Source organism: Vicugna pacos, chromosome 20, assembly GCF_048564905.1.
Source record: "Vicugna pacos chromosome 20, VicPac4, whole genome shotgun sequence".
In the NCBI taxonomy this organism is placed as follows: Eukaryota; Metazoa; Chordata; class Mammalia; order Artiodactyla; family Camelidae; genus Vicugna; species Vicugna pacos.
This window is the reverse complement of record NC_133006.1, coordinates 33,044,756-33,188,934: the sequence shown is the minus strand read 5'-3', so window position 1 is coordinate 33,188,934 and position 144,179 is coordinate 33,044,756. Positions and strand designations below refer to the sequence as shown.

At 41.7% G+C, this 144,179-nt stretch overlaps 1 long non-coding RNA gene, 1 other non-coding gene and 1 pseudogene across 4 annotated transcripts; 1 reads left to right on the top strand and 2 right to left on the bottom strand.

The window, feature by feature from the left end:
* Positions 1-74,589: 74,589 nt before the first annotated feature.
* LOC140687563 (uncharacterized) lies at positions 74,590-98,294 on the bottom strand (annotated as a pseudogene). The gene is made up of 3 exons (XR_012061948.1): positions 98,110-98,294; positions 81,015-81,019; positions 74,590-77,153 (listed from the first exon to the last, which is right to left on the bottom strand). The product of XR_012061948.1 is annotated as an uncharacterized protein (transcript).
* A 308-nt stretch (positions 98,295-98,602) lies between these two features.
* On the top strand, positions 98,603-103,614 carry LOC140687794 (uncharacterized). 2 transcript variants are annotated; one of them, XR_012062342.1, is made up of 3 exons: positions 98,603-98,714; positions 99,147-99,543; positions 101,430-103,614. It is a non-coding gene; the product is annotated as an uncharacterized lncRNA (long non-coding RNA). The 2 variants fall into 2 exon arrangements; XR_012062343.1 differs by having other exon boundaries at positions 98,693-98,878.
* A 12,994-nt stretch (positions 103,615-116,608) lies between these two features.
* On the bottom strand, positions 116,609-116,711 carry LOC116284511 (U6 spliceosomal RNA). The gene has a single exon (XR_004194300.1). It is a non-coding gene; the product is annotated as a U6 spliceosomal RNA (small nuclear RNA).
* Between the last annotated feature and the right edge of the window lie 27,468 nt (positions 116,712-144,179).

Here is a 144,179-nt window from a genome sequence, read left to right as displayed (position 1 = left end):
CAATTTTCAAGTATTTTACACTTAACACTGTATTCGTTTTTCCATACTCTGCCATACTTCTACATACTGTCAACAGTTTTCAGGAATGAGAATAATTCAATCAGACCCTTTCTTTAGGAAGGTGAGTCTCAAAATAGTAGGATGGACAGAATACAGAAAGGAAACATTTAAGGCAAGCACACCCTTTTGAAAGTGGCTGCAATGGTCCAGAGAAATGATGTTAGTGAAAGAGAACAAAGCAAGGAGACAGAGAGACGTGGGTAGACGGTAACATATCTGAGAGATGAAACTGCAGCGTGTGGTCAAGGGATGAAGTACAGGAAGAAGGGGATGATGTTGAGGACCAATGACTGGCTGGTTGTTGATCCCATTTCTCTCAATAAAGAACCCATAAGGGGAGACAGGACAGTGACAGATGCAGGTTTAGACTCAAGTTGAAGATACCTTTGGATATTCACATTGGAGCCATCAGGGAGGAAGCTGGAAACCAACGACCTCAAACTCCAAAGAGAAAGAGAGAGCCACGTTAGTCATTAGTCATCGTGGTAGCGATGCCACGAGGCGAGGGTGCCTTCAGGGAGAGTGTGTGCAGGAACCAACTCGGGTGAGTTTCAGTTTTCACTCCAACAGCGTGCAGATGTGGCAGTTTCATTCTAACTTTTTTTGATGCAGGGCAAACATCTCCCTTCAAAGCTCTCAAACTGTCACCGAGGAAGGGTACCTTCCAAGTAAATCAACATCTGTTTTGACGATGCCTATTAGAAGACAATTCACTGGGTTTCCTGAGCTGGTGTGGCTTCGCTCACAGTTCTACCAAACCACACAGCTGCTCTGAAGGACGGAGGTAACCGTAAGCCTGCGATAACATCAGGAGAAGAGCGAGTTATAACACATTTCACTGAAGGCAGGCCTGGGACTGCTGTGCAGAACATCGGCTTAGGGACGTGAAGGGTAACTAACTCCTCTAAGCTCGAAAGCATTTAAGAGCTTTCCAATGATGGACTTCAAGGAGGGTACCAGGCTGGCTCCCCTCTTTTGTCTGCCTTCCAAAAGCAGGGCCCATGATTCAGATGGCCCTTTGGAAACCCTGCAATCCTCGAAACCCTGCAATCCTCAAGACTGCCTCACGGTAAATAACACAAGTGACATAGTTTCTAACTAGACAAATGCCTTTTTTAAAACCAGTTTTTCTCTTTTGCAGCCCTGGATGGTGACCTGTCAGGAGCTACCCCAGGCAGCACTGAAGACTTCCAAAACAGCAACACCAGCATCTTGTATTTCACTAAAGTCATGTGCTTTACTGTTTCTTTCATTTTCTCCCTAGTTATTCCTCCACCTTAGAGCCTTGAGCCAAGGCTCAAAGATACATCAACTACATCTGGAAGAAGCCAAGCAGAGGAAAATCTAGTCAGGTCTCCACAAAGCACGTATTAGAAAGCCTCTTTTGCCCTTAATAGTGCCTTGAGAATCTTGCTTTTTTTTTTTTCCTTCCCTTCACTGATAATCTGAGAAAAAGCCCCGTCCCAGTTCACTCCGTGACACTTTCCCGTTTACCAAGCCTCCGGGAGTCAAAATGAGATGGAGACCCAGAGGAAGATACTTCCCTGTCACTGTGCTTGAATGTTGTCTGTTAACACAAACTTAACTCAGCTTTGGAACAGCTTTGCTAAACAGTGACAGAGCAAGAGTCAAAAAAGAAAAAAAAAGTTGTAAGAATGAAGCTGGAGGAATAACCCTCCCAGACTTCAGACAATACTACAGAGCTACAGTCATCAAAACAGTATGGTATTGGGCACAAAATCAGATCTATGGATCAATGGAACAAAACACAGAGCCTAGAAATAAACCCACAGACCTACGGTCAATCTCCAACAAAGGAGGCAAAAATATACAATGGAGAAAAGACAGCCTCTTCAGCAAGTGGTGTTGGGAAAACTGGACAGCTGTGTGTAAATCAATGAAGTTAGAAAACCCCCTCACTCCAGACACAAAAATAAACTGAAAATAGCTTAAAGATTTAGATACTATAAATCTCCCAGAAGAAAACATAGGCAAAACATTCTCTGACATAAATCTTAGCAATGTTCTCCTAGGACAGTCTACCCAGGCTATAGAAATAAAAGAAGAAATAAACAAATGGGATCTAATTAAACTTTAAAGCTTTTTCACAGCAAAGGAAACTATAACTAAAAAGACAACCTACAGAATGGGGGAAAATATTTGCAAATGATATGACTGACAACTTCCAGAACATATAAACAGCTCATACAACTTAATAAAAAAAAAAACCCAATCCAAAAAATGGGCAGAAGACCTAAACAAGCAATTCTCCAATGAAGACATACAAATAGTCAATAGGTACATGAAAAAATGCTCAATATCAATAATTATCAGAGAAATGCAAGTCAAAACTACAATAAGGTACCACCTCACACCAGTCAGAATGGCCATCATTCAAAAGTCCATGAATGCTAAATGCTGTGGAGAGGGTGTGGAGAAAAGGGAACCCTCCTACACTGTTGGTGGGGATGTAGTTTGGTGCAGCCATTATGGAAAACAGTAATAAGATTCCTTTTAAAAAAAAGAAAAATTAACTTACTATATGACCCAGCAATCCTACTCCTGGGCATGTATCTGGAGGGAACTCTAATTCAAAGAGATACATGCACCCCAATGTTCATAGCAGCACAATTTACAACAGCTAAGACGTGGAAACAACTTAAATGTCCATTGACAGATGACTGGATAATGAAGTTGTGTATATATACAATGGAATACTACTCAGTTATAAAAAAGAATAAAATAATGCCATTTGCAGCAACATGGATGGACCTGGAGATTGTCATTCTAAGTGAAATAAGCCAGAAAGAGAAAGAAAAATACTAGATGATATCACTTATATATGGAATCTAACAAAAAAGACACAAATGAACTTATTTACAAAACAGCAACAGACTCACCAACAAAGAAAACAAACTTACAATTATCAGTGGGGAAAGGGGGTGGGAAGGGATAAATTGGGAGTTTGAGATGTGCAGATACTAACTACTATATATAAAACAGATAAACAATCAAGTTTCTACTGTATAGCACAGGGAACTATATACTGAAACTACAATGAAAAAGAACATGAAAAGGAATATAGGTATGGGTATGCATGACTAAAACATTATATGGTACACTAGAAATTGATACATTGTAAACTGACTGTACATCAATAAAAAAAAGAAAAGAAAATTTAAAAAGAAAAAAGTTGTAAAAAAAAAAAAAAGGGCAGGGTTTAATGCATTTGGTAGTGGTTATCTTAACAGCTAATCAATTTCCTGATTACCTTTCTGGTGCCCTTATAGGCTGCCTGGGCCACGGTGAGGTCTTCTGCTTGGTTTCCGACTTGAACTAGCTGTCAGATGTTCTACTAGTTCTAAATCCACCAGCAGGGGCCTCCAGGAGTTGCACCAGAAGCAAACACCACCCTGCAAATCTCTTCTGGATCATCTAAGGCCAGGCTGGCCCTTGCCTGAGCAAGCGGAGGAGGGAAAGAGGGCGCCCAGCGTCACCATGGCCATCTGTGAACATCAGATTCAAATCCTGAATCTCCGCTGCCACTGTGGGTGCTTTGATGTGTGGCCACTGCAGCTTAACTTTATCCCTTCCAGCAAGGGGACTGCTCTCCTGCCACCCAAACTGACAACCTGCGAGCCCTGACAGCTGAAAGAAATACCACTCAAAAGGAATTGCCAAGGGCAGCAGGTGTGGCTTTGAGAGCCAAGGACAGAGCTGCGAGGTTCCCACAGCACTGCACTCATCCTCAGATCCTTTTCCCGTTCGGTCACTCCGGTCCAGCTCCCCACAACTGCTGTTCCAGCTCTACTAGACTCAGTCAGGGCTTCTGCATTACTAGGGACAGTCAGAGTCAATGTTAAAGGGAGACAGGCCTAAAAAGGTTTCCAAAGGAGCCTCTGACCTAGAAGAACACTTCACACATTTAGTCAAACAGGGGTTTCTCAGAGTTCAGAGAAGACGCTGATATTACATCCCCAAAAGGAAAGGTTGGGTGATTGAGGAGTGATTGCAGCCATCACTGCTGGATGCTGCCTAGGTCAACAAGCCAATACTTCCTGGGCATCTACCATGCGCTCAGAGCTGGGCCCTCTGCTGCGGGGGAGGCAGCTTAGCGGAGGACGAAGAAGTAGCCTCAGACAGTTGCTCACCAGCCTCAGTGCCCGAGAGCTAACTGTGGTGAGTTTCTCGGTCTTAACCTCCCCAGAAATTCTGACTCACTGAGCCTGGCGGTGCTGAATCTGCAACTGTGACACTCACATCCCGGTGATCCTGGTGGAGGTGGTGCCAGAGCTAGACCACCTTTGGGAACCACTGGGCTACGATCTGATTCCTGCCCTCAAGCAGTCTGCAACCCACAAAGCCACGCAAAGCCACAGAGGCTTTTTACGATCAGGCTCCAAACGTCATAGGAGTTCCTAAGGAGAGGCCAGTCAGTGAAGTCCTGAGCATTCAGGGTAGACTTTGTGAACGTCAGCCCGGCTTGACGGTCAGGCAGGACTTGGACAGAAAAAGCCAGCCCCGTGCAATCATCTTAACCAAACCCCCGATTCAGCAGGACAGGGAGGCCACAGTGGGCAGCATAAATAAAGATGGATACAGAAACTATCAGACCGCCCCCAAACAGGTAAAGAGGCTTCCCATATTGAGTGCAGGGAGGAGACTGTCACCAGGAGAATCATAGAACTGGTGTTTCCAGATAACACCACGTTTGCATTTGCATTCTGCCGCATTCATGTGGTTTCCTGCACTTCATAATTTTAACATTTGTAAGAGAAAAAAAAATGCTGTTATGAAACCCAAATAATGCACTGCTCTGAGGCAGACAGCCAGCTGCTAACAAGAGTGACATCTGAGCATCATTTCAAGTGTCGTTCGTTCACAGCTCTGCTTCAGAACAGGGACATTTAGTAAGAAGGAGAAATAACAGATTCTGTTCAATGTAAAACAAAGTTAGGGTTCCACAGAATGAAAGAAAGGGCTGGCAGAGAACCCAAACACAGGGACCGTGGACACAGAAGGAAGACGTGAGATCTGCAACAGAGAGAATAGAGGACAGTAATTCAAAAGCAACCTATCTCGTTTATTCAAATACGATACTCATATAACACGGTGCCATGTTTTCTTTCATGTGGCAAGGGAAAAAGTGGTGAACAAGACAGTGCAAGGCCTGCTTGACCCAGGGGCTGGGTCACAAGATCACTGCCAGCAGGAAGAAGGAAGCCTAGGTGCCTGCCCCTTCTCTCCACACCAGCTGGTCCAGTGAGCCCCCTGTGCCAGCGATGACTTGCTGATGGCACACGATTCAATCGAGCAAGGATCAAAGGGTACACTTATTTAAGTAATTTCACAAGAGTGAACTGTGGAATTTAAAATCTACAAGCAACCTTGGACATCACCAAGGCATGCCCTGGCGTTTTTACAGGTGACTCATTCCAGGAGGCTGGATAAGCTGTCCGAGGTCACCAAGATATGTGGGCAGAACAGGGCTTCCTCTGAGGACTGTTTCCAAGAAATACATTGAAGGCGGCTGATAAAACCTTCCTTGGAAATCCATGTCATTTTGGTGTCGAGTTTGGAATTTGTTTATTATTTATTTCTAGCGTTTGAATTCCACCCCCCAAATAAGACTGTCATTCTGGGCACTGTGTTTCGTTAAAAGGTTCTCGATAAACACTTGATGAACAGGATTTGAAACTCCCCCAGACCTCTCACCTTGCTCAGCCCCATACTTCATTTCCAGGGTAACAACTTGCCATCAGATTGAATCTACCATCCCTTGTATGATTAATCCCTTGGGCTCTCAACTAAAATAGAATATATGGAAGATAGAGTTGGTTTGCTGCTTGCGTGTTTAGTTGTCTGGGTCCCCCCTCCCCCGCCTCTTTTGGTCTTTTCTAACCACAAATGCATTCTGCTCACATCGAATTATTCTGCAAATTTCAGAAATGAACACACCAAGTAAATTTAGTTGCTCTCTAAACTTGAACAACGTTTTCTCAACATCCTGTTGCTTGGGTTGTAGAGAAATAGCCATGTGCTTGAGTAAGATGTCCCAGGACACCAAAGAAATGGCGACTGATGAAATTTAAAGCTAACGAACGCCAAGAACTTCCGATGACTTACCCGAGACCACTTGTGTTTCAGGACCATTCGTGCAGGCTGGGGTCTGCTCCTTCTCTCTTGCTCGTGGTCTGCAGCAGGATTATTTTTGAGGCCTCAAAATAAACTCTTTCATTTTGTTCCAGAATGCTGCAGTCAAACAAAACAAAACGCCAAGTCAGAATGAAAAATAAATGCCACTTCAAGCAGTCAGTTGATATTCAGGGGGAAATCCCTGGCCTTTCTCAGATGTATATTTTATAACCTCAAACAAGCATGTTAATTACCAGAACGATGTTATCACACAACAGATCTCCATATGGTGCCCTAAAATGCTGGAGAGGAGGAGGGAGGAAGGGAGAAAAAAGACAACAAAGCACCTGCTGGGACAGGCACTACCTCTGATGGTATGCCATATACCACTGGCCGTGTGCTTGCAAAATTTCAAATTGACTAACTGAAATAAGTAACTAAAGGAGGATTCATTACGTTGAAATAGAGATACTACTGTGCAGTCATCATGAACAGAAAGTGGAGAAAGTTTTGTTTCAAGTTAAAATTCATCTGAGTCTGCCCATTAAAGACTCAGACTGAACGAGCTAATGTTAATATTTTTAAATAAAGGGCTATCAGGATTGAACAGAAAAGGCAACGTGTGGGAGAGAGGAAATTTTCCTTTTTGCACCACAAATAGGTAACTGGGTTTCTGTTCTGACTCGATGTATCTGGATAAAGACCTTCCCCACCCAAGTTGGAAAGTGGCATTTACTTTACACACTGACCGTGAAATGAAGGGGTAAAATCTGCGTGCCTGACTTTACCCCACTCCGAGCAGCTGCGTGTGACAAGGTCGCTCTGAGAAGTTCCCTTCTGCCTTGTGAGCCTCCAAGGCTCACTTGTCACAGGGTGTTGTTCTAGCTGCTTCTGCTGCTTAGTCAAATCCACCCCACTGTTTGTTCCTTGACAATGGCCATTTGAGAGCCTGGAAACGGTCTTCAAAAGATGTCTGCATCCTTTTTGAGCCCTTTCTGAGCTCTTCCGCATCGATTTTGAAAGCCCATTGGAAGGTTGTCACCCAGTTCCCTGACTACGGTGACTGCATCCTACTTGTAACTCTAAACCTTCCATGAATCTCCAAAGGTCCCGAGGCAATCGCCAAAGATTTTGTCATCAAATGACCCACTTGTGAGAGACAGGATAGACTTTTTGTGCTTCAGGAGGTTGCTATGTGAATAATCAATTCCTTGAAAGCCTTCTGGGACTATTCCTTTATAGAATACTCAATGTTTTTTAAAAGGACTTTTTTTTTTGTTGGGGGGGGTGTATACTGGTTAAATTCATGTAGGCACTTAAAGATCTGGAAGAGGAGGTGAAAGCCACTCTTGGTTAATGTTTAAACAAGGGAGTTGAGTGTAAGGCCATTGTATTTTCAGTCTGGCTGGAAGAGCAACTGTCTGAAAATGGCAAAGACTTTTTTTTGATGCTATCAATACCCACTGAAAGTGGGGTTGTAACGATTTTATTAGTTTTCTGAGCAGTTTTCATGAAATGCAACTCAGCTCCCACTCAAATGTGTAACAGTAACATATTGATACAAATTAGCACAAGCCAGGAAGTTCAAAGCATGACAACTTGTCTTTTAGCTTACCGTTTTGATAAAAACAGAATTTGGAGCGAGAAGGATTTAAGCGAGCCCACTCAGAGTTACTGGCTGGTATCAATCTTCTTTTACTAAAAATGAACTGCTGCTTTTCTCTTATTTGTTGCCAGCTTTATCTCTTGGTATTTTAGAACTGGAGATGTCTTTGTCATCTAGTCTAAGATTCTTCTGTAAATAAAGCTGCCGGCTCAGAGAGGTTGACAGACCTCTTAAAGTCACACAGCAAGTTACTTTGCGCTTTGACTAGACTGGGGATTAATCCCAAGGAATCTTAATGGACATAATGTCACTGAATGAAATGGAATGTGTTGGTCTGAAACGTTGACCAGCAGCACAATACTTTCTCATAGTACTCTTCCTCTCTTTTTCTGTTTTATTTTTGCCCCTAAAGAAAGAAATTAATTTCTGGATTATATTCTTGTCACCAAGTAGAGCAAAATTTTCTGGGAGAGGCAGAACAGCTCCATGATTAGCTCAGGACCCTTCACCAGCTACCAAAGCCAGGTGTCCAGAGGAGTAAGGTTTAGATTATTTGCAGAGGAGGGGAAAAAAAAAAAAAAAACTCATCTAAGTGGCAAGATTTTCCATTCTTGTCTCTGTAGATGTGAATAAGATGGAAGTGATTCACCTTGTGATTTATAGCTTGACACTCAATTATACATAATGCAACAAGTATGAGACAATTTTTATCAAAAGAAAACCATTGAAAATTCTACACACCTCCTTTTAAGCAAGACTTGCAATAGACGCCCCTCCTTCAGCAAACTTTTCAGCAGTGCTGCTAATCACCCAGAAAACAAACTGGCTTGAGTTTAATCTCCTTTGCCTGCCTGTTCTTGTTTGCCAGTTGAAGTTATAAATAGAGATAAGACCAAAAGTCCAGAAAGGAGAAAAGAATGCCAGAGGCTGAGAGCATTCACTGATATGCCTGAACACTAAAAGTCAGCTACATAAACAAGGATTTCACTCCAGATGATATCCTTGCAGAGTTTTAAAATTTGATAAGCATTTTTGTGACAATTTTCTGAATAGCTTTAAGCAGCTGCAGCATTGTACAGTATATCAACATAAGTTAAAAACAGTGGCCAAGAAGCCATGAATTTTTTTTTTTTTTAGTTTTAGTTTTGCAGCTAACTGGATTTTTACATTTAAGTCACAATCTCCTAAACAAATAAATAAATAAAAATGAAAACAAGGCAATATTCCTTGTGCTGTACAATATATCCTTGCAGCAAGGAATATAGCCAACATTTTATAATAAATGAAGTATAACCTTCAAAAATTGCGAATCACTATATTGTACACCTGTAACTTATATAATATCATACAGCAACTACACTTCAATAAAAGAAAAGTGTTCCTCTTAAAAAAATAATAAAAACAATCTCCTGAGTAGAACTAGTTCCTTACCTATCAAATAAAAGAACATAAGTAAATCCTCTCCATAATTAATTCCCAATGATAATTCAAGCTGTTCTTACACAATTTGAGCATACCATATCAAATAAAATCTCTGCAAACACAATTATATCTTATATGATCTATTAGGTACATCTTTATCCTAACTCCAACGAGACACAGACTGCATAGAAAGAGAGTAATGGGTTCATGGTGGAATCTCACCTCAGTGGGGGTTGGGAGTCACAGAGAAGTTCATCACTTGCCCAACACCACACGTATGTGACAGAGGAAGGAAGCAAACTTCAGGTCATCTGACTCCAGAGCTTCAGCTCGTAATGACTGCATGTCAAGACCCCACCAGAAGTTGACACAACATTGTAAACTGACTGTACTTCAATTTCTAAAATGAGGAAAGAAAAGACCCCTCTAGAATAACCTATTCTCCTACTTTGGATGTGAAGACCTGAAATGTGACTTGCTACTGCAAAAAGTCTTGGCATCACATAGTTTACACAAGCAATATTCAATGCATATGCATTTATACCAAACGTCTCAACCTGCCTCATGGCTCTCGAACTCTTTAATTTCCGATATCCCAAACATACTACGATCTGTACTCAACTGTCCAAGAAGATGGAAAGGCAGTCTCTTGCTGTTGGAAGTGTGATCTCGGACTGGTTAATGTGAGTCTGGTTAAACTGGCTGATTCAAGTATCAGAGAATTTCCAGCACAGTTTGCAAAAGCCCTAATATATTTCTATAGACCAAATGTCATCCTTTTGTACAGAGAGTTCTCCCTAAATCTATTTACTAAATGGTAAGGAAAAGAACAAGATACTGAATAAGAGAGCCACAGTAAATTCTGCTTGAATTTTTTTAAATAATAAGGGAAAATCAATTTTCAGTTGGCAAGAGAAAGTCACTAAGGATTCCAACAATATTAAAGTTCTTAAGTAGGAGCTGGCAAAAATACAAAAATCAAAAGCTCTTGCATTGTATAAATTACAATGGCCGTTGTTTCTTTAATTATTATAACAAATTAAGACTTTTCCATTCTTTCCCTAACGCAGACACGTGAACTACAGAAAGGGAAAGAAATGACCTCGGCATTTCTACCTCAACACCAATTTAGAACGCCGTTGTTGTCAGAAAGGACCGCTGCTGGTTAATGCATCGTTCTTATTTTTTAGGAAGGAAATGTCCCTCAAGTAGCCAGAAACACGGTCCCCATCCACACTGTGGCATCCTTTTGTTTTAACTGTTAGTACTGTGCCCACAACCAATGGAAGCCAAAGAACTGGAAAGAAAGACTCATAAAAAGAAACACAACAAAACCTACTGCCATTTATAAATCTTTCTGTTACAAAAAGCGACTGTGTTTTATAAAGGCATATGATCATCACCAAAGGTAGCTTTCGCCGTTTAAAAATACCAAACAGTAGTAACAGCTGCAAAGCTAGGCTGCTGGGACTTAACCTGTAATTTGGACAATTGGTGTGGGGATGATATTACTTTGTCTTACAACGCAAGAAGACGACTCTACTCATAAACACGCAAAAATGTCTAAAATAGAGTTTTAAGACATGGGAGTTTGGAAACGGAAGTTTAAAACAGCCTCAAAGATTATAAGCAAAGTAGTTTAATACAATGAAGTCTTTAAAAAGAGAGGCAATCAGATAAGGTGGTAAACTTTCCTGGGCCTTCCTCCGAATAAAGTAAGAATTTGAACAAAAGTACCTAATAAAAGCCACTTTTTATTTTTGAAAAATGAGGAGAGGGTAACATATATTATATATTAGCCAGTGTATTTAATAGGTTGATCGATTCCATTGTAAACATTCTGTTATCCTAAAAAAAAGAAAAAAGAAAAAGGAGGAAAAAAGGTTGGAACAAATTTGGGAAACACTTTTGAGGGACTCTGGTGATTACTATGTATTATAAATCTCTAAAAGGGGGAAAAAAAGCATGCATCTTGGCCCAAAATATATTTGACCACAGGACACTTTTCCCAGAAGAAATAATAATCAGTAGACGTGCACTGACCAGAATACAGCCTGGTAAACTACACCCTAGGCCACTGGTTCTTAAAGTTTTTGGTCTCAAGTCCCCTTCATACTCCTAAAATGTCTTGAGGACTCCAAAGTGCTTTTAATTACACAGATGACATTTAACCATATTTATTGCATTAGAAATTAAAACTGAATTTTAAAATATGTATTAATTCATTTAGTTTGAAGAATAATACGTCCATCACGTTACATAAAACAGCATATCTTTATGAAAAACAACCATATTTTTCAAAACAAAAAAGTCAGTGAGAAGAGTAACACTGATTCAAAATTTCTGCAAATCCCTCTAACGTCTGGCTTAATAGAAAATTTTCTGATGTGCCTCTGAATTCAGTTTGCTGTGATGTGCTGTTTGTGGAGGCAGAGGGAGAAAATCTGGCCTTCATTTTCAGCTAACTAACTGTGGACGCCTTCCTTCATGTTATACCGAAACCAGACAAGTGCTAGTTTCTTCAAGGGTAGGAGCACGGTAGAATCTGAAACTTAACAATGAGCTCTTTGGACTCTGCTGGATTACAATTCACTGGTTTGTCTTGCGTTTTGGCTGGTTCACTTCCCGGGCATGATTCTGCCACACCACGCACGGGTCACTGGCAGACAGTATTAGTTCAAGGAGCTGTACAGATTTTCCAAATGTTCATCATACAGCAACATTCCACATCATGGAGCCTCTGAAAAAACCCACCATACACTCCTGAGAGAATGGCAATAGTCCTAGTCCCAGTATAAAAATAGTTTTGACCTTGCAGGACCCCACCCACCCACCCAAAAAGGTCTTGGAGGGTCTCATAGTGAGAAGTGCTGACGACGCAGACCCTCTGAGCTCTACAGATCCCTCCCAGAAGCAAGCGCACAGAACTTTCTTCCCTTCTCGCCTGTGGTTTCTGCAAGTCTGCACAAGGCCTGGTAACCTAGGCTGCCATGAGGGGCAGGGGGACACGGTTAGCAGTGAAGAAAGCATTTGGTTACTTGGATTCTGCCAGGTAGAATCTGTGAAAGGTGCACATTTTAGGCATCTTTGGCAAACACTTTCTTCCACTTTAGGCCTTAATAATCTGGGAAGGATTTAACTGAAGACGATGAGCTTTTTAAGTATCTGGAAAGATTCTTAAGGGCCTGTTTTGTGAAATCAGTTAATGAGCTAACTATGTAGTTATAAACCATTACCTATTTAAGAACTTGAAAAAAAAACTAGTGAACAACATTGGTTATCTTTGTGTGTCAATGTACACATGTAATAATAATAATAATAATAGTTAATATTTTGTGTGAAGCCTTCAAATGACACTATCTCTTTAAGCCTTACAACCATCCTAGATGGCAGACACTTTCCTTTGTTTAATAAAAGAAGAAATGGAGGTAGACGGGGCTAAGCAGCGTACTCCAGGGGCTAAGGGACTAAGGGACAGATTCAGGACGCTAAGTTCTAGCCGTCGGACACCAAAGGTTCACCTCCTCCCCGTGCTGCCTCCTGTCCAATTAACCGTTGACTGGACTTCAGTAGTCCAGATTCTTCCTCTGGTGGTTATTCCCCCGAATCATGAAATCCCCTCAAAACTTTCTTGTTGCAAAGTGAGTTGGTGCTCAGTGAACTGGTGCAGAGCCCACCCCAATAAATGTACCAAGCAGAAAGATGCTTTTGCCTCCCAAAGAAGAATGGCTCTCCCGTGGAAAAGGAGGTCTCACTTAAAAGCCACATACACAGGATGCTGTGAAGTCCAGTCTTTTGATGCTCAAAAGATCACAAGGATGGAGCACTGGTAATGGTGCTCTGTAGACAAAACCCAAGGTGCCCTCAGCTCTGATTCTCTCTTTATCCCTCTGGAAGTACATTTATTAAACAAGGGAAATGAAATGCCTGCCATCGCTAAGGCACCACAGTAAGGCAAGGGGGTAGTATGCTCCTTTCCAAGTGCCCTCTAAACCCTTAGCTCCTCTGAGTCACTAGACCCCTAGGTCTACTATTTCTCTTACATCGATGGCTTTTCTTCTGCTAACCAAGAGTCATTAAAAACATACTGAACACCTTTCTAGATTAGAATGAATCATTTTCCAATGTCCAGCTCAAGACATCACTCCTTCAAGAACTAGTCAAGCGCTCCTCTCCCTCCAAGTGCCTTTGGCAGGGACCCCGCCGCCCCAATCCATGTGGGACTCCTTGTGCACGACCTGACAGCAAGTGATGTCACTTCATCTGTGTGAGTCGCGTCCCTGATAACTATTAGTAGATGGCGAGTGAGCTCAAGACCTTCTGGAGAACCTCTCACAACCCTTCCCACAGTGCTGAACACAAAATCTCGTTTTAGCTTCTATTTTTCTCCAACTGGGTAAACATGGAAGCACACAGGAATGTATTTTTATGTCAATTTTATTTTTGAACATCTTTCTCTTCACTCCCAGGATTACACAAAATTAGCAGTGTGATTCAGTCAGAAGTTTTAGATATTTTGAAAGAGAGTAACAGTCTATGGTACAACCAGTGATATTCACTGAGCCCGTTTATCTGCGACACTCTCAGAGCAGAGAAACTTAACTCCATCCTAACGTGGATTGATTTTAGAAGAAAGTAGGATAGTATATACTAACTTTTGGCAAAAAAAAAAAAAAAAAGGTGGATTTGGGGTACAACCCAGAAAGCCATCCATCAAGTCCTGTGCTTTCTAAATGTTCAGCCATTGTTAACGACGTCCACTACCTGCAGTCCCATGTCTGTACATCTCTTGTTTTCGGTATGAATGCCACAAACTGTCATGGACTGAGGCTACAGGATACAGAAGAATCCAGCTCATTCTCTTGGCATGATAATTAACTTTTTAAAACTGTGCTGCATACTTGGTATAAAATGATAAAATCTAGTATCAAGTAGTAACAACACTCCTTCAACACTATGTGAAACTCATGAGGCGTTTCATTCTTCTCCAAAACTCCCCTCTCTCTCTGACAAACCAAGTAAATTCAAGCTTTGTGTATTTGCAGGCTACATGGTTAGGAGCAGACTTGTTTTGTTTTGTTTTGTTTTGTTTTTTTACCATGCCAAACTTCTGTACAGAAGTTAAGAAAGGAAAGCCACTGTGACGGCTCACATCTAATTACGATGACAGACTACCTAACTTAAATATTGGATTCCCATTTGTAAGCTCCATCACTGGATTTTAATTTTGAAAATGAAAGGCCATGAAAATTTTGGCCTTCCTCTGCAACCAAACAGCCTGACTTTAACCTTCTTTGCATATATCATTCTCGGTGGAAATTTTTGAACAACCACAAAGGTGGGGGCAAAAGGGTGTGTCACATACTGACTTCTTAGTCATATTTCCTGATGTTGCCATTTTCGTATATTTAAAATATTTACTTATGGTGACATTTAAGTAATTATAGTTTATGAAGCACTGTTCTCTTCTTCTCTCCTGGTAGAACCCCCTCAGTGGGCTATAGCACAAATGCAAGTTCTCTGAATCAGGCATGCCTTAGCAAAGGACTGATGCTTGTACTGGTGAACACCAAACTTCTCCCACTGCTCTTAAAATCTGAAGTGAGTAATCTAGGTTGGTAAAATTAGACTGCCTTTCACGTTAAATACCGGGACAGCTCTAGACTAACAGTTCTTTTGCCTCCACATTTACATCAGCAGTGCCCATATACCCCTGTTCTCACTCCTGAGCACCCGACACCCCAGACGCCCCAAGACAGGCTGAAGGAGCCATTAGCTATGGTCCGCAATGAAGAAGGGGTGAGCTGAAGGGTCATCATGGAAAGCAGGGAAGCAATATTGGGTGACAGGAGGGACTCTGGGTCCCATCACTTTTATGGATCCACAAAGTCTAAATCTTGGTACCCCGACATCACTGAGTTGCCCAAACTGGAAGCACCAGAATCCACACCTCTGCTTTCCCCTGACTCCTCAAGGGAACTGCACCAAATTCTAACCATTCTACTCCCTGGTTATACTACTTGAATCCTTCCCTTTCTGTCCCTCCAGCATCTCTGCCTCTGCTCACATCCACCTCTCCTGCCCTCCCACCCAGATTCCCCATCGCTCTCGTGGTCCTCTAGTCAACTTTCCAGATGGTCACCAAAGCTGCTTCTGGAAAATGCAGGCCTTACGACTGTCCTCCCCAAACCAAAAACGAAGGGCAACTACACTACACTCTTCAAACACAGGGAACTATATTCAATTTCTTGTCATAACATATAATGAAAAGGAATCTGAAAAGAAAAAAAAATGTATGTATATGTATAACTGAATCACTTTGCCATATACCTGAAAGTAACACTGTAAATCAACTACACTTCAATAAAAAAACTAAAGAAAAAAAAAAAAAAAAACCAAAACCACCTGTCACTGAAGAGAAAGGGGAATGCGATAAATACAGCAATAGAACACAGTCTGAGGTCCCCACCGCCCTTCCCCTTTTGTTGTGACAGGACAAGAAAGAAGCGATCTAGAGGAAATAGACATGGAGAATACACAAAGGGCCAAGAACCAACATTTCAGTCACAGATTTCTTTCTGGGTTTACTTGGCTCAACTGTATTTTGGGTCTTAAAAAAAAAAAACTCAACTTGACTTTTAATCATTAAAAATAATCCTAGAAGCATATCCTGTTATGCATTGCCAAGTTGCATTGATGCATTTCATTACTTCTTAAAAGGCTACACATTAAAAACACTACTAGAAGTCAAGCTAAAGAAAATAAAATGATTTGCGATATTTTTTTAAAGCAGTTACTAAAACAGAAACAAATGTTATTTTTAATCTCTGGCTCACTGTAAACTGACAAGATATGAATATGAATTTTACCAAGTGATGTATAATAACTGCTTCCGCTCGCCACAGCCGCATGCCAACAACTCAATGTTATAGTTCATTGGGATGTGACATGTGGAACATGTCATCTACATAACAAACCCTCCTCATTAAAGTAGACTTACTCTAGCGAGTTTCTGATACTGTGACTCATTAACATAAAAAAGCTTAGTAAACAGCTATTCTCAAATTTGATTCTTAAAAAGTCATTGTGAAAGTTTTCCATTTCTAAACTAGTGAGAAACAGTATCTGAAAAATTGTAAGATGAGGCCATAATTGTCTAAACGGTAGTCAGTTCATCAACATACTTATGGAATATGTGCTTTAAAAAGAAATTCTGCCAGGTGCTTGGCTGTGGTACAAAGTATGTGATCTAATGGATCGTGCCCGCGGGACATTCATCCTCCATCTGGGGAGAGAGCATGTATACAAAGGGCACAACCTCTTTGCAATAAAGTAAGAGAATAAGAGAAGAGCTTTGGAACTTCAGAAAATGAAAACCATTTTGCGCAGGAGCGGGTATCAGGAAAGATGCCATAGCAGAGGTGGTCCTTAAAGACTAGATGGATAGGAATTCTGAACTCTTTAAGTCTCTGTTCCTACAATGAAAGTCCCAGGAAAAGCACAAACTAATCATTTTGTTTCTAGAGTGAATGTTTATTGAGCGACTATTATGTATGAAGAAATTCATAAATGTTATCTCTACGCTTCCAAACAAGCCTATGACAGTTTGGTTATATCTGATTTACGAAGGACTCAGAAAGTCACTGACACTCCCAAGAGTCATTAGTTCTTGCTGAACATTAGTAAGCCAAAATTGTGTTTATCCCAACACGACAATTCATCACGCAGAGAAGATGACAGTCTAAACAAGAACAACCAAGGGTCAAAATCACTATATACTTTGAATATAAATATGGCTTGATATAATAAGGATTCTAGTATTCCAAAAGCAAATCACAGTCCCCCAAATGTCACTGAAATGACAAGAATGTCAAGAACTTAATACACTCAATATACTTATTTATTCTGTTCTCTAACATCAGTATTATGCAATGGTTTCATTTTACACTCAATTATTAAAATGTGTATTTGTTTTAAAATCATTATTCACACTTGTTTCTCAAACTGTGACCCAATAACCTTTTACGTTAAATGTATCACAGGAGAGTAATCATTAAAAATAAAAACCCAGGGCCCCACCCCTAGTCCACTTAGCCAGGCTCTTAGGGCTCAGGAATCTGAATTTTCAGCAAGCCTTCCCTTTTCCCCCAAAGTGAGTATTCATTGCACATTCAAGTTTTCAAATTCTTTGTCTGGAGTTTCCTCCACTACCTGTTTCCCTCTTGGTTTCTCTTCCATTGGCATGTCTTTACCAATTTAAACAATGACTTTCAACATCATCCAAACATTAGTCACATTACTCTAACTGAAAGAAAAACTGCTTTTAAAAACACTGAAATAATACTACTGAAAAGAGGATTGTTTCAAACCATTTTTGTAAACCGTTTTCTACGTCTAGCTCGAGTCAGTGAAATGTAGCACTGGGAGAAATGCTCTGGGTTCTACGTAGGCAGAGTAATGCCCCCCACCCCCAAAGATGTCCCCATCTGAATCCCCACAACTAGTAAATGTTACCTTCCACGGAAAGAGGGATTTCACAGATGTGAGTCAACTAAGAACCCTGAGATGAGGACGGTATCCTAGATTAGACAAGGGGGCCCAATGTAACCAAAGGGTCCTTAAGAGTGGAAGAGGCTGGCAGAAGAGGAAAGTCAAGGGAGATGTGACTACAGGGGAAAAGGTACAGGGAGATGCAGTGTTGCTGGTTTTGAAGATGGAGGAAAGGTGACCACAAGCCAAGGAACACAAAGCGGCCTCTAGAAACTGGAAAAAGCACTGATGTGGATTCTCCCTGCTGATACCTTGGTTTCAGCCTAGTGAGACCTGTGTTGATGTCTGACCTACAGAACTGGGAGATAATAAGTGTGTGTTGTTTCAAGCCACCAAGTTTGTGGCCCATTTGTTACAGAAGCCTGAGAAACTAATACAGGTTCTTTGAAGAAAAGAAAATAAACAGGTTCCTATAACACAAAGACGGCAGCCCAGGGGCCCACATCCTTTTCAGCCTCCCCAAGCACATAAAGACAGAATCCCAAATGTGCCTTTGGGTACAAATGAGATATGGCCCAGACAGTTCCCAACAACACTGCCACTTCTTTTATCCATCTCTCTCCTTATCCTGCTCTTCACACTCAGTATTTCTATGTTATTTGTTGTAATTTCTCCATTTTTCTTTCTTATTTTGCTTATTTGTGCTCTCTCTTTTTTCTTCTTTGTGAGTTTGGCCAGAGGTTTGTCGATTTTATTTACTCTTTCAAAAAATCAGCTTTTGGTTTGATTGATTTTTTTCTATTGTTTTTTTAATCTCTATTTTATTTATTTCCTCCCTGATCTTTATTCGCACTCAGATCTCTAGCTTATCTGCTCACTTTCCACCAAGACAGACTGGTTTACCACCTTGGAAACTACAAAAAAGGAGAGGGTCTAAGTCAGGGTTTCTCCACTCCAGTACTATTGACATTTGGGCCCAGATAATCCTTTAGTTGTGGGCACTGCTCTGTGCGTTGTAGGGTTTGTAGGGTACTCAGCAGCATTTGTGGCCTCTGCCCACTAGAAGCCAGCAGAACTATCCTTTCTCCCAGTTACGATCATCAAAAACACCTCCAGACCCTGCCAAGTGTCCTATCTAGGGGCTCAAAATGGGCCCAGGATGAGAGCCACTGGTCCAAGGCACATGTCAGTTTACCTGGAGCTCTGCGCTCTCTCCAGCTCCCCATCAGTTCCTCCCGCGGAGGAGACAAGCCGCCAACCTGTGTGTGTATTTCACTTACATTACAGCTGGTCCCATTCAAATCAAGTTCCCCATGAACTCAGCCTGCTTGGCATTTTAAAACAGCTCTAAGTCAAAACTCAACCACAGGCCTTTTTAAATGGCCCCACTGCACTCACTCCCAGCCACAGGCCACGGAAACATGGCCGTCCCACAATGACCCACAACCCACGCCTGCCAACACACTCACGATCCATCCCGTCATTATAAAGGCCAAAGCTCACTATTCGCCTGTTACAAAGAACACTCTGATGCTCTCTGCAATTTGTTACCTCAACATCATCAATAAAAATCCTTTCAATCACAAGGTTTAACACTGCATAAATCAAGCATGCAGATGATTGACTGAAAGCCTGACTCTGATGACAGAGCAGATGTTTGGGAATCACATCCCAGGAAACAGTCACTGTCCTGGAAGAAGAAATCAGCCGACTGGAGAAACAGAATTTCCTCAAGTTCTCTCTAAGAAAATGACTTAAGCAAAGATGTTAAAAGATGTTTTATGCACTTCTTAATTCTGCTCAGACTTTCCATTTCGATTACAAAATAGCAAAACAGTAAATGGGACACACAGCTCTTTAAAAACTACAGCTTCTAAGATTGGATATTAAGTTCATAGGCTCGCCATCAGTCTATCCTAGATGGAGGTGGCTGTCTGAATTGCAGCGACTGGCGACTTTACAGCATGTTCTTCCAGGAATGCCAGCATATAGATCCTTGGTAACTATAAGTAAACAATGGCTTTTTAACAGATCAACTTAACTGTGACCTTTGCACACGAATCCTCCGTACTATCGCCATATTAATTAATTCTAAGACTTCAGGATTTTACGTTTTTCCTCTCAGCGGTCTTTCTCCAAGTGCACAATATTCTTACAAAGTCTGCAAATAATATGATGTTACTCCTAAGATCTTAGGGCCAAGTCCTGAACCAAATCCCATACTCCTTGTATATAATGAAATTGGCCTTTTTGGCAGTCAACACAGGTAGCCACAGCCTCATATTTCCTCTTTTACCTTTTGGGAAGGTGTCACACATTTTCTATTTGTTTTGAAGATTTGAAACTCAAACATTCAAGATACGTGAAGAACAGAGGGACAAGGAAAGAGTTTTCAGGGGGAAGTGAAGACGAATCTCATCATTTGGGTGCAGGGACCGCCAGGGAAGATGACAGGTTAGGGTGGGGAGAAAAGAAACTTAGACATGGTCATACATTGCCTCCAAGATGCAAAAATACCAAATTCCAAAGTGTCGCTTGATAAATGAAAACATCAAGACAGCACAGAGCCCGAATCTCCAACCTGGCTCCCTCATCAAGCTGTCAGTGACCCTGTCTGGAGTAGTAACGTAGGAAGTGTGGGTGAGTTTGCAACCTGGTGAAAACAGATACAAGCTAAGATTTCCAAGAGACGATTTACTAACAGGCAGTCACCATTTTCCTGTGGCTGGTGGAGAAGGACAGGGACATGGCCTTAAATGGACTGAGCTACAGGTTTTTAGTCCCTGCCAGACGGAATATCCCATAACTGTCATTTTTTTACTTTGAAAGCGATTCAGGTATACAACACACTTTTATAAAAATAATGTATAAAGTAGCTCCTTATTTCTAAACCCACAATTACCAGCAATATGAAACCAACTCTTGTAGGTCTTAGCACTGGTTTTATATATCTTGTTAGCTGTTAGGGAAACTGAAGCATCTTATTTCTTCATTCAGCATTTGCTGAGTGCCTACTTAGTGCAAGGCCCCAAGGACACGTATGAATAAAACACAGCCCCTGCACCCTCCACGCGCGGTGTGATAACAAACAGAGGAGGAGAAAAGAAGGCGGCAGTACAAGTGCCACAATGGATTTTTTTTTTCCTATTAAAAAAAGAATATCAACTTGGATTTCCTACCCTAATTCCCAACTCACAAATTATATTTTCTTTTGTGGATGGCTCATGGGGACCAAAGCATTTCAGCATGATTGCTTTTTGGTTGGAAATATCTCCGGAACAGATTTTAACTACAACATTGGCCTCTACACTGGAACGTTCAGCTGACAAAGAAAACTTTCACACCAGCATCAATAATTGATTTTCTCCTACTCCACCACAAGATCTGGCATACTGTGTTCACTTTCTCGTGTGTCTGCTGCACCCTCTACACTTTTTTGTTTAACATTTCAGAGCTGAGCTTTTATCTCATTGAGCTCTTTTATTTTATTTTCACTTACAAGCAAACAATTTTTTTTAATCAATGAATAATGTCTGAGTAGCCCCAGGGAGTGCAGCACCACAGGAAGTGTAAAAAGGAACAAGGGTTTGCCCTTGTCCTTAAAAAAGCTTTCCAACCTTAGTCCGGGAGACAAACTCTGTAAACAAACAATAAGCCATGAACCGGGGGAATGTGGATGAGTCCTGGGAGATGACAAGCCATGAACTTGGCAGGTGAAGGGTTCCAAGTTGGAACACAGGTATTAATTATGTGCCGACCGAGGGTAAGAAATCTTCTATTTTTAAATCTCCCTCCCCAGAATGAGTGCTGCTTGAAAAATCCCACCTAGGTAAGGGGACAGGGAGTCACATAATGCTTGGCCCATAATGCCTGTTTTTAAAACTCATATATGCTACTCTGTTTGATTATAATACTTGAGATGAAATGAATTTTCAGCTCTTGGCTTATTTTTTCCCTCTGTACTCTCATTATTAGGTCTGGAGTGGTTTCTGGTAGTTTTTTCACTAAGGGCTAGGTATGGGAAAAACATAAAATTGGGGGGGAAACTGTTATCTACTACCTGGAGATTATTTTGCAGTGTATAAAAGCAAAAGCCACAAAATGTGTTTATCCCTAGTTGAGGCAGTACAGCTTCTAAGCAAATCTATCCTAACATGTGTAAAAAGATTTTATTGTAAGAAATGCTATACCACCAACATATTTTTGAAGCATTTTGTTATAAATGTCTAAACAGTATTAGGGTGGTCAAATAAATCATGGTAGAAATCTCTTAAAACCGGTGTATCCCAGGATTTTTCTCTGAATCCTGTTTATTTTACCCATTCTACTTGTTGCCGGCTTCATTCAGACCAGTAAAGGTTGACGTGTTTTCAAAGTCGTTGTTTTGAAGGTTACTCTTCCAGGTAAATTCAACATGAACATTTGTCCTTTCAAGCAGCTAATTCCTTTTTAAGCAGCTAACTGTTCTCCTACATTTGTTTTTCACTAGATAGCCGTGAATGTAAGCAAAAGGCAATTGATGAAATTCAGATACAATTGTCTACAATTTTCTATTATTGCTCTTAATTCATTGTTTTAGCCAACCATCACACCCTATTTTCTGTATACCGCGCACTTCAAATTGTCTGTGAAATTTTAAAAAATTAAACGGTTGTCTGAAAGTGTTTGGTGTATGATGAAACTGAGATGAGAATTTTTTTTTCCCTTGCAACTTTCATCCGTGGCTGTTTGCCTAAGACCTTCTGCTCGAGCCAAAATGTTGTGTTTTTTTTTTTCCCCAAAAAGATTCTGGCCATAACTTTAGATGTAGCTTTCATTTGTGCCACTTCATTTTAACAATGGCAAAAACAAAGGCTTCTTTACTGGACTGAATGACTTTAATTCCCCCAGTCAGAAATGATAGAAATAATTTTACGGGGTTGGTGTCACATGGCAAAAATGCAGCTGAAGTTACTCTTCTATGACAAGAGATATAAATGAAATATGTGCAATGCCAATGTTTAAATTACTTTCAGGATTTTCACGGATATTCTTACTCCCTAATCCCACTTCTTGGGTACTAGTTAAATTTCTTTTGATTTTTGAGAAAATGCACATGTCTGTATCACAGAAGTCTTAACCAACTATGGAAGGGTTTGAGATATTTATAGGAAAATCTAATTTTCAAATTCCAAATAACAATGCCATTTACTCTACTATGTCAGTCATTACCATTTTCACTCTGTCTTATATCAGACGGTGGCTTTTAAGCCAAAATGTTATTTTTTTAATCTACAGATGGTTTATATGCTTTGCTGCACGGAGAACCTGGCTGTCTTTTGGCTGGTATACTTTTCCAGCTAAAAATGAGAAACCGAAGACAGAAAGTTGAATAGGAATGCAGGGTGGGGAATTCAGGTAGAATTTAACAGAATATTTTTATTATTTATTTTCTCTAAGAGATCTGAATATTCAGTATGCCAGTAATTTTCTGATTTGAATATAAACAGACACCACTATTTTCATTTCACACACACACAAAAATCTGTGGAATTTAATTCACCAAAAAGGGAGGGGAAAGAGAAAAGAAAGGAAGAAAAAAGTAAGGTAAGGGGGTAGGAAAGAAGAGAGGGAGGAAAAAAATAGTAGAGTCAGGTTTTGTGTGGGAGGTTAAGTTCAAATGTTAAGCAAAGGTCATACATAATTCAAACTCACTTTGAAAATCTCTTAACTTTCCCAGAAGACACTGCAAACACGATTTTGTGTATATAACTCTTCACAGCAACTTTCATGTACACAGAAGCTTGGGAACCACTGAGACCATGGGAAGAACACATTGGAGGGTCACACAATAATGTCTCAACGATTCAAACCGTTCCTCTCTTCATGCAAGTATTACATCCCCAGAGTGAAGTGGAAAGATTAGATGAAGAATGCTAGAGTGTGCTTTCCAGCAGGTTTTACCTCATTCTGTTCTAACTGTAAGCGTCTTTAACTTCAATGCCTATTCATCAATTTACTTTTGTTGTAGTTTAAAAAACAAAACAAAACAAAACTGTGGCTTCCCATCTTGAGATCTGAATGTAGTGGCGTGTAGACTAACTTTAAAAGTCATTCGTCTAAAAAAATAGTTAATCTGGTTGCTATTTGAAAAACTTAAAACATGGAACCAAATAAGCGCCAAGCACTTTCCAAAGCCCCTTATGTCTCTTTTTTTCCCCCCTTGGTAATCCATGTTTTGGAGTATTTTACCTTTGGTCCCCCACATCCAGTAGAGATCATAAAACTCTAACAGGATGTGTGGGACTTAAGTAAGTAAGGAGGGGATGCTGTCCTGCCTCCAGGCTCTGTACCCCAGCTTTCTGGTGAGGGCAGCCCTAAACTGGCCTGTGAGGAGGGGCAGGGGCAGAGCTGCAGGCAGCCTTGGGCAAGGCTCCTTGGCCCTCGGAAATCTTCATTCTACCCCCTCTTTCTTTTTTGTCATTCCCTAATCCACCAAATCCTCATCCACTGTACTTTTCAGCTTCTTTTTTGTTCTTCTGGGAGGACTAACAAATTAAGATACAAATATCACAACGTGTAGAACATTCATCAGATCTCTCAAGGGAAGAAGGCCCCAGGGCATTCCAGGGTAAGGGTGGGGTGTCACCCAAGAGAGTGTGAAAGGCAATAGGGTCCTAGAAGACACGGAAAACCGATGACTGTCCTGCGATCCAGCAGCTTAAAACTTAAAGTGAAACCAGTAACATTGATGACTGTGATTCACTACTACACGTCAAGAAGCCCGTTGGCCATTTAATTCTTAAGAATTAAGAAGAAAGCCAGAAAGAAGAACAAGTATTACCATGAATGTGAGACATGGAATTCATGAAAGGACTCTTTTTTTTTAATCTTTATGAATGAACCAGCATGAGCCTAAGATAACAGTCCATTATTTTAGAAAACATAATATTCCATCATTATTCATTCCTTTAGGGATGGTTTGAATTATTACATCAATGAGAGGCTAGCTTCCAGAGACTGAGGGACGTCATGTCATCAGAAACCTAAAAAATTAAATTAGTGGTCGAGCTCAGAGACAGAAAATGTATGGGGAAAAGGCTGGGTAGAGGAAGAGGTGTAGAATGTAGGTAGGGGGTTATTTGGTAAATTCTGAAGGAAAGGGGACATGACAGCGATGATTACCCCTCCTGGACTTTTCTGTGCTCCAAGCAGACACCTGGGGTCCTTTTGGGGATGCTCAGTCCCTGCAGAGAGTCTCTACCTCTGCACATCTCAACTGGATGTATTGGAAGGAAAGGTACCGCTAAGGAGGACAGAGCGTGTCCATCAACCATGCACCGAGGTAAGCCATGCAGTCCTGTTTGCACGGTCTCCACCGTAATTCTATTCTAAGAAACAAGGGCTGGGGTGACGCCACAGAGGACATGGGAGACAGGCTGCCTGTCCAGAGCTGCCACAGTCAGTAGCATTTAGAGGAAAGGCAAAAAGTTGTCACCCATGTGTCGTGCACTTCAGGGAACACCACCATGTAAGAGCCGATCAGGACGACCCCGGGGCACTGCAGGCTCGCGCACACGCCCGAGGATGCACCCTGCATGAGCAGGGCTGCCCGGGACTTGCAGGAATGCTCTGACTTCAGTACCTCCAAGACGCCGCTGCACACCTCCGTCTTTTCAACTCCCATTAGCTCACCCTGGTCTGGATGAAAAGAGCTCAGTGAATCAATGGCTTCTGTTGAACTGTTTATATATGTTTCAGGTCCTGATTAGGCCATTAGTCACCGAGCATACTGCACAGTAAACTAGGAGTAGCTGCAATTATGCAACTTCCCAAGAACATCCCTGGAGCATTTACAGTGAGACCACAGCGCCAGCAAAATGTGAAATGGAGATTATTTGTCAGCAATTTTCAGAGCCGCGCGCTTCCATGCCAAATGAAACAGATGCGTGGCAGATAGCAGAAGCTGGGAGAAAACAAGAGGAACGATGAACCTATGGATGTTTGCTCTTCCGAACACAGCCGAGACCTGAAAAGGAGAGCTCCCTGTACAGCAAATAACTCTCAGCAAACAGTGCTCCAAGTCGTCTGTCCCCCTTTCCGGTAATGTCCGTCACAGCCTCGACGTCCTGCAGCCGTTGAAGGCACAGAACTCCTGGGAACTCAGTCCCGGTGAGCAGCTAGTCCCCTTTCAGAGAGCCCCCCGCACCTGCCCTCATCTGTCTCCCAACGTGGTGAGCATCGGGTCCCACAGGAGGCATGTCCCTTCTCCTTTCTGCTACAGGTTCTCACTTTTCCTTTTCAAAATCAGCAAAAATTATATAATTGTATATTCGAGGCTTTCTCATCAGAAGGAATAAACAACATTCCTAGAGGAAAGAGAAAGGACCATGGAAAAGCAGCACTTAATTTCTTGCATCAGGAAAATGCAAGAAATTCTTCTACACACACTGCCTGGGATAAACCAGTGACAAACATGAGTGCAGTCTTTTTCAAGAAAATTTGCAAGGGATGGGCTATTCGCAACCTCCCGGCAAGGAAACGGGAAGTGATGGACCATGAGAAGTGGGTCAGCGCTTCTGCATTTGCTGGACAAGTCATAACAAGCAAGAACCTTCCTAAGAGTGTTTTACAGTATTTTTCATGGCAAGACTGACACTTTTTGGTCAGTTAATCCCCACTTTCCTATTTCTGTCCGTATACTTTACATGTATTTATTTGTTGATTTATACATTTTCGCTGAACTTGAAGTGACAGTTATTTTTAAGAGATTGCCAACCTGGGTCAGGAGGAACTCAGAAACCTGGTTTTCAGTGTCTCTGGCAAAAGGAGGCTTGACAGCTGAAAGCAACCAGAAAGTTGAATAGATCCAGGTTTCCAAAACACTAGAAAAAAGAAAAGGTATCCTTTGCTTTCTTCCATCTGGCCTTTTTAAAAAAAAAAAATGCATTATTTACCAAAAAGGACTTCTTTTGTAATGTCACCAACCACTTCCTTGTGTGTTCAGAGCGCAAGTCTTGATGTCCGTGTGTCAGTCTAGCTTCAAAAGCAAGATGCAGCTTTCTTCACCGTGGATCAGCACAAGGCGAAGAGCGATGGTGCCCAACGGGCCAACACACCAGAGGCATCCAACACAGCTGCTTTCTAAATTCACAGCCCTGAGTCTCTCCACGGACAGCCTTCCAAAACTAATTGCGGCTGTGAGGATAAAGAAGGCAGTTTCTCAGCTTCGGTGCCTTTAAGGTTAGTTCAACTTTCCACCTCTGTTAACTCTCCCGCAGGAACTTTTGACACACAGCCCTCCTTAACATTCACAGGCAGAGACGTCCAGAAGAAAAATGTCTCGCTCCTCGTTAGAGAGCTGAAGACCCGAGTGCTCTGTGTCCCCAGTTTAGGAGATTACAGTCAAGGGGGCTGGGGACGACCTGCGGGCGTTTATGACAGACAGACTCCTGGATTTAAGCTTGGGACAGACCAACCTTTCACATGAGTCCTCAAAAACAGACAGTGTTCTGTTTGAATTTTTGAGCCCCATTCTAGTACAAACACGCTTGGCACCTCGAGCCAGAGTTTTCTTCTTGGCGAGCTGCTCTGCGCCACTCTGGGTATTACCCTGCAAGGTCCCTGCGCCCTGTCCCTGTCCCCCCGAGATGGGGGGTGCTGTGCAGCTGGGTGCCAAGGCGCTGTCAGCGCCTCCGGCAGGAGCATGGTCCACACCACATCCCTTCTCCCAGCCCCTCCTCGGTCTGGCATGGTGGCCGAAAATGGCCACTTTTTCATCATTTGTCTGTTAACTCAGATGCAGACCACAGGGCCGATACATCGAGCTCATGGTGGACAGCCTGAAGGCATCTAGAACTATCTTCAACTCCAGGGACTTATTTCTCTCTTATCTCCTGGTTTCTCTTCCCTGGGAAGAAGGCAGAGTAGTCAGTGTTCTCAGCAATCATCTCTGTTCCTTTGGGAAGAACCTGGACTCGTCCGACAGCGGGCAAGCAGTGGCCCTCGGAGATGATCACATCCATCCTCCTCTTTCCATTTTCAAGTCTCCATTATTAGAGGCTCGATTTCTTACTGAATTGCTTTCAAACGACCAAGGGCTACTTTTTATAGGGATTGAAACACAGAGCTGGAAGTGGTCTTAAAGATCATTTGATTCAGGGGTTTCATGAACTGAAGCTACAGCTATTATAATACAGAGATCCCTGGGCCTCAATCTGCCCCCCTTCCCCGTTCAAGTCCTTGGCTCATTCAGTAAGAGGCTGGTGGGAGACCTAGAACTCTCCAGGGGTTTCTGAAGCCACATTCGAAAACCACTGATGTAATCCAACTTCCTCATTTTCCTAAGGCCCGGAGAAGTCAGGTTATTTGCCAAAGGCCACACACGGTTAATGACAGGCCTGAGACTTCAACATAGTTCCTGGTGGGCCAGACCAATGACATTCTTTTCCTGTACTTCCTAAGTATTTAGTGTTCTATAAAACCTTAATCGTTGAGTTTCTGCCAATACAGATAACATCTTTTTTGTGCATATATAATTCAATTTCTTTGAATTTATTATATAACCTACACAGTTTTAGAGTGTCACCTTTCTTCAGTTAGGAGTGTTTCCTAAAATAATTAAGGATTCTTAATTCACTTTCATATGCTAAAGAGACTTCAAAGGAAACAAATCAGAAGCACACTGAATGAAATTTTCTTTTGGAAAACCGAGGAAACGGTCAATGGGCTAACATATTTGTTAACTTCTACAAACAACACACGCACACCCTCTTCAGCTTCTGGCTCCAGGAATTACTTACTATGTGGGAAAAAAATTCAAAGCTTTCACTGTTCTGTCGGGTAAACGTGTAAGTGCGCTGGCAGTTTCGTTCATGACAGCACTCCATTTTGATCACTGGTGCTACTTCCATATTAGCTTGTAATATCTACTCACAGCAAAATAATAAAACAGCATTTTGCTGACTTGTTCTAAAATGAAGGTTTCTGTCGAATGGCAGTGGCATCTCCAGCCCACCATCCCCCACCCCCGTTATTCAGAATGAGTGGGGCACCAGGCACTGGGTTTCCCCTTTACTGGCGAGGAACAACTGAATGAGTAACTAGTGAGGGCTCACAGGTAGTTCCCCCGCCCACAGACCCGGACGCATCTTTGCACACTTTGAAAGGCATGCACGGCATGGCTGCTGCACCCACAGCACACGCCGAAAAACCACCACTGCTAAAGTCAACTTCTTACATAAAATCCAGCAGTACTCCCTGTTAGAAGCTGAAGAAGAGGAATAGAGCTTTTTGTTAATAGCAAAGGCATCAAGGAGGAGTTCTACATGGTGAAATCGGAGTCTAATTTACAAAGCTAACATAGAATGTTTACAGGTGATCGAAAAAGAAGTGAGAATTTACTACAGCGAAACAAATCAGGAAACAGAAACCAGTCATTGCTCAGTCTTTAAACTGTTCAAAGCTGAGACAATCTCCAAGGGTCATCAAACCCTCAAACAAAAATATAATTTCACAGAGTAAGATTTCTTTTTTCTTATAAACCCTTTCGAGAGCAGAAACCATTGATTTCAGCTCTACCTGTACATTTATTTACTATCTCTGTTCTATACAGAAACGTCCAAAAATGGACTATTTCCAAGGACAAAAAATTAAGTAACAGATGATTAATAGAATTTTATATAAGTTTTAAATATTCAAATAATTTAAAAATATTGTAATCCTTCATTTCCTTACCTGAAATCTCTGCATTTTGGAAGACTCTTCCATATAGCCATGCAAATTCACAAAAAAGCAAATTAAGAAGAATTACTGCAAACATATTGACTTTTAGCTTCTTGATACTCTGTCTTGCAGAGGATGAGGACACAGCAACAATGTCTCCAGCAATACCTCATTACACAGATTACATATAATCATCCTACAGCAAATAACACAGAGTCTAAAATGTAAAAACCGTATCAGATTCTGAAACCTACGTGTCTCCTTCTGAACTTGAACCTTACAGTCTTCTGAAGTAGTATGTTTAGAGGCATGAAAAACAAGAGGCCATTTCAAATCTGCTAACACACCACGAATTAGTGAATCACCTTCATAGTTCTTGCCCTAATTAAGGTCAGTAAGAAAGGCCTCCATCCAATATTCCAACAGACAGCGAAAGTTTCCGCCTGTGCAATTATTCACCTCTGGGGGTCCACCTCAAGGTACGAGACACACAGGTTTATAAGGATTATGCTGGGAAGGGATGTTTACGGAAGAGGAATTACTTAGGATAGATGGACTTGCCCAAAATAAAGACTCTTGGCCACTAGAACCACTCACTGTTATACTCTAGGCTAGAAACAAACAAAAAAAAAGATTAAATAATATATTCATATGGGGAGCCAATTTTCCTGTCAATAATAAGCAGGAAAACTTAAGAGTATTTTAAAACAAGATTTTTTTAAGCCCTACAAATACGTCAGTACAACCTCCTCAGACCTTTTTTTAAAATACAGTTTATTTAAAGACGTAAATGAAGTCAATCAAATAAACAACAAATATTTACTGAGAACCTTCTATGTGGCCAGGATTATGTTTCTAAGTCCCATGACCTTTCAGGATATTTACAAAATTATTTAACTTTATAATGTATTTCAATAAATAATGCAGTCTTCCAAAATGTGCCTGGGGCTGTAATTCCATCTAGTTTCTATGATGACACTATAAACCTTGGATGGAATTACAATCTTAATGTGGACAATCAGGGTGTGCTACTCAACATGCTTGGGGAATCCATGATGAACTCAACTTCTAAAATAATAACCACCAAGCCTTTGGCATGTAATTACAACCAGGAAGCCAAGCCATCTACTGGCTGGTACATGAGAAATGTTCGATTGAAAGGACCACTCTCCTCACTGTAGCAAAATCTATTTAATATATCTGAAAACCCTCTTCATCTCCAAAATTAAACTTTGTACCTTTGTGATAAGAAAATATCGACACGGGTTTACTTCATAGATGTTTTAATATATATGGGTGGTGACTAGACTATGTGGATATTACCAGTAAAATCTTAGAATCTTTTAATTTCACCTTCAGACACCTAAAAGGTAAACTCCACAAAGTGCAATATGTTAAGAAACAAGGGGAAAATCATACTCAAGAGCCCTATGAAATTACCGGCATTTCTTCTCATTCTTTAAGAGGATCCTGACATCTGTTAACATAAACAAAGCAAAGTACCTTGTAGCTGTAAGAGGAAAAATAATAAAAGATTTATCTAGAGAGATTAAACTCAGGGTTGTAGAAAAAATGCACTTAGAAACAAACCCAGAGTTTCCCTGGGAAAACAAAAGACAATGATACTATGAATCAGCGTTTTTGTTTTTTTTTCTTTCCTAAGCAGCTTGGATAAAAGAAGAAACACACGCACACGCATGCACGTGCACGCGCGCGCGAGCGCACACAGTATTACAAGCATCAGAGAGAATGAAGACAGATGCACACACATTCAACCTATATATTTGTATTTAGGACACACATGGCTTCCTTCATCATACCTAACTTTATTTGGTAATTGCAGAGGTCACCAAAGCTCTGTAAAATCAGTATTGCCATAGCAACCAGGAGGCTAAAAAAAAAGATTCTCTGCCAGAAATCCTCACCAAACACAATATAAGGCATAAAGAAACTGTCCTCTCATATGGATACCTTTAACCCCATCATGCTTCTAATAGTGAAAGTATGTGACATTCCCATGAAAACCCTGTTCCTCCAGGGACCTCTTGTGGATTACGTGTCACCGGGTTTCTGAATCACTGAGAGTTAAGAACTTACTAATACAAACTCCAGGGATTTATGTACACTGTTATCACAGTGATTACCTAAAGTAAAAGGTAGCCAGATAGGAGACACAAGGCAAAAACAATTTTGATGAATCTCCATGAACATGAGACATTATCATTTCGCAACCTTACTTTAAAAACTTCGTATTTAAAAAAAAAAAGAAAAGTGGACTAACGCAATTCTTATCTCCTGGGAGTCCATCCCTCCCTATAACTTGAGAAAATACACTTGGTAAATAAAGAAGTAATTCTTGAAATAGCTCTTAAGTGACAGAAAGAATAAGTAGAAAGAAGATCCTAAGCTTAACTCCAGAGGCAAGCTGGGACTAGAATCCTAAGTCACAGGTTCAAGGCTTCCCTGGTTGAGGGCTCTATCTCAGTGACAGACAAAACTCCTGCCTCCAGCCTTCTCCGTAGAGTACCAGGGAAATTCAGAAATGGTCAAGTAAGTACCTGCTCAACACTGAAGCAGGTTAACACTGAAGGCTGAACAACCTCTGACAAGTTGTAACCTGCTGTGGATAGAATAGAGCCAGCCTGACTCAACATAATACACCAAACCAAAAAATATAATAAATAAAAGTAATGGGGAAAGAGGAATTTCTTCTGTGTCCACTTTCTACAGAATATTCTTGGTGATGAGCAGGAGGAAAACAGACTGGGTGATGACAAACAGGGTTACCTGAACAGCAGTGCCATTCTAAAACTACCAATAAGCTACTTCATAAAATTAAATTTACTGTCTTGAGATTCCCACTAATGACCACCATCAAAAGCTGTCAGACAGCTCTTTCCTTTCTGTAGGTGCTTTTTCGAAAGGAAGGATGGAAATGCTGGGGTGTGTGTGTGTGTAACACACTACTGTTCCTATATGCAGCAGGAATTTCCTGTCTGGTATATTTTAGAGCAAATCAAGACAATACTCTTCAGGACAGAGCCAGTGAGTCAGGCAGCGTTCTGGGACTAAAATGCTTGAGTCTGCTTAAGTCATAGGAAAGCAAGTTGAAAGGCCTGGGGCTGTTCCATCCCAGATAGAAAAGAACAGGAAAGAAGGTGAATTGTGTTGGCCATTAAAATTTTTTTCTTGACAAATATTCTCATTTGTTTCCTCATTTGGAGTTTTTAATTCCCCCTAGGAGAGTGAGATGAAATAAACAACCAAAAATGGCACCAATCAGAAGCATGGAGGAGTAAGTTGGGTTTTTTTAAGTATTATCTGTGCTCTGATGGGAGACCCTCTTGAAGAAAGAGGACAATCCTGATGAGCTAGACCATGATGCTCAGTACTCAGCACCATTAGCACCTTGACTTTCCCCACTCTCTGCAGCCCAGGACTGTTACGCCTCCACCTGGAAACTAGATACATGAGGGACATTTCTTTATTCACATTACTGAAGAGATTAACTCCAGAGTTCACAGGTCTCCAGCAGTTCCTCACTCTTTACAGGTAATTAACCTCTTGATGGGCTTAGAGCAGCCACAATGTCAGAAGCCACAACATACTGATGATAAGTTATAAACCAGGGGAGAGAATAACTGCAAAACAGACTTCCAGGCTCAATGGAAAATAAATTTCCACTTATTGGAAAAAAAAAAGTACACTCAACTTTTCAGGAATATATGAATCACAGAAACTGCAGCATTGGCAGGGACCTTAGAAAATCATTCTATTGCAACTTCTCATACTAAAACAAGAAAATGGAGGTACAAAGAGGAAGAGTGACTTGCCCAGACATATTCTACTGGACACACATCGGGTTAGCGCTGCCTAAAGCCAGACCTGACTACACAGCGTGGAAGACTGTCCCATCCAGTCCCCTTTATAAATCACGCTGGTGCCCTTCAGACAGGTGTGTTTCCTGCCCTCAGGTCAGGATTACATTTTAGGAAAGGACTGGGAGATCATGACCAGGGACTAAGAATGGGACAAAGGAAAAGAGGGGAGATAAGGAGAGAGACAATAAAGAAAGAGTCAAAAGACCACTCATTTTAGTGCTTGCAAACACTACTTGTGCTTTTCCTTGCATTTAAGTGCAAGATTAAATAACATGATACGAGCTTCTGCTATTCCGTAGTGAGGAGGACGATTTCTGGCTGGAATCTCACAGAAGGTGTCACAGAAATAGTCCTTTGGAACCAGGTCTCAAGTCATTCCTTGCTCCCTTCCTCACTGTCATCATTAGGTATCATGGCAAAGCTCCCTGAGGGTAGGAACCTAGTCTGTCTTGATCACTATTCATTTCCCAGAACCTGAGGACTACGTCACACAATGCGAGTACTCTAAAATTTACTGAAAGAATGACTATCAACTCCTATGAGGAAAGAAGAAGAAATATGTATAGTTTGGAAATGCATATGCAATATTATCATTTTCTGTAAGGAAAAATGAAAAAATTACCTATTTGATGTCTACTGACAGATGACTAAAGAAGTTGTGGTATATTTATACAATGGAATACTACTCAGCCATAAAAAAGAATGAAGTAATGCCATTTGCAGCAACATGGATGGACCTAGAGATGATCATATTAAGTGAAGTAAGTCAGGCAAAGAAAAATACTATATGTCACTTATATGTGGAATCTAAAAAAATGGCACAAATGAACTTATTTACAAGACAGAAACAGACTCACAGACATAGAAAACAAACTTAGTTACCAGGGGAGAAAAAGAGGGGTGGAGGAATAAATTGGGAGTTTGAGGTTTGCAGATATTAACTACTATATATAAAATAGATACACAACAAGATTCTACTGTATAGCTCAGGGAACTATATTCAATTATTTTGCAGTAACCCATAATGTAAAAGAACATGAAAAGGAATATATGTATGTATATGTATGATTGAAACATTATGCTGTACACCAGAAATTGACACAACACTATAAACTAATTACACGTCAATAAAAGAATAAACAAGGAAATAACTAAATAAAATGCAAAAAATAAATACCTATTTGAAATGTAAACAAATGTGAAAAGATAGGTTTTTTTATTTAATAAAAAGATGAGGTCAGTCAAAAATGCAAAGCCACCTACCAGAGCAGTTACCATCAGTTTCATGGTCTAAGTAGGTAGCATTAACTGAGCCAACATCGTCCCTGTGTTATACAGAGCTTACAGCCTGAAGCACAATGTCAAGAAAACATGTTAATTAAAGGGCAGTAAATAAACAGCCACTGGGAAGATACCCTAAACAAACAGAAGTTTTTAAAAAACCAAATGTAGTTGGAATAGAGTATAAATGGAACCCCTAGGCACTGGGTATTCAGACAGAATAGAAGTGATCATTGTGTATTTTCTAATGAGCTCTATGTAGTTTATATAACTGACCTGTTTGCAACCACAGAAATCAACATTTCTCTCTGTGCTTCTTAATTCAAACCTCTACTTGAGCAGCTGTATTACAGCCACAAATAAACTATCTGACAAGTAATTTGGACAATTACTTTAGGTCCTCAGCAAGCTCTCTAACAAACTAAACTTTTAAATTAACTATAGGTAGGTATAATAATATTAAAAAAAGTCATTACAAGATTTACTGATTTTAAGGACTCAAAAAAGACATTTAGATCCAATTACTACACACAATGGGAAGTAAACACAAACAGCTTATTCTTTTAAAACGTTTAATATGATTTTTGGCCATTGTGAATGTATAATAATAATAGTAACCAAAGCAACAACCACTTAAAGAAAAACAGCGAGTAAGCTAGGGAGTAAGCACCGTGGTGGGTTCTTTACAGGTGTCCCATTTCATTCTTTCAAGGACAGGAGATGTTTTACATGTTTGCTTTAGAGATGAGGAAACTTAGGCTCAGAGGCTTTACAAGGTGCTCAAGATCTCAAATGGGCAGATCTGGGTTCAAAACCTCAGTCATAATGACCCCAGACCTAGCACAGGTATTTATAGTTTGGAAGATACCTCTAGACGCATCTCTCTTGATTTACTTAACAGCAGTGGATCTGTACCCTGAGTAGCCGTGTGGTATAATGCTGAGAGCTAGGCTTTGGAGCCCAAGCCCTTGGGGTTCAGGTTTCAGCTCTGCCACTCACTAGCCATATGCCCTGACCTCTCTGTGCCTCTGTGTCCTCATCTCCAAACCTGGGAATCATAACAGCACCAAAAGAACCACTATCTACCAACTCCCAGGGCTGTTCTGAGGACTAAGATTTAATTCCCATACAGCACAGAGAACACAGTGAGCACTCAAAACTGTCCGTGTGTGCAAAGGTTTAGCATCCTTTGGAATGCTAAAAAGAACACCGAATTTGGAGTCAAGTGGCCTCGCATGTACACATATAATATGCATATACATATTTAAACCATGTGACCTTTCCCAAGTCACTTAAATTTTCTGAGCTTCATCTGTAAAAACGAAATGCCAACTACCCTGCTTTCTTCCCAGGACTGTCATGAGAAACAAATAATGGACGACAAGGGATATGATAGTGCTTTGGAAACTAAAAAGTGCTATATATCTTACCACATCCATGTGAATTGTTATGATCAACTTTCAGCCTCTCAAAACCAAAGAGGTCATCTTTATTACATTGTCTCCTGCCTGAGAATTTAACGTTAAGCACTGGTTCCAAAGTCTTAATGCTGGGCTCCCTCTAATAATAGAACAAATGTCTGGTCTTTCAGGACTCAATCAAATGGAACTCTATTAAGAACCTCCTTCCGTACACCCACCGTGAGAAGGTAACTGATGTTCACCATGACCCCAGAGCACTCCAAGACTCTGAAGTCCCTTCAGGAAAAGATTAAATTATGTTCAGCCTGGTTTATTATGAAATGTATTTAATTATACTCAACCTCTTTGAGAACTGGAGACCTAGGAAAAGCACAGAGAGTGAGTCACAGGTTCCCTGGTCACTGGAAGCCTCTGCTCACCAGCCAAACCCCAATCCCTCTTTATCGGAGTTTATGCTAAAATATAGCCCACTCTGGGGTAAGAAAAACTGGGAATCCAACATGCTAATGATAAAAGTCAAAAGAATTTTGCCCCACATAATCCTCAGGACCACTAATGTGCTGAAATACTAAAGTCAAAATCTTAAAACAATGAAAATGTAAACTGTGTAAGATTCCAACATGTTTTGAATGTAATTTTGGCTTTGCTAGTAAGGAATTTAAACATCTGAACAAGGAATAAGATAAAAATATACCAGTAAATATCTTAGAAGTATAAAAATAAGTAAGCAGTACCAAATATTACACTCCTCAGAGCAGGAAAATAACATTTTGTTTGTTCGTCTTGCCCTGTTTTACAGAAATTATGCATAAGCTAATGAGGAACATAATATATAAAACAAAAAGTTGTTTTATATGTTAGGAGTAAGATGATTCACCTTTGTTAAAATTGCTTCAATGCTATTATCTTATATTACCTTTTCCAATTAAAAACAGGGATACCAATGTGTCTTAAGTACTATATTTCAGTGTTGGGGAAAAAAGTAGTAGTCATCCACTATGACCCTCTGTGCAACAGACACGGCTCCCCTCTGGAGAATTCCGGGGAGTGAAGGAAGCCCTCCCATCTCTGCTTGAACATCTTGGGTGACGGAGGTCTCATTCCCTCATCAATCAGCTTGTTCTATTTTTAGGCCGTCTTGAAGTCAGAACAGTTCCTCCTCAAGTGGAGTCCAACCCTCCTCACCTCTAACTTCCTTCCTGTTCTCCGGACCCACTTCAATGAGTGAGTTCACTTCCCATCAGGCCCTTTGCCGGTTTCCCTCATTTTATCAGTTCAGTCCTGACCTGCTTCTAACTCACATTTTTCACTATGAGCCTGTAAACCACAAAGGCCATTCCTTATAACCACGTACCAGCAGCTGAAGGGGCCACTGGGCACCAAGGCTCCATGGAGACACGGCTGGGCGTGGTCCTCGGGCCATTATAGGACTTTGTGGCCTTTCAGGGGACCCAGCTATCACATTCAACCCTTTCTCTGAGAAATATATTCTGAGTTCCAAAGGTCAGACTTAGAATCTTTCTGAAAAGAATCCATTTATAAACTACTGCTTCTACTTATGGGGAAAATATGTTTCAAAAAAAAAAAACCTACAAGGTATAATTTATCACTGTCTTCTTATCTATCTTATGAGCCAAGTGGGTATTTTGGTGTGAGCATTAAAATCCCACAGCTTCTCCTCCCCCAGCTACAAAAAGCGGACTAGAAACAGAAGTGGCAGAGCCAGCAAACCCGTGCTAAACCCACCTCTCCTCTGCTTCCTGGGGTAACAGGGGCTCAAGGGAAAGGCCACGGGTTTCTCAAAGTCACCAGTCTCCCAGCTGTTTCCACCTAAGGACCCTGACAGGCCAGCCAGACACGTGGGACAGATCCAGAGCCCTGGGCCCCTGGACCTGGCACTGAGATCGCTTCTGCAGCTCTCGGTCTCTACCTAACAGGCCTCCAGTTATGCCCTGAGGCAGGCAGTGAGGTCCTATAAAATGGCAGCGGCAGCTTCATCTTAAGTCGTAAATGGTTTAAGCAGAGAAGCGACGGTATTTGTTTTTATTGTTTTATCCAATGCCCATTTGGGCTGTTACTAATTTCTTTAAATGTCATGCACACAGATAGCCCTTACTTTACATATTAATGTCCTATTTAGCCTTGAACTGTCCTTCTATAATCTCTCAGCCTCCATCACCCAGAACATGGCCGTGACTGCCGTGGGCCAAACTGAATAGCTTGGGAGAGTAAGGGTGAGAATTGAAGTATTTTTTAAAATTTTTCTTATTTTAGCATAGTTGATTTTCAATGTTGTGTTAGTTTCAGGCGTATGGCAAAATGATTCAGTTATACATACACACACACACACATATATATATATATTCTTTTTCAGATTCTTTCTCATCGTAGGTAATTACAAGATAGTGAAAACAGTTCCCTGTGCAATACAGTAGGTCCTTGTTGCTTATCTATTTTATATATAATAGTGTGTATGTATTAATTCCAAACTCCTAATTTATCCCTCCCCCTCTTTCCCCTGTGGTAATCATATTTGTTTTCTATGTCTGTGAGTCTGCTTCTGTTTTGTAAATAAGTTCATTTATATCACTTTTCTTTCAGATTCCACATGTAGGTGATATCATATGATATTTGTCTTTCTCTGTCTGACTTACTTCACTTAGTATGATAATCTGTAGGTCCATCCATATTGCTGCAAATAGCATTCTTTCTTTCTTTTTTATAGCTAAGTAATATTCTAGTGTGTGTGCGTGTGCGTGTGTGTGTGTGTGTGTATGGCACATTTTCTTTATCTAGTCACCTGTTGGTGGATATTTAGGTTGCTTCCATGTCTTGGCTATTGTCAATAGTGCTGCTATGAACATTGGGGTGCATGTATTTTTTCAAATTGGGGTTTTCTCTGGATATATGCCCAGGAGAGGGATTGCTGAACCATATGGTAACTCTATTTTTAGTTGTTTAAGGAGCTCCATACTGTTCTCCAGAGTGGCTGCACCAGTTTATATTCCCACCAATGGTGTAGGAGGGTTCCCTTTTCTCCACACCCTCTCCAGCATATATAACTTGTAGACTTTTTAATGATGGCCAATCTGACTGGTGCGAGGTGGTATCTCACTGTAGTTTTGATTTACATTTCTCTAATAATTAGTGATACTGAGCATCTTTTCATGTACCTGTTGGCCATCTGGATGTCTTCTTTGGAAAAATGTCTGCTTAGGTCTTCTGCTCATTTTTTGATTGGAGCCCATTAATTTTATAAGCTTGCTTATCTGGCTTCCCTGAAGTTTACAACAGAGCAGACACAGGCAAATGAAAAGAGCTTTAAGACGTGGCAACCAAGAAAAGTGGGTAAGACAGAGGCCACGGCATCAAGAAGAATTATGAGCTTCTTGGCATCATGATTCTACTATATCAGGGTAATAACTTTAGAGAAATGACAATAAATCTCCAAGGAAAAGGAGTTAAATTATGTTCACTTTACTACAGTCTATTTAGGAAACTTTATACTGCCATTCACAATGGTTTCTGTCTGACAATGTTGAGTTTTTTTTTTTTCCTTCGAACAATGTCAGCACTTGATGTATTTAAATTTTCTGAGTAAATATAACATCTGAAAGCAGTTAATTCCAGGAGTACACAAAATTAAATATTTAAATCTTTACCAGAGAAATACAAAGAACAAAAGTGAATAATCATTAAGGAATTCTAAAGAACTCTGTGCTTGCCTTCTTTTGTGAAGAGGAACATCTGAAGGAAAGAAATTTACTTTCTGATCTATATTGGTCAGAGTCCAGCTGTCATAAAGCCCCTAGGTTTAGGTGGACTGAGAGAGTTTTGAAACCTCTCTCACAGGAACAGTGGGAGAGAGGTTTTCTCCCCTTCTCATTTTCAAGAAAAAGGTAGTTTTGACTCTAAAAGCTAAGATAAGAAAAAATGAGGGCTGTTTTTAGTGCAATATTTTCTCACTCATCTCTCCCTTAAGCATCCTTGCTTTGTGGATATGGTATTTCCATCACTAAGACTTGTAGGGAAATTCAGGCAAGGCTCCTTCACTCCTGGCACTTAAGTAGTGCCAACACTACCCTTTTAAAGTGGAAACGCCCCAATGGGGTGGGGGATGGGGAGAGGCAGTGGGAATCTGAGATTAATACACTTACTGATGCATTTTATTTTAAGTGGATTTCAATTGCAGCACATTACATGAGGTAATTTTGCGTTAGATTACAAATCAGGAAAATTCCTTAGCATATTATTAGCATACAGTTGGGCCCCCTTTTCTGTGAGTTCCGCATCCCCGGATTCAACCAACAGCGGGTCAACAGGATTTGAGCATCCTCGGATTTTGGTCCGAGCATCCTTGAGGGGTCCTGGAACCAATCCCCCATGGATACCAAGGTTAGACTGAATTATTAAGTATTAAGGACAAAGTAATTCTAAGTACAACAAAGTCCATCATTACCAAATTGTTACAATCTCCACTTCTTTAAATACCTGTTTACCTTTTCACCCTTGGACTCCTTAAAGACCCTTCTCAGGCCTTCTATTGCCTTCAAATCCCAGTTATTGAGATGCTATTTAGAACACAGCTGTTTATTCACCTCTTTAACAACACTTCTTCCATTCTTTTTTTGTACTAAAAGCTCTTGAAAGCTTTTATTAGCTGCTTCTTTGCACTTAAATCTGTTTTTTTTTTTTTAGTGGCAGTGATCTCTAGAGAGGTAAGCCTAATTTTTTTTCCTTTTTTAAAATTCTTTACTTCTATAACTTTTTCCCTAGAGTTTCCCCCATTCCCCAAATCTCTCGTTAAAGAGACAAAACTCTCATTGGGCTTAATCCTCAAATGTTTTTAATTTACTCATGTGGTACTGCTCCCTTTAGAGAAATGACCAACCTGTGCCTTCCCAAGGGGACCACACATTTCTTCCTCCTGAATTTTTTTTAACACACTTCTAACAAAGCCAAACATGGATTAAATAACATAAAATGTCTCTTCACAACACCTAAGTACGAATCAATAATCAAGTCCTAAGAGTCAATGGGTACTGTTGCCATCAATCAACAGCCCCACCTGCCAGGAAGCACCAGACCCTGGGAAGCTTTGCCCAAGGTACCGAATGAGGTCCCTTTTTGCATCTGTAGGGCCACTCTGCAGACACAGCTCACCCACAGTGCTTTCCTAATGCTAGGAGCGCCAGGACACAGTTATCTACCCATTCCAATCATCCGCTCCGAAGGCCCAGCAAGAGAGAATGCCACAGAGATACTGGGGGGCAGTGTAACCTTTTAGGGTATAACCTTTAAAAAATGTAAATGTCTATGTGGTATATCTGAAAATTACATAATATTGTACATTAACTGTACCTAGATTCAAAAATTTTAAAGAATGATGAGAAAGAGAAAAAAAAAAGCGAACAAAGTGGCAACCAGTTCCATCTCTCAGTGATTACTAACTTTTCACCTGCACTGCAAATTGACTACGTTCACTATTTGAGCAGCATCTAAAACCCTCAAGTCTAAACACATCACTCTATCATTAGTGAGTCTCCTTGAAGAAAAACTTCACTGATACATTACTGTGTTAACAGGCGAGGAGGCTAGAACAAAAATGTGTTTGAGCTGCCTACAGGACCAGCCACTCCCTACCCCTCCCTTTCTCACTGCCAATACCAGGAGGTGATGCTTCATTTTGTTCTAAGTCTATACTTAACACTGGGGCTTTTCTTAAACAAATAAACCTTTTCCTAAAGAGGGATTAAAACATCTAATAGCTACAGCACACTGGCAGTCATTAAAACTCTGTTCAGTATCTGTATATCTACTTTCCACATTATAGGGTAATAACATGCATATACATTTCAATTAGGTTGAAATAATACATTTTCAATGCCAACCCATTGAAAAAAAACTCAATAATTAAAAAAAAAAATCCAACTGAAGCTAAAAGCCCTGTGTCCAGTGAAGAAAAAACACTCATCTAGATGTCCCTGGAGAGCTATTTTTCTCAGTCTCAGTTTGAGCACAAAAAAGCTGTGTGTTGTATGGTTGGTCATTTAACCTCACTATGCCTCAGGTTTCTCATCTGTGAAATTAGAACATTAGGTTAGACTAAAGCCCTTTCAGCTCTAAAATTCTGATTCTATGACTATCCTTTCAATTCAACAAAATAAAATAAAATAAAATACACTGTTTAATACGGCCTACTTTTCAATGAAAAGCTCAGATAGGTCAAGAAAATGCAACCAGAAAATAATTTTTAAACACATAATCCATGTAACACCAAACTACAGAAATTAATATCTGATCTTTCCTGGCAGAAAACATTCCATTTTTGTTTTCTTTTGTGCAATGTTCAGTTCACCACTAGGCAAGAAATGTGGCATGCCTGTTGGAATTCATCTGTATTTACTGATCTGCTGTGTTCCAGGGTTCAGCAGCTCCCCAGCAGAAAGCAACTTCTCTATTACTCACTGTTAAACTGCATTTTAAAGACCAAGAAAAACAGCTCAGAAATAAGCAAGCAAAATCTTGCTGTCATCCCGTCTGAAACTGTTACAAATTACAGGCTAATCTGTGAATCTGTGACCTCACCCACTCAACCTTTGACAAATTGAGTAACTGTTTCCCCGTCAGTGACTACCAAAATGACAAAAATAAAACTTAAAGGAGTGGGACATGGCAGGTTAGGAGTAGGGAAACGGAAAACAATCAGGGAAACAAACACATCTAACTGAATTCAGAGGCAAATTCCAAGTGGCTTTCAGGGAGGGCTGAAGTCAGAAAAGTAGAGATGCTGTTTCACTGTTTATTCATGGTTTTACCTTTGGCTGCTTAGAGTGAAGTCTGAACACTGTTTGTGAGTCATAGTAAGAGAGTTCTAAAGCACAATGTGACTTCCAGGGAGAGCTAAGCCAGACCACACCGCCTGAGCCAGCAGAGGAGATACAGAAAGGTGAAAAGCAGAAGACGCACTTGTTTTTATGAACAGAAGCCCTCGCCAACTTCCTCAGACTTCCCCAAGTGAAATGTCAGACTTGCCTGATTTTGAATAAGAATCAGCGCTGCCTCGCAGCAGAAAAACCTTCCAACTTCAGGACCTGACCACATAGACTTTGCTCATCCATGTTCAAATAGAAATATGTGTAAACTTCCTGGGAGGAAGCAACACAGTACAGGGCTGGAAAAAAAAATGAAATTCTTCATCTGCTCAGGATGAAACACACTACTTAAAATACACTGAATGACACCTAAAATGATCTGCTGAATGAAAAGAAAAGCTATTCTGAGTAAAAAAAAAAAAAGCTATTATTTAGCGATGGAGGCTGACTCTGTAGCCTTCACTCTCCTCGTCAGTTACATTTCCATGAAACACATGTGGCAGGCAGTTCACGCATGTCAGTTTCCCCAGCTGTACACACTCTAAGGTCTTCCTTGACTCTCTGGGCTGCTCCCTCCTGCTGGTCCAGCCGGTCATCTGCAAAGGCTCTTTGGAGGGGCTCAACCCTTTAAGGACCAGTGCTGGCAAGGATCTGGGAATGCACTTCTCTGTATCTGGGGTACAGAAGAGAAAACACTCCCTGTTCTGCCTCTGTGGTCATTATGTTTCTGGTGGGTGCACATCCCACCGTGTTCTGGACTCCCTCCCCACGTCCATTCCTGGCCGACGATGTGATCAAAGAAGGGCAGGAGGGGAGGGCCAAGTTTAAGCTTACCAGGAGATCAGATTGTCTGGTGCTGAGCAGAAGTTGCGAGATAACAGCTGAATCCTGGCCATTTACAGCAACACAAAACTAGCCCTGTTCCCTTTACTGCTGTGGTTGCCATGGCTGACCTAAACAATATCCCCCAGCTTCTCCCCTCCAGCCTCCTAACCACCTCCCACAGACCTCCAGCGTGGGCAGGAGGAGGTGAAAGTCCTCGCTGACAGGAATTTAGACGCTGGAGAGGACTGAAAGGGAGCTGAGTACAGGCAGGTCAGCCCTGAGGGGTAAAGTGGTCAGCAGACGTTCTGTTTTCTGCTACAAGGTTCTGCTTCCCCGAGTTTTCACCTCATTTCACGTGGAAAATAGATCTTAAGAAGGAAAAGAAACTGGCTAAAAATCTCAACTTGGGAAAATAACTAACACCTTTAAACTTTGATTTTACTACAATCAGCCAAACAAATGGGGGGGGAAAGGGAGTAACATCCTGGATGTAGGAATATCTGGACGGAGGAAAGAGGGGAGTCTCCGTCATGGGTGATAAGCCCTGGGGATAGCACGAATGTTATGATTTTCTTGTTTAAAACAAATTCCTGTTGGAAGATGCCATTAAAAAAAAAATCCAGACACAGAAACCACACAAAGAAAGAAAAAAAGTAGATTATCCTAAAAATAAACCACAGATGAATTTTTTATAATACATTTTGAAACTAAAGACAGACCAGCCCAGAGCAGGGGGTTCAGGGAATGGAGCACCTGGACACCAGACCCAGCTCAGCCAATGTCCAGCTACTGCCCCTTTTGACCCACTTGTTTCCTAGTCGAAAAGAAAAGAAAAGAAAAGAGTGGAGTGAAGCATCTTTAAATCTCCTAACTCAAAAATGCTCTTTATCACCTCTGTGAACAATACTGCAACCAGATTTGAACAAAACCATACGCAGAAGAAAAAAGAGGCAGAGACTTACATCTTAACTCTTAACAGTGGTTAGGCTGCACCATGGGGTTAAGGGTGACGCTTCCCCACTTCTCAGTTTGCTTACTTTGGGAAACTTGGGCCTGAAAGAAAAAGACAACTACAGGATGGTGGTAACATACAACACTGTGGATGCACGTAATGTCACTGAACTGCACATCAAACATGGTTAACACGGCAAGTAGTACGCTACGTATGTTTTCCCACAATAAAAAAATATAAATCTATATAAAAGAGGGGGAAAAAAAACTGTGATGGAACCCACACTGCCTGAACGTTTTGAAGGTGGGCCCTGAGTTAAAAATAAAACACACAGAGTTGAGTCTTCATTGCCTATCTAATTTGGTCTCCAGGGTCCGCTGAGCCCGGTTTCCACTTCTACCCGCAAATGAGAGAAACGGTTTATCTGCTGTTTCACAGAGCGGTTCCTCAGCCCGTGGTTCCTCTCCCCTTCCCCACAAAAACTGGCTGCCACGCTACAGAATCAGTCAAATGCTACAAATCACTCCTAAAAGCTCCTGTGAGGCTCTCCGTCTAAGAATCTGAACAGATCAAAATCTCAAGTGCTTACTTGCCTAGAGACTGCCATAATTTGAGGTGCTGCTTCTTTTTCAAGAATAAAAAAACAGATGCTCTGAGCTCATGAAAGTAAATGTCCTTTCAACACATCCCTTCTCTCGCACCTGAAACTCTTACCAACAAGAAGTGCTTTCCACACTGAGTTCGGTAGTTCTGCACTTTTTTTTTTCTTTGAAGTGGCCCTGCAGTGTGATTCTCTACCTGGGGTAAAATGACGCCTAACAGTGAGCGTACTGAGGGCACCCCAAACCAGGCACACAGGCAGAGACAGCTGCTTGGATTCCAGGGTGACACCCAAGGATACCGTCTCCCTGCGTCAGAGCTAAAGTAATCCAATCCTTCTTGACAAGCTTACACAAAGTCGCAAAGTTACACACACGGGCTTAGTCATTTCCAAACTTCTGCACAAATATATACCTAAGAACATTTCTGCCTTGCTCTGTAAGCCCCTCTGCGTGAACTCAGTGAGGGAGACTGAGGAGACAGCGCCAAACAGACCAGTGAGCTGAGAGATCTAATCTCAGCCCTACCCGTCCTTTGGAAGCCTAACAACTTCACCAGGCCTCTTTTCTTATCTGTAAAATGCACAGATTGGACCTGATCATCCGAAAACCCCTACAAGCTGGAGCACTCATATGAATATGACAACTGGCCACAGCCATGTACATAACAAGCCAAAATCGAAGCAGTGAGCTCACACCCAGCCAGGAGAGGGACAGGGACCAGAGGGTGAGTGCTGAAATCGATGGGACTGGATCCCAGATCAACATAAAACAATAAACCCACGGTTCTGCCCAGCCCCATACTAAGTTCTGGGGAGACAGATACACAAGGAAGTGTGGTTCTCACTGAAGCCACTCTAACAGACAGAGACTGAAATTGAATCAGGGAACCAAATAAAATGCAGTAAGTTAAACGTATAGTTCACTTCTTTCATTTAATAAGCAAGTAAGCTGCAGAAGCCCCTGCAGGGGTCTGGACCTGTTTATCCAAGCACATGCCCGACACCTCCACCCCGAGGCCCCACTCAGTTCTGCGGGGCCCCCCACCACAGTCAGTGGTGTCATCATCCACCCGGTCATCCAAACCAGAAACTCCTCCCTCTCACTCACCTCCAAAGTGTAATTCATCATCAGGTCCTCCAGATGCTGCCTTGTTTACATGCCTCTGATCTGCCCAGTCCTTCCAGCGTCACTCCCACTGTCACCACAAGCTCTCCGAGAACCAGAGCCCTGTCTGTCCGGTCACGGTGGGCTCCCCAGCACACAGGTCAGTGATTAGCATGGGGCGAGTGCTTCATGCTTGTTGAGTAGACATTCCTCTGTCACCTGAATTTCTGGAACTGTTTCCCCTCTGGTCTTCCTGCTCACCACCTGGTCCCTTATCAAGCCAAAGACACAGCACAAGAATAATAGGATTTCTAAAACACGCACCTGATTTTTCACATCCCTGCTTTGAGTCTTTCGGCGGGTCTGTATTCCATTCTGGATAAAATCCAAATTCCTGGGTTCGGCACAGCCCTCCGGACCTAGTCCTTGATCCTGCCCAGCGCTGTCAGGCTAGCCTCACTTCAGTTGCCTCATCAGTCGGTTTATGTATCATTTTGCCGTTTCTTGCCGTTTTTTGCACATGCTGCCTAGATGACTTTGCACGTGCTTGTCTAAACTACTCTTCATTCTGAAAAACTTAAGTTTGATGGACCTGTGTCCCGAAAGCCTTCTCTGACTCCCTCCTCCCCTCAGTCAATCTGATTTCGATGCTCTTTCTCTGGGGTCCTGTAACATACCCGTTTCACAATGCTTGACACAGAGTAATGTCTGGAGCTGCTGCCTGCTCCCAGCACCTGAGGTCAAAGCTGTAACTTATCTGATGCTCTAACCTCAGGACCTAGAGCAAAATCTAACATATAATAGGTATTCAAGAAATATTTATTGAATTAATGAAGACTGGTGGGGGAGGGGAAGTGAGCGAGGGGGAAAGGGCTCAAAAGGGCTCAAAAGAAAGAGAAGCCCCTGAAAGGTTTAAGTGCTTTTCTCAAGGGTAAGTAAACCAGTTAGTATCAGAACTGGGTTAAGAACCCAGTTCTCCTGATTTTCTCTGATGGAGAAATTCTATCAATGTTTTTTCAAGGACCTCTTCTCTATCTCAGCCTGTCACCTCCTCCTAGAATTCTCCCTATGGTTTTATTAACTATTTTCAAATCCCTCTCTCCTATCAGCTCTAGACTTATATATTCAATTACCTGCTACCTAGATGTCCCATTGGTAGCCCAAATTTAAAATGACAAGAAATAAAATAATTTCCCCCTGCCCTCTGCAGGAGGTAAAAAAAAAACCCAAACCAAAAGGCAAAACACTAGTTCCTTCTAGATCACGTGGGCCTCCCTGTGCCCATTCATACAATCACCTGAGACAGAAATGTGGAAGATAGCATTTTTTAAATTCTTCATTTTTAAAAAAATTATCACTTCCATACTAGGACATATGCCATGTATTTTATGTTTTTGGCTCATTTAACCCTGCCAATAAACCCTGATAAGAAATCATGTAGTAACTAGAATTCAGAAGGAATAGAGAAGAAAGAAAGAAAGAAAGAAAGAAAGAAAGAAAGAAAGAAAGAAAGAAAGAAAGAAAGAAAGAGAAAGGAAGGAAGGAAGGAAGGAAGAAAGGAAGAAAGAAAGAAATTTAATATATTTGCCACTCATGCTGAGCACGGTTCACCTTCTCTTTCTCTCACACTTATCAAGATCTACTGATCGTTCCCCACTCCTCCCACTCTGACGGCCACTATCCTGACCTAGAACCTCTGAAACTCTTGAACTATTGCAGTAGACCCCAGATGCTATTTCTGCTTCCAGTGTCACCCTAATCAATTCAGTCCTCCACTTTGCCAGAAGAATGAACTTTCTGAAAGTGCCAGTCACTTCTGGTTGTTGCAGACAAGATGGAGACATTGCACAGGCTGGAGATTGATGCATCTCAGAGTTACGCCCAGTAACTAATGTAAGTATTCAGGGAAACTCTTGGAGAAAAGAAGGTAAGCCTCAGAAGGGGAAAACTGGGGAAAATAGCGACTGAGACTGGAAAGGTCTAATGGTTATGAAGTGGGGAGTGACACGGGGAACAGTGAGGTTACTGACAGGTCTTAGAGAAATCTAAGTTTATGTTAAGATAAAGTTAAACACTATAAGAATAAAATAAAATAAAATAAAATAAAATAAAATAAAATAAAATAAAATAAAATAAAATAAAATGTATTCTTTTAAAATTAGCAAAAGAAAATTCAAAAGAAGGAAGGAAAGTGGTTTTTAAAAAGGAAGCAAAAAGAAATGGCAAGTAGAAAACATTAAACAAGGCTAAAAAGTTTTAATAAAATAATTAAAGTAAGTAAAATTGGTGTAAAGTTACTAACCAAATAACAGATAGTACTAGTATTACATTTAAACTATACACAATATGTAGGGGGAAAAAAAGTGACCCATTTAAAATGAAAGTATAAAACAAAGTTGAAAACAAGGAGTTAAAAAAGAAAATATGAACAAAAATAAAAACAAAATCCACGATAGTACTTTTAATATCAGATAAATGAAATATAAGGTAAAAAGCATTACAAATGACCATGAAGGACTCATACACCAGCAAAAGGAACAATCAATAAAGAAGATTTTATGATCATGAACATATAAGCATCAAACAAAATGGCCTCAAAATTATTAAAGGCATCAACTATAAATCAAAAGTGTAGTTGGCAATCAAGAAAAAAGAAAGGAAGGCTTAAAAATCCCCCATTTTCTGGGAAGTAAAATGCCTACTATTAACCTGGGGAGGAAATGAAATAGAAATAATAAAATACTGAGTTAAATAACAATAAAAGTATTATATATCAAAATTTGTGTGGTGCAGCTAAAGCATGAGGATTCACCCAAAATCCTTGGCTGAAGTCTGACAAGGCTACAGCTGTTATGACCGTATCCATTTCTGCAGCTTTGTAGACAAGGAGAATTACCAGAGTTAAAGAACAATTTTGTAATAATTAAAGGGTTTATTCACTAGGAATCTATAATTCATTAGGAAGATACAATCCTAGAAATGTATGCACCTGTGCACCCAGGGAAAGAAAAGAATGAAAATTTCAAATCAATAATCTACAAAAGGAGAACAAATTATACCCAAAGTAAGGACAAAGAAGGAAATGATCAACATAAGAGCAGAAATCAGTGAACCAGAAAATCAGCAATAGTTTGTCCTTTGATTAACTCCTAGCAAGACTAATCACAAGAACAAGAGAAAACAAAAGAATAGTATTTAAAATGGAAAAGGAGATATTGCTACAGATTCTACAGATAATAAATATTATAAACAACGTTATGCCAGTAACTTTGGCAACTTAGATGAAATGAGCAATTTCTTGAAAAATGGAAACATAACTTACCAAAACATAGCCAAAAGTAAGCAAAAAATTTGATGTCTGTTATCTGTTAAGAAAAAAGTTGACTTCATTATCAAAATCCTCTGCACACTGTGATATAACTGGTATCCTGATTGTGGTGACAGTTATGCAACCCTACACATGTTTTAAACTCAGAACTGTAACCAAAAAAGGACATTTTACTGTATGGTGTTTTTCAATTAAATTAAATACTTTTAGAACCTTTGCACAAAGAAAACACCAGGCCCAAATATTTTCAACTATCGAATTTCACCAATTATTTTTAAAAGAAATAAAATCTTACAAAAGCTCTTTCAGAAAACAGTAAAAACAGGAACACTCCACCACATATTTTATGAGACCAGCATAATGTTAATACCAAAAGCTAGCATATGCTATACAAGACAAGAAAATTAAAGATAACTCTTAATAGGCATAGTTGTAAAAATACTTAATAAAATGTTAGCAAAAAAAATCATAGGTGAGAAGAATAATACATAATGATAACTTTCTTTAACCCAGGAACTCAAGGTTGGTTTAAAGTTTAAAATCAATCAATGTAATTTACTAGATAGAGGAGAGAAACCATATGTTATCTTATCAGAGGAAGAAAGAGGACGCCACAATATTCAAAATCCAATGCTGATAAAAAACAAACAAATAAACGTCTCTGAGAAAACTAGGAATAGAAGGACTCATATTCAGAATATATAAAGAAATTTTATACATCAAAAAAAAAAGGCAACCAACCCAATTTTAAAAACTGTCAAGGAACGTGAACAGACACTACAAAGAAGATACACAAATGGCCAAAAAGCACATAAAAAGATGCTCAACTGCATTAGTGATCAGGAAATGCAATTAAGACCATGGGATAGTACTTCATTTAACCACTAGAAGAGCTGAAATGAAAAAAGAATGAGAAGGCCAAATGCTCATGAGGAAGCAGAGCGACTGGAACTTTCATCCACTTGTGGAGGGAGCATAAAATGCTACAGCCGCTACAAAACACAGGCAGGCTCTTATAAAGTTACACACCTACCCTATGTCCCAGTAATTCACTCCAAAGAGAAATGAAAATAGATGTCCACAAAAAGACTTGCACAAGAGTATTTACAGCTGCTTTCTTCATAATAGTCAAAACATGGAAACAACCCAAAAGTCCATGAGCAAGTGAATGAATTAACTGTAGTGTGTATATATATGTATATATGTGTGTTGTGTGTGTGTGTGTGTGTGTGTGTGTGTGTATTTCCCCAGCAGACTCCTGGTCAGAATTTTTAAAAATACAGTGATCTGATACATGCAACAGCGTGGGTGAATCTCAAAAACAGTAAGTTAAACAAAAGAAGGCAGATACAAAACAGTACACACATGATTTCACTTATATGAAGTTCAAGAACAGACCAAACTCATCTATGGTGAAAGAAATCAAGGCAGTGGTCGATTATGGGGGGATAGGCAGTGACTGGAAGGAGAAAGGAGGCCTCTCTTGGGGGTGGTGGACATGCTCCACTTCTAGAATAGGGTGCTGGCTACACAGACGTATACAGTTATCAAAACTCACTGAACTGTACATTTAAGACATGCGCATTTCACTGCATGGAAACCCTTCCTGAATAAAAAGGAACTTGTGAGTTAAAAGATGTACTTCCCATCTGGAGCAGCTGCCTCGGGAGAACCTGTGTTCTTTGTAAGGGAACAGTGAACAGAGACGTGCTTCAGTGGAAGAGGCCACGCAGGGGAGACTAAGCAAGAAGAACCAAAGGCAGAGGAAGAACAGTGGTCTGGTCGAGTGAGAAGAGAAATCGAGAAGACTGAGTCAGAAGGGGAAGGCACAAGCCAAACAGGAAGACGTGAGTGAACTGAACGTAAGAAGCAGAAAATAAGACACACAGTCGTGTTTCAAAATAATCTAGCTGCCACGTTACACCCAAAAAAGAACTGAAGGCAGTTTTATCTGGAAATTATCTTCCTCCCTCAACACCTCTGCTGATCAAATGGGAAACAAGGAGAGGGGAATTGAGCGAAGGTAGGAACCTGAAAGCATCCCTTTCTTTTTTTCATTTAAAAAAAAAAGTCAACCACCTTCAATATAATGCCCTTCCAGGGCGAGCATCCCACCTGTGGCATCTGATCATTGATAAACTTCGTGAGGTCACATGCTGCCATTTATAGATCTATGTATGTACATGCTAGGATAATGAGATTCGCCATCTATTCATTCCTTCACTAAGTGAATGAAACTACCATCACGCGTCTCTCCGAGGGAGTATCCTAGTTAACTGAAGCTCAAGCTGGCCTTGGGAACCAGAGATAACATTTCTCCTCCTTCCAGTTGAATTAATAAGACAAGCAGGAGATGACTCACACGAACAGTTGATGAAGCAATTAATGCCAAGTCTCTCTCTTACTCATCCCCTCCAGTGAAAGAATTAACCCTGGCTGAAAAAGGAGACACCATGTGAGCAAACTGAACTTTACCACACATTGGGGCGATAAGGGACGAGTAGGAGAGGGTTCCTGTCCAAATTCTCTAAATCTAGAGAGACCTCGACATGATTAAGCCGCAATCAGATTGCGTTAATCAGCACTGTTTCCTCTATTTCAAGTTAACCATTGCTGGCTTTACAGGAATAGCTTTCTGAGACAGTCCTACAGAATTACCTCACTCACTGAATTTTTCAAAAAGGAGAACAGAGCCGTAAGACATCACTGGTCTCTGGGGCACATACATGTGTGAATAAGCATCCCTGAATTCGAGCTGATGCCGTGTAATAACGATTTGTCAACATTACTTAGAGTACTTGTGGGAGAGCTGCTTAATCCAAAGTCACTCCTTGTTTCTACCGGTGGAGGGATCAAGAGAGAACCAAATATTCAGAAGAAGGAAAGAATCTCAGAAAACATCTCGTTCAAGTGATTTCATTGTGTGTGTATGGGGGGGGGGAATAGGAGAAGGGGTTAGATATTAAATTCCAGTTGGATGCTTTTTCATAATACATACAGTTCTCTCACCTCCCTACTACCCACCCTCACCCTTAACGTGTGGTCCCTGGGACCAAAAGCATCAGTTTCATGGGAGAATTTGTTAGAAATGCATATTCTCAGGCCCCAGGCAATTACATCAGAAACCCTGGGGCCCAGGAATCTGCAGTTTCATAAACTGTGCAGGTAACCCTGATGCCTGCTGAGTTTGAGAACCACTGCCCCAGGGCATGCTCCTCCGACCCACTGTTGCTGAACCCCATCACCCAGAGGTGTGCTGGATGGATAAAAAGTTAAGATGCAATTGCCTTAGTCTTGCAGTACCAGGTCCAGAGAGCTTAGGTCACTTGCCCATGACCACAACATTAAAGAGTGGCCAAGCCAGAATGACAAACAACTCTCATATGCACAGCATCTTATAATCTGTTCAAAATGGATTTCCAAAATAACCCTGTTGTGATTATCCCTCATTCACAGATGAAAAAAGCTGGGCTCAGGGAGGTTAATGACTTAATCAAGTCTATTACCAAACTAAGTAACAGACCTGAGACCAGAACCCGTTTCCTGATTTCTGGGTCACTGTTCTTGCTGCTTCTGGCAAGGGCCTGGTAAGTCACAGTGGGTACCCCTGCACGTGTGCAACCCCCCACGGTGTGAGAAATCTGCAGATTGAGAAATTGTATCTTAGTCTGGACTCTAACATTCAAAATAATGCATTAAATGTAATAGTCACATTCTGACTGGCCCCATCAGCACATACTATTGCTACTCTAATTTCTCACTTCCACCCACCTTTATGAGCTGGCCCGCGTATCACCACATTTAGAAGAACACCATCTGACTGAAATGCAACACAGTTGGGAGGGCACGACTACCACCGGCATTTGTAAACAGTTACTCGAAGAGAAGGCGATGGCAAGTTCCCGTCAGCCTTTCCTATCTGTTCCTTTCTGTTGTTTTCCTTCTTCGCATTTTTTAAAATACATATATTCATTTCGGAAAACGCAGAAATGACAAAAGAAGGAACTACAGATCTCTCAGCTGACAAGTGATATTTATCCTGATTTTTTTCTAAACACAGACATATAAATAATTAACAATACGGAAATACTACTGAATTTTTTAAAATTTGGAATATGTCACACATTGTCCTGTGTACACTCCTTTGAAAGCTCTGTCATGAGTACAGGCAAATCTGCAGAGGTATATTACATCAGGACGGAACAAGACACGTATGTTCTGATTCTAGTTTGAACACGTTCCAAGTTCCAAAGAGGGGTTATTAATCCATTAAACTAAGAAGAAAAAATTTACCCTAGGTGAATTCTCATCTAGATCAATTCCAGGAATTAAGAGCCATGGAACTTGCCAGATAATTCACACCAGACAGCACCAGGAAATCACAGACACAGGGCTTCACTCGGCTCTAACCTCTGCCTAGTCCATTGCTTTGGGCATGAACAGAAGTTGGTTTCTTTCATTTTCCACATCACGACCTGCCGTACACTCTCCCATATTCTGCACATCCCCTCCCTCCACCCATTCTGGGCTCCATTATTACTCATGCAGATCACAAAAGGTCTTACAACCCTCCCCTTGGAACTCCTCCTCCACACTGGGTCAGACCTAAGATATATCTTGCATGTGCCACCCAAACTAATAAAAATAGCTGGCATCACTGGGCACATCTCACAGGACTGGCCCCATGCTACATGCTTTCCACAGATTAGTATATCTTTATGACAATCATAAGAGGCAGATGTTACCGTGTTACTATTACAGATAAGGACTCTAAGGTTTGGAGAGGTTGCATCATTTGGTCCAAGTCACACAGCTCATAAGATTTAGAACGACTTGACTCTGGAAACTATACCATTTGTTAACTCAAAAAATTTCATGCCTATCTGTCATCAACAGCAGAAGTTTCCAATATTATTTTTTAATCCAAAATTCTGCAGACCTCAGGCAATAGATATTTGATTCTTAATATCTGTTAATCAAGAAAACATAGAGTGATTAAAAAGATACTATTAATTTAGTAACACTTAAAATCATCTTATCAGCCCGCTACGTATATTTGGGAGAAAGATCTGATTTCTGTTAGTGATATTAATGATTAAATCTACAGATAATGCTTACTGTGAATATGGACAGGTAGGCCCTCCTTTATAAGAACTGTGGTCTCCCATGCGTTTTGAAGCCACAGGCTAGAAGCCCCCAGAATGTAAACTAAAGTCCTTCTCATGAAATGCCATGGGCTCCACACTTTGGGCCCAACCTACATTTCCCACTGTGTTCCCTATCCTGCCCCCGCCACGTACTTTACACGCTGCCTCTGGTGGTGGTGGACAGGGATTCCCAAATTACTGGACTTCATGCCGAGAGGCCCTCAAGCCATTTCCACTGCAATCTTCTGCCAAAAGGTCTCCCTCTCTTTTGAGACACAGCTCAAACATCTCCAACTCTGTGAAGCCACTTCTGACAACGTCCCTCCCCCCTCCCCCCAAGGCCGAATCAACACACCCCTTTTCCTCTCTTTTCTTTTACAGGATTACAGCCCTATGATGACATTCAATACACTGCAAATAAGAGAATGTGCTAACACCTGACTACCCCTCTCCAAATTTCCTGAGGGTAAGGATGGTATTTATTCATCAGTGTCCCCAGACCTTATCTCCACTGTTAGCAACTGGCAGGTGCTGTTTGTACAATTAATAAATTAATATCTATGCCAGCCTGGCTGGTGATTTCACCTGGAGAAGTCAGTCCAGAAAATAGGTCCTGCCACTAAAGAAGCTTTATTTCAGTAGGTTGTAATGGTTGATCACCTAAACTGTAAAGCTTACAGTGTCCCGACTCCAGAAGTAGGAGGCAAGTACTCACACCAGGAATCGGAAAATCTGAGTTCAGGTTCTGGCTCTCCCACGAAGCAGCTCTGTGACCTTTACGCAAGTCTCATTCTTTCTCTAATCCTCCATTTGTTCACTGAATTTGGGTAGGAGGAGGGGGACTTCTAGTCCTTACTTGCTGCAATTCTATGACTTGCAAATTCTATACACCAAGGTTGGCAAACATTTTCTGAAATGCACCCAACAGTATTTCAGGCTTTGCTGGCTTACAATCCCTTTCGCAACTCAACTCAGGTCTGTGGTTGTACTGGGAAAGCACCCACAGACGTTAGAGAGGTGAAGGGACGTGGACGTGTTCCAATAAAACTTTATTTACGAAAAACAGGCAGCAGGCCAAATGTGGCCCTCAAGTTCAGTTTGTCTACTCCTGGTCTGGATGAATGTCTCTATACTGCTATGCAGTTTACAGTGCTTGATCTAAAGGTGCAATTTATGGAATGTTTATCTCAAAGTCTCCAAGGACCTTGTAAAGAGTAAATGAAGAGTATAAAAAACACACCACTGCATTCCACCAGGAACTTGGAAATGGGGGAGAGAGATTGCCCAGTCAGAGGCTGATGGTAAGAGCAAGACTTAATGGATTAAAAAATGCACAGAGTCAAAGAAGAAAGCAAAGCACCACCTCCACCACCATTGCCACCGCCCCCTGCCCCAGCCAGCACCTGATGAATCACATTTATATATTTAAGAAAAGACTGTGTCTTCAAAAGGGGGCAGTGGCTGGCTCAGCCAGGGAAGTATGGTCACGAAAGCTAATGTGGGCAGTGCCAAGGCCATTGGGGAAAAGAAAGTGGCTTCACTTGGCTAGACCATCCTAGTGAGATGACTGTGGCCAATGACTGAAGTGTTTTGGGTCCCACTAGAAAAATCATGCTTCTCCTGAGATGAACAGTGCAGCAGGCTAGGTTAGCTTGGTGCTACTGAACAGTAACTCAACCCACTTCCTTGTTCAGATTCCTTGCTCACCAAGCAATTACCCAACTCCCTGTGAAACGTTTCTTGAGGACACGTGGGTGCTGTGACCCTTACTGCTACCTACATCCAGAGAGCAGCGATTTCCCCAGGTGAATTAACAGAGTAGCTTCCAATGATGATTTACATTCCCAGGCAGCTTGACACAGAGCATGTGCGGATCGTGGGAGCCCAAGAATATCTTAGTGATATGTTTTGTTGCAGATTACCTCGCCGTATAACGATGCCAGCTCAGGCTCAGAAATCGCTGAGCTCTCTGGGTCAGCGTGGCAAGGCCTGGACCACCTCGGCTGAGGGGCTGAGGGTGGCAAGCACGTGGAGGTCCAGCCGGCCCTCTCCGATGGCAGGGCTGACACACCACTTCCAGCTCTGCTCGCTTTCAACTGATATCCGCAGTGCCTGTAGGACAACGAAGCCGAGTCTATGTTTGCATCCCTGTGCTTGTGTAAGGATGAAACTCGGCAGCAGACTGAAGGAAATAATCAAAAAACCAGAGCTAAGTTAAAAAGTGCAACAGCCAAATAGTCATCATCCTAATTAGGGCCTGACACAGCCACCATCATAAGGTGCAATGAAGTTTACACGAGTTTGTTTTTTTTTTCCAAAAAAAAACCTTCAATTGTGGTGAAGGGTCAATGATGTCCAGAAAATGCTAGCTCTTTTGCCCTGTTAAGCTGAAAAACAAAGGCTCCCTAATTGAAGTCAGGAAAGTTTTCCCCACCAAAATTCAGCAGTGAATTTTGCCCAGGAATATGCCTGGAGTGAAATGAAAGAGAGGGCCCCGGAAAGTCAGCGCCTGCTTGCCTAAATCTTGCCAGGATCTGAGGCCAACCGGCCTGAGCCCGAAAACAAGAAGGAAAAGCAGAGCTCACTCTGCAGGAGGAGGAGGATCAAGCACCTCCTTTCCTGCCCACTGCGACCTGATCCAATTTCCTCCTTCTGTTCCAGAACTTCTAACCGCCAGGTCATGCACAGACTCACAGAAGGCCCGATGGAACAAGTGAACTGCTGGTTCCCCAGGAAAGCTCTTCCTTTCACAAGTGCGGTGTGTTTCGTTGGAAAGACTGTTTGGTGGCACAGTTCAGCTAGGAATGAGATATTATATGCTCATTGGTAAATTATCAAAATGCAAACCAACAGCTACAGCGGAGATGATCTGAACTGCCAAGAATTGCTAGTGAGCTGCTAGTGAGAAAGAACATTTCTCCCCTTCTGTCTGGTCTTCAGCTAGGTTTGTCCTTGACTGCAACATGCTCACAAGTGTGTGTGTGTCATGTACACACAAAGACGACCATGTACTTTTGTTCCTGCTTTTTCACTTGAAATTTCCAAGTAGGATTATCCTAAGTGCAGATATGCAGCAAGATAACACTGTCATTTTCTCAGTATTTCTACCTATCCTAAGTTTGGAAGTGACTTTGTTCTCCTGACTACTAGACTTCTTGGGGACTGTGTATTAATTTCCCATCACATTTAATCTAGTGCCTTGCACACAATGAATATTCAATAAACATTTGTTAAAGGGCTGACCAATTCACAGAAAATCCGGCCTTTCACGTGAACTTATGACATCAAGCAAAATACCACCTGATGGAAAATGTTAATGCTCTGTAGTCCTCTATTTTCTTGTATAAAAAATTATTAAGTATTTCTACACCAAAAACTCCCCAGGGCAGAGCAAACATGCATATTTCTCTATATCCCCCAAAGCAGAGGATGAAAGAGCGAGCTGACTGCACCTTGTGCAGACTGAGAAGTCACCTTTTGAATTCATGCTGAACAGCTACATGGAGCAGCAGACTGTCAAAAACTGTCGGGAGAAATAATTCTTGATTGGAGCATTAAAATTAAAAATGAATGTAGGTTAATAGATGAAGATGGCTTTAAGAAAATGCTTATAATCTAAAACTAGAAAAATCAGACAGTGAACCTGCCAATCAGGCTTGTCGGGCTTAGATTGAAAGATTTCAAAGAAAGCAAAGATGAAAGAAAAATTAACTGTACGACGGCCTGTGTGACAGCCTAGGATATCTGAGCCAGGCTTCCCTGACGGTCTGCGTTCCACCCACCTCCCCTTCTTCAGACACTGACACAAATGCCGGAGGCTGAGCTGAGAGATTGAACCTGGTGCTATCAGCTCTGTGATCTTCATACTAACGGACTGAATCACTGTCTCCACTTCATGGTCTCCACCTGGATAGGCGTGTCCTATAGTATTGAAGCGGTGTCCTTCAATACTATCCATCTCTAGGCCAACAAAGCTCAGATTTACATACAAATGAGGTGGGAGGGTATAGTTCAAGTGGTAGAGCGCAGGCTTAGCACGCTTGAGGTCTTGGTTCAATCCCTGGTACCTCCACTAAAACAAAAATAGTAAATAACAGAATAAACCTAATTACCTGCCCTCACCAAAAATTTACATACAATTGAGCTGCAGATCCATCGGTCTAAGTTAACACCCAACAATCTCTATTTCTCAGTTCACATACCCAAAACAGGACCCCGGCTGGCATCAGCGCTGGTCCTGTCTGTTCTTGAACCAGCCCTCCCTCTCTCCATGAAGGGCACGGCCATCCTGAATGTTCTCTTTCCTGTCCTCACTGCTTCTAATCCATCAACAAGTCCCATCTGCGCCCCTGTGATCGACGACTGAAATCTACCCATTTCACTCCCTCTCCTCCCCTACCAGCTCCCATCGGGCTCGCTGCAATAGCCTCCCGACCAGTCTCCCTGGTTGATTCTTCATCCACCTACAACCACTCTCCCAGAGCACCAGAGACATCTTTTTAAAACATACCTGATGCCATCACTCCCTCTGCTTAAACAGCCTCCATGGGTCCTGTGGGTTGAATGGTGGGCCCCTCAAAAGACGAGTTCATGCCCCAGAACTGCTGAATATGACCTTCTGTGGAAAAAGGGGTTTTGCAGATGTACGTCCTTATGAGATGAGATCATCCTGAATTAGCTGGGTGGGCCCTTTCCAATCCAATGACCAATGTCCTTACAAGAGACAGAGGAGGACAAGACACAGACACAGAGGAGAAGGTCATGTGAAGACAGAGGCCGAGGGATGCTTCCACAAGCTAGTGGAGTCACCAGAGGCTGGAAGAGTCAAGGAAAGATTCTCCCCTGGAGGCTTCGGAGGGAATGTGACAGCTTGATTTCAGACTTCTACCCTCTAGAATCATGAGACAACAAAATTCTGTTGTTTTAAATGACCAAGTTTGTAAGAATGTGTTAGGGCCGCCTTAGGAAACTAATTCAGTCTCCTATCACACGTAGGATAAAGGCCTGTTGCCTGTCACTGCAGACTTACAGGCTCTTCCTGACCTCAGGGCCTTTGCTCAGCCATTCTCTCCACCTGCAGTACTCTTTGCTGATTCTCATCTCACCCCCACCACTCCTACACATCACTGAGGCCTCTGCACAAATGTCACAGACTATGAAAGGCTCTCCCTGCCTGCCCCAAATAAAATCATCCCTCTGGCTGCCCCCACCACCCTCTCCCCCTAAAACAACCTGCTCTGATATGGAAATACAAAATATACCTAAGGATTTACTTACTTTACCTGAGAAAGTAAGCTCTCTGAGGGCCGGAGCTTGCACTGCATTTATTCAGTTATATCCCCAGCATACACACTGTGCCTGGCCAAGATTGGACAGTCAATAAATATCTGGTTGTATAAGATGAAATAAATTCTTTTTCTTTTCTTCTGCTAAATTATAAAAACCTGACTTGATAGCACCATCAAGAGATACTCACTCAAAATTTGGTGTAGCCACTATAGAAAACAGTATGAAGATTCTTTTAAAAACTAGAAAGAGTTATTATATGATCCAGCAATTCCACTCCTGAGCATGTATCTAGAGAAAACTCTTATGTGAAAAGATACAGGGACCTTAATGTTCATAGCAGCACTATTTACCATATTAAAGGCATAGAAGAAACCTAAATGCCCATCAACAGATGATCAAATAAAGATGCAGTGTAAATACATACACACACACACACACACACACACACACACACACACACACACACAGGAATATTACACAGCCATAAAAAAGAATCAAATAATGCCATTTTCAGCAACATGGATGGACCTAGAGATTATCATAAGAAGTGAAGTAAGTCAGACAAAGATAAATATTATATGATATCACTTATATGCGGAATTTGAAAAAACGACACAAATGAACTTATTTATAAAACAGAAAAAGACACACAGATACAGAAAAAAAAACTTACGGTTACCAAAGGGGAAAGGTGGGCAGTGATAAATTAGGGATTTGGGATTAGCAGATACAAACTACTATGTACAGAATAAACAACAAGGTCCTACTGTATAGAACAGGGAACTATATTCAGTAGCTTGTAATAACTTATAATGGAAAAGAATATAAATGTATAACTGAATCACTATGCTGTACACTAGAAACTCACACAACACTGTAAGTCAACTATACTTCAATTTAAAAGAAGGGGATAATCACTTAAGATTTTCTCTCTGTTACAAGTCAAACACACTACTGTGATTTTTGAGACTTTGAGGGTTATAACTGCTCTCTCACTCTCTTCTCCCAAAACTCACTTGGTCAAAATGTGGCTTTTCCCTTTTTATCACTGGGGTGAAGATAAAGCACAGGGTAAAGGAGAGGTCTAGATCCTTTTGCTACCAGCCATGTGAACTTAGGTACATAATTGCCCTCTCTGAGCCTGGAAATGAAATGCAGAAACTGGCTGTGTCTGTATCCACAGGACAGCCCTGAGAACCAACTGAGGTCATTTATTCAACAAAATATTTCTTCGGCTTGTGCAGGCCAGATGTTGTGCCAGCACGACGACACAGCCAGAACCCCAGAACCCAGACAAGGAACGTTGGCCCTCATCAAGCAGAGATCCAAGTGTACCATTTTGTAAACTGAAATGTGCAAACGTCAAGGTGGGTGCGATGTGTACCTCACGCACTGGTGTTACCTGCTCCTGCTTCCAAGCCATTCAAGCCTTCCTGCTCCACCGGCTTCTCAACACAAACGTAAACCAGAAGTCAGGTCTCTAAGGACAGCGATTACCCTCTTCACTCAATCAGCCGCACGTTTCCCAAATGCGCCTCGTTTGTCTCCCACTGAGCAATTTCTAACGCAGAAAAAAATTCAGAGCTGCTGTGAACAAGGTTAGTACAGCATCAAGTCATCTCAAAATGGGGATGCTTCAAACCACAAGCCGTTACTTTTTTCATTATTTCAAAACGAACACGCTGTGTTTTAAACGCGTACCAGGTATGCCTGCAATGCCAACTTAATGGAGTTCGTGTGCGGCCATGTTGTGGTCATTTTTAATCTTATAAAAAAGGTAGCCCCTGGCTTGTTTTCTGTAACTCAGACTTAACATCATATCCTCGAAGATAACCTTCCTTCCCTTTCACGTCTACACTAGTGGACCTTTGGAGGGACAGAGAATTCTTTGAGGATCTGATGAAAGCTACAACCCTCTCCCCAGAAAATCACGCATTCCCATCATGTCATGTAAATACAGTTACCGGGGGATCTGGGGGGCATTCTGAAAAAGTTCAGCCACCAGAAATGCAGGCCCCGCAACCACCTGATCACAGTGTCAGCCAATGGGCCCTGGCCCAGCATCCTCGCCCGACCACCCACCTGTATTGCTGCCCTCCTCTCCCCTTGTGTTTGTGGGTGCTGAACACGCAGTCTATAATAATTTTGAAAATCCAAAATAATGGGAAACATCTAAGGTTATACAGAGAAAATATATCAAATTATAAAGCATCGGAGTCATTATAATAATTGAGCCTGATTCTATACCAGCTTTACTCAGCATTATTAGTATTTTCTACAATAAAAATTAAGGTTTTTGTCACTCAAGTTCTTTACATAAGTGAGTTAATGCATCAAACTTGCTAAAGTTGAACAGAGTGTGAGTAATACTAGAAGTAAGTGTGAGTAACAATACTAGTTTCCTACTCTGCTCAAAAGGTCTGGGAGAGTTAAGAGTAAAAGTAAAAAAAAAAAAAAAAAAAGCCTACATAAGATTTTTCTTCCAAAAAAGGTACAAAGCATTTTAATCTAAGAACTTTGTGTACTATTATGCACACAGTTGTCTTTAAGTAAGGTTGGTACGTTTTAACTACATAAGGTTATGTTCATATAAACATTTACGCAGGCTTCTTAGAAATAAAGAGAATTCTACCAAGGATTAAAAGTCAGTGCCATGATTTATAAATTATTTCAACGAAAAATTCTAAACTTTGAATTCTTTAAAGTTATTTTCCAATAGAGGAGGTCATTCCTTCAAGAGACAGAGCGGCATACTGTATCATCTTTTTTTTTTTTCTTCCCACACTGTATTATCTTTCTTTTCTACTTTACAATCTCAGGTGGGGCATCTCTGGGGACATTTTCAACTTTATAAAAAAGATACTTTTATGTGATCCTTTAAAAAAAAAAACACAGTCTATCTTTATGCACATAAAATGAGTTCAATTACACACAGTCAGCTTGCACAAAACTTACTGCTATAAATCAACTACAAAAAATGAGCTACAATTATTACTTAATCCTAAAAGAAGGACTAAGAGACAAAATGAATGGGCAATCTTTTATGGATAAAATAAAATTGTGTTATGCATCATCCCTTTAGTTAAACCTTTTATTTATAAATCTAGCAAATTTCCATGCGTAGGCTAAATTTCCTTTAGCTTTTCTGGACAAATTCCCTGCATTCAACAACACAAGTTCCAATGTTTAGTCAGAAAAGAGGCTCCAGAAGCATTAAGATAATTACACAATTTTAACGCCTAAGTATATATTTTTTAAAAATTAATAATACAGTGTACTTCCTTGCTTAGAAGAAAATTTAAATTACAAAGAAACTGACTTTCAAAATTCCTGAACCCCAAAGCCATTAAAAAGTAGCCTGTGAGCCAAGGAGCGTCACTAAATATTTATCACAGGATAACATTTCTATAATATGAACGTTTCTGGCTACCGTGTAATTTCAAATTCATGCCCATTTTTACTCCACTGTGTTTTTTTAGCATAAAACTAAAGCGTGTTGATTCTGGTACAAATCGTAAAAGAGACCATGAGGAATGTTCAAAGCAACCTCAACCGTGATGACTTCATGTTCAAAAGATTTTTCTCATGTTAATAACATTTAAATCTTTGCCTCTGTCTGACTCACACGCCTCAGACTGGAAGTTTAGCCAAATCAGCTCCTCCACCCAGGTGAGGGAAGAACTTCATTGTCCTCAGCACAAAGTGGATGGCACTGCCTTTCGACTAGACAGGCTACATTTGGGCACGGTTCCTGAGACACTGAAACAGGCAAGGAGGAAAAAAAATATTACTTCGCCCCAATTTCTCAGTAGGAATCTAGAGAAAATTCATGAAATCTGAGCAAGATCTTGAAGGTGTCTTTCTGATGAATAGGAAATTCAAAGTCCCCAGGCGTTCAGCTTCCGTGGGCATCAGTTTTCTTCCAAGCGTGTATGATCATGAAGGAGCTGTTAACATCTCCCTTGACAATGGTCTCTAACCAAATCAAGCGTTCATCACTGGGAGATTACGCTTTTACTCCATCCACCACAACCCAAACAAGCAACCTCAGGACAAGGATGGATGGAAATAGCCCCCGACCTGACAATTTACCATCTCGCCTGATTAAAAAATTCCGTCAAGACTCAATGGGACAGACGAGGGTTGCACGTGCACTCTGTCTTAAGGCTGTGCTGATTCTAGTCTTTCCCACCAAACTCCGGGCCCAGGTACCAGTCCCAGTTTCACCAGAGAAAGACAGGAAAGTGGAGAAGTCCAGGCCGACCCTGAGCTCCCAAATAAATACAACTCATTTTAATAAGTCAAACTTGTTAACACATTATGGTGCATTCGAGGCAAAGAAGGGCAGAAGGCTGAAAACAATTTACGTATTAAGTTTTCAAGAATGAAAGTGGCTATATGGTTTTTACACCACAATCGCTTGGATAATTACGATGAAAAACACATTTATGTCTTTTTGCTTTAAATGGTGTATCCTGTGTGCATCTGCTGGACGCTGGACTCCTTCTCCAGAGCCTTCTTAAAACAGGAAAGCAGACGCTTCTGTTTACTCAGGTCTCCAGAACTATTTATTACTCCGCTACTGCGTGTTTTCCTTCCAGAGGAGTGTGATTGTTAATGTGTTATTGCGAGTTTCTTAAGGAGTCAGAACATCCAGAGAAAAGCATGAACTACACACGGCAATAAAAGCTAGAAAACGTCTCAACAACATGGAAATGACTCACAGCCTAAAGATACGGAGGCTTAAGAAACACTCTGCCCCTCGATTCACGGTAAATGTGCTCGGATGAAATAAAAAACAGCTCAGGCCAGTTTTCAAATCAGAAATCAAGTTCAGAAAAATACCCTGCCTGAAATATCCTGTGAAAAAGCGTTTGAAACTCTTTTCCCTTCCTTTCTCGAGTCAGTGAAGTCCATTATCACTTGCACTCAGCGTACAGATCTGTCTAGTACCTGCTCCCACCTCTCTCCTCCAACAATATTTATGCCCAGATAAGGGAGGGAGTCATCTTCAAACACTCATCCCAGCATGTTTCTACACCATTTTTAAAAACAGAGGAAAAAGCATCAAAGTGAAGCCAAAGCATTTCTAAGAGGAAGGACTCCATAAATGCAGACCTTTTGGATCAATTCAGATCCAAGGACACAAGAAACAAGTGCACATGGGCAGGAATGACTGGTAAATATTTGCATTTCTCTACCCTGGTGACCCCGTGTTCTCTTAGGTTACCCTCCCCCCCACACACACACCTGCATTTTCCTTTTAGTTATAACGTGGAAGCCTAGCACTGGATGTGTGGTATCTCCTAACATACCCAGAACAGTAATAAGTGCTTAGCAAACTGGGTACAGATAAAACGTCTAATATAAATGAGAAAATAAGCCCAAATTATAAACTTTTTAAAAAAGGTATAGTTTCAAAGAGGCAGATGTGCAGAGAACAAACTAGTGGTTACCAGTGGGAGAGGGAAGGGGTAGGGATAGCATGGGGTAGGGGATGAAGAGGTGCAAATTATTATGTACAAAATAAGCTACAAGGATATATTATGCAACATGGGAAACACAGCCAATATTTTATAACACCTATGAGTACAACCTTTAAAAATTGTGAAATCACTATACCTGTAACTTAAATAACACCTGTAACTTAAATAATACTGTGCATCAACTATACTTTAATAAAAAAGAAACACAGTCTTAAATCCCTTAAGTACTTGTAGAAAAACTTCGAAATGAGCAATAAATTATTAAATGAATACACGATGAGAGCTTGTATATTGCTATTACACAAATATAATTATACATTATAATGTATAAAACAGAATGCATGCAAAGAGGGACTTCTAAATCTAAAGTGCTCTCTTATGCACTCTTTTCCTTTCTAATGTACCCTGAACACTCTGTCTGTGAAATAATTTGTATTACTTTTTAGCAGCGAAAATCTTTTGTCATTGGGCCAATTATTAATACAGACTCAGATGTGGACACAAATGCCGACCATGAAAGGGTCAAAATTAACAACATTTCTGTCCAATGAAAGTGAAAAATTCATCACACAGACCAGCTCCTCCTTTCATCCAGCAGAGACACTACTGGGTACAAAAATAACTCAAGCCACCCTGGGCACCTGGACACTGGACACTCGTGCACTCCTTCCACATCTATTTATTCCCACCTGTACTGCTCTGAAATTATGAAGCTGCAGGCGAAAATTCAGAGGTCACTTAGTCTAGACACTTGTTTTGCCTGAGAGGCTCTGAGGATTCGAGAGATCAAATGCCCCGAGCACAATGAGTTTACGAGAGAGTGAGAGAGAGAGAGAGAGAGAGAGAGAGAGAGAGAGAGAAGCAGGGTCCTTTCCTCCCTGATCCTTGCTCTTCCTGCCTCACTACCCTGGACGCCGAGAGGCGGCGAGAGCCTCCAGTCACATGGAGGCTGACTGGGAAGCAAGACATCTAAGTTACAAAATGAAGCAATAACGACATGAGTCGTGCAGACAAGTACCCGGGAACTGAGGCAAGTGCGGAAGGAGGCTGGTTTGGGCTGAAACAGCTAGGGAAACCTTCCCATCCTGGAGAAAAAGGGAGGCTCATGCCAGACATTCACGACGGGGCAGACTGTGGCTGGGTGAAGGCAGAGCAGTGAGGGAGGAATCTGAGCAAAACCTGGTGGTCAGAAATAAACATGATACATACAGGCAAAGTCTGAGACCAAGGGGAGACAACAGATCATGTCCACACACTCTACCACCCTAGGGCTCACCAACCCCTCCTCCCAGATGCCTGGAACATTGCCCTAAATATTATACAAAGAAATTTGAAAATCCCAAAGGAGAACAATAACATGAAAAGAGTAAGTAAAGCATAAATGGCATTTACTAGGTGCCAAGCGCTCTTTTAGATGTCTTACATACGTTGATTTATTTAATTCTCACGCTGATTATAATCCACACTTTTCAGATGAAGAAACTGAGGTGACTTGGCCAAGCTAGTAAATGGCAGGGCTGGTATTCAAAACACAGGAGCTATCAAAATTCTGGGATATACAACTCTAACTGAACACATGGCATAACTATTCAAGTTTAAACAGCAGATTCAGAATAGCCTGGCACCCCCTGTCCCCGACCCCCAGCCTTTCTTCCTGCCTGTCCTCCTGATAATTCAGTCCTAATGCTAAGGATTCTTAAGGTTGCCGTCACACCTCCAGGGTACTTCCAAAAGCCTGGGAGAGGTGATCCAAATGGTACCTCAGCGGTCCAAACACAGCAGACATGTGAGACAAGCCCTTCTACAGGGCGATGGCTGCCATCTGGCAACCTAGGATGGATTTTAAAAACAGCCTCCCTTGCTGTACAAGAGTATCTGGTCACGGAGTTTGTTATCAGCAGAACCAGGATTAAAAATGGTGACCTCTGTCTTTTCTCTCTCTCACCCTTATTCTCCCAAGATGTGTATTTATATTTTTTGCACAGCAGCCAAAGGGAAAAAAAACATCACCAGGAGCCTTCCTGTGGGGCTCGCAGTAAAATGAGTAACAGCCGGACAGAGAGAGCAAAGAGAAAGTGAGTCATGGCTAGGGTGCGAAATCTACAGGCTTTTTCCCCGGCTTTCTTTGAAATGTTTTCTCTAACCTTGGAGCGGCTGGCTTATATTTTCATACCCCAGAACGCCACCTGAGACTCCAGAGTAAGGCTCTCAGTAACATCAAAAGCTCATAATCCTTCCTTCAAATTGTAGGCATCTCAACTGGTAGTACCTGTGTCCTTTACACAACAGTGTAAGTGACATGAGGCAGTAACTGCAAGGGCTTGAATAGGGCCATGTGGTTTAGCGCCGTTTTGCAATCTAGCTTTCCATGCCCTCGTGGAGGTCTTGGATTTCCCGGGAGGCGGGGGGGAGCGTGTGCTATCAGCGATTAGTTTACTGAGATCCCACAGTGATGCACAGCTCTGGGTACCACTGCCTAAAAACCTCTCCTCTGATTATCAATCACAGTGGTTATATTTTATTTTCTCCTACGGATTCTGGTCCTCCAACTGACTCCTGACACACTAGGAAGGGGAAACAGGCCCGCTGAACATAAATCACATGAGTACTTATGTGCTTTTTGTGCTTACTAGCGTTTCTGGCACATTAAATCTTGAGTACAATTCTTCCTTACTCCTCAAATGAATGAAAAACCATTGAGACCATCTCAAGGGTAGCAACGGACTAAAAAGAAATAAACTTTTTAAAATAAATAATCATGTGGAATTTCCTTTAAAAAACAAAATCAGGACCTACTGTACAGCACAGAGAACTATATTCAATTTCTTATAATAACATATAATGGAAAAGAATCTGAAAAGAGAATATATAGATATGTATGTATATGTATAACTGAATCACTTTGCTGTACACTTGAAACTAACATTGTAAACCAACTACACTTCAATAAAAAATTAAATTTAAAAAATTAAATTAAATATTTTTACATATTAAATGAAATTTGTTACTGCTTGATTACCATTTAAATTATATTCTAAAGGAAAAAAACCCTTTATATAAGGTGGAACTTTTAGAAAAAGATGTATGAACACAAAGCTTTCTAGAGTTGAAAGGTAAAACAATAAATATATATTTTTTAATTCCACAAAATATAGGAAGAGTATTAGAAGAAAACCCCCTACCTTTCTTAGGAGCCATGTGTACCAAGGCTTGTTAACAGTACCCTGCATGAGGCTTGCATTCAAGCCCACTGCTCTTTTCTAATAAAATTTTCCTCCAAGTTCTCCTTTTGTTGTGAGCTTCAGTTATTACCTTCCCACTGGCTATCCACAACCACACGTATCTTTCAAAAGCTAATTGAAGCATAGAGAAGTTAAACATGAGTTATTCAAGGTCAACTCTCAAGTCAGTGGAAAAGTCATAAATACAGCGTCTCCACGCCAGTGTTCTGGGTGCTGGGACCACAGTGCACGGTGAAGTTTTGACTCTTGATTGTTGTTTGTGTATTTTAAAACCGCTTGCGTTGACAAGATAGAAGTTAGAAGCTTTTAACAAATTTCATTAGCACTGCACAACTTCCCATTCTTGGACCTATCACACATGTCAGTTCATTTTTAATATATGCATTTAAAATCCCCTTTAAGCAGGGGGTGGGTATAGCTCAGCAGCAGAGCATGTGCTTAGCAAGCACAAGGTCCTGGGTTCAATCCCCAGTACCCCCATTAATAAACAAATAAATGAGCTAATTACCTCCCCCTCCAAAGAAATAAATAAATAAAAAGAAACTGCCACTTTAAAAAAATAAAAATTCAAAAAGAAAACCGTTTAAGACACTGTAGAAGTGACTCCAATATATCTGAATGAGAAGGTTTGCTTTTTAAAGTAGACCCTATTTTTTTTTCCTATCAGACACAGCTGAATCACAATGCATGGTGAGCAGTTAGCGCAAAAAGAAATGCTCTGCATTTTGTGCAGCACCAAACGGCACTAGACCCCATCCTAAGACAAGCCCCGTGTGCACAGTGCCTGGAAAGGCTGAAGAGGCGCCTCTGGGAGCGCCGGATGCATTCAGGAGGAAAAACATGGCTAGTACTGAGCTGCACGGAGAAATGAGGGCGCCAGAGCTGTCAGAAAAAACCTTCACGAGCGTGGGCAGATTAAACAGATAACCAGAGGGATTTTTTTTTTCTTTCTGTTTTCTAAAAAGGGAGGTCACTCTTTTTGCTTTCAGGACCTTAAAAATTAAACCAGAGTAGCCCAGGGCTGGAAGGCTTTGAAAAGAGCCTTCAGCATAATTCGGGGCCTAAAACCCAGGAGACAGATAAACTAAAAAAAAAAAAAAAAAAGTTTCTTCTGCATAGCACAGGGAACTATATTCAGTATCTTGTAATAACCTTTAATGAAAAGAATATGAAAACGAATATATGTATGCATATGCATGCCTGGGACTTTACGCTGTACACCAGAAACTGACACATTGTAACTGACTGTAATTCAATTAAGCAAAACAAAAGCAAAAACAGGAGAAACCAAATCCCAAGGAGTTGTTTTACTTTGCTTTCTGCTACCACACTCGAAGACTACTTGATCTAACAAATGGGCCTTTTTTTTTTCCCTGCTATCTCTCTACCATGAAAAAGCTCATTTGCCATTGAATTTTTATCTAACCATGCTGGCTGTTTTTTTTTTTCTTTCTTTTTCTTTCTTTTTTTTTTTGTCTCTTTCTCCCGTCTACCCCAACTCCACCTACACTGGCATTCTCTGTGGTCAAAGAACTTGTTTCAGTATTAGTGTTCAATATAACAAATGCCAAGTAAACACTCTACACATTTCCTGTGCTATTTAAAGCATCCTAAGCAATTATTTGCTCTAAAATATTAAACTGTAAATTTTCTTCGCTGTGCCAATTCCTGTAGGAATAGCTGTCACAGAACAGTACTTAGGATTCTCAAATGCAGCTTTTAAATCAGCTACACTCTTAAGCTACATTTGCCAAGCATGTTTTTTGAGACAATGTACAAAGCTACAACCAAGTGTCATATGCAGCTCTTTTTTTCATATTTGGAGCTTATTAATAGGCATATTGGTATTTTTGAACAAAGATTTTTCCCCAAGCAAAAATGTAAGAGAGAGAAGGGGCAGACAGACAGACAGACAGATACATAGTCACACTTTAAGCTCAATACTATACTGCTTTTTATTACAGGCCAAAATCATGACCTTTGAAAAATCACATTTGATAAAGCTCCCAATCATATAGTTGGTTCATAAAAGGGTCCCCTAACACTAGTGCTATAATGGGTGTGCACTATATCCAATATACAAACACATGCAATTCTAGAAAAATATTAATACCATACATAGGTAAATGCATATGTGCAAATGACTACACACAGACATAAATATGCCTTTTTAAGCACTTTTATGTTGAGCTAGATGTGATTCTTTTTCAACCTTTCAAATTCATTACATGTTTTGCAGTTACATGGGAGGAACTTTAAAGTAACCTGGCTCTAAGTGCTTCATGGCTAAGACCGTGTTAAACTGCCACCTTCTCCTTCAGAATTGTGCAATCCCTGGAAAAATTTTTATGCCACAGAGTACGACCTGCAAACCAAAACCAAAAGCCTGCTTTGCTTACATTTTTAAAAATGTATTAAAATATATTTTCCAAATGATGTAAGAATTACATTATTCCCACCAGGCCAGAATCCATTTTGATTTTCACAGACTGCACCCAGTATTACTACTTGCTGAAAGATAGCATTAAGGCATTAAGGCACAACAAGGTTCTATTATCTTAACATGTTCCACTCAATGGCTTTGGATTGTGTTATGAAGTGCCCTCACACTGGTTACCAAAAATGTATCGCTATTTTAAGAGTCACACTATTAAGAAACCACATGTCTATAGAGCTGATATTTGTGACTTATAACCCGACAAACTTTTTAGAGAAGTGTCAGCACAGTCAAATTAAATCCCCGCCTCGGATGGTCTGTCTGTTACAGTCTGTCCCCAGCAAGGCGTGTCACTTAAGTGCATGGAAGAAACTGTCCTCTCGCCAAAAATTCCCAACACGAGTCATGGCACGGAGGCCTGGACATCACAGCAGAGACCACACTCCCCGACCTTTTCATGCAGGTCTGACTCAGTTCCTCTTTGTGCTCCGCGAGGGTGAGAAAAAGGAGGAAGAAGAGAGAGGACAGAGCAGGGAAGAGAGACGAGAAAAAAGGAAGGAAAACAAAAGAATCATCTGGCTGGGATGCATTTTTCTGCACTTTGGTTAAACATATTTTAGAACATCATTTTTATTTAGTGGCTACTTCTGAGGTGGGAAGAAAGGTGATGTGATGGGGAGGGGGGCCCAATGTGGGAGGACATCAAACTCATGGTAAGAAGGAAATCCGGGTGGAGGATGACTTGAGTGCTCACTGAATCCCTATTCTTTGTGGTTTACCTGAGTTTTGTGATTATGCTGTTGTATATACTCAACATTTATGAAAACCACTTTGCAGGTCTCACGATGACATGGGTGGTAAGCAATTAAAGTACAATTAGTTAAGAGCACAGAGTCGAAAGTTAAAATGGTATGAGCTGAAACCCAGTCCTGCCACTTACTAGCTGTGTGACCTTGGGCAAGCTACTAACCTGGTTATCTTATCTGTAAAGTGGAGATAATAACTACCAACTAGGTTTACTGTGAGGATTAAGTGATCAGCACAGTGACTGATACATCCTAAATCCTCCATATGCCAGCTAGCCATTACTATTATTAAAAGGATAGGTTCTTGGCACAATGACTTTTCTTGAGTGGGTGCACTGTTTCTCGTGTTTTCCATCCTGAATCTGGTAAACACATATTTGTTAACCAAGTAATTTACTGAATAAAGGTATCAACAATCAAATACTGTTTTTTTAAGTGAAATTCTGTATGTTGCTGTCTACAAGATGCTTACATGAATGAAAGAAACAAATTTAACAGTCCCACAAGAAAAGTGTGATGTACTTGAGTATCCAGGTACCCTCTCTGGGGAGTTTAATTAATAGTAGCAATGTTAGCTGTCTCATGTAAGAGAACATCAATCCAGCATTAATTTTAAAATTAGAAGACATCTACCATTCACTTATATGAGTACTCAGAGTGCACAAAACATGTTAAATCCTGCTAAGTATCTTACACTGACAAAGAATAATAATTAACAAAATCCATGTAGATCATTTTAAAAGCTGTCCTCTCAAGTGATACGGAAAAGGAAATCAAAGATTAATTTGTCTAAAGCCACAAGCCACAATTTATTCAGCTTTATTGGTCCCCTCCACGGCATGTGCCTTGCACATAGTAGGTTTACAAGAAATGAACAAAATTAAGTTGAATGTCAAATGAGGAGGTTGGACAAAAAAGATGTCTACGGTCCCATTTTTAAATATCATAAATGACAAACTGCCCAAATGCTCAAACTATTAAATTTTGAGTTTCATGAATGACAAACTGCCTCAATGAGCAAACTATTAAATTTTAAATTTCATAAATGACAAACTGCCTAAACGATCAAACTATCCCCGACTTTAGTTGATCTTCATAGCTAAACTCAAGAATTAGCTGCTACATTAATAATGAAGCTTATTGAAGAAATCCTCCCTTTTTTAACTTCAATTAATGTGAGGATGGTCAATCCACAGTCTTGACTTCAGTAATTTAATTATTCTGTCGTCATAGTATTAAGAAGATGCCTAGGTTCTAAGTTTCTAGAAGCATAAAGAAACTGGTGACTCAGAAATATTTATGTTTTGAAACCAAAGAAATAAAATTAAGACATTTCCTTTTTTTTCTTTTAATAATTCCTAATCTCCCTTTAGTGTATTTATTGAGCATTAGTTGTAATTTAATACAATAGCTCTCCTGGGAGAAAGAAAATCAACCTAAAAATGAAGAGTTTTCCAGTCATAGAGAGAGTTACATTAGAAAAATACCAGAGGGAAATAATCTTTATTTTATATAGCAATTAGAACCTTACAAATAAAAAATACATTTTTTTAAAGTTATAGCATAGGTTCAGAGCTGGCCAAAAGTGAACATATTTGATGAGTTACTGATTACTGGTGAGAACAAAGGGAAATCCGAGGTGAAGAATCAAATCTCTCTCAAAATCAGTCACTCGTATGTCTGTACCTCTGTCATAAAGTGTTTATGGGTTTGACTTATCTTCCAAGCATAAAACTCCTTCCAGAGAGCAGAAACTCATAATCGCCCACATTCCACACTGAAATAGATCCATCAGCATCTCACCTACATAAGAACAGCTCCTAAAGTTATGAGCAAAGGTTATTTGTAGAGAATCAAAAAGACATAAAGATTTCCAAGTCAAAATGTAATGCTCTTTACTTTTCTGAAGCACATACTAAGGGAAAACTTTCGTTAAAGAGACAAGCGAGAACAAGACCATTCCCCCTTCACAGAAACCAGCAAATAAAGAATTTATGCGTAGAATACCTGGATTTGCTTTCCTGTTTCCTCACCAGGGACTTTTCATATATATGTAAAATTAGCTAACAGTCAACGAAACCTTCAGAGCACTGAATGACACACAGTCACACAGACACACTCTCAGATACAAAAGAGAGCAAGGCTGATGCTATTTCAATATCATGAAATATTTTCCTAACCGTGCACAGATGGAAGTACAGACTTTTCTGCCAACCGCCTGGTTCAGAAACTTTGCTCTATTTTTAATTATTTGGTTCAGAGGACCCGTTTGTGATTAACTTCTGTGTTGGATGGCAAAGCAAGAAAAGTTCCTGACCCGCAGCAAAGAACACCGAGAGAAGCTTAATTATTTTTAAACAGCGAGTGTAATATTGTAAACCATGTGTAGGGACAACTAATTTGTCTAAGACCTGCTGATGGCTGCAGCAGTCTGAAGCTGCGGAGTGTATCAGTAAAACAGAAAAATCCAGGAGGTTTTAAGGAAGTGACACCGAAATGAAGTTCTTTTTTTTTTTTTAATTGAGGTATCACTGACATATAACATTACATTAGTTTCAGGTGTACAACATCATGGTTCAATATTTGTATACACGACGAAATGATCACCACAATAAGTCTAGTTACCATCTCTAATGATGTTCTTAATGACAAAATAAATTACCGTCTTTGAGAAGTAACAATGGAGTAAGAAATGGAGGGGAAAGAATTAATAGTGTTGCAAGGACTAATCTTATTAGCACTAGAAGTTTCAGTTTTGACTGGGATCAGAGAATGGAATGCCAAAGCTTTAAGCACAGGAAATGGACTCAGATGCAAGGAGAAGTTGGTCAGGAAACTCAAACCATAGAATTCAGAATCACACACTAGAACTGCTGAGCAAGATAAAATCCCAGAAGAGAAAGAGAAAGAGAAGCAATGATCTAGGAGTAAGACAGCAAAGACAGTCCAGGTAAGAATGGAGCAGGGTGGATCTGTTTTCTATTTTTAAGAGCTGTGTTATTTTTCAAAAGCTGTTTCAAATAGAAAAATAATAAACCCAAGTAGCAAATTAGTATAAATACAGAAAGGAAATAAAACACAAGGCATCCAGTTAAGAACCTTGGAGGCAAAACAGGATTAAAACCTTTTTTGAAAGATCTTTTTTCCTGCAGAAGCTTTCTTTCGATCAATGCCCCTAAAATGTTAAGACATTCTGTATTTAGGTCTTTGATGTACCTGGAAAACCTCAGGATCTACTGACCCATAGGTCAGAGAGAGCCAAAATCTTTCAGGAGTAATAGTTATTGCTAAAGATCACATTTGCAAATGAGTCCAGGATCAATGCCAGAATGATCTGGAAACTGAATAAACAAAACAACAAGCACCTAATTTCTCCCTGCAAAGTGTAGAAATGGAGACTAAAGACAGAATGTCCTTTGCAGGGGGCTCTTAATTCTTAAGTTCAGCGTCTTAAACCACTAGCACAGGCTCCTAGCTTTTGGTAGGGCTGGTTGATGTGACAAGGCCCTTAGGACACATACAATAGAGTTGTGGGCAATTAACAAAATTTCAATAATTGGAAGCAATCCAGGGAGCCACCATGTGGAGGAAAAAAAAAAGGTTCCAGATAGTCCAAAATAAAGTTGACTTCTATGATACATATCTCACGTTCCTCCTTCTCTACTATGCAAATCGGTGAAGTATATGCATGGATATGTGTGCTGGCAAGAGACCAGAATTTAAGAAAAAAAAAAAACAAACCAGAATTTAAAAAAAGCACATCTATGGCTGAATTACTGATAGTTGCAAGTGGATTCCTAATACCAATGTAGTATATTATTACCAGTGGCCAGAGGCCATGGCTTAGAAATCATTTTTATTTCATTTAGAAATGTTTCCTTTTGCTATAACAATAGCCACTGTGCCGGGATGGGATCTGACCTGTGTCTTTGTCCATAAAACAATCTTATAAAATATGTAAACATGAATTCAATTTTCTTTAAGTCAAGAAAAGCAAAAATATGGTTGTCGGAACAAGCACTGCTTTCTGTGGGGCAGTCTAGTTAAATGAAAGCTATTCAACTTGAATCAATTGCTGTATCCATTCTCCAATACACAGCAGATTTATATTTCAGAAGGTTTTGACACAGAACAAAATGTTACTGAAATATCTCTTCCATTCCTTTTGTCCTACATAACATTCCAGGGGCTGAACTCCCAACGAGGGGCATATGTTTGTCAGTTTCTGTTTGCTCTGGTTCTATTCTGGTTTGTCTTTGTTGCAAATTTTCCGTTTTGACCCTTTCCTGGCAAAACATTAATACAGACCTTTCAGTTGTGTTGCAACTTGTGATAAAAAAAAAAAACTTACATTTTTATTCTGCACCATCTCTAAGCACCTATAACTTTTAAAAATAAGCCCTGCTCTTTACATCAATGGTAGAACTTTTAAAAATACATCTGCTTATGTAAACACTAGAAATCCAGGGAGAAAATGATTCCAATCCGACAATCCACACATTCCTACACAAAACCAATCACTTGAGGATTTAAAAGCTAGATCTGTGGCGAGAGACAGGTTAGAACTAGCAGGAACAAGTCTGTGCAAGATGAATTTATCCTCCACTGCCTCTGCTCCAGGTCATCCCAGGACTACGCTCATGGGCAAATGCCAACATGGAAAGAATAGGTTGATGCCTGTTTCCTAGCATATCTGGGTGAAAACTCAAGAGCTGGAGAGGGAGTTGCTGCTCTGAAAGTGACAAACGGTGTGTGGCTACAAGCTGATCGGCAGAACTTTCAGCATGGTCCTGGCCACTGAATGACTAAGCCCGAGGCAGCTCAAACTCGGTTGGAAACGGATTTCAGACAATGGGGAGCTAAAGCACTGGATCTTGGGGCTGATGTCCAAGAGGTCTCTGAAGCTGGGTGTCATCCTTAGGGTGGCCCAGAATAAAATGGTGACGCATTACACCTCCGGGCGAGTTCATATATACTTTGAAGGGCACAGACACCAAGTCCCGTGGACTTCCAACGAAGATCGTGGGGCAAGAAGAGGTGTCCACCAGCACTCTGTGTGACCTGTTAGAGAGAAACATTCTTAGCTATTCCATCACCAAGCAAAACTCCCCCGCCAGGCTCTAGGGCCTTGACTCCTAGGAAAAAGCTGTCAAGAGATGGAGGGGAGGACACCTGAAAGAGAGACGGCCATTGTCTCACTAGCAGATCACCAATGAGGATTCCACCATGCAAAGTCTAGCTTCTGTATAAGTCTCAAAGTAAATCAGACTCCACTTTTTTCTGAAGCCAACAGCATGATCATCAGCCACCAAACTGACTTCTGCAAAGAAGGAAAAGGCTTCATAACACTTATTTTATACACGCTCTGGCATCAAGAGATGGATGGTGATTTTCACTAAAAGATTAACAGCTAGATGTCATAGGACAGTAGCTACTCGCCATGAAAGTGACTCAGTGTCCTGCACTGGGCACTGGTTCTCTCCAGATCAAGAGGCATAAATCTGACTCCCAGGTGGTCGCATGAGCTTCCTTTGCCCTCTTCTGTCTTCCGCAGAAAGACAGGTGGGACCTCCCAATATGGAAATGATCTGACTGTAACGCCTTCCCATCCACATAGGAAAGAGCTTCCCAGAGAAGATGGCATCAGATTTCAAGATTCCAGAGACAAGATCAATTCGATTTCCTGATGTTTTTGACCTCGCTGACATTAAAGGAAACACAGCTTGAGAAGCTCAACTTTGAGGTGCAGCGGCTACAAAAGAAAAAAATATTCTCCACCTATCTATCATCAAGTTCAAGCTTAGGCACTACAAAAACACCTAAGGGGAAATTTACGATGAAATGGGTCAAGGGGTACCTGGGGACTGTGTACATTCAAAGGGCTGTACTGTGGCCTTTCTCCATCTTTCCAGCTCCACCTCAAAACTGCTCTCTGGAGCCACATCAATGAAGCAAAGTTCTGTCTTTTCAGTCTACAAATTCAGAGACACAACCACATGAGGCCTAGGGTATCCTGGCTCCACAAGATGATGGAGAAGCGTGTCGAAACTTCATGCAAGTAGGAAGGTTGCCGTGACAGCACCAGCCCCAGAACCTAGCAAATCAGTCAACCTCTCAGGTTTTGTTTCCTCCTCTAGAAAATGCAGAGGATCCTCTTGGCTTAAGGATTCATTATGATTTCCCAGGGCAACAGTTCATCCGAGGCACCCTGACTCCCGTGCTGTGCTATTATCAGCTGAGGCAGACCCACGACACACCAGCCACTGCACATGGTCTAGATGACTGTGGTTCTCAAGGCTGTATTTACTAAATCAGAGGCTCAGACTGCAAAATACCGCCAAGAGAAAAGGGTAGTTTTGACTAGCCCTACAAGAGAAACAGGAAAACATAGGACTTTCATCCCAGCGAAGTCTTTGAAGACCCTGCACATTTCAAATGGAAAAGTTAAAAAAAATTTTTTTTTTTTTTAAGGAAATCGTTTTCCGGAGACTTCAGGGCAAAGAGTAGAAAGTGCACCATTTCGAGAAAGAAACTCTGAGATTAGTCCGGTCACTGACTGTTCTCTGCACAGCAGAAGAGCAAACAGCTAGTGTTTGTTCATTTCCATAGATTAATAACCCTCTCTGCAGGACTCAAAGATGATATGAACTGTGACTTCCAGAGTTTTGTTTGGAGGAGGCTCATATACTCTTGGGTAAGACCCATGTTTCAAGGACACACTTGAAAATATTTTTCTGCATTTCACATTGCTTCTTACCTTGGCCTCTTCTAATCTAGGATGACTGAAATGGATCTAAAACTTGCTGGGAGGGGAAAAAAATGTAGTCTCTCCTTTTGAATCTGTTTACACAGATTGTTAAAATAGTACTGTTCATGTGGATGACACTAAGATGGGAAAAATACATACCTAACCTTTTCTTTCTGAAGAGCAGAGAAAGGTACAAAGGTTTACAGAGGCTTCAATAGAACAGGACGGCCAAAATGAAACACCAAGATTTGGGCTTACGTGCTATCACCGTGTTTCCTTCGAACTCAATAGAAAGCAAGATTTCACGGAAGGAGATTTATAAATAAATAACCAGATCATCTTTTCTCCTGTCAACAAATAAAAAATAACTTGTCTTATGGGCCTATGATCACCTATACAAGGAAAAAAAAAAAAACCTGCTAATCTTATGCAAAGTGTCAGATCAGGCACCAGAGGCAGCAGCCAAAGGGAAACATTCTCTTCCCGGCTCCTTATATAAAGATTGTCTCCCCCAAAAGCCACAACTTGGGGTCACACTTCCCAATGGTCTGGGTTACGGGGAAAGAGGCAGCTCCAGAGGTGAACTGGAAATGGAGTCTTGAAAACGCAAAGAGTGGTCAAAACCAAATTTATCCAGAGTCCTTTCTGCCCTCACCTGGAATTTGCCAGAAGAGAGCAGGGTGGAAAGGGCTTTGGGGCAGCCCTGAAGGGGACGCTGTTGTGGACAAAGGCCTCAGTTTCCAATGTCAGACCCCCTTCTCCAAACCTGTCAGAACCTCTATCAGAAGCACACAGCTCTCACACCGATGATCACAAATGGACACCCTCTCCTTGGAAAAGGTATCCTCACTGACCACCAACAGGGCAACTTCGAGACGAAGTCATCTGCAAGGGAGGGGAGGTGCCAACTCAGAGGGGCACAGATGCCCTGGTCCCCCCTCTTTGTTCTCATTCTTTCTTCACCAGTGGGTTACACAGAGGAGGGGTTCAGGGCGCCCCCGTCCATAGGGTACTTTACCTCAACTTGACCACTCTTGCTTAAGATTCCAGAACTATTCCCTTCCAGACAGAATGATCTTGGGAAAACCATCCCACCAGGAACTTCCACCTGAGCTGGAGGGCGGGGCCGCAGGAGCGCACGGAGACTGATGGAGGCAGAGGTGTTGAGGAGGTGAATCTCAAATTCACTCTCTCATCCCACCTGACAGCAGCGTTTCAAAGAAGCCTCTCACGGAATCAAAATCCAACAGGAGTTTTTTTCATTACAAAGACAGACAGTTTGGGATTCAAAACCAAAGCATTTTTTTCCCTGCACTGAATTTCAATAATAATAGTGTTTGGTGTGGTCCTAAGTGCAGTACTATAAAATTTAAATATCACCAAAGCCAGCATTCTATTCCGTAGAGCTTTTGTGCGGGAAAATTCACCACTGGGCCTTTCTTCCTCCTTTCTTTCTCCTGAGCACAGCCTTCTTACACACTGTTGTCACCTTTATCACCCATTGCTAGATGCCCAAAACTACTCAAACCAACAGATGCCACAGCTTTTCCCACCATGGTGGTCCACTAGGCCCCAGGCTGGCTCCAGACCACAATCCTGTAAGTCATGGTTTGTATGAATAGACGGAATCACATCCAACTTGTATCATAAAAAATCCACATTGTAAGGGAAATGCTTGTGTTTACTGCAGCCTACTGGATGCCAAATGCCAAGAATGGGGAGCGGGGGGAGAGGTCCCCACTGTTCCTGAGCTGGGAAAGGGGAACACAAAGTATTACAGAAGGAGAACAGCAGGATGTTTTGGGAGCCCCAACAGGCAGCACGTAACTGGTCCTAGGGCACCCCAAGGAAAGGACTCTGAGCTAAGATGCTAAGAATAGGGCAAAGTTAACTGGACAGATAGAAGCAGGTAGTTGGATGTCAAGGACAGGGAACAGCATGACTAAAAGCTGGAACATAAGAAAGAACAAGGAGGAAATGCTAAGTGACTGAAGTGAATAAGGGGCAAAAGATGAGTGACAGGGCCGGAGAGATAATAAGCAAGGCCTCCCAAACCTGCTGGGCCAGGTTAAGGAGTCTGGACTTCAGGAAAAATCAGGGAGCGGTGAAGGAAAACATAGATGCAAACATATGTCTAAGAGGAAGAGATGTTCACTTTGGCTTCAGAGAGGAACATGGGCTGGGCCAGAGCAAGAGCACATCTAGAAAGATCATTTAGGAGCTACAGGTCATCCCAAACCACCCCAGCCCAGCTGAGCCACTCACTCCAGTTCACACCTTGAGATCATCAGACTCCCCCAAAGCTCCACACCCAGGACACTGCTCCTGCCCTCCTGCCCGAAGAGCTCTCCCCAGGGAAGAGCTACAACAGCCAGGGAAGCTGGGCAGCAGTGGGCCTTTCTAGCCCAACCTGCATGAAAATCAAACCCACAAAGCCCCCTGGACTGGACGAAGTGAGCGGAAGGCATGAAGAACCCAGCCCAGGACCCTGGGAGAAGGGCTGGACTTTTCCAGGCCTCAGATTCCTGACTGATCTCTCCAGGCCCACTCAAGGGAGGATGCCAGGCCTCCAGCATGGTTCCCAGAGCTGGGCTCCCCGAGCAAAACAGGGGTCAGTAACAGAGGGCGGAGAACCCCAGAGGTGGGCGAAGGAGATGCGACACCTAGGAAACCGGCCCAGAGTGAATCAAGGTCAAGGAGTGAGCAGCAGGTAGGAAAGGAAGTAGAAAAAGTGGCCCCTGGCAATAGAAAAGTGCTAGGGTTTCAACAGGGAATGGATACCACGGCGGGGGGCAGGCCAGCAGAACGAGCCCGGCCCAGCCGAGCCGCTGGCTGGCCTGGTGCAGACCCCGAGCTGCAGTGATCTCATTTCTTCCTTCCAGGTTGGCCCTGGATCCAATCACAGAAGAAAAGAGGGATCTCACACAAAAACTTGAACTTTTCATGCAACAGAAAGTCATAGAATCCAAATGAAAGCAAATCGGACTGGGGAAACAGCTGCAGCACATACAACCCGAGAAAGGATCACTACCTAGAACACACAGAGCTCACGGCCACAGACTGAAGAATGTCAAGACTCCCCATTTGCTGACTGTGTAAAGGAAAGTTAGTAAATAAACACATACGGAAATGTTCTATGTTAGAGAGAGATCAAAGGCATGCAAACTTTAAAACCAAGGAGTCTATTAAATTAGCCAAAACAGAGTGAGTCCCACAATTAATCCAGTTGAAGCAAGACACTGTCATAGATCAGTAACAATGTAAATGTTGTCTTTGAGAAAGCAGTTCAGAGCAAGGCCCTGCTGTCGGAGGTATGAGCCTTCTGATGTGATTGTATCTTACGAAAATACTTCAGCGTACAAAGGTATTCACGGCAGAAACAATGCAAATGTCCACAAATACTACAAAACTTAAATTAAGATAACACAACTTGGTGGAATATTATATAATCCTTGCAAATGATAACCGTACAGTCTAGGTTACAAATGAGAATGTTTATACTAAATGGAAAAAGCACAAGTGAAAAAAGACATAAAATTGTCAAGAACTAGGAGACGACACCTAACAGTGAATGTGATTTATGGACTGGGATGGTGGAATCAAAGGGAACTTTTGCTGTCATTGGTCTTCTCTCATTGTTGGCAAGTGTAGGCAACAGATGTAATATTTCTATCCAGCAGGCAGAAGCGAACACCCTCTTCTGTGCGGCAGATCGAACTCTTCAGGAGAACATCACACCCAGATCAGCGGAGACTGCCCAGGCCATCCCACATTTCAATTTGGGATTCAGATCTGCCCAGGAGGGGTTCTAAAGGGCTCCTCCTACCTTAAATACCCCCCAAAACTCAGCTCTTTCCTTTGCTCTTGTTTTTTTCCCAGCCCTTAAATCCTATACTTTCCCCTTTCTTTTTTGATTGTATATTGATATTCTACCACATGCAATATATAGTGAATGCTCATTTTGTGGGGTTTTTTTGGGGGGGGGTAATTAGGTTTATTTATTTATTTATTGGTTTAATGGAGGTACTGGAGATTGAACCCAGGATCTGGTACATGCTAAGCACACATTCTACCACTGAGCTATACTCTCCCCGTGAATGCTCATTTGATCCTTCCAATAGTCCTATGAGATAGATGCTGTCACCATCCCCATTTTACAGATGAGAAAACTGAGAACCACAGATTTAAATGTGGCCTAGGGCATACAACTCAGGAGCCAGAGCCAGAATTTAAATCCCAGTTTTCCTGTGTTCAAAGCCCTCACTTTTAACTCCCCTAACATGCTACCTCTTCCCATCCACTTTGTCTATCAAACAAACAAAACAACAAAACAAAGCACTCTTAGATGTCACCTCTTCCATTTGTACTAGCTGCCGAAAAGCACTATTCAATGAATCATGAGACATCAGTATGAACTGCTTACAAATGAACCCGTAAGACAAGGTAATGCTATGCATGTCACTTGGGAAAGTTGATGCAGAAAAAAACAAAAAAAAGGAATTACCCCTCAAGACTCAAATCTGCACGTGCAGGTAAAACCAAATGGCATCCAAAGGACTGCTACTCGCAAATTAAAAGCAGAATGTGACCCTTGATACTACTGCAGAGAAGAACAGCTTCTGCACTGTCCTTGCAAAACACTCAGTCCATAATTAGCAGAAAGATTCCTTCCAGTTACAACGCAGTCAGTCCAGAAATGGATGTTGTTTGGGGCATGGTAGCAAGAAAAGGAAGACGGAGCAGAGGAAGTAGTCAGGCGTGAAACCAATAGAGATGGGGTGATAAATGATTTTAGGCACCACGAATGAATTACTTTATAAATAATGACACAATAATAGCTAAAAATGTAAATTCTAATCAAAGACAAAACTGAACTAAGTCAAACAACAGCATATGATGTTTGACAGAGCAAAGGTCCCCGGGGGGAGGGAGGGGGGAGCCGAGAGGAAGATATTACAATAAAATCTATTTGTGGAACTGTGCCGTGTAAGGGGCCCGAGTGATCATTTCTTTCACCCACCTTCTTTATTGTAAATGGGGAAACTGAGGCCCAGCAAGGCAGAGTGGGAGGCCCAAGTCCCTGTGCAGCAGGGCTGTTAAAAGAAATTCGGTCTCTCAAGTATCAGAACAAAAGCTTTCCACCACCCACATTCCTGCTTCAGTGTCCCCAGAAAGCTACTCCATTCAACATCTTATTTTGAAAAAAAACCATTTAATGTTGTAGAAATATTAAATTTCTTTTTCATAATTTTCGAAGGCATAGGGGCACACTGAAGAAAAAAAAAAGCAGCCCGGTTTTGATTTTTTTCGGAAAATCGCACACTGCTCAGCGTTTAACCTCGTATTGAGTGAAATATTAACAGGCCATATAATGGTTTCAGTGTTCCTTCAGGAAAGCTAAACAGAATTCGAAAAATATATCCCCCAGGCCTACAGTGGAGTTTCTGGAGCACACATTAAACTCAACGCTCCGCTCAACAAGCCCATCGCTGTTAAGTAACTCATCAGAAAATAGGAGGGAATCACCAAAGGGGAATTGCCAAGCAATTAGTTCTCTGAAGCAGATGACATACAACTGTTGTAAGGGAGGAGCTTCCCGGTTAGTCATATGTCAGAGTCAGAGCCTCCTAATCTGTAAATAAAAATGCATCACATATGATTACAGCTGGGATGGAGGCTAGGGCTGCCAGGCTAGTGCAGGCGTAGTAAATCCCCAGTCCTCCTGCTCTGTGTCTATCAAGCAAGACTTGCTGCTGAAGGTATTTTTTTTTTAAAAACATCCTTCGTGATTTTAGCTTTTTTTTTTTAATTGAAGTATAATTGACTTACAACACTCAGCTCGATCCACCTGTACATCAGAGTGATTCGATATTTCCAGACGTTACAAAACCTAAGGTAATTTTCCTTCAACCTAAGAAAGACAGACTCTCAGTTTTCCCTAGGCAGGTGAAGGGAAAATGATCTTTCATCTCTATCCTTTTGACACGAGTCAGTTAAGATGCATCCACTGGTCCAGTGAAGGCGAGAGAATGAGACTGGGAGGGGTAGGGACGGGAAGGGAATACGTGCTCTGAGCCTCCAGATGGTCGCCCTGCCTGACGCGAGACCTCCTTCCAACGCACGTTCTGTCCTTAAGAGTTGGATTCAGCGCCACCCCACCACCCAGCAAACTGCACAGATAAATAGTTCCTATCGGCCAAATCTTGAAAGCTGAGCGCTGACCCAGTGAAGCCCTTTGAAGAGTCAAAAGTTCATCACCTCGTTGGGACTCTTGACGCCAAACATTTGGAGCCAAACTTAAGCCAATCCCCTGAAACACAGATAAGCATATGCCCCTGTCATCATTTTCTTCAATTAATAATTATTGAGAGTGCATAGGAATCTCAGGGAGGTCTGAGGCAGAGTGAAAGGGAGAAAACTCCACAAAGACAGCCAGCATCGGAAAGGCAGGCTCGTCGCCAGCGAACCTTCCCTGGTCCTGACCTCTGAGAAGTGCTGTAGCTCTGTGTGGGTCTTTAAAGGCTACTCCTGGGCATGCCTTGCCTTCTGGACTGTAAGCTTCTTAGAGGCAGGGATGAGGGCTTGAGAGACGGTGCATGGCAGCTAAGAGCACAGGCTGGCGTTCCAACAGGATTCTACCACTTAACATCCTTGGACAAGTTACTTATCTGCCCTGTGCCTCAGTTTCCTCATCTGTGAAATGGGGGTAATAGCAGTGCCTACACGCAAAGGACTGCACTGAGGATTAACAGAGTTAATACACAGAAAGTGTGAACTGTGAATCAGCTCCTTATTTCCTTTAGGGCCAAGTTGGCCTAATGCTTCTCACACAGTAGATGTGCATTAAACGTCTGCAAGCAGTAGGACCTGTCCCCTGGAGTTGCGGGCAGGCAGTTTTCTCCCTCCTCATCACACCTGTCCTAACCTTCTTGTCTTTTCTGAAAGGTAGTGAGTCGCAGCCTCATTCTGGACCATTTAGGGAAATACAGACGGCCCATTGGAATAACTCAGGTTAAAAGGAAAAACAAACAAAAAAAACCTTAAATAATCCTCAGATTTTCTCTAATTATATTAAGACAGACTCCCCAATAACATATAACCAAATAATTTTCAGCCTTCCCCTTCACTTTGAGCCATGTAGTCATAGGATCTTTCTCTCCAGAGCCAAGGCTCACCAATTCTATGTTTTCTATAAAGTATAAATAAGAAGCCAAATTGTCCAGAAAGCTGTCGCTGGTAGCTGGATACACATGTACACGTACACACACGTACACACACACACATATCACATATAAGAGTCTACAATAAAGTTATGAAACACACCCATATTAATGTGATTTATCAAAGCACAGTAAATGAATTGCCACAAATGAACAATTGCTTGAGAGTCAAGTAGGTGGCACAATGTGATTTACGCCTATCGCAGGAGATGAATAAATCCACGGTGGAAAAGATCAAAGGCAATGCTGGAATTGTTAATATGTACAGAGCTTCGCTGAAAATCTTCTTAATAAAACTGTTTAGAGGAAAATAGAGGGATCATTTGTTTAAATGAAAAGAGGTACGGCATGCACTGAATTTCAAAAGCAGCATTCATTTTCATACGCATGCATTAGATTTAGCTAAAATTAGCTCAAGTTTCTATTTTTTTTAAGGTCTTGGAGAATAAAGGTTTCAACAAGATTTCATTGAGCTCAAGTTCAGCCCTGAGTTTCCAAGGTGCCTGAGCGTCTAGGAAGGACCCCCCCTTTCCCAACCCAATTATCTACTCATACATCATCCCAGGTCTTAAAACAGGAAACACAGAAAGCCTGCGCCACAAAAATGTTCCACCTCTGCTGCCTCCACTGCCTCTTACCTTCTCTCTACACGTTCCACCCCAGCTGTCATCGTGAAATATACTCATCCCTTCCTGCCTGTCAAACTTTCTGCCAGGCACAAGAACCCAAAGCCCAGTCTCCAAGATCAATTCTACGTCAACGGCTCCTCCGAATCTATCTCCAGACCAGACCTCTCAGCAATCTCACTCTCACACTCTCTACCGTCTGCCGAACTCCAGCAACTCAGACGTCCCCCAGAACCTGGGCTTCAACCAGAACAGCCTCATCAGTTACACAGTACGCACTTGCTCGTTATGTCCCAGCCACTGAAATGGGCATCCTCCCGCCCTACGCCTCCCTTCCCCCAGAAACACTAACCAGCCTTCAGAGTTCAACTCAAATGGCCCCTCCTTCTCAGTCCTCCCTCATCATCCTACTCAGCATCATTCTTCTGGATTCCTTCTGCGTTAGAACCTTCCCCAGTAAGCACGACCCACCCCATTCTGCTTTGCATTAGTTACTTCAGAGCATTTCTTCTTCCCCCTACTTGACCACGAAGACTAGAACCTCCTTCTGGCAGCTCTTACTCCCTCTGTGTGGTAGTATAAGAGACACACAGTGAATAAATGAACGGATCGTTTCTTTACATAGATAGTGCCTGTGAACACGGTAGGCCGTAACTTGCTAGACCTACACTGTGTTTATAAAATAACTAGAACCAGAAAGAACTGTCATCTAGGTTTTATTTTTTTAAAGAAACCTTAATGACTACAACAGAGTACAACATGAATGGTACCGTTTCCCTGCCCACATTTAGCCATCAATCGTGAGGGCTGTAAAAAGGCCATTATTTATGCAAAATGTTTAGATAATGCTTATGAGCCTCCTATAAATGCAATCATAGAAAATGTCAGCTGCTTAAAACTCAAGGTGACTCTGCACTACTTTGTCAGTAATACAAGTATTCATAAGACATTTAGACTTGCTTAATATGCTATAAAACCTGGATCTCTTCTCAGTAAGCTACACATATTGAACAAGAGACAGGACTTTCTGCTGCCTGTGTTTTACACAATAAAATTCTTGAGATATTCCTGTTTTAACATATGACCCTCTTTAAACCCCGTAGGTTAAAGAAAAAATTGCATGTGTACTAACCACATGTGCAATTAAACTACTTCCCCCAAAACTTAAATGTGACGATTCTCTGCCTAAAATGAGTAAGTACCCCTAAGAGAAATTAGTAGTGAGACATTGCACCCCTTTTGATTGAGCTGACACATGTAGACCTTAACAAGGCTTACCTCTGCTCATAGCTCTGGAGTTATTCTATTTCCTTTTAAAGAACGCCTCCCTAACCCACGGCCCATAAAATGTAAGGTACCCAGTTCTATATTTCACAAGGATATAATGTGGGTGGCAAATTCCTCCCTCTGCTGCCTCGCCGCCCCCCACAAAAAAAAAAACTTGACTGACCACCCTTTCTGAGGCATAGTGTTTCAGTCATTCAGGGGTGTGTGTGTGTGTGTTTACTCAGAACACAAGTAACTTCATTTATGCTTGCAACTCGTCAGTTCATCCTACAACGATATTAAAACAACGTATATGCATCCTGTGTCGGTAAGAGAGGTAGAATAACACAAAATTCAGAAAAATAAATAAAAAGCTCATTGGCTCTGCAGAGCTGCAAATGTCTACAGTGTTGGTCCAAAGACCAAGGTACAGGGATATTTACTTATTCTTAGTCACATATGGTTAAGGAGCAACCATCACCAAACAAGAACATTACCGTCACCCTGTCGAGATCGGTTACAAGATCACAGCAATAGCCTATGTTCATGGACCATAAACCCTATACCAGGCGCTGTTATGCCCAGTGTACAAAATATTATGTCATTCCATACTCATAGCAGCCCTAGAGAAAGTTCTAATGTTATCTCCATCTTCATATGAAGAAACTGAGGCAGAGACAGCTTACAGGACTGCCCAAGGTCACAGTGGCAGCTACAGATTTTAAATCTAGATGGGCTGCGCCCTTAACTTACATACCATGGAATTCAGGTGGAACTTAAAAACTGGATCTTTGGTGCAGAGAGGGGTCTCTTTATTTAAAGAAATCTCATGAATCAGTTTTAAAATTAACATCTTGATAAAACAAGTATTCACCTCTTAAAAATCAACTGAAAATCCAGATTATTGTAGGTGAGATTAGGTGAAAGTAGCCTATACATCTCATCAAGTACGGAAAGAGAAAATGACTTGGGAAGAGCAACATGGAGACCACCGGATCCTGCCATTTTCAAACCCGTGGAACACCAGTATGATTCCAAGAGAACAATAAGGTTCATTTTGATTCAGTACATCTAGGGTGGAGTCCCAGTTCTATTTTTTTTTTAACCTCTCCGGGTGATTCTGGTGCCCAGCCAGGCTTGAGAACCTCTGAACTAGTCTATTTCCACAGCCTGGAGCAGGACTATTCCCAAGGCAAATAGAAAGAGGGGATCTATTTCTCAACCTCCTTCGTTGCGAATGAATACCAGTGTTCCTTCCCAAGCCCCGATTGCCCCAACTTTCAACTAACTTTCATTCCCTCCTGGTTCCATGTAAGCAGTATCCTCTTGCCTTCCCGTCAATAGAGAACCATGAGTCATCAACCCTGCATACACCCTGTGTCTGCATGACTCTCCGGGTCAGAAAAATTTACTGTACACGAAGAAATCAGGAAGTTGTAAAATCCAAACAGACACACAGAGAAATTCAAGATCCAACAAATGCTGGTTGCTACCGAACAAACAAGCCAGTGTCCCTTCACAAGGGTCACACTACAACAATAGCGTAAAACGTGGAAAACGTGACTTAAGATAACCATTTGGCAGCAAAACGTTCTCTCTGGCTTAAAGTAAAGGTGACAAAACAATCAAGCTGGAGCCCAACATAATCAACCATCATGAAGTCAAACGGAGACTACTTCATAAACCAAATAAACCAAGAAGAGAGATACTTTAACCCGAGGTTTAAAAAAAAAAAAACCTCTCTGGGCAATTTCTCAATTTCCCACACAACAGAGTTTGCAAAGACACTTAAACAGTCTACAAAGTGCTGAAGTATGGCCAGTATAGGCGATTTCCCAGGTCAGACCTTATCCTCAGATGGAAACGAGAGAGCAGCAAAACTCTCACCTGATGTGCAACGCACTTCTCTGCAGCGGCCGCGGAGGAGGAGACTGCCGGCCAGAGATCACAGACCAGTCTGCAGCTTGAAGGGACCACCCTGCTGACGGGCTGCTCGAGCTTCCTGCAATGGTCCAGGGGGTGCAGGAGAGGAAATCCAAAATGAAAAACAGAACAAATGGCTTTAAAAAATCATGCCCCCCTGAACACGTCCATGCACTGAAAGCTAAACTTTAAGAACGTCAAATCTTGCGTTGTTTTATGAGAATTACACAGTGACCAGCCAGCTCAAAAGGCAGGTCTGGTTTTATTTCAACAGGGCTCGGAGGGAGGCCAGCCCACAAAGAGGTCATCCCTTCAATCAGATTAAGAGCTTGGTCTCCCCATTTGAGCTACTGTGGTTCTCTTCTCTAATGATGCTAACCAATCACCTTATAAACACATGCTGGACTATCAGGTGAAAATGGGCATGGACTGAATAGTAATTGAGCCAAAGTCTAATTTTCATGAGGTATATATTACTATCAACATGCAACCTGAGGCACGATCATGAAACAGAGCACAGTTGTTAGCATACCAGTCTAATGGGATATTAAAAAGTGTTGAATACAGAAAAAAATTTTAAGTATGTATATACTCACTAGACTTTCCAGTAAACTTTAAATGGTTTAATTATTGAATGGAGGTCTACTTGATTTTCATCCTGCCACAAGCCCTTGCGTGTGGTTAAGTAAAAACTACCCACTGTATGGTGAATGAGTGAAAGTGTGAATGGATGAATGAAAGAGAATGAATGAATCTTCCATATACCTTTCCATCAGGGAGCCTGGTGCTTGTAGTAGTTTTTGTGAGGTAAAGACCTATGCATAGAAATGGAAGAAGTTGAGGACTTGATCTGCTAACGGAGTTTCCAGTCCTATCTAGTAAAATAATATTTTTAAATACTGGCAGTTCCCAACTGTCCACGTTAAATAGAATCAGTAGCACAGTGAGTATAAAATAATCCCCAAGCTAGTCATTGCTGGGCTGATTTTCAGTCTTTGATTACTGGAGCTGATCTGCATATTTGTTTAGGCTGGTTTTAAATTTAGTTTGGGTTTCCTAAGCCCACGCCAGGTAGCAGTAGGAAGGAGAAGGCCCAGGATTATACTGGGTGTCAGAAAGAAACTATTCTGGAGCTATGAATATGATCTCCAATGTGAATAATCTGTAAACAGGTAAGTGAGCCAATTATCCTTGGGTGCATGGCAACACATCTCAGTACTCAGGATTATTTTCATCCATACACACTATTTTTAAGAGCACAGCCCAGCTGGAAAGGAAAATAATTTCGCTTGCTTTCCAACACTTTTCAAAGTAATGAATAGTAGCCAAAGTATTCTTACTTCTAACCAATCCATTCACCAAGTATTTATTTAAGCATCAATTGCACGCTTGGGACTGATACGCAAAGGAAGATTTCCGGGACGGTATATACTGCTTTGGACATTTTCGTGTCTACAGAATCATACCGTACTTATTTTGAAACATGCTTTTTTCCCATTCAGCTTAGTGACCCTTTTCCTGCGTTAGTTAATATGCACGTACTCTGCTATTTTAAAGGATATGGGTTACAGGAATCAACTAGTTTGTTTATCCAAGGGAAAAATTACAGATAAAGAAAGAAAGACATTTTCTAGACCTTAGCTTCCCCACATGTAATTTTTAAGGGCAGCGAAAGAAGGAAGCTGTTCTTGACTATCACGTCTTTGAAGTCCTTAGAAGACACGATCCCTCCACTAAGAAGCTTGTTGAGTTACAAATACAAATGGTGGCCAAGTTAAACAGAAGCTCATAAAATTCTATTTACTCTTACACAGTACTTGTTTTAAGGGGGGTCGGGAAGCTTGATTTTATCTAGTCCCATCTCAAATGAAGCCTCAAAATACTTGATCATCATTTTCAAACAAGGTGCAGGTACCGTGGATTTGCAGAGCGCTTGCTCTATGAGCTAACAGTTGAGAGAGTGCTGGCTTGTATACTGACGTGGGCACACACAGTCCTATTTACGTATCACCTGGCAGATAAGATTTTATGGAGTCCAAATTACAGTCTCCTGCTATTCTGCTGAAGTGCAGAGAACAGTCAAACATGATGCAAATGCTGTAAAATATTAATTTACTCTCGCATTGGTATGCCTTACTTATTTCAAAAGTATTTGTGTCCTTATGCCAGAGTAATGAAAAGAGTTAATGTAACTTGCTGTGTTCCATCAGAGGGAGGAGACACAAGAATAAAAGCGAGACAGAGTGGATTCCTTGCAAAAACATACAAGCAATATACAAGAAAATAGCCCATGGACTATTTTATACAATATACTCGCTAAAAACGAAATACTTCATATTTAAAAAACACTGCAGTGCAGCATAACACAATACTATTAATAGTGGACGGTTAGTAAGAATTCCACTATTGTGGCCTAAATAACACTGATGTGACAGGCAGTAAAGAGGAGATATTATGTAAATAATACAAATACAAGAGATAATATAAATATTTTAAGGAGAGTAGGCAAAGCTAAGGGTATGGAAAATCTGCCATACACAGCACCAGAAAAAGTTTTTGTTTGAATGTTAGAAACATCAATGTTTACAGGTTAGCAGCTATGACAATTAACACTAAAAACTTCTGCTAAATAACTCACTCAAAATGTGTCAGTTACAGAGCTCCTAAGGAGGGGGAAGGAGAGTTCCTCTTAGCCTGACTCAAAATACCATAATCAGGGGAACCTCCGCCCCCTTAAGTCTCAAATTCTGATAACACTACAGTGAATTTTCTGAAAGGTAATTTTCATGTTTGGGATACAATTTTTGTTTGCGTTACAGCCGTTACCATCACATTTTCATTACTCCACAAATGGGATGCATTAAAAGTTATTAAAAAAAAAATCAATGAAACATTTCTGCTCACATCAGATATATCAATGACAATATAATGCTTGTTGCTTTTTTGCCTTTAATAGTTCTAAACATGTTTGAGCACATTTGAGATGGTAATATATAGCACAAATATGTGTCTAAAAACCAGCCTGAAATGTTCAGATTTATAAGGATTATGAAATATATCACTACACTGACAAAGATAAAAAATAAATTATGAAATAAGAAAAAGATTTCTAAAAACTTTCCACATATAAAGATTATTTAACTAAACCTTTTGTTTACTCCTGTAATTTTAAGCATTTATGTATTTTTAAAACCTTAATCCAATTACAACTCTTTCAGTCAACATTTTAAAATATTCTCTAAAATGAACACTAAGTATACTTATTATACCATCTCTTAAAAGAAATTTTGAATGAGTATTTTATTAAATGCAATTAAATGAAACTAAAATTTGAACAGCATAGTTGAGAACTACAAAATTCATTCTCCAAAAAAAGGCAATCTTGTGTGTAATGCCCTAGAACATAAATTATTATCACTATTGGGATTTCTATGATTTATTATTTTCAATGCTTTTCACAAAATAAGGACAGCCTGCTTCTGATAACTGCAGAAGTATAATCAGAACTCTGTTCTTTGAAGCAATTAAGCTGCACATATCAAAAAATATAAAAGCAATGGAAATCGAATCATCTATTTCCCCCATAAAAATAATATTCTGTCTGGCTGCACTATGTCATCTTATATATGCAAGTACTTAAGCTTTTCAGAGTTCAAACTATGTGTTACTTGCAGACAACTGTAGTTTAAGGAATTAACATTCACTCCTACTTTTACTAAATTTCAGGCTTTTAGTAAAAACATGTTTATTGACTAACTTCTAATAGGAGACAAAATAAGCTGGTGTTACAATGCATTAGTCATCAAAACCTGTTGTTCATGGTCGGTGCAAACAGAAAATCCACTTGACATTTCCGAATGGAAAAAAAATCAAGGCACATTAAACAAAAGGAATGAGAATCCTTAAACTCTGTAATGACAACAAAACCAGAAGTCACAGTAACATGCTTATTAACATTTTAATGCTCTCTTAAGGCTGACCTCTCCGGGGACTCCCAGACAACTGAGTTAGGTATGTTGAAAAGTTAAGGCCAACTACAGACATTTCACGTATGATCTGACGGCTAAAGAGTTGCTCGTGAATCTCTCTCCAAAAATAAAAGACAATTCAGAAGCCCTGAAGCTGGTTATAACATTTCTGATAGAGTACCACCTCTAGTTTACCAAACCCTCTTAAAACAAAATCCAGAGGGAAAGTACTGACTTTCACAGTTTCCAATCAAGTACATTTTTCATACTCACTTTAGCATGAATTTATTTGTACACTCAAAAATACATGTTCACGTCTGGCTGCAAGTAAAGTGAGTTTCAGTACGTTGTAAACTATAATCCAGGACCTCCAAGGTGTTGTACAAAACTTAAACTTCTGTGCTCTATTTTATAGCCTTGCCTCCACCCATCTATTTACCTCCTAGAAATAACAGCTCGTTTTAAACGCAGCAATGCTTGATCTGAGCAGGCCACAATCAAGTTACCAACTGCATAAACTCACCAAACAGCAGAAAGTCATAAACCCCCTGTGAGGAGCGCTGAGTAGCTCTCTCAATCCTACCCCGGAGAAATAAAACAAGGATTTACCAATTTAGCTATGGGGCTGTAAAACGGTAAACCCACTGACAGCGTCACAACTACAGCAAGACATTATTAGTCTTAATTATTTTTTCTTTCAAATATCAGAGTTATTAAAATACTCCCCTTTATTTGGATTGCCTGACAACACAGAGCTGCAGCAACCAAAGCTACTCGTCTTAACTTTTTCTTTTCCCCAACAGTATTGTTTTTCTTTCCTTAGCAGGCTTAGGTGGCCTCCTAATGCATAGAGCAGAATTCTCTAAATTATTAAATGCTCAGTAAATTATATCCCCAAATAGAACACAAGTTGTTTACTGTGCAAAAGCACCATACATTATCAGTCTACCAGCTATAGGCCTGTATCATTTCTTACCTGAGACAAAAACCTTTTAACTTACTACCACACAGGTAAGGATCATCGCCAAGAAATCCAAGTTAAAAATGAATACATTCAGAATGGCTGCCTGCTGTCAGTCACATTTTTTGTTATTACGTTATGGCTGTAAAGTTTTCAAATGTGACCGCGAGGATATTCTTCCCAAATAAATGACTTCTGCTGAATAAATCCTTTAGAAAACCAGTCTTGACTACCGGCAACTGGTTCTAAAGGATGAGTTCTTTCACACTTGCAAGGGTTAAGTGCCTGCAAGGCCAAAGACACCAGACAGACTGTAAAAGAAATGTTGCCTCAGTCAGCTCTGAAAGGCTTCTAACAAGTACCAAATACTTGTTGATCTGTTCACAATAAACACCAGCAGGATTGTCAGGCTCCTTTCACTGTCTGGGGAGACGCATTTACATACTGCACCCAGTAAGAACAGCTTGTTGGTCTCCTTTATAAAAAAGTTGAGTAGCTAGAAGCCTCATTCAGTGTCTCCCGTCAAAAAATGACAGAAAGAAGATGCAATGGAAATAGTAAAGCCTCTCATCTGGCTGGGGCAGCACAAATACTGTGCACTGAAACACTTGGGAGTAGTCCAGGCACAAGACAAACCCACCTGAATGGACGGAGGAACATTGTCTGTTGCCATGGCAGCCTGATCTAATTACATGAGTGATCAGGGCCTGAGTAAGTGCACGGAAAACCTACACCCGCTGACAGGTATCCACAAGATGAGAAAGGCAGACAGGCCCAAGGTTCCGGGGAACCCTGCAACCTCTGCTTTATGTAGAAGGTGGCATTCGAGCCCATTTATCTGGGGAGCTGCTAAAATATTGACTGATGCAGGCACAGTTAGAGGGCAGTCAGAGGAGATTAAATGCCGGAGCATTAGCCGTTATGGTGCAATCCCTTTCCAGGAGTTTATGTGCAGAATTTTCTCATCCTTCTCTCTGGTAGTTTCCTCCGGCAAACGCTTCATTCCAAAAAAAAAAAGATCAAGCGTCAAACTACCTTCACCTACCAAATAAACCACACGGTGGGCTCAACACAGAGGCTTCTAGGAACTGCAAGGTTCTTCAGAAACCCAAACAGAAATGGCTTAACTAATAACACTGTCGAAAAAGTAACTGGCTATGCCTAAAAATAACCATCAAGTAACTACTCACTGCTGTGTGCGATATGTAACGATGATGTTTAAATATTAAGAACAGCCTGCATTATAAAACACAAATGTCATTGAGATGTGATTACCAGATTGCCAAAGGAGAACTTATTTGCATACACACATTCCCGTGCATGGACCACAGGATGTGCACGGAGTATACCACTCTAAACCATTAGTTTTTATTCTGTGGGTGTATTAGGGTCTTCTAATTTTGCTAATTGTATCCTGTGGATCTCACAGGGAAGCTAAGAATCTCTTCGGGGACAGAACCAGTTTGGAGGAGTCCCTACTGCACAGCATACGGTAAACAAAATAAAAATAGCTTGCCGTTCTCGTTAGCCACATCTCGCATTATATAACCAGCTTCCGACTGGCTTTTTTTTTTTTTTGCCCTTACTACTCTTCAGCAATTTCCCAATCTTCCGAAGTATTTATATTACTCTCTTATCTGTAGGATTATATACTAAGAAAGAAAACAAAACAGAGCAGCCACGGGATTGAACCGAACCCCACAGTTCTTAGAAACTGATTTTTTTTTGTTTTGTTTTCTGGCAGCATCTCCAACACCACCCTACTTCCACCCCCCACCAAGGTTCTTGCTCAGTCTCCCTAGAAAACCTGAATTGTTTCATCGCTTCCAGTCAGCCCCCTACGTGGTCGGAAATGAAATGAAAGCACCAGGCACGGAGTTTAGGAAAGCGGCCTGAAGGCTGGGGGCCGAGGAGGGGTCGGGGCGCTGCAGAGTCAGCCAAGTGGCCACAGAGGGGGCCCCCTCGCCACCGCGACGGCCCCAGCCGCCCCCTCCCCCCGCGCGCGCGCGCACACACACACACACACACGCACGCACTCACTCACACTCACGCCGCGCTGCCACCGCCTCACCTCTCGCTCCGCCCGGCCGGCCCCCTTCCCTGCCCGCTGTGGGACCGGCCTGCGTGCAGCGCTGGAACCACGTAGGAGGCGGCAGCGGCCGCGGGAGTGGAGGAGTCTCCGGCCCGGCCCAGAGTGAACGAGCAGCGGGGCTCCAGGGGGCATCCCAGTCCCCGCAGCGCCTCCTCCGCCGCCGCCTCCCCCTTCCCCTCCTCCTGGCTTCATTCACCCTCTGAGCAGCCGCGCAGCCGTTCACTCCCGGCGCGGTCAGGGCAGCGCCTGCCGCGGCTCCTCGGCTCCAGCCCCAGGCACTGGCGGGGGTGCCGGCCCGGACTGGGGCGTTCGCGGGCTCCCGGCTCCGGGCGGCGGCGGCTGCACATGATCAGGAAGCGGCCGTACCAACAGGGCGGCGGTGGTGGCGGCGGCGGCGGCGGCCTCGGCGGCGGCAGCAGTTAGGGCCGTCACCGCCACTCCGGCCGCGCTCCTGGCCCCGCACGCCGGCTCCCCCCAGCGCCCACCCCTCGGCGCCCCCGACGCTCCCACCGCCTGACGCCCGGCCGCGCGCGCAAAGTCCCGGCCCGGGCGCCGGCGCAGATTCCTCCCGGTCCGCAGCCGCTCGCCCATCCAGGCCGGCCTCCGCCAGGAGACCCGCGCCCCGGGGCTCCGAGACCCTGAGGACCCCCGCGGGGAAGCCCAGCCCTCCTCCAGATCCACTCGCTCTCGCCGCCCTCTTCTGGGAGAGGGGTTGGGAGTGGGTGACGAGAGGAGGGGGCAGCGAGACCCCCAGCCGCCGCCTCCCCCTACGCCACCTCGAGGGAGGAGGACACTCGCGGCCGGAGCGAGGCGCCGCCGCCGCTCTCCCCGCCTGCCCGCGCCCCCAGCCCGGGCGCGCCCCCTCGCCCGGCGGGCCCCCACCGGCCCCGGTAGCCCCCCTGCCGGTCGTCCCTGCGCCCAGAGCGGGCATGTCGCCCTGGAGGCTGGAGCCGGAGATGGTTGTATGTACACACACACACACACACACACACACACACACACCACAACACGACGCGTCGATTTCCTTCGTTCCTCTTCCAGCTGTTTTCCGTGCAGCCGATTGGGGTTTGGGGTTTGTTTGCTGGTTGTTGCTTTTGCCTCTCTCGGAAAGCGGGGGCGGGGGTAGGGGGGACCTTAATCTAAATCAGGGGAGAAGGGGGTGGGGGGAGGGGGGAGAGAAAGAATCAGAGGAGAAAAAAAAATAGCCACTTACTGTAAAGTGTAAATGGATCTGGGGTTGCGTGGGGAAGGGGGGGCAGAGGGAGAGAAACTGGCTTGCGGCTGCTGTAGCTCTGGCTGCTGCTCCACAGGGCTTGTTTTGGATCCCCCTGCAGTGAAACAGGTCCTGTACGGCTCCGCCACTGTAGTAGAAATGATGTCTGCGGTATACTCTGCTCTCTCCTCCTCCTCCTCCCCCCGCTCCCCTCCCCTCCCTCCTCCCTCCGCCCGCCCTCCCTCGCGCTCTCTCGCGCTCGCTCGCTCGCTCCAGTATGTAAATGTGTAATAGAAGCCAAATATGGAGCAGTTGGCTGCCGCCGCCGCAGCTCAAGGATCCGACTTCGGGGGGGTGGGGGCGGGCACCCTCCGGCGGGCGGCGGGGCGAGCCGCTCCGAGCACCGCGAGCGCACGGCACGGCGGCCGGCCCGCGCCCTTAACCCTTCGGTGCGCGCTGCCCCGGCTCCACGGCCTCCGGGGAAGCGGGCGCGTTCTCCTCACACCCGCTCGGGATCCGGGGAGCGCGGGGCGGGAGGGGAGACCCAGGCCGGAGGAGACAGTTCTTCCAGGTTTGGGAAAGGGGCGGGGAGCTGAAGCGATGAGGTAATTTTAGCGGTGACCGGTCGGTCCTCGCGCGCCTCCCCGGGTCCCTGCATCTAGTTGGAGGGACATAGCGACAGCGGTTGCGACTCAGGCACCCTGGAGGGTCTCCAAGGGGTGTCGATCTGCAAGTCGGAGCCCACGAAATACCCCAAGGGAGAGAGGAGGTGGGCCAATTCTGATCCCGACGTGCCCTTCGTCCCGGGAGCGCCGAGAAGCGTCTAAGAGGGCTGACTCCGATCTTCACGCACGTTAACCCTCAAACCGGTTTAGCCTCGGCGTTCCGGAACCCAGACCACCAAGCCGCGAGAATTATCTTTGCGTGCAACTCAAGAAAGTTTTCAGGGTTCCCCCCGCCCCATCTGCACGTGCACCCTCACCTTTCCTGTCTGTGAAAGCTGGCTGACCTCCCTGGCCTCCTTTCTCTTTCTGCAGGTCCGGAAATCTTGGGACCTGGATATGGAACTACCCAGCTCTAGCCTGGGTAGACGACCCGCGCTCTCCTCTCGCCGCTAATTCGGGATCATTATTTTAATCGGAAATGAGGTAACCAGTGTAGGAGATAGAGAAAGCAAACCGAGCATCAAATGGCAGTTCTGGTGAATCCGCTCCGAAGAACTTCCTCTGGACTCAATTTTTAAGTGCGGTTCTCCACGCCTCTCCACCCAGCCCCTCCGCAGGTACCACCGCCAGGCGTTAGCTGGAAGGAAAGGAATTTTGAATGGGTGGTACCTGGCCAACAGGTGTGGCACCTGGAGGAAGAGAAGGCACATCCATGCTAAAGGGAGCTCAGTGCGGCGTTCTCCGGGCTGCAGACCATTCTGGAAGACCGGTAGGTGTTGGGGCAGCATTTGACCTCTTTCAGGTGCTTAGAACTAAGTGTCTAGAAACATGATCCCTCCACATAAGTTTCTCTCTGGAAGCCTCTGCTATTGAATGTAAGCTGTATGTGAGAAACCTTTTGGCTTGAATTTACTTATGACCTAATGGTTAGTCACCAACTGAAGCAGAATACAGAATTACCAAGAGAAATGTGTCGGCTCTTTTAACAACTGTATCGTACAGCCAAGGTCCTGCAGAAATAAAAATAAGCATCCTATAACTAGGAAGGTGTAGAGCCCCGGAAATAACTTTTTCTCACATTTTGAAATACCATGCACATATACATTGCTATTTTTAAAGAACTACTACTACTGTTTACTCGTTTCTACAACTTTTTTTTTTTTCATTTAAAAATCAATGATGGTTACGGCTTAAACCCCGGGTTGGTCTAAAGTGACATTGTTGGTCTCATTACAGCCTCTAGTGGACAGTTAAAATCAGTTTCCTGAAAAGGCTCTGCCTGGTGGTGTGTTCCTTGACAAGCATTATCAAGGTGAAGGTTAATATCTCAGAACATAGCCGGGTAATATCTCTTCCTCTGATTTGGCAGAGCCGGTTTCTGAAAGGAGCAGAAACTGTTGGCTCTGCACAGAGAAGACGTATGCTTTGTGAGGCAGGTATTATTATTACTGGCCTGTGAATAAACAGAGAACTTCTGCTCTTCATTTCAGTTTCAGACAGCTTTCATAAAAAAATAAATTCATCTAAAATATTTTTATAACAGAAAATATTGGTTGCCATGTTTTTGGCTTAACTTAGATGTTTTCATTCCAACTCCTAATCTGCAGACTGTCCAATCCACCTCCACTCTATTTTTAGATATCTTACATTTAGAGAATTTTGGGTAAAAAAAAAATTAAAAAGAGCTAATATTTAAATTATTACACTGACACAAGCAGTTAATTTATTTTAACAACCTTAAACAAATTAAAACGCATAATTCAGATTAGAGTTAGTCAATTAATTTAAATGCTCCCTCAAGGAAACTAAATATGTTTATTACCCAAACAGTAAGAACAATTAATAAGAACTGTGTCATTTACTTACTTAGCCATTAAGATTAAAGCCATAAACTGCCATTAAAATCTGTAACTATTTCTTCCTGCAAGGTCCAACATAAACATCATACCCACGATACAGTTTTCATTACCTTTCGTACCAAAATGTTTTCTTTTCAGATGGCAAAATATAACTGGCGCTGATTCTGTAAAAAACCAATACTTTCTCATGCAAATAAAAACTCAATGAAAGAAGAATGGGGCTTTCAAGAAGCCAGTAAGCAAATCTGTAGTACGATAGTCCTGTTCATAAATCTGATACTATATTCGTACAAGTATAAGTCAAACCTTGAAATTAAAGGAAACTGAGAAATGAGGCCTATGGAACGTTCCTGCCAGTCTACGTTCTGCATTGCTTAAACACCACAGAGAATCATTTTCATCTCTTGTGTCTATTTCACTGTTTTGGTAATATCTACTTTTGAAGGTGTAAAATGACCTATCAAGTATCTTTTATGTAATATATTTACATATCACATCTTGCTTCTGAAAGCAGTCTTCAGAGCAGCACCAGCAGCATCTGGAAGCTTTCTAGACATTCAGTGTGAGAGAGTTCCACCCCAGACCTATTGAATCACAGTGTGTCTTTTAACCAGCCCCCCGGTGATTCCTGAGCGCATTATCGTGTGAAGCACACTGTCTGTACTACAGGGCTCTGTCTAGATGAATTTGGCCACAGATGCAGAACTTAATTCTTCTATTTATTCTTTTTTAATTCCCTTCCCCTTTTTGCACTTTTTAATGAAAAATGACTACATTTTATGCTTTGGTCCAACAGTACGGCATTCCAGAAGGGCCCTGATTTATGCACAAATCTGCATCATCATTGCCAAGAGAACACTCGGTAAGGAACGTACCAGGGTCTTGAACATGAAGGTTTTCTTCACGGCAGCAGAGGGAGCACAAGAGTGCTTAATAAAGCAAGTGTGCAGGCCCTCCACATCGGAAGGGATTTTTCGTTGCAGTAGATGTCTTCATTGGAAGTAGCCTCATACAGAGTACAAAACAAAAACAGGCAAACACAGACAGCTTACCAGCTTGTAAAAACTAGATGACTGAACTGATTGGAAATGAAATAGACTATACATATTCTTAGTTAGCGAATCAGGCTTGAATTCTTAAAAGAAAGTGGACCTAAGCAGTCATATTTGGAAAAAGATGCCCTCACTTTTCTCCAGTTCAAAATAAAGACAGCACAATGCAGAGTGAGGCAACCTCTAAGAGTCACCCCTGCTTCTCTAAAAACTTTGGGGTCAGGTAACCCAACACTACATCAGAGAAGTTTGTTTCATTTGGAGTCATATATGTTGGTGAAAGGAGATGTATTTCTCACCAAGTTCACTTTCACAGGAATTCGGGGGGTTTATCTTTCATGTTTGCAGTGGGGAGGATTTAGGTTTCAATTATATCTATGTAACTTTTCATACAGCCCTTCCATATTGCATCTTCAAATGCTCCTGTGAGGTGGTTAAGACATGGCATTCAAGCTCAGCCTCAAAAAAGTTTTCAAACTGGCTTGTGCCTTCATAGCACTGGGTCACTCCGTTGTAACAGTAATCCATGAAGATGATCAGAAATGAGGGAAATCACAGATGTTTAAGATTGGCAGCACGTTCTTTACTGTTGTAAAGGTTTTTCCAAATTATTAGTGAATATTTAATAAGTGAGTATTTAAATAAGAGACTGAGGAATAGAGATGGTCTTCATTCTCAAGCTACTTTTTAAATGTGTTTATCATTGTGCAGCTACAAAAACTAGGCCCTGGGAATATAAAAATGAGTAAGACAATTATGTTTACAAGGAATTCACAGCAAAACAAATCTTATCTTTTGAAAAGTGTCCATTTTTCCCATGATGAAACTTAAAGATTCTTAGTTGATAGATTCAGCACCTCTCAGAATCATGGTACTAATCAGACTTCCAAATATGAGAATCAAATACTAGAATCACTGAGAATTTGGGAGGTGGGAGGGTGATTGTATAACTCTTCAGCAAAAATTATTTACAAGCTAATATTAATATTTCAAATTTGTAAAACAAAATGTACAGATACATCATGTATTTTATCTGTCTAAATGCCTTCCCCAACCCCCAAAAAATCACGAGTAAATTTAAGTGGTTAACATTTATTTATATCTGCTTAAAAAATTGTTAAAAAGAATTTCCTCCTACACAAAAGAAAGATTTACCAAATTTTGACCTGGAGCCATTTGTTATGGCTTTGTAATAAATCCCCCAAAGTTGAATTTTTAATGGAAACACTGACAGACCTTTAACCACGGTATTATAAGAAGGGTGCTATTCCACACGTGTCATTTAAAAATCTGAGCAAATCACAGTGTGCTTCCAAAAGCAATATACTTTCCTTAGATTACACTCCCAAATAGAGCTGGAGAAACCAGAAAAGTAAAACAAACTAAAAACAAAAGTGAAAACCAGTCACACAATGGACTCTGAGGTCAGCTGGCCACACCCAAAGTGAAGTCACTGGGCTCTTTTCATGGCACAGAGACTCTTAAAAAGACATGCCCTTGAATCATCTTTCTTGACCCTCCACCAAACTAACAGCATAGGCTTCTGGGTAATGAAAATGACATCACCAATAGTCAAGAATTAAATTCAGATCATTGTATTTAAACATTTGCCAACAGTTTATGACTTAACAGTACACACACTAGGCAATTTTAAATAGAATTCTGTCTACAATTAAAAACAAACACAAGTGCTTTACTAGAGGTCTGCACTGTCCAGTATGACTTTTAAGCCCTTGAGATGTGGTTTGTTTTTTTTGAGATGTGTTTTAAGTGTAAAGTATACTTGGGATTTTAAAGAACATACACACACACATATACGTACACATATGCACATATCTATACATATATATCTCAGTAATTTTTATATTGATTAAATGTTGAAACTATTCTGCATATATTAGGTTAAATAAAATACATTGTTAAAATTAACATACCTGTTTCTTTGTACTTCTTAGTGTGGCTGCTATAAAATTTAAAATGGCACGTGTCCATTATATTTCTAATGGACAGCCCTGGATAAGGGGGCCCAGGAGGGGCAGGAATTAGTTCTAAGAACCCACAGCTGGAGATCTTAGAATCCTGGCGGGGCTCTCTGCAGCAGTGTAGTAGATGATCAGTTACTTTTCTACCTTCCTGAAGTTTACCCCTTGCAGTGTGTAACATGGACCTTATCCCTGGTCAAAGTGATCCCTGAGAGTAACCTATTGGTAAAGGCATAATCTCACTAGTAGATCTGGTATGTGCCAGCAAAACAAAAATTTGTTGGGATTGATTATCTGTTAAGACTAAAAATCTGTTAGACTCAGTCTTTGAGTGGCTGGGGTTCCTCAGGTACTTTGCTACCCTGGGAGGCTGATGGAAAACTTACACTCTATTTTTAAAAGCACAAGCATTCTGGAATTATAGCTGGTTTTGTGGCTTATGGCTGAATGGTTAGGGGTGATACCTTTTAATGACATATGGCTTTGGGCATGGATAATGAAAAGCATACAATTGCTGCTTAACTAGAAAATAAATCAAGGCCACTGAAAGGAAACCTTTTTCTAAAAAAAAACTTTCTAATATACTTAGTACAATAGGACACGTCAAAAGGAAATGAGATGTTTTTAACCACTATTATATGGTTTATTTTGCAAGCAAAACCTAGATATATTTTTATCAATGTAACTATGACCAAGACTGAACGTAATGCAATGACGTATGAAATAACGGAATTTATGGTCTTAATCATCTATAGAACATAGCTCTTCTTACATGAAAAGAAAATGAACATTTTAAGGCTTAGAATGAGTGAGTTGAACTTTGCTTGGTATTGGCTGGGAGCATTTGGAAATCTATTAAAAGCATTTCATTAACAACTTGGCATTTTGTTTCCTCAAAAGAAACACATTTTCCAAATTAAAATCAAAGCCACCATTGTGTACACTAAGATACTGGCGGACGTGGGGTTGTACTGGTTAAAGCTTAGGGTGCCTTCAAACTAAGATCAGGGGGCAATCACAGGCTAAAACAAATAAACATCAAATTGTTTCGGAAGGAGAGAAGCGAAGTTCTTTGTTATTCTAACTTTGCGACATTAAAATACATAGCTATAAGCTCTCTCAAGGGTTACTTTATTTTTCTTGAGTCAGTATCGGTTAGAAAAAGCTAATCTAAAAGAGGGTCAGATTTGAAGACAATTATTTTATGAGGAATTTACCAAGTTTACCCCAAAGGGAAAGAGTTAGAGAAAATGCATTGGAAAACTTTGCTTTTTGACATAAATAGCTAAAGGAAACTGTCCGTGTCAGGATTTCAGCGGGGGTTGTCAGACAGTTTGATGTTTAGAGAATCCCTGTCTGCCAGGTCTCTGCAAAGTTTAAATGCTGGGAGACTTTGGGGAGCTCTCAAGACTGATGACTGAAGGTCCGGATTTGCTTTGTGCCGTGGCACAGACATGAAAAGATAGCTCCTGCCACAGAGGCTTTCTGACAGAGCAGAATAATAGCACTCCGACCTAAACTGTAAATTACAAACAACCCCTTTTTAAGTACAAAATGAATGCACAGAATGGAAGACCCTGTCAGCTAGGATGCGAGTAAATCAAGTAGAAGACAAATTGTTCACTCACACCACTACAGCCAGATTTTTATCCTGCTAACCGTCCTGTCATGGGAGAGCTTTTCCTCTTTGTCAGATCAAAAGAGAAATTAACACTCCATTGTAATTCTAATATACCAGGCATCAGATGCACCTCCTCTGAAAGCCAATCGAGTTACACAAGGTGAGGTGTCCTGAACCCTCCCCCTACCTCTGGTCTCAAAGTTGTAGCCGAAATACCAATAGTAAGAACATGTGACCCCCATCACTCCAGCGCGAGCTGCTTCTGCAGTCAATTTCATAATGACTTCGCTCCGCCTCTCTGCTCAGCACTTCCTTCCCCCTCGCTCTCCTCTCTCCCCCACCCCCAGCAATGAATCATCGTGCATTTAAAGAGACTTCGATGACCCAGTGTGAACTTTACTGGCATCCTGTACATTCTTATGCCAAAAATGGGGAGCTGCTCTGTGACAGAAACCTCACCAGATCCCGATGCAGATCTCAGCAGCAGCAAGCTTGGGTGCTTATCTGGGAAGATCAGTGAGGAATTAATTTTCCTAGATCCTGGTGGTGATTCAGAATTGCCTATCTCAGTTCACGATCAGGTTTTTAAGAACCCAGTTCAGCTCTCTGTGCAGAAAGGAATATATCGGAGAAAAAAATGTTGGCAGATCTCCTTATGCAATCAGGGCAGAGGAATTTATACCACATCAGCCTTTTGATTTCTCCAGATCTGGCTGAGGATGGAGGTTTTTCCATATTTGTGCTTTGGCAAATGTGTCCGAGAGTGAACTCCTCCGTATAGACGCTCCTCGTGTTCTCCCAGCGTCCTGGGTGCTTGCTTGTGCACTTATTAAAACCAGAAACATTTTTGCCCCTTTCATTTGTTTAGTACTGTTTCTGAGTAATACAGATTAAGTAGACGGTCTGGGCCTTGCTTTTCGAGACTTTTCACCCTGTTTAAGGTGGGAAGGGGCGGATCCCTGAAATAACAGGGCGCTTTCGCGGGTACTTTCTGTCTACACGGGAAGCTCTTTGCGTGGCGATTCAATCCTCCTCCTTGGAGATCAGCTCAAGCACCAACACTTCTGTGAAGTCTTTCCTGATTAGCACAAGAGTTTGTGGCTCTGCCCAATGTGTGAGTCAGAGAAGTGCTATTTTCTTATTCTTTTTATTTATACAATATATTTTTTTAAACTCTGACAGAAAAAAAAAAAATACCAGGGCCGTAAGCACAGATGGAAAGAGTATTCTAAGGGAGAGCGTCTCTTATCTAATATTTCCTGTTACTCCCAAACCCGTTTGATCTCCACATACCATTTCCCATGTAACTGTTTTCCCTTTTTATTGCTGCATTTATGTAGCTCCCTGCACTGGTCAGTCCTCCATGTAAGTTCCTGTTACCCTCTGTTGTGGGTTGAATGGTCTTCCCCTGAAAGATACATTGAAGTCTTAATCCCCAGTAAAGTGAGTATGACTATTTGGAAATAGGGTCTTTGCAGATATAATTAGTTAAGATGAGGCCTTACTGGATAAGGGTAGACCTTAAGTCCAATATGCCTGAGGTTCTCATAAGAGGAGACTCAGGAGACATGGGGAATGGGAAGAAGGCCATGTGAAGACAGAGGCAGAGATGGGAGTTATGCTGCCATAAGCCAAGGAAAGCCAAGAATGGTCAGAACCACCAGGAGCTAGAAGAGGCAAGGAAGAACCTAAATGGCCATCAACAAATGACTGGATAAAGAAGATGTGGTATACATATGCACCGGAATACTACTCAGCCATAAAAAAGAATAAAATAATGCCATTTGCAGCAACATGGATGGACCTAGAGATGATCATACCAAGTGAAGTAAGTCAGACAGAGAAAGACAAATATCATATGATATCATTTATATGTGGAATCTAAACAGTGATACAAATGAACTTGGTTACCAAACAGAAACAGACTAAATAGACTCACAGGCATAGAAAACAAACTTACGGTTACCAAAGGGGAAAGGGGTGGGGGAGGGATATATTGGGAGTTTGGGATTAGCAGATACAAACTACTATACACAAAATAGGTAAACAAGGTCCTACTGTACAGCACAGGGAATTACATTCAATATCTTGTAATAACCTATGATGAAAAAGAATATATGTATATAGGTATAACTGACTCACTACGCTGTACACCAGAAACTAACACAACATTGTAAATCAACTATACTTCGATAAAGAAAATAAATAAAACAGAAAAGGCAAGGAAGGACTATTCCCTAGAGCCTCATGGGGAGCAAGGCCCTGCTGGCACCTTCATTTTGGACCACTAGCCTCCAGAACTGGGAGAGAATACATTTCCCTTGTTTTAAGCCACCCAGTTTGTGGTGCTTTGTTACAGCAGCCCAGGACACTCATACACCCTCTTTATGAGACCCCTGGTGACAGATATGTCGCATTCTCCTTTCTTTCTATTTACATGTATGGCCCTCCCTCTTTCCTCTGTATGTACACATAGGTAATCCTTTCTGGATGCATGTTCTTTTACTCATGACAATACCAATAAATAAAAGGTCCAATGGAATACAACAGCGGTTAAGATTGTTCTAGAACCACCTCTCCAACCTTCCAGAAACATCTGGCTTCTGGCCGGAAGCACGGAGGTTGACGGAGGTCTGGGGGAGGGCCTGCGCTGGACCTCTGCTCAAAGGTCTTCCGGAGGCCTCTTCAGCTCCCTCTACTGGTGCCAGAATGCACCAACAGCTCCCCTTTTCCAAAGTGGCATTTCAGGGTGTGGAGTTGGAGGAGGAAAAGACTAAAAAACGAAATTCATTGTTTGGCACTGAGGAGGAAATACAACCAAAAAACTGCTGCTTTTTTCTTAACTGTTCATTTGAGTATTACAAAAGTGCTTGTGAAAACCTCAGCCTTTCTGAGTCTCATCTTTCCAAGCACAAGTGGGAAGCTTGTTTGGTTCGAGGTTTTCCCCAGGAGCTAGGAGGAGGCTGTACACTCAAGCTGAGGATCCCGAGGTATGTGTTCTCTCAGAGTCCCCGTGAGATGTCTCATCCAGCTCTCGTGCACACGTCTCAGGAGATGGCGGCTCCATCCTTCAAGATGTTCAGGCCAAAAAGCACCTTGACTCCTCTCTTTCTTTCACACCGGCATCCCATCTGCCCCCCAAATTCAATTGGTTCTGCCTTCAAAATATATGCTGAATCTGACCATTGCTCACCACTGGGGCTGCTCCCTCTGGAGCTAAACCACCACTACCACCCACCATCCTTCGTCAGGATTATTGCAGGAGCCCCTAAATCATCTCTCTGCTTCCAGTATTCAGCTCCCGCTTAGTAGAGCATCTGCATCAGGTGACACCCACAACCCTGCTCAGAAGCATCTCTAGTCTCTTTCCCACTTGGAGGCAATGTCAAAATCCTCCTGTGGCTTACGAGGCCCCACTCAATCAGGATGCGCTCCGCCTTTCAGATGCCATGTCCTGTCTCCCTCCTCCTCCTCACTCCCACAGCTCCAGCCTCTCTGTCCTCTTTGCTGTTCCTGAAACAAGCCAGGTGCTCACTTGCCTCAGGGCCTTTCTACTTGCTGGTCCCTCTGTTTGGAATGCTTTCTCCTGAATATCCACATGGCTCACTCAGTCACCTTCTTTAGCCTTTTTTTCCTTAAAAAACAAAGCAGAAACAAAAAAACAACAACAACCTCCCAGCGAAGCCTGCTGTGAGCAGCCTACTTAAAATTATATACCCTGACTTCCCTGATCCCCCGACCGTTCCATAAATGTATTACCTTAGAACATTCTGAGTCACCTCCTTTCTGTTCGTTTATCATCAGGAGAGCAGAGATTTTTCCTGTCTTATTCACTGATAAACCCCAAACACCCAGAACTGTCTTTGGCACATGATAGGCACCCACTAAGATTCATCAACCATTAAATGAATTAACAAATCAGTCATATTTTTCAGGACCTACTATGTGCAAAGCCTTAAGCCCCACATACAACAGTTACCTCATAAGCTAATCCAAAATCAATGCATCTTTTCCACACTATGGTATATATTCTATTGACTTGATTTTTGACTTAGTTATACCTGGTATAACTGGTAAGGCTGAGTCAGAATGAGCTGGATTTTACATTCAGGCTCAGATTTGTGAAAAGCAAAAAAAAAAAAATCAAAATCACAATTGAAGAGCATGCACGAATCTGACAGCAAGTTTTGTGAAAAACAGAAAATGGCACAGCTATAACTTCCAGTAATCATAATTTTTTAAAGCTACCATTGAGATTAAGCTCTTATGCTATGCCAGGCAACATGGCAAGAGTTTTGCAAATGTCATTTCATCTAATCCCCATGACAATCCTGGGAGATACCACCATGTTTCCCATTTCTTAGATGTTTAAACTGAGGCTCGGAATTTAAAGGACCTGCCTAAAGTCCAGGGTCATCCAGCACTGGTTTCAAGGTGAAATTATCCACCCACACAGCCTGAGAATTTTTAACAAGTCATTACCTGAATGATATAGGCCAGTTGTAGTGATAACACTGCATTGTAATATTTTATTTTATTTTTATTTTAATGCTCATCTCTACTTACTAGGTTTTTATTTTTGAATGAATAATACATATATCCAGGAAATTAAGCCTACTGATTCTTATTGAGAATTGAATATTCCTACATATACCAAACAGCTTCCAGTCAACCTAACTGGTTTCCCAACTAACAAAACTATACCCAGCTTATGATTTTTATCCACACTGCTACATGGCTGGAAATGACTCTCACCTGAAGTCCACGGTCTCAGCCACATTCGGAGGACTGTTTCCTGTTAGAAATTTTGACTTGCATCTGGCACACCCCATCACAGTAAGGACTACGTAGCTTGTAAAGGGCCACAGTTTCCAAGCCTAATTGAAGGATTTCACTCCCTCTCAGTTGACCTGTATTTGACGTCCCTTGTTCCATCCTTGAGCTTCCCAGAAGCCACTGTGACCAGAACTCAGGCGTAGGATCTGAAAGTAACCTGGCCACCACAAAAGTTATCAAACACGACCACCTCGTCGCAGGCTCACTCCACTTTATATGTAAGGGAGGCGATCCTAGAAGCTGAAATACTTCCAGAGTTCAACAACCTGGGAAATTTAAAGGAGGCTGGGGGCGGGGGAAGCCCTGCTTTCCAAAGATCTGAAGAGAGACTCTGCTCTCTGAGGATGGGAGGAAGTAAGAAGACCTTATTCGTGGCTCCAGGAGAGGAAAAGAAAAGAGCCCGCAAGGAAACTACCAACAGATGGTAAATACATTTTTAATTCTTCTGTCATACTGTGTGGACTTGTGCACATTTGTCCTGCTGTGTTAGGCTCCCGAAATAGCGAGCCATAGAATTGCAGAACAGTTCGGCTGCAATTTGAGATTTAGGAAACCATGCTGGCTGACAAAACAGGAAGGGCTCCTAGTAGGATGGAGTGGATTTGCTCCCAGTTTGCAGCTCCTCGATGTGGCATCCGCTGTGGTTCTTAGTGCAGGAAAATTCTCTCACGTGTCAGGTCTCATTGATGGTGCTCTAAACATACTATTTCAAATCATCCGCCAAGCTTTAGTTACAATTATTAAACGTTGACACGATCCATTAGATAATTCTCAAAGGTTTAAAGGTGTTGAAATAAAAAGAGTGCGATCCTTTTATTTGTGGATTCTCAGTCTTTCAGGGGGCATCACATATATGGAGCCTGGAGTTCTTTCTCATATCTCGCCTTTCTCATAACTTCCGTTTTGATATAATGTTCCCATAGAGCATCATGAGAAATTCAGTGCCAGAAGAAGGACCCAATGTGACCGTGGATTGCTCTAAAGGAACCTAAGGAGATAACCATGCTAAAAGCATATTCAGCTCACTCGGCATCTGAGAAGTGACCTGAGCCAGGAACCAAGAAGTGAGTTAGGGTCCCAAACCTGTTTCTCAGAGCACTGGCAAGAAAGAAAAAGTGTTGATGAGTCCAGGTGGATGTGGAATAATGTGGAGAGGAAGATCTATTACTTAATCTCAGTCTAGAAATATAACTTGCACAATTACGAGACCTGGAAGGATCCTTAGAGAATCTAGTTCAATTTTTTATTTCGTAGACAGGGATCTCCGCCAAAGAGTTGCAGGAAATTGGCAGGTTTTATACAACTAGTTGGTGGCAAATTCAGTACTGGAACACAAGACGTCTATTTCTCAGCCCAGTGTTAGTTGTACTTCAACACCCACAGAAAGTGGACATCTCTGTGAAGAGCAAAACCTGATTCTAGAAGACCTCTCTCATAGGAATCTTCACTCTTGGGTTCTTATAAAGCATGATGATGGAATCTCGGACTGGTCTATGGATATTTGGGAAACTAAGAGATATTCTTCATAGCTAAGGTTTCAAGCTTAAATATATTTGTTAATTTTTGTTCTAAACCCCTGGGGATTGTGTCTAGATTATGTAGCTATCACACAATTTGGCACAGCTGGGATCCTCTTTTCGTGAAATAGCAGGGAAGGCTGGTACACAGGGATTAAACAGCATTGGCAAAAGAGAATGGGGAATCTTATACAGTAACTTCCCACCCTGAACCTTCCTGGTCTAAGAGTTTCTCCTAGCCTTAGTGGGTGGGTGGGAACAAGAAAGGATTTTTATCTTCTTAGTAAAAGAAAGGATACAAAAACACTTAAGCACTGCTCGATTTGATGAAATCTTGATTTTGCTTAAAGTTTCTACAAGACTAGTCATATTCTGGTTCAAATGACTTATAACATCCATCGATAATTTCTCCGATGGGTACGTATGTTTACAAATAAAAACTATTCTCAGCTACTTAAGAAATGTTATTCTTCCCTGTTTTTAAAAGAAAGTTAATCAGTAAGCTTCTCTGCAGCTACTTTAGCAATAAGGTCTCCTAAATTTTACAATTCTATTCAGCATTTTGATTTTTGGTTTTTGTTTGATTCCAGCAAGGTTTTATTCTATTTTTTTGTGGTGGCAAAATTTTTCCCTGTCGTGTTTAAACATGGTGTTCTTTGTTTTGAGAATGAATTTGACCATTTTGACTGCTCTTGCTAATTTTCCTGGTTACCTCCATTGTCTAGTTATGAATTTGTGGGTGGGGAAAGGTAGAGTTATCCTAAGTGAATTATTTTGAGGAGAGCCAGTAATGAAGGCACACTTTAGGTTATTTCATTCCTGTGATCCAAATTTGATTATCTAGCTAATATCACTAGGGACATTTGAAGCTTTAATAATTACATCTCAAGGCCTAAAGGAAAAAAAAAGAAGAAAAATTACATTTTATACACATTCACACACAACCTTTCAGAAAGTTCTCATTTGAAAGCCTGTTTGGCTGCTTTAAAAATATAGATTGATATCAAGATACTGCTTTAAGGGTTCAAGCTCAGCTGATACTTTGTTCTTAAAAGAAAACCCCAAAATCTGGATTTAAGCAACTGTTTTGTGTAGAAGGATTTAGCATTGCTTATCTGAAAGAGTAAAAAAAAATATAAGCTATTGAGTTTATCTTTCCTTTTGGAGAATAGTTTTAGGATTTTTCTCCCCCCCGGAAAGTTTCGAGGCTATGATTCATGTTAAAAGTGCCCTGTTCCATTATGTACCAACACAGCTTTGAAGCTCTCTCTGCTTCTAGGTCAAGGGCTCTCCCTGTGGCCAGATGCCAGTTTTATCCTTGGACTCCCATGATCCTCAGAAATAAATCAACTTTCCAGTAAAATCCTGTGACAGCTCTGTTTTACATAAAAGTGTGCAGCCTGGGGATGTAATACTGTTTTGCATTTCAGGTGGAGAAAAAGGGAAAGAAAACATCCATTATCACTGGGAGACGATTCCAGGTGGAGTCATTATTACAGAAATCAGAGGGCAGCTGGGGGACCATACTCTCTCTCCCTACAGCATCTCTAGCTCAAAAGCTTATTATTTGTGTGGAAACAAAAATACAAACGCTGTAAAGTGTTCCAATCCACATGTGGCATTGGTCAATACAGTCCATGAGCTGAAAAAGTATTGAGTAGGTCAGCTCTCTTAGGTCAGTATTTCTTCCTTGTGGGAAGAAAAGAAAGGAAAAAAATGAACGAATTACTACTCCACATAACAATGGATGAATCTCACAATGTTGGAAAATAAAAGAGGCTACACAGAAAATAATGTATCCTGTATTCCATTTGTATAAATTTCAAAACCATGTAAGACTAGTCTGTTGTGTTAGAACTATATATATAGTTTACCTTTGAAGAGGAGAGAAAGGATTGTGCTGGAAGGGGGCATGAAGATGGCTTCCAGGTCGCGAGAAAATTCTATTTCTTGACCTGGGTGGTGGGTATGGTGTGGGTTCACTTTGTAATAATCCATTAAGCCATACACCGGTGTGTGTTTTTTTCTGTTAAGAATGATTTACTTCAATTTAAAAGTTTAAAAATAATATCCCCATTGGGAAAGACAATTTCAGGAAATATTAGAAAAAACATTTTGCCTAATTAACTTGATCACTAAGCTAAAGGAAAAACTAGACAGAACTTCAGTGTAGGGTAATGGGAACTCTCCTGCACTGCTACAGAGAACGGAAATTGCTACGGCTGTGCTTGGTTCACTCTTTGGCATTATCTATTAAAGATTTGCATATCTGGTGACCCAGATTTCCACAATAAAGATATGTGCAGGTAAGCACCGAAAGAAAACAACTCTATCCATCATAGCCTCAAGTGGAAAACCAGCCAAACTGTCCATCAGCAGTAGAGTGGATAAATAAAGTGTGCTTTGTCCAATCTTGGAATACCATACAGTATCGAAAATGAATGAATCACAGTACCCTCAGCATGGATGAAATTGAGAAACCTAATATGAAAAGATAGAAGCCAGAAACAAAAAATCATATGTTCCCATTTTCTTAAAGTTCAAAAAATAGGAAAAGATAAGTATGTGTAAGTATCAATATATATTTAGGTGGTAAAACTAAAGAAGAGAAAAAAAAAGAGGTTATCATAAAAGTAAGGGCAGTGGGGAGAGGGTGGGTGGGCTATGAGTGGGAAGGGATGGATGGAGGCTTTCTGGACCATATTCTATTTCTTGATTTGAGTAGTGGCTATGCGGTGCTCACTTAATAAAAATGTATTAAATTATACTTTTATATATCATGCACGTTCCCTGATATATATTTCACAATTAAAAAGGGTATAAAAAAATCACATGAAACCCAATTACTCAGAGATAGTTATCAATTTAACATCTTGATGTATATATTGTCAGACCTCCTTTCATGCAATATATATATTTCATCCACATTGCTTTATAGTCTTTAATTTTTTTCTTTGATAATACGATCTCCCAGGAGAATTCCTCTTCAGGTTTTTTCTTTCAATTTCCATTTAATTTTAACCAAGAGTAAATATCATACAAGCTTTATGTCCCTCTGAAAGCCTAAAGCCATGGAGTGGCTTTCGGGAAATTAGGTTGCTTTAGCCTAAGCTACAGTGATTCATAAACCAATCTGCAGGATTTTGCCATAGCTCATGGGAGACTTTTCCTTCTCTGTTAATAATGCTGCTGCTTCAGGAGAGAAAAGCCCCTTTCCACCCCTTCAGAGTGCTATCTTCAAAAGGAAAAGGTCAGGAAAAGTGAGGGGAAAGGCCAGTAGGAGAGTGGTCAGGAGGCTTTGGGGAGGAGGGGGTCATCCTAAAATGTATTACGATATGCGTCTTGCTGAGCCTACGCTGAGCCTGGCCTGGGCAACTTTATGAAGTACTGAAATCAATCAAAAAGTGATCTGGGTGCTTTTTTAAAAACCCCAAAGTAGTCCCATTGGTATTCTTGCCCCTTGGGCAGTGCAAGCTTTCTGCCCTCTTGTCTGCAGCCTGCAGCAGCCCCCTCTCCCTGTCTGCAAGCATCCTCCACTCTTCTCCTCCACCCTTTTCATCATCTGAACATTTCATCATCTTCGTCATTACATGGTTCAAGAACTTTTCTGTGACCATCCAAGTTTGGGGGGTGACCCACTCTGTGGCACCCTGGGACTTACAACATCACAGCAGTAGTCACTTTTTTTTGCATTTAAAAAATATTTTTTAAATTTTTAGGGTGGTAATTAGGTTTATATTTTTATTTATTTTAACGGAGGTACTGGAAATTGAACCCAGGACTTCGTGCATGCTAAGCATGCACCCTACCACTGAGCTATATACCCTCCCCCTCATCACTTTATTTCGAAGTTGCCTATATTCCTGTCTACAAATACACTCCTAATCGGTGAGCTTCACGCATGCAAGGGCAGTGTCTCCAGGCCCATTGTAACTCCAGGCCCTCGTGCATGCTGGTGCTCAAGAAATACAGTCATTGAATGAATGAAAAACAGTTGTGAAATGAGATGCGCTGTGGGGAGAAAAGGTGAGATTTAAACTATATTTTCCCAACTCCCTTCACCACTGAATACAAATGGCCTCAAAGAGTCCAGCCAAACCAACACGGGGTAGTGCAAAATTCGAAAATCTACAACTGCTCAATTTCAAATACTTAACTAGTAATAGCAGTTTGCATTTGTATCATGTTTGATATTTTGTTAAGTGTTTTTGCATATTATCTTGTACAATTCCAGCAACAAGTCCTCCGAGGTAAAGCTATTAATTTTATATGGGACGCTATTAATTTTACCATTTCATATATTGGAAAAGGATATGTAGAATGTCTGGGAGAGTTTCAGTAACTAGCTGATTATATGATTATTTTTTAGTTTGAGCCAGGAACTAGTGGCCCCTTAGTGCTAGAAGCATAAACAAATTCAATGTATACCATTTACAGATATATTTGCCGGGGGAGGGTAGCGACATCAAATAAATATGTGATACCATTCTGATTTTTTATCTTTTAGAAGATTTTCCCCCCAAAGCATTTATTTTTTTAGCCTTATTTTTCATGACAAAACTAGTATATATTTGGAGTATAAAATCAAAAGAGCACGAATAAGAAACTCAAAATCACTTACGATCACATTACATAGAGTATCTATTGTTATGTCATTTTAATAACTCTGACTATATATTAAGCCTGGAGCTTTTCTGGAGTGAGAACCCTCCTCCCACACTCTACTCTTTCTTTCTCCCACACCCTCTACATTATCTTCAAAGTTTTCTTAGCTATTCTTGGCCATTTGCTCTTTTATTTGAATTTTAGAATCAGGTTTTACTAAAACTCTGTTGGGATTTTTACTGGATTTGCATTCTTTTTATAGATTAATTTCAGTAGAATTAAAACTTTTGCTGTATTGGTTCCTCTCTACCCTAAACACAGTATATTTCTCCATTAATCTATGTCTATTATAATGTCTTTTTAAAAATATGAAATGTTTCAGAAATTTGTATGTCATTTTTGCACAGGGGCCACGATCATCTTCTCTGTACTGTTCCAACCTTAGAATATGTGCTGCCAAAGCCAGAATTCAGAAGATACATCTTAACTGTTGGGTTATATCAGGAAGGAAAGGTAAGAGGTCACATGTTCATTAGGCTCTTTATGAGACAGTAACTGACAAAGAGATTAAGCTAGACTAATTGTATTCATCACACCTAAAATTGTATCCATCACACCTAAAAGGGTTTAGTTGTGTGCTAACAATGGGGAAACTGTTTCTAGCTTTTGCTATCTTGCCCCTTCTAGCATCTAAACAAAGGCTCTTTTTCTGTTGGTCTTGACAGAGAAATGCAGCAGGTAAAAGGGGTTGGGAAGTTGGGAAAGAGAAAAAGGGAAAAGAAGATGGTCAGACATGACTAGGAGGAGGGACAGCTGAATTGGGTGGAGAGCAGTGGGGGCGGGGGGCAGGAAGGAATGACAGCAAGTGTGGATTCTCTGAGTTTTACTATTCTAGATAACCGGCAGCATCAATCACTTGGGATCTTGTTAGAAATTCAGATTGGCCCCAACTCAGATTTACCCAATCAGAATCTTTATTTTAACAAGATCCCCAGGTAATTCTTTTGCACATTAAAGTTCCAGAAGCTCTTAGTTGCCCCCAACCAGTCTGAGCCAGTCCTGATCAGTGTCATCAGCCTTAGACCTATTAATAGACAAAACTGGTTTGGTTGCCTAGAGACCTGGAAATCTGGTTCTTCCTGTAGACGCTGAGTTTCAGAGTTCTCTTACCACTTTGGCCAAAGCCTCGCGACTCCCTTTGGCCTCAGTTTCTCTGTTAAGCATGTCAGTTCTCTGCAGGGGTTGGCTCCTAGCCCTGGATCCCAGATTCCTTGGCTTAGGTCCTCAGTTCTGCCAAATTCTTGCTCTGCCCCTTCCTCTGGGAAGCAAGATGTGATTTCCTACGCCCTTCTCAGCTACCGCCTGGGGGACCTGCAGTGACTGGATTGATCACCTGAACTGTGCCTGATTCTGAGTATCGTCACCTGGACTTCTTCCAGCACTGTGTTCTGCTGGCAGAAAGGACACACTCATATATCCAAATAGCCTGGCCCAGTCCGAGCTTGTCACGCCCCCTGACCACTGCACACTGGTCTGCCTCGCTGCCTCCTGGGGTGGGCCAACTTCTGAAGACAGGCTCTGTTCCCTCTGTCCCGCTGGATCTTGGCTGCTTCTTCCTTCCCGTGGCCTGTGCTGATGTGGTCCCAGCCTCCCTTGCACACAAATGTCTGCTATGAAAGAGAAGGAGGCCAGCAGAGACAATGGGAAGCAGGCCACAGTCCCGTCTCTAACATCGGTGACTCCAGGACCTCATGGCCCTGCTTCTGTGTAGACCTTGGGATTCCAAACAGTTTTACCTTTTAGGTAAAAGATACCCTGTGAGCCCTAGAAGACGACTGAGTACAAACAAGCTCAGGTTTTTGTATAATGTGTATTTTTTAGTCCTTTTTCCAAGGTGGAGAAAAATCTTCTTTGTGGCCTGACTTATTTTATAAAAACAGACCAATCCCTAGAGACGCTCAATCATTTCTCTGGTTACTATACAACCACGTCACTTTGACTGATGGCAGTATACCTCCTGCCATGCTCAATTCATGGTGGAACACTATACAAAGGGTGTCACACCTGCTGCCGTGTTTTAAACCAGCACAAAATGACATCAAGTTCAAAGCAATCAGGTTGGCCGTCAGTTATAGAGGCCAATTTTTAGATCAGCATGACTCTCCATTAATTAGTAAAATAGAAGCTGACTGTATCTTTAAGGTGGTTGCATCATTTCTATTCCTAAGAACTGTTCTTTGGTGACTTTTTCTAAAAAGAAGATGAAAAGAAAGAAAACAAAAAGAAAGTGTGGCAGCACCCACAGTCTCGAAGTAACGGTGTGGGTGTTGTTTGCATTATTTACATCCATAACACTTTCACAAGAATCCACATGTCTTACAAAAGAATGTACAAATTGCAGGAAAGACGCGGTAACACAGTAAGACACAAAGAAAACAATTATCCAGAGGAAGATTTAAATTTGGCATAAATCGTTGGCGCCGAAAGAATGGAAAAGTATGCACGGACTCCATCTGCACCTACAGAGGCAGGCACGTGGCAGCATCTACCCGGTCAGAAGAGAAACTCCACGTAAAACGGCAGTAAAAGTCATTGTCAGAAACGCCTCGGCTCATCTTGAATAAGGAATACATGCTATTTGATGACATCACTCCAAGTTTCTAAAGTTGCATGACGGTCTCATTACATGAGCAGGGATGGATAAATCTGTGACTTTCTGAAAGGCACTCTTGGACGAGCAAAATCAAAGGTCCTAGGAAGAAGCTACTTGAGACTAGGATGAGTAAGTGGATAGGAAATAGAACGTAAGTACGAACTATTCATCGCACCTTTCTGACGGTCCAGATTTTCTCAGGATAGACTTCATTGATAAATCATGACGAAACTGCATTTGCTGTCGGTGGAAAGAACCCAGTTTTGATGGACGTCACGCCAGTTCTCCTTCAGTCGCTTTCAGCGTTATGCCTGCTGTTATGCATGATTTTGAACGAGGTTCCAACCAACCCTTCAAACTTATGGGAAAAGGGAAACCTGGTACGGAGGTGGGGGAGGAGGGGTGAGGAGTGGGGGAACATGACTCTCAGGAAAAATTTCTAAAATGTTGCAGAGGCTTAAAAATTGGTAAGTATGCAGAACGACACGTCAGACGGGTGCTATTATAACTTTAGTGTGTGTGGTGACAGTCAAAGCACTCAAAATGACAATGTCATTTGTCTTCTTTGTATTGCTTTTGTTTTCACAAGTCACATGGCAAAATCAACAAATACTACATCATCCCTCTGAGGATTCAGCTGTGGAAAAAGCATCCGCTAGCTCATCTCTAGGGTAGCTATTATTAGCTTGCTTTGATTCTCTCATACGCCACGTACCCCATGCTCATTAAGCTGTTTGCTTGCTTCCTTTGTCATATTCCTGAATCTGACTACTGCCATGCAGTGTACTCCAGTGAAACCCAGAGGTACCCGTTTCCATAGGCCTTTTCCAAAATGGATGTAATCCCTCTAGTTTTAAAAACGTTATCTGGAGGAAAAAAACATGCAACATCATACTTGCGCTGGTATTGAACTTTTCTAGAGGAAACATTACAGTACCTGCACTGGACTGTAGAGCGTCACTTCCGCTCTCCCCGACTAAACCCCTGGTCACTCAGAACCTGTGAACATGACCTTACTTGGAAATAGGGTCCTTTCGGATGTCATCAGGTTAAGAAGAAGTCATACTGGATTAGACTGGGCCCTAAATCCGGTGACGGGTGTCCTTATAAGAAGATCCTGCAGAGATACAGACGTCCAGGAAGATCATCATGTGAAGACAGAGGCAGAAATTGGAGTGATGTAGCTACAAGCCAAAGACTGCCAGTAACCATTAGAAGGGGCCTTAGAGCAGATACTGTCCAAGAGTCTCTGGGGGGACGTGGCTTTCCTGACACTTTGATGTCAGACTTCTAGCCTCCAGGACGGTGAGATATGTGACATATACATTTCTGTTGTTGAAACCACCCGGTTTGTGGCATTTTGTTGTGGCTGCCCTAGGAGACGAATGTAATAGCCAAACTCCAGATTATGAAATTAAGCACTTTAAATACCCAAAGACTTGACATTAGCTTTCCCTTTGATGATGAAGTTAGGGGAGGAAAAGGCTACTTGTCAGGGTGACGTGGTAAGTACAGACCAAAGATGGGATTAGAAATTGGCCACTCTAGCATCACAAGGCATAGGGAACTGGGAGAGAATGGAAGTTTCACTGAAAGCACTAAGGTGTTGATATCACAGCATCAAGTGAGGCAGCAGACTTCCATTTTGCAAAATTTGCAATGGAGGTGGTCAAATTCTGATGACAACCCCTTTTCAACCCCTCACATAAATAAAAAGTACATTAAAAATGAGAACTAGAGATTCGAGGTGAGGGTGGTTTTGTACCGAGTGGTCCGTGTGCTTGGTGTTTCCCCCAGCTTTCTAGATCTTTGGGGGCAAAGACAATGCGAGTGGTTCCCTTGGATCCAATGTGGGCTACCCCCAGGAGAAAGCAAGTATGGGGGTATCTTGTGTCCTTTCCAAGAGGGTCATCTGGATGGGTAACCAGATAAACAAAAAAGCTGGAGTTGGTACTCAGCTTCTCGGGGTCCCCGGGAAGAGCACGTGCTCAGCCATAGGAAGATGTGTCTCTCCGTCTGCAGGGAAATAATGCTGGTGAGAGAAGCCCCAGCCTGGAGCATCTCCAAAAACCTCACACAACACCAGCAAGGGAGGCAACTGTGACTCCCTGTCAAGGTCAGAGAACTCAGATACTAGACCTTCACAAGACTAGCAGACAAGTACGCACTTTCCGGCTGCCCTCTCCTTGTCTTCTTCCCAGGATTCTAAACTGGGGCAAGTGTGAAATCACCTTTAGAAAGCTGCAAGGGGCAGGGATGCGGAAAGGGACGTGAACACGGGTTGCTCTTCTAGCTCAGCGTTTTGTAGGAGGCTGAGCTGGGGGCCAGAGATACCAACGTTTTTACTGTGACATGAACCCAGACACAGTCATGACTGACCAAAGGACATATTACCTGGAAGTGACTAGAAGAATAAAAATTCACTCTATATTTCACCCAAGAAGGGAGAAAGTGCTAGCTCTGTGGAATAAATTTGAAGTGTTGTTTTATGATTGATTACATCCTATGAGTCATGCTTGCTCAGTGTAGCAGTTACATAACAGCTTCTAAAGGCAATTGAATAGAGCAGTTTTTAGTGCTTTCTATAGAGATTTCCCCTGTGAAGTCACCGCATTTCTGTCTGAACTTTGGAAAATTATATGTCAAATTGCCCTCACAGAGAATTTCATCCTTTTTACTTACTGTTTATCAGCACTTATGAAATGCCTAAACTGAAAAGCATTATATGCTTGGTACACATTAGGTGCTCAATAATTGTTGAATTAATAAAGAAATGAATGGGCAGTAAAGAGAAATCCTGATTGCCTGGATTCTTTATAAACCCAGGCTATCCCCCAGTTCTTTTCTGGTAGAGTAAGAAATATCCCAAGTTGGTGATTTCTGAGCGATTCCAGCCAAATAGTTATGGTCTCCTTAGATGAAATTATAAAACGTTAGCATTAGAAGGAATCTTAAGAGGCGACTGAGTCCAACCCCTTCATTTTACAGATGAAGGGCTAAAGATATGAAATAATTTGATGAAGGTCACCTTTTTCCAGAGTGTCAGCACTAGACCTGGAAACTCTGATCACTGACTCATTGCTAGTGACATTCTTTGCTTTCTAGGCTCCTTGCTAGCTTCCCTTTGTTGGAATGATGGCTTATGTTCTCTTTGTTACTTTTTTCACCAGTGAAAAACAGAAGTGGCACCAAATTGCCTCCACCTAAGAAGCAAACATGAAACATCTACCTGTGTTCAGCACTGCACTTGGACTTGGAAGCCAGTGAGGAGTTAGGGCTAGCTACTGCTCTCAGGGAGCGTGTAGCCAAGTTGGGGAGGCAGACAAGTAAAAAAAACAACTATAACACAGTGGGCAGAATGCTCTATAGTGAGCTCTATAGGAAAAGCACAGCCTAAGGGTCATAAAAGGCTTGTTAGAGGACATGACGTGATGACATGAAATGACGACACCAGTAGACTGCGATACGTTATGTATATACATCATAATACCTGAGAATGAGGAAGGCTTAAAAAGCAGGGTATGTTTAGCAAACTCTAAGTACTGTACCATGGAGCTATCACGGGTGGAGGTATCAGTGATTACAGGGGGTGGGAGGAGAGATGGGTCAGAGACAGAAGCAGGAACCCAAACATGGAGAGATTTCCATGCAATGTTAGGTGTGTCGACTCCACAGAAAGTCTACTAGAAACAACTGAAGTATTTTTCTGTAAGGGAGTTATGAGGCCCAATTTCTGCCTCAGATACATCAGTCTAGCTACAGTATGGGAAGTAGCTTTGAGTGGGAGAATGCAGGCAAAGAGGCCAGCAGGGGAACTATTGAAATAATCCAGGTAGGAAAGAAATGGCAGGAGAGATGGAAAAGGCAAAAGAATTTCAGAAAAAAATGCTGTGGACTGAGTTGCGTGCCCCTCTGCCCCTAAGGCCCAATGTGATGGGGTCTGGAGATGGGGACTTTGGGAGATAATTAGGTTTAGATGAGGTCATGAGGGTGGGCCCCCCACGATGGGATTAGTGCCCTTATAAAAGAGACACCAGAAAGCTTGCATTCTCTCTCCATCATATAAGGACAAATTAAGAAGGCAGTCCTCTACAAGCCTAGAACAAAGTCCTCACCAGAAACTGACCATGCTGACACCTTGATTTTAGCCTTGTGGCCTTCAGAACTGTGAGAAAATAAATTTCTGTCGTTAAGCCACCCAGTCTGTGGTGCTTTATCATGGCAGCTTGAGCTGAGTAATGCACAATGGAAGTGGAATGAAGGATGGAGGGATATATCAGATGTGGGGCATAAGGAGAGTGAGGAGCCAAGGGTTGGATGAGTGTCCAGGCTTGGTGTGAACAGAAGGAAGAGAATAGGGTCTAAAAAAAGTTATCTACCCAGAACGCTATATTCAGGGGAAGCATCCAGGGGAAGCACAAAGGTGGAATCAAGATACTCTCAGATGAAGGAGAACTAAGAGAATTTGTCACCAGCAGACCAACCCTAAAGAACGAGTAAAGGAAGTTCTCTAAACATCAGGGAGAAAGAAAGGGCCAGTGAGCAAAAATATGGATAAACATAGTAGATTTTCTGTCTCCTCTTGAGCTTTCTGAATTATGCTTCATTGGAGAAGCAAAAATTATACCAATGTCTGGTTCTAAATATGTGTAGAGGAAATAAGAAAATTAGATGTCATCAAAATTGAAAACTTTTGCTCTGTGAAAGACCCTGTTAGGAGGATGAAAAGACATGACTCTGAGTAAATATTTGCAAACCAGATATCCATCAGAGGATATACAAAGAATATACAAAGAACTTGGAAAAACCAGCAGTTAAAATACCAATTAGAAAATGGGCAAAAGGAATGAAGAGACATTTCACTAAAGAGGACATACAGGTGGCAAATAAGCACATGAAAATATGTTCAACATCATTAGCCATTAGGAGGATGCAAATTAAAAACATGAGATATTACTGTGCATCTATCGGAATGACTAAAATAAAAAACAGTGACCACCACCAAGTGCTGGTGAAGATGTAGAGAAACTGGATCCCTCCTACATTTGGTAACCCCGAACCACACAGCCTCTCTGGAAAACAGTTTGCAGTTGCTTTAAAAAATAAATGTGCAACTACCATATGAGCCAGATATTGGCCTCTGGAGTGTTCACCCCAGAGAAAGGAAGACTTATGTTCATACCAAAACCTGTCCATAAATGTTTGTAATAATTTTATGTGCGATAGCCAAAAACTGGAAACACCTTGAAAGTCCTTTGAATGAGTGGATGTTAAACAAACCACAGTACATCCAAAGGACGGAATACTATTTGGCGATAATAAGAACAAACTATTGATGTGAGCCGCGACCTGGATGAGTGTCCTGAGAGTTATGCTGCATCAAAAGAGCCAATTCCAAAAGGTTGTGCACTGAGAGATGCCATTTGTATAACAGAGTTAAAATAACAAAATCATAGAAATGGAGAACTGGCTAGTGGTTGCTAGGGTCAAGGAGGGGATGGTGGTAGGAGAGAGGCTGATAAAGGCTATATGTGGCTATAAAGGCCGACATGAGAGACCCTTGTGGTGGCAGGAATACTCTGTACCTTGATTGAAGCAATGCTAATATCCTGGTTGGAACAGGGTGCTCCTGTTTTGCAAGATGTTGCTATAGGAGTGAACTGGGTAAAGAGTATGTGGGGTCTCTGGATTATTTCTTACGACTGCATGTGAATCTACGGTTCTCTCAAAATAAAAATAATTGTAAAAGCTCGGCACTGGGTAGGTCACTCCAATGGATCTTGTCTTTGTCTATGGCAGGACTCCAGGTGAAACCAGAACTGCCTGGGCTTTGTCTCCTCCCCGCCTTCCCTCTGCCACCACCCCCTCCCAGCTGTCACTGTTACCCAGTCTGTGTGGGGCACTGGGCCCAAGGCTGGAGTTCTCTTCCAGACCTACACTAACCTTGACACTCTGCTCCTGGGAAACAGTGCCTAAAGTCCTTTGTATTCACCAGATTATCTAAATCTTTCAAAGGCCTCAAGGGCGAGATTTGGGACAAAGAGGCCATGATCGCTGAAGATTTCTACCAAGGGTCACATGCTCTTGGGGGTAGGTGCCAGCACCTCAGAAAGCCAGACTGAACTAGCTGCATCTTTGTGGTCCCCAGTATGTGGGGCAGCCAGTTTTACCATATGCCTGAAGGGGTCGAACAACAGTCCAAAGGACCCCCCCTCTTCTGCCAGGAGACCCTGATACACATTTCCTAAGATTGACTGTTACCTTGTAGAGTCTAGTCAGCCCTGATCCGGAGATGAAGTTTGAATTGACACTGTTTAAACTTTAAGGCAACAAAACTGGAAGAGACTGAAATACTGTTATTTGAAAAGTCTAGATTGTTCCTATTGTCTGGTGTGGTGTCTCGGTGGCTTATGAGGACACTTCCAAGCTAATAAAAAAAAATCCTTTTACTATGAACATGTAGTGAGGAGGGAGTCCCTTTGCCCGCAGACTTCATTCCTAATCACACCTGCTACAATAAATGCCTTGTTTTCCAGTCTTCTGCCTTCATCCGGAAGTCCTCTCCATCAGCGGAAAAAGCCCTAGATGGGCAGAGCCCTCCACCACGAAGTCCATGTGCTTGAGCATGGCTGAGCCTCAGGTTTCTCATTTGTAAAACAAGAGACAGGTATTTGGAGAAGCTCTAAGAATTCTTCTAGGTCTTCTAATCCATGACCCTACAAAAATATTCTTATCTTCCAGCACTGCCTTGCAAAACTGTCATTGTCACATGTTAAAAATAAAGTGATATCAGCCTGAACTTATCTTTGTGGGGGCAAGATGTTCTTTAAGAAAATAAGACATCGATGAGTCATTGGTTGGGAAGAGTTGGCACCAGTGCCTAGTATAGAGGAAGAGCGCAGGCTATAATATAGGAGGAAATTCAGCGTTTAAGAAAATGAATGAAATTTGGACCTGGAGGCGGGGCATAGTCCCCCCAACCCCAGTTCCCCAAAGACAGGCAGCAAACAGGAAAATGAATGACAAGGAGGGGCTCCCAAAAGATTTTTAAAACCAGTGATGCCTAATGTTCAGTTTTAAGATGTGTACATTACTGGGCTGCAACCCATCTCCCCAACAACTTCAGGAACAACTTCATTTCAGAAAGGCTTTGTGTTAGTGAGTTTTACTGGAAATCAAGAAAAGACATGGGGTTTCAGTGGATGGAATGAACAAATGGTAAACCATGAGTGGAGCGGACAATAGGCACATGGTGGGGAGGCCCTGGACTTTCCAGAGGGCCTGGAAGCACCTGGCTTACATACCCTGTTCCCCCTTTACCATCTTCCCTAAGAAACCTCTGCTGAGCCTTTTCAAATGGTGACCCACCCACTTCTCCAGGTTTTTGTTTTACCAACTTTGGTAAGGCACTTACCCTACTCTGCCCCGATTTATAGTTATTTGTATATCTGCCCTGTGTAGTCTGCTAGGTTGCACACTCTTTAGGGATTCTGTCCTCAGAGTGCCAAACACAGTTAGTATGCAATAGTAATTTACTGAATGGAATTTGCTTCTTCGTCTTCCTCCTCTGTTCTTCTGGGAGCTTTTAGTGGGTATGAGTCACACTGTTCAGACACAGCAAGTAATAATAATAATGACATTGAATGCGAACATAAAAGGTATTCCTTATTTCTTAAAAAACATTTCTGGAGTGCTTGCAAGGAGGAAAGCGTATATATATATATGATTGAGGGGCTGGGGGCACGAGCCCTAAGTATTGAAGTGCATTTTCAATCGACAAAGATCCACATGGAATATACATTCACCCACCCTACCCCCTAAAACCGTACAGATGTTTCAGAGAAAACTGCAGGAACAGACTTTAACCACATGACTTCTATTATTTGGTAATAAAAGGCTTAAAACACAATGCGAGCTTTTTTTAGATGCTAAGTTCTATGTGAGTAGTGCGTTGTTGATTTCATCTGGATGCAGGGAGCCAGCAGAATTCAGCACAGAATCGAAAGAAATAAATTCCTTTCCTGCAGCTCTGATACCTGGTGACCAGGCTTTCGCTTATTTTTCACTCTCTCCTAGATGAAATGAACATCCTTCCCAGAAGGATGCAGTTTAGACATTTGCAACCCATATACCCGTTCTCCCCACTGACAGTCACGGGACTAAAGAGAATTCCTTGCTAAACTAGAGCTCTGTGGCCAGCAAACATGAAGTCCCTACGAAGAATGAATTGATATTTGTACCCCAATACCTGCTTCTCTTTGTGAATGAATCCTCACACCATTGTGTATTTCCTACTTCTATGCATTGGGTATAGATTTGTACCTGCCCTTATGCATATTCCTGGGAGCTAGATAGCAAGAGATATTGATCTTGTGCACCCCCAAGGAAAATTTGACAACACTGATATTGTCTGTTTACTAATGAGCTTCCTTATATAGAAGATGATAAAGCAAAATCTAATCATAGTCATTTCCCCAAACATGCTTCCGGTATGTTCGCCTATTTCTTCGAAGGGTTTCACAAAATTTGCACCCCGGATAGTAATTTAGAACCAGTTTCTTCCTAATCATGGTGTTTCATCTGAATTGAAGCCTTCCCCTGGAGCTCATGTGATGTTCCCTCCCAAGTCCTGCTCTTGTGCAATCATTATGATCTTTAGTGACAAATTTCTTTCTTTCATAACTCTTACAGTATTTCCTTTTACTACACTTAATTCAATGTGGTTCTTTAAGTAGGTGATGTGTAGGACCGAGAGGAGGGGTAGTGCTACTGAGCAGGCCAGACCCCAGAGGGGACTGCAGCAGGTCATTTGCAAACCTCCAGCCCCACCATCTTTCCTCAAAATTTTGCAAAACTTCAGGACAGAAGGAAAACAGAAGCTAAGGAATATTCAGCAGTAGGTGGGTAGTCCCCACATCAGGCACATAGGATGGGGACCCAGCATGAGGTGCTCAAGCATCCCATAGCTTGTCCTGGGGTCCAACCCTTCACCCCTTCCTTACCCTTCTTCTCTTCCTCTTTGTATTCATTATCCCTGTAGCTCCTCTAGTGAAAGCTAAAATAGCTGTTCTAAATAGAAACATTTACAAAACTTCACGGGGGAAAGGAGGAGGAAGATGTGGCATTACAGTGAACCGCTTTCTCTTTTTGTTTACTTCTGCAAATTCCTTCAGGGCTGCCAGACTCTTTGGAGGGACACATCACACAACACCACGTGCACCCAGGTGCTTAATACGTTAATGAATGTTAGTTAACGGTGAGAGATAATACTAGAAAGCCTGCAACATTTTATTCAGACTGTAAAATTAAAACAGAAGTCACTTAAAATTCTTTTGGGAAAAAAATGAACATATCTACTCCACCGCATTAGCCTTCTCCATCCCACCTGGTTAAGCTGCCTGCAGAGCCCTATGTCCATCATTACAACTGCTCTCCACGTTAGGATACAGACAGACACATGGCCTCCTAACTCTGTCTTCTATTGCAGATTCTTTTCTTTCTCGGCGTTTGGCTCCAGAATCCAAAAGGCTATTCTCAGCCCAGGATTTGATCCCACCCCCTCAACCTGTTGTCTCACCTCGAGTCTGGGTCTTTTTTGCCCAGTGGCCATGAAGTCTTGGCCTCAATAACCTTTATTCAGTTTTTAAAATTAAAAGCCACTGCAGGGTGAGGCTTGTGAGACTGAGCCTGCTGGTATAAAACTGTCAGCTCCACTGGAGCTTCGATTCCCACATCTCTCAGAGAGAAGGCCCCAGAGTTAGACTGAAGAAAGAGATGATGGTTTGTCAGAGATGAAGTAAAGATCTAGACTGTCCTGTGTCATGAGCACAGCCAGCAACTGTTGTGTGTCAAACTCATATTCTAATTCTATCACTTTCCCCCTTTTCCCTCTCATTTCCCACATGCAATTTATCCACTGAACAGTGGGAGAAGGGCAGGACCGACAATACAGAGTCTATATTGCATGGAAGAGATCCCATACATTTCAGGATAGGTCAAAAATTTGCTCATCTTTCCCTATTTCAAAACCCTTATAGTGTATTTTTGCCAACATTTACCAAAGTGCTACCAACTGTGAATTTATGTAAAGGATCATGCATGCATTTTGATCATTCCATATTTAACATTTTACTAGGTCTTTATTTCAGGAAAATCTTTCTAGTCCTCCACTGATTATATTCCAAAAACCAAAGTCTGAAAAAGACTGGAATGTTGGGGTGAAACTGAAGGTGGTGGATTTCACAGGAGTCCTTGGCAACTGAGAGGATTTCAGGGTAGAAAAGCATGGAAAGAAAGTATCTTTACAGCTTAAAAAAGATTCAAATAAACAAGGAGAGAAGCACTCTAAGCAGGAGGTCAGAACTGTTATAGGCATATAATTTTAAATGATGTTTTCAGATAAATACTGAATATTCCATTTAGGCTCAAATATAAGACTTAAAGTAAAATTTTTCTCTTCCTTTGTATTTGATAACAGCCCAAGCTGATTCAACAGAGAGAAATTATCATGCTGTAAGTATCCTGAGAGAGAAATTGATAACCCAGTTCCCATTCTCTTCATATGTGTGTAAACAAATATTTCATCTTAAGAAGAGTCTTATCAGATGGTAAACATTTGGAATTTACTTATTCTGAATTTAGGGCAGCTGCTTTGGAAAATTAAAAAAAACTTCATTTTTAAGCTGAATTACAAGTGCAGATAATTTCCCTAGATCCAAAGCTGGCCTCCTTCTTTTTTTTTAAGCAGGCAGTTCTGAAGGTAGAGAAAAAAGAGATTATCTAGAGTCATCCTTTAAAGTGGTCGAGTCATGTAGTCCTCAACATTCCTGTCCCCTTTCCTCTAGTTCCTCTCTTACCCACGCCCCAGAGACTTCATGTTGGTTTTAAAAGTCAGACACTCGGAGAAAAATGAACCTGGGTGGAAGGGAAGCTTAGCCAACGCTCCACGTGGGGGCCAGGGTGCAGGCCTCAGGAGGTCCCTGATCTGTGATTCAGCCTTGAGTTCTCGTGTTCCCCCCGGCTTTGCCCTGGAAAGAGCAGTGCCGGGCTGAACCTTGAGTTCCTGTTTATTACAACTTCAGCTGTTTGCAGCAGGGCGACAGGCAGAGTCCTGCTCTGATTGGCTGCCTTTCTCTGATGTAACAGCCGGCCCAGCCAATCAACAGCTGGCACTCCGAAAGCAGAAAGATGAATTGTAACAGCCAAGGCCCTGGGAATAAAGGGGGGGGGGGCGGGGAAGAGCACCCCACCCCCCGCCCCAAACAAAATCATACACCCGGCTTTTGGAGGGGCCCGAGACAGACAGCTTGCTCTTTTCTGCCGGAAGCTCTCCAGGCAGGCCTGTTTGCAACCCCAACTCCTTGGCGCTCGGCCGAGTTCACACCATTTTCAAAGTAGGTCATTCCAAGTAATCCCAGCAGAGGAGGGATACGCTGTCAGTCACAGTCCACAGAGCCTGCGTGGAGGCCCAGGCCTTGCAGCGCGGGGCTGGAACAGAATGCCGGGCTGCCCTGCGGGAGGCAGCTACGGCCAGGTGCCCACTCACTCTCCAGACCCGCTTGCTTTTAAGCAAATCCGCTTTCTTGGCCGTTTACAATTGGTCAGGGACTAACCATTCTGGACAAGCCTCCAGCCGGACTTAAATGTTAACCTGAATGAAAATTCACTCTAAGGAGGATGATGTCATCTTGATTCAGTTCTTTGTTCTTCGTGCTCAGAAAATTCATTGTTATTTATGAGGCCAGTGAGTTATTTCTAAGCCGGCTTGCTGGTACCCCCGAGGAGAATGCGAGGAAAGACAGACAGATGCATACAACATTCTCCTAAATAACGGAGTCAGGAATATGCAGATAAAACAAATGCATTTCTCATTAAGAACATAAACCTCATACATGTTCTTAAACACATAGAATTCATACTTTATTACACACACACACACACACACTGATAAAAAGGTGAACTCCACTTTCTTGATCAATGACATGCATAGACACATGTCAAACAATGTTTAAAAGATAAATGTCATCTTTAAACATGACCTACCTTTAGGTATAATTTCAAAGTTACCTTAGCTACGCAGTTCTTCAGCCTGCAGTGTCCTCCTTCTCCTCCTCTGCTAGCAAAACCTACTCACCATCAAGCCCCCTCTTAAATTCTTCCTCTTTAGGAAACATCTGGCTCCTGATTCTCAGTGATTATTTCTCTCCATTCAGAAACCCTGCAGCAATAAAAGTGGCTGATAGCACACACCTAGGAATAGCTTAGGTACGATGTGGCTGCTCTTTAATTGTTTATTACACCATAACTCCTGGAAAGCCGGGGCCAGTGTCTTATATTTCAATTGTACATCACACGTACTTAGCTCATCTATTACTTTTAGGACAACGGGAGAAATGAAAGGGAGGAGGAAAAAAGAAAACTCACATTTATTGGATGCCTAGTAGGTCCCAGCCACTGTACCAAGATTTCTATCGATTTGTTTTTTCATTTAAAACTCATAACAGCCCTAGAGTGGAAGATTTGCTTTTCATCATTTTAAAGATAAGGAAGCAGAGGCTTAGAACAGTTACATAACTTACTTACCCCAGATCAAACAGCCAGTAAGCAGAGGAACCAAGATTCAAACAAGGCTATCAGACTCTCTGCCCTTTCTACTAACTCCCTGATTCTCAATCTTGGTTGATCAGCTTTTAAAACTTTCAGATGCCTAGGCCCCACCCCTGAAGATTTTGACTCAGATTTCTAAACCCAGGAGAACAGGGAGTGTTTATTTCCTTAAATGCAATGTTGCCAGCCAGGCCTGGCATATAGTAGTGGCCAGCAACTTTTTTGTTAAATGAATAAGTGAACTCAGTCCATCCAGAGCCATGGTCCTTGGGCCTAGCTATATATTAGAATCGCCTGGAGGGCTGATTAGGCAATCTCTCTCTCTAGGTCCTGCCCCTAGAGATTCTGATGCAGTTGGTCTGGGGTGGGGCTGCCTGGCTGGCATCCTAGTTTTCAAAAACTCTCCAGGCGAATTCACATGTGCAGCCCAGGCTGAGAACCATTGGTCCAGAGCGAGGACATGGCATCTGCAGATTTTGAAAAGCTCTACAGGTAATTCTGATCGGAAGCCAGGGCTGAGAACTGCCGCCTACACATCGTGCTGCCTCTCCCTGGGTTTTATAAATGGGAAAGCATTACTTCCTAAAAATAACTCTGTCAACAAGTATGGGCGTGCTTACCCATGCACAGCAGTGTACCCATTTGGGGTACATTCTAGAAGAAACAATGGGGCCGGCTGTCACCTGATTTCTAATCTGTAACCAGTTCAGTGCTAACTTGTTCTTTGATTGCTTATCTGTCATGGACTGGTTGGAGAATGATTTATGAAACTGACAGATCAGGAGGCCTGTTTTGCAGCCAGGAGAGAGAAAATGAGTATCTTGTCTACTGAGCTCAGGGATTGCTTTTAACCTTCATAAGCTTCAATAATCAATTTGTGTGATGTTTGTGCACTGAGGTGCATATTTTCACTTAGGAATATATGGAGGGGGAGAGTGGAGAAGAAGAAATATTAAAATGTACAGCTCTGCAAGTTGAGAGATGAGCAAGAGGAGGGGAGAAAAAGACCATGCCTGCATGGAGACCCCAGACACGTTCAGTAACGTCTCTAATGATCTGGAAATCCAGGAAAATTACGTGCCATCTAAGTTTATACGTTGTTAGCTTTAAACATTTCTTAAAGTGCATTATCTAGAATATATCAGAAGAAAACAATTTAATACTGGGGAGAGATCTTATTACTTGGTGTAGTAAGCCCAGCAAAACCTGATGCGGTAAACATTTCTGTAAAAGTCGGATTGCCATTATATATTATTATGAACCATAAACAACAGCCACTATGATGAATCAAGGACTGGGAACATCTTAAAGAGCAAATCATTTTACAGTTGAGGAAAGCCACTTTTTATACATGTCAGGGAATTTGTATGCAATTAACAGTAGGTGACATTATTAAGCACTTAACTCTGTGCCTGGCAATCTCTGACATACATCTCATGGATTCCCACTTAGTCTTCACAACAAAGAGATGAAACAAGTGCTATTATAATCCCCTTTTACAGATAAGAAAACTGAGGCACAGAGGAGGTAAGTAACTTACCCAAGGACCCACAGCTAGTAAGTAATAATTAAACTGGAACTCAAATTCAGGCAGTCTGATTTCATAGCGGATGGTTTTAACCAGTAATAAATGAGAAATAACATTTTCCTTATGCTGAGTTTATGTTCTTTTAAGCAATTGCATCTTTTTCATTTTATGTGACCCTGGCATATGGTAATCAGAGAAAACAGATTTCTGGAAGGAAAGCAACCATTGCTTCATCCCCAGTTTAACTGCACACCCCCTCCATTAGTTTCCACTACTAAACACAATTTCTAAAACACCTTTCTTCCAGAACTGAAATGCAGTTCAACAAATAGGGTAAGCACCGACTATGTGTAAGGTTACCATGCATGATTAGAAAATGAGCAAAAATAAAGCCCTTGTCTTTAAGAATCTTTTAGAAATGAAGACAAATCCTGGCGTCTCTGTATGCAATCCTTCTGTGACTTTTCTCTCTTCATATGGGATCCAAATCCCAACCCAGCCTTGGAGACCTGGCATGATTTGGTCCCTCCCCATTTTCCAGCCCCAGGTCCCTCCCTCTCTGTCATGGGAGTGAGCTTCAACCATATTGGGCTTCTCTTGGAGACTTTAATGCACCACATCCTTTCCAAGGTCAAGGTCTCTGCCTGCACTGTTCCCACCATCTCACACGCTCCTCCCTGCCTGGTCCTGCAGCTAGAAACTCCTCTGCATCTGCAAATCTTAGCTCTAACATCACTTTCCCAGGAAAGACTTCCCCGACAGGAGGCACCTGGTCCCAGCCCTCTGCTGAAATCTCTCATAGCCTCCTCTTCTTTTTCTTTGTGGAATTTAACCACTGTCTTTGGTATTTATTTGGGGAGTCATTTGTTGAGTGTTTCTGTCTCCCACCTGCTTGTAAAGTCCCCTGAGGAGGGAAGAGGGTGTGTATTACTCTATTTCCTGCATCTAGCACCTGCAATCTACCACACAGTAGAATCCAAATATTTGTTTTAAGATATATTTTTCCACTTACATGTCATCTGTACCTTGGGTCTCAGGGGTAGTGATGGCTCTGAGATCACTGATCCCAGGGTCCTGCTCAATCCCTGGTTCTTCTTACATGCCCTGCTCACACCTCCCCAAATTACCCTGTTAATAGTGTGTCCTTTGTTTCCTGCTGGGACTTTGATACAGGTAGGAATTAGGTGGGTGAAAAATTAAAATAAAATAAAATTAGTGGTACAGATGAAAAATTAGTGGTTCTAGAAGCATAGAGAGAATTGAATACTTAACCATTTTCATATTTTCATTTGAATTTCTAAACATCACAGTGGCTAAGCATTTACCTGTAAATTAAACATATATATGGAGTGAACTGACACTGGGTCAGGTGACAGCATATTAAGGGGATCAAAAGCACAATTCAGTACTGATAAAACAGGCTCCAAGTTAAGTTAAACCAGAGGAGAGGACCCAGAAGTCCAAGAGCATCCTGGCTTCCACTGCAAGACCACTTGGAGGTCAGGAAAGGGGCTCTTAAAAAAATTATAAAGCAAATATGACTTTTTTTTTCTTAAGACAGAAATTTATTCTTTCCACAGTTTTTGAAGTCTGTTCATCTGACATCAAGATGTTAGCAGGGCCGTGCTCCTTCTGAAGGCTCTGGGGAGAATCCTTCCTGTGTTTCCCAGCTTCTGCTGGTTTCCGGCCATCCTCAGCCTTCCCTGGCTTGTAGCTGCACCACCCCAGTATCTGTCCTTGTTGCCAGATGGCCTTCTTCCCTCTGGGTGCATCTGGGTGTCTCCAAATCCCTCTCTCCTTAAACGGACCCCAGTCGTTGGAGTTAGTGCCCACCTTAATCGGGTATGGCCTCATCTAAATCTGATTGCATCTGCAAAGACCATCTTCCCAAATAAGGTCACCGTCACAGGTACTGGGGGGATGGGTAGGACTTGAACGTATCTTTTTCTGGGGACACAATTCAACTCACAGCACTTGTTATAGATATGAAACCGCTTCTTTTCCTCCGTCCTCTTTCTCCTGTTCTATGTAAGGACTGCGGGTGGTGGTTTGAGTCTCTCCTTCTTATTAAACCAGCCAAGCTAGCTACAGGTCTGTCTGTAAAATGAAGACATGGCTTTGGAAGTTTTTACTGACATGTCTTCAAGCTCACTGATTCTTTCCACAGCCACATCTAGTTTACTGATGAGCTCATCAAAGACAGTCTTCATTTTGGTTACAGTATTTTAAATTTCTAGCATTTCCTTTGGGTTCGTTCTTAGAGTTTTGATCTCTCTGCTTACATTACCTATCTGGTCTTGCATGTGGTCTATTTTTTTCATTAGAACCCTTAGCACATTAATCAAAGTTATTTTAAAATTCCTGGTCTGACCATTCTCAAATCTCTGTCGTATCTGAGTCTGGTTCTGATGTTTGCTTTATCCCTTCAGAACATGGTTTTGTTTTTTTTTTTTTTGCCTCTTACTCTGCCTTGTACTTTTTTGCTGAAAGCTAGGCATGATGTATGGAGTAAAAAGGATGGCAGTAGGTGGACTTTAATATGAGGTTTTATGTTTATCTGGCTGGGAGTTAGGGTGTGTTTTCTCTTTTTTTTTCAGTTGTGGTGTCAGAGGCTGAAGTTTCCTCTGATGCCCTTATTTTTGTCTCCCTTGGTGTCTTTGGGTTTTACTTAAACAGCGTGTGAGGTTTGCAGTTCTCTTCACTGCAATCCCCGGTGACTGTACAGGAGCCCTGGCTGATGGGGCAGTGAGGTGAGCGGGGAGGGAACGTGTCCTACAGCTCTGTCATTAGGTCTCGGGCTTTCAGAGCCCGAGTCGGGTATTTCCCTTCCCCCACGTCAAAGGCTGAGGAGGCTGGAGTTGGGTATTTCCCTTCCCCGGCTTGGTTGTGCTCTGGTAAATCCCCAGTCAGTTACACTTGGTTAAACAGTTTCCCTTGAGAGCAGGCTTTACTGAGGAAACAGAATACTCTGGGCATATCTCAGCATGTTTACTTTTCCCCCTACCCCTGCTAGAAGCGGGGGGGGGGGGGATTTTTCTCCCATTTTTACAGTGAGAACCTGGTAGGACCCCTGGAGGTAAAACTCAGAAAAGTGCAGGGAACCCCTAAGCCTAGGCTCCTAGAAATTTTTAAACTCTTGATCTAGAACACACTGAGCCTCTGGTACTTTACCAATTACAGTTTTCAGTGCTCCTACGGACACTGGCTCCAGGCATGGGCTTCTGTTCCACATAAACTGTGATTCATTGTATCTGCCTATCTGTCTCTCCACTTTGGGGCAGCAGTTTCCTCTGTGACCTCTAGTCTCCGATGGATCTAAGAAGAGTCACTGAATTTCAGTTTGTTCAGCTTTTTTCCTATTGTGAGGATGGAAGTGACAACTTCCAAGCTCTTCAGAGATTGGACTGGAAACTGAAAGTTCAAGTACAACTTTCTAAGTTTATTTTAGAAAATCTGAAAAATACAGAAAATTCTTAAGGAGAATATAAAAATCATCAAGAATTCCACTACCCACTGATAATCACTGTTAAATTATAGATGTATATTATTTCTATGCCTATAATGTGTATGTATTTAATATACGTAAAATAGCTTTTCATAGAATTATGCTATACTATCCTTACTTTCATAAGCTTATTTACCAACAAAATAATATGTTATGTATTTCCTCGTGTCAGCAGTTGTTCTTACTTTTAGTTGTTTATTAGTTGCAAATATTGCAAAATATTTGGTCATATGAGCATATCATTATTTATTTTGCTTATTAAATTGGGGGTAACATAGCAGAGAGGTTAAGGTCATAAATCCTAGGATTAAATTGCCTGGCTCCAACCCCAGTCTTTCTACTTACTAACTACGTGGGCAAAATATTTATCTTCTTTAAATCTCAGTTTTCTCACCTGTTAAATAGGGTCAATAATCTTTATTGTTGTGAGGATTTGGCAGGATGATAAAAAGTATTAGAACAATCACTTATTCAAAGATTTATTACATTTCATTGGCAAAATTAATTTTGTGGGTTTTTTATGGGGGAGGGGGTAATTAGGTTTATTTAAGTATTTAATAGAGGTACTGGGAATTGAACTCAGGACATCATGCATGTTAAGCATACACTCTACCACTGAGCTATACCCTCCTCCCTAAAAATTAATTTAAAAATAATCTATTTTGCATCTTGTTTGGTTACAAGAATGCAAAATATTTTAACATATGCTACAATGCACTTGCCCTGCAGTGATTTTCCGGGAGGCAGTGATTTTCTGTTGTGGTGTATTAGCTGGCTTGTCAGCTTTGGTTGCTTCCCCATCTCATTTTATGAACAAGGATATGCTCTGTCTCCTACTTACGGGAAAACTCAGTCCTGAAGATTCGCTAAACAAAAGACATCAGAGGCCTGAAAGCACATGCCTTGTACCTGATACTATGAATAGTGTGGTGGAGAAATGCTGGTTCTTTCACAGCTGGAATGCTAATTCAGAGATCCAACTCAAACTCTGTTGCGTTATTATTGCATCATTTCCATTTTAAGGTTAATAATTTTTTTGCAAACAAACAAGCTTGCCCAAAATGTTAAACTCAACAAACAAACAAAAAACAAAAGAAAAAGATACACAAGGCAAGCAAAACCCTAAACAAACAATAACTACAAACTCTCTCAAAACTATTTTTTCTTAAAAGCTCATAGTTTCTTTGGATCATTTAAATGTTCTCATGTCATTAATTTCTCTCTGCCGTACAAAGTCTATAGACATGGAGAATCGTTTTCTTTGTGGGTTTTATTTACTGGGCCTTTCTGATGTTCACTCATCTTTCCTGAGCATTACTTTTCTGTATAGCACAGGTTATCAGTGTCTATAAGCATAAAAGAAACCAGTGTCCCTTGGGACCCACCAGCCTAACCAAAATCTGAATCTTTTTTTCATATCCCCCCCCTCTCTGTCACCTCCAACATCTAACTAGCTGCCAAATTCGTATGGGCTCTTCTTCTTCTGTAATGTCTCTCAGATGCATCCCTCCTGGTACCATCCTAACACAGACCCTCATCACTTGCTACCTGGCCTGTTATAATTATCTCCAGGCTATTCTTCTGGCCTCCAGATTTTCCCTGTTCAAAACCTCTCCCCACAACATTTTGACCTCCCCAAATAAATCCGATCATGGAACTCTTCTGGTAAAAGATGGAGCCCAAATGCTTTTATGTATCATTCAAAGCCCACTCACCTTATTCACATTTTCCAGACACATCTTGTGGCAATTCTTCCCCTTCCTGACTCACCATCCTTCCAATCCCCTGCTTTCCAGACTACTCTGCCTCACACTCCAGCCCTATCATCTTTCTCTACTTCATCCTTCAGGGCCTGGTTCAGATGTCACCTCCTCCAGGAAGCCTTCTCCCCTTCTTTCCTTTTCAGACAGAATTAATTGCGCCACCCTTTGTGTTTTCTCAGTAGGCTTCACATACGATACTCTGCTTGGTACCGTATTACAGGGCAGATGTGCATGTGCTGTATCCCCTGCTGGGTTTGAGCTCTAAAGGCAGGGACCACACTGGTTTTTATCTTAGTAACTCCCCTTTACTTCCCAAACCCAAGTAAACAGTATGTGCTAAGTAAAGCTGTTTGAGTATTTTGCATTCATTCGAGCCCATTGGGAGATGCTGTATATTCTTGAAGGTAAACACAGAACTAACTTGGGAATTTAATGCTTATTATTGTTATTGTTATCATTAAGTTTCTGGGAGCTTCAGGGATTGAAAATTGTGTTTCATTGGGGCAGGACCAACTAACTATTGCCAGCTACTCTTACTTGCTTGCAAATGGCAATTCTTTTGCTTGAGGCTACAGATAGGCACATTAAAGAAAGAAAATGCTGGACTGGAAGGGTCCCCAGACGCAAGTTGGCTTCAATACTCTTATTTTACAGATGAGGAAACTGAGATCTGGAGAGGTTAATGAGCTTGGCCAACTTGAATGGAGGCAGGAAATCGAATCAAGATCTCATTTCCATTCAGAGAAGTTTTCATTAAATCAGAGCTTTAAAAAACAAAAGCTGTGATTAAGATTTCTGCTAATTCAAATTAGTCTTTTCCCCAGTTAAGCTGAATTAAGGAGCTATAGTTGTAGCCAATTTTTTTAACTTCTGCAATTTTTATTAGAAAAGGATGACCTACAAATGTTAAGCTGAATATGGATCTTATTATCTTTTCTCACCACTTATTATAATCAGAGGATGCTGGTGAAGTAAGGTGCCCCCCGAACTTGACAATATCAGCTTAACAACACTAAGAATGCATATGTAACTGGGACCAACCATGGGAGTCTTAGGAAGGAAGATCTAAAAACCCATCAAGACCATTTGAAACAATTTGGTTATCATTTTAGGGATTTGAGAGTAGAATATGATTTTACCAAGCTGATCAGTTGTATTATACCATAGAGGGTGGCTTGCTTAGGGTCTCTAAAAGGGAAAGTTAAAGGGTAAGAATTGTTTTTGTCTAGTATTATCTGAGGCCTGAGCCACTGGCATCGTGATCCCTACAGAAGGGAACTCTAGGGTAAGGCAAGGACGGTTCATTCACCAGGCTTTCTCATGTCCTAAGTAAAGTTCTCTAAAGGATATCCAGTTGCCCCTTTTGTTTTGATTCTGTGCGTCCCAAACAACCTTCTGGTTCCAAATGGACTTTTCTGATATTGCAAAGGATACGATCTAGTTGATAAACTTTAAATTTTTAGCCATAAGAAAGAAGCAGCCTCTATTACAAACTTTTAAATTGATCTTACAGTTTATGCATCAGGCTCTTATGAGGTTAGTTAATGAGAACCAGACCTCCTGAATCTGGATACACTGGAAAAAAATCAAATGTCCAGATCTGCAAAGTTGAAGACCAGATTTGAGAATGTCTTGATTACTGATGGAAATTTCCACCAACTGGGTAGTCAGTGGTAGTTTCATGTCTCCTCTCTCTAACTTCAACCATAGATGAGTACTATATTTTAAGTTGAAACAAGTCACTAAAAACTGGTAAGGGCGGTATTGTGTTGGGAGATGTATTGGTAGTGTTCCCAATACCCACTTGCATTTTAGATAGAAATTAACATATTCTGCTGTTCTCTCTTCCTTCCTCCCTGGGACCCAAATTTGAAGTTGATTCCGAGTGTACCATGAATGAGTTGAGAAGCACAGAGAAAATTGATGTTCTTAGCCATTGTGAACAGGAAGAGAGAGCATGGAGGTCTTTGAACAAACACCTCTGGTTATAGACTGCATCCATGCTTCCCAGGGTCCTTAACAATATTGTTTGCAATATGTTGTGACAGGACCAAAGGTGGAGAAGCGCTGGTAACCAATCTTAACACATGAGAGAAGGGAAAGCACCAGTACCCTATGGTTAGTGGCCTGCCTGCAGCAATTCCTGAAGAAACAGGGCAGATGGTACCATTTTTCTCTTGAATTCCTACTGGCCCAGGGCCCGAAACTCTAGGTTGGGCCTTTATGCTGCTCCTACCTCCTACTGCAAGAGTGTCTGTGTTTAGCTTAGTTTTCCAACATCATTAATGAAACCACTACTGCCAGGGAAGGAAAAGCTATGAGAGCCAAATCATATTTTTCCCACCAGGAACCACAGATCCCTGAGTCTATCAACTTTGCAAAAGAGCTCGTGGTGTGTCACATGCCAAGAAGGCCTGGGCACATTTGTTCCTCGGCACACATACCAAAGACCACTAGACAAAATGATTCCAGCGTAGGCTTCTCTGGGGCTATCTTCGGGTTTTCATTACTTTTTTTTTTTTGCAAAAATAGGATTAAATAAATAGAAATAAATGAAACCTCCTGGGTATTCAAATATGTTATGCAAATTCCACCATGTTTTATTAGACAGAATCAATGTCTGTGGCTGAGGCACCCAGGTTTATTCCAAGAACTAAATAGGCCTGGAAAAAAGCCATCATTGGGGCAAAAATTAGACTATGACCCACCATGTAGAAAATTCTCCCTTGAAAAGGGTTCGCTTTTCAAATTTTTTTTTTAGCTCTCCATAAATAGAGCCTTATGAGGAGAATTTCCAGAAGCCTTTGGTGAAAGTACAGGAATAAATTAGGACTAGATACCCTAACACTGGATAATCATGAAACATTAAAAAGATATCTTTTTTTTTCCAGGAAATTTTTTTATCACTTTCTAATTTGGATTATGTATCACCATTATCTATCTATACTAAATGCTATAAGTATTTTATTTCATATGCAATTTACAGTATGTACAGTATAGTCTGCTTTATGTGTAGCATAGAATTATAGCGATGGTTCTCTTTTTTAATACGATCAGAGTTATGTGCCTCCTGCTACTTCCACTGTTTTAGCCCAGAGTGGAAACATATCCACTCACACACAGATCACCTTCTCTCCAAATTATCAGAAATGTTTACTCAATGTGATATACAACTATTGGGAGCAATTTGAAATGAGGCACACTTGAAAAAAGACTGCAAAGGCTCCATGTTTTCATCACCTTTCTAAGGCTCTTGGATGCAGAACTGTAGTAAAATCAGGGGGAAAAAAGAAAAGGAATGAAAAGCACTGAAGTTCTGCAAAAGATTATGCAACCGGCACAGAGGAACGACCATCTGAAGTTAGAATCCAATGTCACCTTCACGTTCAAGGTCCCCGTTTATCCCACATGTGACTTTGGACAATTGGTTAAAATTCTCTTATATGTGGAAACTTAAAAAAAAAACACAAATGAACCTATTTACAAACCAGAAATAGACTCACAGACATAGAAAACGAACTATGGTTACCAAAGGGGAATGAGGTTGGGGGGAGGGATAAATTATGAGTCTGGGATTAACATATACACACTACTGTATGTAAAACAGACAAACAACAAGGACCTACCGTATAACACAGGGAACTATAGTCAATATCTTGTAATAAGCTATAGTCAAAAAGAATCTGAAAAAGAATATATATGTATATGTAAAAAAATAATGTATGCGAAATGAACTTATTTACAAAAGAGAGACAGACTCACAGACAGAAAACAAACTTTTGGTTTGGGAAGAAAGTGGGGTGGGGGGGATAAATTGGGAGTTTGAGATTTGCAGATACTGACTACTATATATAAAACTGATTAACAACAAGGTCCTACTGTATAGCACAGGGAGCTATATTCAATACCTAGTAATAGCTTATAATGAAAAAGAATATGAAAAGGAATGTATATATATATGTATTCTGAATCACTCTGCTGTACACCAGAAATTAACACAGCACTGCAAACCAACTTATACTTCAATTAAAAACAAAGAAACAGAATGTATGGGAAAAGCAGCAATGAAGAGATCTGTAAGGCAATTAAGAAAAGTACTAGGTTATTAAAAAAATTATTTTAAAAAACCTCTCTGAGCACCATTTTCCTCATGAGCAACACAGGATTAAAAGTTCCCTCCTGTCTCACAGGGTTATTGTGAGACTTAAATATATGAGTGTTATCAAGGTCCTTTATAAACTGTGACTAGAAGGCATTATTTAACATTAAAAAAATGAAAATCAACTCTACAGTTTATTGAACATCTACTAAGTGCCAGGCATTGTACCAGGTGTTTTTGTTTTGCACAACAAACCCAGGAGTTAAGCATGGTTATAAACGTGTGAGGACAGAGCTGTCACTCACACTGCCCAAGCCTTTTTTCCCCTTCTGATCCTGATTCCCCTTCCAATCCTCAAATCTTGGCTCCGGGGTTGCTGGGTTGCTGGGAATAAACACCAGGCGCCTTGCACTTTACTTTCTCGCCTCTGCTCTGTAGTGTTGTGCACGCAGCAGCTTGGCACAGCCCTGGGGTGAAAAAGTTGTAACCTTTACCTTTTTGCTCCCACTCCTCCCAACTGTGCCAGATGATGGAACTAGACTGTGGCCTTTTTGTGAAACCACAGTAAAACCTGAAATGATGACACAGTCCTGGCAGTTCTGGTGACTTCTTATGTTGCAAGTCCTCTGGGTGCCCTCAAATTCTCGTTCTCCCACCTGGCCCTTCTCTGCAGGTGACTTTCTTCTTGCAGAGCCTGCTCCTAACCTGTCAGTACAGGGCTTGCTTTTAGCTCATGTTCTGAAATATTTATATTCTAACCACCACCTCTGAATGTGGGGTAGAGCTTGTTCTTGGTGTCCTCCTGTCCATATCAATTGGATCAAAGGGAGATCCATCTGGAACCCACTTAGAGTCCTTCCAGATGGTAAGCTTGCTTCCAGATGGTATATTTAGTAGGAGAGAAAGAAATCACTGAACATAAACATCATAGCACCAGGGAAGGCCCCATGACCTTATTTCTTTCAGGATTCTTCAGGGGGGGCTTGGAATGAATTTGCCTTCCGTAGATTTTTCATAGGAAATGTTTCCTCTGCCTGAATCTCAGGCTGAAATTAGGGGCCTTTGGAGAATGATGGTGTTATTTATAGCCAAACACTGACCATCCACAACCACAATTATGGATTGTGGCTTGATTCTTCTTAGTTTAAAAGTTGAGATGAATTTAAAAAGCTGTCATCAAATTCCTCAAGGAGTTTGGGGACCTTCATTGTCAAAGTGCCATCTACTGGATGCATGCTAATATTTGGTTAATCCTGAAAAGCAGAAGACTTACAGCCAACCTGAACTGCCCCCAGTGTATCGTCATCTTTAAAAAAAGGATCATTTCTGCTCGCAAGATGAGTGACCCTCAATAGTGATCACAGGGTTGTGTCTCAGAGAGGCAACTTGGTGGGCTCTCCTCTGAACAAGGGGTGGACACTGGACATTTGGAACCTGGGCTCCTAAGCAAGCAGTTCTAAAAAGGACACACACTAAGTCCCTCTGCTGCCTCCCTTGTAAATGCACTTTGCTCCAGGCTTGCCAACACATGGCCTTGTGTGGTCTGGAAACTTCCATTCATTCAAGAAACAAATATTCATTCATTCATTCACTCACTCACTTTGCTGAGGACCTATTGTGTGGCAGGCCCTGGGCTTGCTGCTGGGGACACAGGATGGTGACAGTAAGCAAATTGCTAGTAGAGTCTGGGTCATCTCTGCTGTCACTGGCCAGATAACTATCCTATTCTGATTCTTGGCTGAACTTCTTGGTAGCGCGCAGTGGTCTACCCCCTCGGTG